The following is a 121,896-nucleotide window of genomic DNA, read 5'->3' on the forward strand; positions in this document are numbered from 1 at the left end:
TTCAATTAAAAGAAACCCTTAGCAATCCTTGAAAATAAGCATTAATTTTGTAGTACACATTTTACAGATGTAGAAAACAAATAAAATGGTTTAGTTAGGTTCACCAGAAAATAAGTACTGAAGCCAGGAGTAATACCCAAAATAATATAACTCATAGTCCCTTTTTTTTTTTTTTTTTTTACCATTAGACTATAGTATATCTCCAAACCTCACTTCAAACTTCTGCTAGGGAGGATTTAGTCAGTCCTTACCAGCTGAGGAAAACCTAAGCGAGTATACACAGGGAGACAGCGATGCACTACCCATATATTTCTTTTAATACATTTTATCACAGAGAGCTAGTCTCTTAGAATATCTCTACTGAAATCAGTCTGCTCATTAAGGTCTTTTAAGGAGAGAAGCAATAAAAGGTATTTTAAGGACTTCCTAGTCTTAAGCCAAATTAATCAGAAAGCTTCACTGGGATTTTTGAATTTGACACATAATGTGTCTAAAATTTTAAGTGATATGTCTTGGGAGATAAAGTAACCATGTTTTCCACAAGAGAAGAAAAAAAGAGAAATGGCCTTCAGAACAAAAAGCTAAAGGTGAAGCCAAATCAGAAGGAGTAGAGGAGCACAGGGGACTCCTTGGGTCATGTTTCTAGTACACTTTTTTTCTTATTGATTCTTAGCAGAAATTCATAAAAATTTTCTTCTCTAATATAACCTAAACATTTTCAAGATTCCTTATATATTAAATTGGCATGGATTTGAAATCTCTTTATTTCCATGGTATAAAAGAACATATAATTTTGTATATATATGAAAGTTAATTGTCAAACTATTACTCATTAAATTGCTTATATTTTCACAGTGATTTGAGATAACACCTTAATCAAAACAACCTATATAATAAAATAAGTTTTACACATTTTAGTGTAATATACTTTCTAGATGAGAGCTGAGGCTAGAAAAAAAGCATACTAAAGTTTTTGTTTGTTTGTTTTGTTTTTTATTCTTGGGCCTAACAACGGCTGTTTATTGCCCTGAGAACTTAAAAAAAAAATCCATTTATCAGAACAAAATATATTTTAAAATTACTGAACAATCTTACATGTTATAAAGGACAATATACTCTTATTTTTGACCTGCTTAATGAGTATATGATTAAATCTATCCATCAATATAAGTAGGTAGGCAATAAAATGAACATTTTATTTTTTAAGAATTTTTTTTGGGGGAGAGAGCACTGGGGGGAGGGGCAGAGGGAGAGAGAGAGAGAGAGAGAATCTCAGGCAGACTCCCCACTGAGCACAGAGCCCATTACAGGGCTCAATCTCAGGACCCTGAGATCACAACCCTGAGACCATGACCTGGGCCAAAATCAAGAGTCGGATGCTTAACCGACTGAGCCACCCAGGCATCCCTGAACATTTTATTTTAAATAAGCTTCACAGTAACACTTATATTATGTTCTCACAATAAATAGGGAAAAACTTAAAGCTTATTTAAAAATGTAAATTATTCAGTAATTAAGTAGTGACAGCTTGCTTCTGTATGTGGAATTTCTGATAAAAATCCATATTTTCTTCCACTGTAAAATATTTTCTGATTTCTCATTAATACAGATATGAATTTTTTAAAATAACCATAGAAAGAAATGGTAGTGAGTTGCATGTTTCCAGATTTTTAGTATATATCTTATATGATATTTTAAGAAAATAGAATATATTTGAAATGTATATAAATATTTCATTATGTGATAACAATTATTCTCTCTTTGGGATAGTATTTCTCATTGTTTAAAAAGAATATCACATTATTAAGAAGGAATTTTCTTTCTAGAAACAATATTACTTCCTATATATCATTCAGGAAAGTATTATCTGAGTATATACCCAATAACCAATCTGTAGTACCAAATGAAATCTGACACATCTCATCTAGAGTTTATCTCCATCTTTTCTTACTTTATCCCACTGCCTATCTATATTTTATTTTAAACACTGTAGAAGTATATTCTAATTTTTTCAATATGAAGAAAAATTGATATTCCATTCTTTGGTAATTCTTTCTTTTTACTTTCAAGGTATATGTTTTCCCCTATTTTATATCATTAAATTGATCACTTATTACTTGAAGATTTTATTAGTTTCCATTTGCATCACTTTCCAGACCATTAATAAAGCTAATGTTAAGATTGATCCCTATATAATCTTCCTTCAACTTGACAGTCTGCTTTTTTTTTATTCTTTGTTTTCTGTTCCTCAGCATACTGTAAATCCTGATGACAATTCTCATAGAGTAGGTACTAGGAATTAATTTTTCAAGCAAGAAATATGAAAAATATGAAAAAACCTTAAGTATTATGTGATAATGGATTCTCCTAAAGCAGAACTCTACCATTGCTTGTAAAAGTTATTTATAGAAGTAATCATTAATATTAGAAGAGATTATAATCAATATTATTAATCTATGTTAATGTTTTCTTCTCTAACAGATACTTAATAAGTCAGAATATGATTATAAATTATGGTAAGCCATTTAAACCATTTTATGAAAAGTCTTTACTCTTACTCATTTGTACTTATTTCTGAATGTGAAACTGCTCCTTTTTTGAGTTCCATTTATGAATCAGCACCAACTAGTTCAATGTGATTGTTCAGCTGATCCAAAATTTTTGTCAATTTGCTAATTGTGTATAAAAAATTCTACAGCTCATTTCATAGAGAGACTCACAAATAAAGAACTCTAAACATAGGAGAGGACTCTCATCTAGGTTTAGAGAAGAGGATGTATTTAATGATTAATGCATTGTCAGTTTCCTCTGAAAACTTCAGGTAACCCTCAATCAATGTTCATTAGGTTTATCAAACAATTTTGTTTAATTTATACATTTCCTATTATCTCCTTAGCCATCTGTCTTCTCAAAGATATGTTTTATTAACTGTAATAGTAGGTCTTTATTTTCCTCTTTTGGAAATAAGATTTATATGAATTTCTATTTGTTTTTTCCGGGTAGATGTTTCTACTTTTAAATTACCAAAGAGAAGAAACACTGGTTATATTTGATTTAACTGTATTTGAATAACAATGCATATAATCTTATGATAATACTGATTCACAGTTATACAATTGCTGAAATCCAAGTTAATGAGGTTCATCCAGAGGTTGCCAAATATTTTTAAGACATAGAACACATTTTTCAAATGAAATCATAAGAATACCTCAAAATATTTAACAGATAAAAGTAGAACATCTCTGTGTGAAACAGACTTAAGAGAATGGGGGTCTGGGAGTCTTTTTCCAACTGTATCTCCAGACCTCCATGATTTACCTCACAAACCCTAAGGCGCTTCCAGAGAAAATTATATGGTAAGAAAATCAACTTTGTTTCTTGGGAAAGTGGGCATGGAGATGTGTGGGTTAGAGATACACATTCAGAGGCAAATGTATCTCTAATTCACATTCAGAGGCAAAGGGCATATGTCAAGTGTTAGTGGAATAGTGGTTAAATGCGCGCGCGCGCACAAACACACGCACACACTTGTTCTCGAAGTATTCTGTAGATACAGAGTTGCTCTCAAGGAAGAGTCTACTCTGCTAGCTGTGATATGCCAAAAATACTTTTCCAATGGATCTGAAAATCTTCTATCATAAAGCCTATTTGTAATTAATTCCATATTGTAGCTTACACATAGGACATATGAATCACTTTTGTGCTATACTTATTTTTCACCTGAATTTAATGTGCTCGACATGATAATAGGTTTCATATATCATTGGAATAAACTGCTATTCTAGGGTGCTTTTTGAACAAAATTTATTTTCCTCATTTTTCAAGTAGCTGTACTCGAAAATCTTAAGCTAATACCTAAGCAAATCCAAATAAAGAAATAAAGTACATAAGAAAAGGACATTCTCCCTTAGGAATTACATAATTACATAATTTTTAGGCCACTCTTTAGGCCACTTTGTCCCAGAACTCACAAATGCTGTTTTTTTCCTTCAGTATTTTTTCTATCTGTGTTTCATTTTGGATTATTATGTCTTCAAGTTAATTCTTTTCTTCTGCAATGTCTAATCTATTAATCCCATTTAATATTTTTTTATAATATACTGAAATTTTCATCTTTATAAGCTTGGTTTTTAAAAATGTCTTCCATGGGGGCACCTGGGTGGCTCAGCCAGTTGTGTCCAACTCTTGGTTTCGGCTCAGGTCATGATCTCATGGTTGTGAGATGGAGCCCTGAGTCAGGCTCCCAGCTCGCTCGGGAGTCTGCTTTCTCTCTCTCTCTCTGCCCCTCCCCTTGCTCATGCTCTCTCTCTGTGTGTCTAAAATAAATAAATAAATCTTTAAAAAAAAAACTTCCATGTTTCTACTAAATTTCTGAAAATATGGAAAAGAGTTATTATAACTGTTTTAATGTCCTTTGTTAATTTTTAACATGTTTGTCAAATCTGAGTCAGTTAATTTCAGTTGTTTCATTTGTTTTGGGGTTGTGGTGTGTGAATGCAAGTTCAGAATGTAAATACAGAATATATACAACCATGAAGTAAATTTAATATACTGAAAGGCATCATATTGTCCATGTTGAAGAGAGGATGAGGTTGCCTTGGTTCTTTTAGCACATAGAGACATTCTGGGGGGAACTTTCTTCTTTTACAAGGTTTAGCAATCTATATTAATCTATTTTTCTATATTCTTAACTTATGTAATAATCTGGTGTGTGTGTATATATATGTGTGTATATATATGTGTTTATATCCCAGCACTAGCATAGTGTCAGGTATGTGGGTCTCAATTAACAATTTGTTCAGTAAGTGAATATATACATGACTAGATGAATGAATAAGATGGAGAGGGCTTGGTATATCCATTCAGTGCAGAAAAGTTCAGGGGGAAAAAAATCCTTTCTTGAATGCTGGTTGAGGAAATTAAGTTGAATAATCAGGGTATAGAGTATACTTTAAAAAAATGTGTAGTAACCTCTGTAAAAAGAACTGATTAAAAATATTGTATCATTTAATAAAGGAACTGTCCTACTAGGAATCCATATGAACTCTGGTGTTTTAGGGGACTCTTTTGTTTTTATAATTCATAAGAAATTATGTTTTATGTGAATTGAACCTCATCTTGAATAAATGGACCTTGAAAATATATTCCATTCAACACATTCTGAAAATCAATCATACAAGAAATTGGTGCTCTGGCAATATCCATGAAAATATAATCATATATGATTCATGATCAACAAAATCCTATTATTATATATACACTTTGAGACTAGAAGTGTTTATATCATAATTCAAAATTCCTATATTAATAAAATATTATTACCTCATGAATAATTTCTCAGAAAGTATTTTTGAAAATCTTATTTTCTGAAGAGTAACTCAATATCTACTGGAACATATATTAGTAATATCTTCTTTTATGACTCGTCTATTTTCCTATATAAGACTTCATGTAAATTGTGATTTTTCCTCAGTGTCATTTACCATTTGGATCAAGATAATTTTATTCAGAATTTTAAACTACAAAATTTATGAAAAATTCATTCTAAAATATACTGATTCTCAAATGTATTAACTATCATCACATACATGTATATATATATATGACTATAAAAATTAAAAAGAATACAGGATAATTTTGTGTTATTCATTTAATTGTCATCCATTCTCAAATAGAATGAGAGATTGGACAAAGTATCCATTTTTGTCATTTTATTTGACCATGTGGACTGTCAATTCAGCTTACCTAAAAGGAGGAAAACAAGCCAAAAATAAATATTTGGAAACTAAATTATTCAAATTGGTTGTCAGGATGGTTTATTCTCAATGTTTTCCTTCCTTTATTTGCTGTGCAGACAGACTGTCATCATTATCAGGTTCATGTCCAATATTGGGGTGCCTAGGGCCAGAGTGCACAGAGGTTCACATACTATATTTATAAATATTTGAAAAGTTACAAATTAAAGCAACAATTTGTAATATAAAATATATTTTATCCTTCTACTTTGATAAATATCTTCATAAAAACCTGGACATTCTGACTTGAATTTATACTGCTTGGAACTCTTCCGAGTTCTATGCTGAAGTCTTCCTATGCTAAGGAAGAACTGCTTCCAAATGCCTCTGACCTTCTACTATGCCCCCACTATTTTTATACTCCCAGGACTTTACTCCCGATTCTCAATTCCCCTATGCTCACCAACGGGTGCCTCCTAGCTCCTCTCAGGTTTAGAGGTATGCACCCCTTTGTAGTAGTCAGAGTGCGCTGGCAACAGTCCTTGGGACAGGAAATTCCAGGTTTATCGACATCCACAGAGTGGATTTAAGAGGGGACCAGGATTTCAGGTGGGAGTATCATCTCCTTGACACTTAAAATTCCTTATACTGTAGAGAAGGGGCATGGTAAGAGTCATGGGTGAAGGAATGCTAGATCTAGACCTTCTAAAGCACTGGCCCCAGGGCAGCTGGGTGCCTATCTTCCCTGGGCCTAAAGGAGGCCCAGACTGTAATAAACCTGAATATCTTAGAGTTAACAATATTGTCAAATCACCTTCAATCTAATGATTATGTTTGTTCCACTTCCAAATTATGACTACTTAACTATAGGGGGGAAAAAAATTAACTTTCATTCTGGATAATTAAAATCGTTAGCTAACTATGTGCATTTACATAGACAATACATCTAATTTCAAAACTTTGTCAAATAGAATAAGCAAGTATCCAGGAAAGAAACTTACAAAATGACATGAGTTAATAGTAGGACATTTTTAGTTTGCCAGGTATGTGGTACTTTAACTTTCAATGAAAATTGTGATATACTTTTCAAACAACCTAAGTTTGCAAAGCTACATGATCCAGAAATTGAAGACACAGTTCTAAACATGATGACATATTTCTAAACCACTATTATTAACTATGCAATTTTGCTTATATATGAGAATGAACTATATTTTTATATAATCCCATTGTATTAATACATTTTCTGATTTAATTCTACATTGATGAAGAATTATTTTGAGGTACCTGGCTGGCTCAGTGGGTAGAGCATGAAACTCTTGATCTCAGTATTGTGAGTTTGAGCCCCACACTGAGTGTAGAGATTACTTAAGAAAATTCTTTAAAAAAAGGAATAAAATAATTATTTTCTTTTCATGTTTCTAGTTTCATAAGATACCAGAGAAATTCTCTCAAAATGTCATTTTCTTAAAACTTTCCTTCTCTAAGCAGAAAGAAAGGTATACCGGATAAAAATATAGATCAACACACAGGAATGAAGAGTGCTTAAAATGGTAATGATGTAGACAGAGATGGAAGGATTTTTTAATAATATATATAAATTTTTTTAATTTTAAGATGATTATTTAACAAAAATAGTAACAATATATCATGAGAGAGAAACATATAAAGAACTAAAATGCATGACAACAAATGCAAAAAGCTGAGAGAGAAGGAAGAGAAGTATACTGTTTTTAGACTTTCTCATATATATAAAGTTGGATAATATAATTTGAAGGTTGACTGCAATAAGTTAAAGATACTTAGGGTATACCCTAAAGCAACCACAAAAATAACAAAACAAGAGTTATAGTTTATAAGCCAACAAAGGAGGTAAATAGAATCATGAAATATATTCAATTGATCCAGAAAAAAAAGAAAAAAGAATCTATAAGATGAATAGAAAACAAGCAGTAAGATTATACATTTACTTTATTTAGTTATTTTAAAGGAAAAATTATCGACCCATCACATTTAAAAAGCAGATATGATCAGATCAGATAAAAAAGTATGGCCCATCTATATGCTGCCAAGGGGGGAAAAATATATCAAATACACAATTGTGTAAAAAGTAAAAGTGATATATATTGCTGGCTTCTCTGAAGCTCAAATGTTTAATAAAACTTGCCCTGTTTTCTAACAACAAAGACAGAATCTGCAGCTCACCATAGAACCCATTCCCAGGGGTAAACGTCAAGCACATAACTGGCAAGTAGGTACCACTGGCCCTTTACCAGGTTCCAGGTGGACTTAAATGTATTTATGCATATTCTGGGTTTAGCACTGAATATACCTAGTGACTGAAGACAATGCTCCATATGCTATAAAGGACCAGAACTGAAAATATTGTACCAATTTGAAACTCTTGGGTACCTTTCATCAGATCCAGGCACTCACTTCACTGCCGACTCAGTGCAACATGGGAGAAAAAAATATTACATTCAATGGATTAATGATATTCCTTATTACCCTTAAAGCAATTGACTAAGAGGGGAGTGGAATAGGACAAGTGAAAATCTGTGATAACGGTGGTGCTATAAGGGGTCAAGGGAGACAAAGGATTAAAGAGCTGGCCACAAACTTCTAGTGTTATGTGCTACTGTGGAACATGAAAGTAGCCTGTCATATAAATTATAAGACAGATGTACATTATATGAATTGTTAGGCTCCTGTTGAAATTGGGACACAGGGGATGAAAGATGATACAGAATAAAGCAGAAATCTTCTTTATATTACCATAACTTTCTTTTTCAATGCAGATCTAATATTCCCCGGACCCAGCTACCATTAAGGATCCCAGAGGCTAGCAATTTTTGAAAATAAGGTATTTTGTCAATTAAACTGAATTTACAGCACTCTAGTTTTATCTTTATTGAGAAAATAAGGCAATTTCTTTTTATTTTTGAACCTAAGTATACACAACACAATAAAACAATTAATGCCAAGTGAAGAAATATTAATCTTCCACAAAACTTGTGACCCAAGTCGTAACACTGAAAATCATATGGAAATAAGTCTGCCTGTATAACACAAATTAAGTTTCTAATAAAGTAAAAGCACATGGCTTTGGAATGAAAGAAGCAGGGCTGGCAGTCCCAAGTCCTTTGCTCAGTAGCTCTTTTCATTCATTTGAACAATTAAAATCATATTTTATTTAGTCAACTTTACTTTCCAAATGTGCTTACAAGAGAACCTCGTATGGCACGTGCTCTTTTGCGGGGTGACTTCGCCAACTCCACCTTCAGGAGGTAGGTGGAGGTTTGTCCCTCTCCCCTTGAATATCAGCCAGCCCTCGTGACTTGCTGGTAACCAATATCGTGCAACAGAAGTGGTGCTTTAAGACTCTTGAGACTGGGTCAGAGAGAGGTTTACAGCTTCTGTCTGGGTCCCTTTTGTCATGAAGAGGCCACACTTGGGATCTCCGGGAGATAGTCCCAACTGGCCTCGACTTTGACTCACCCCATCCCAGGAGCCAGACATCTGAGTGAAGTCCCAGGTGATTTGCCCCAGCAGTTAAAATCATTCCCACTATTCAAGTAGAAAACCACTAAGACCTCAGACATCATAGAAAAGACACAAGCCCACATCCATGCCCTGTCTGAATTCTTGTTCCAGGGAATTTGTGAGTATAATATGATGGTTGTGGTTTTATATAATTAAGTTTGGGGTGGTTTTGAGGATTGAAAAATTAAAGATAAGGTTTGAAGATTCCTAATTTATTAAACAGCCCAACTGTCAGCTTCATTAAGGGTTAATTTCCTCCTTTTATTTCCCCTTAGAGCAAGAGCTCACATAGCCACCTTAGAATTGGTACTGCATTAAAAATGTCTAAAATCCAAAAAAGAAATGATGACAAAATATACATCTTTGGATAAACTACAACACACATGAACAAAAAAAAGAAAAAAGAAAAAAAAACTGTTTTAATAACTAATAAGCCTGTTATTTTAAAGTACATAGAGTGAATGAAATAAAAATTCATTTTAATGTATACTCAATTTTTCTATGCAGTTTTGCTCCCCCCCTTTTTTTTAAGGAAAAACTTTGTTTTCTTTAGAATGTTAGAAGCCAGTAATAATGTCAACTTTGTTAGCTCCACAGTTCAGAGAGTAGGCCTTGATTCATAGGAACAGTCACAAGCCAAGTTGGGAGCCTGCAGTTTTCTCAGCATGATCCTTGTGTAGCGAACTCTTCAGGACAACGCTCCATTTCATTAAATCATTTCTCTTCTAACCAACTTAACTACTACTTCCCCACACAGTTTCCCCTAAAAATGCAATCATTTTGTAACTTTCCACTGCATATACTTCTCAATATACAATGTTTTGAGTTTTCCTAAAAAAAAAAAAAAAAGAATTCGGTGGTACCAATTTTGTTGAGGATGGAGTGCCAGTTCTAAGACAAACATGAACTGTCCTTTCTGTAGAACAGGACATGCAGCCCACACTTACTCCCCTTCTTATATTCTGGAGTCACAGTCAAGTTTGTGCTTCTCAAGAGAACGTTACAGCAGATCGGAAATTATTGATGTTTATTGAATTTGAATATTAACATGGATGCATGTTGAAAAACACTCAATTTCCTAAACATAGGTAAAATGAAATGGTAAAAAGATTCAAACTTGGGGCACCTGGGTGGCTCAGTCAGTTAAGCATCTGCCTTCCACTCAAATCGTGATTCCCAGAGTCCTGGGATCGAGCCCTACATGGGGCTCCCTGCTCAGCAAGGAGCCTGCTTCTCCCTCTGCCTCTGCCTGCGGCTGCCCCTGCTTGTGTGCTGTCACTCTCTTTCTATGATAAATAAATAAAATCTTTAAAAAAAAGATTTAAACTTACCTTGAATAAAATGAAAAATAGAGAAAAGATTTTTCTTTAAATAATTATCAAGATGGAGAGTGGATACCTTCCTATAGTTTCCATAGACATCAAGTAATAATTTGTTAATATTATAAACAACTTTATGTTGATAAATTCCAAATCTGTGATGACCTGGACATATTTCTTGGAAGACACAAATTGACTATGATGGTTCAAGAAAAATCCAAAAATATGAATAGCTCATATCATTCAAAAATTTTGGATTCATAATCAAAAACTTTCTCACAAGCCTTATTTCTATATTTCTATTCTACTCTGTACTGAAATAATAGAAGAAACAAAAGCAGAAATAATAGAACAACAGACATGCAGAATGAGAAAGAAATAAAGTGTCTTATTCACAGATCACATGATTGACTATATAATCCCAAGGCATCTACCCCCCCCCAACAAAAAAGCCTCTACCACTAAGGTATGAATTTAGGAAGGTCACAATATATATGATGATTGTGTTTGTTTTTATATGAGTTGAAAAACTGAAATATGATATTTAAGAAAAAAATGGCACTTTCAGTAACATCAGAAAGTTATATTGGAATGAATTTAACAAAAGGCATGTGAGCCCCCAAACTGAAAAAACAAGTTTGCTAACGGAAATTAAAGAACATTTAAATGAATGGAAAGTTTTACTTTGTTCATAAATTGGAAGACTCAGTCATTAATATGTAAATTTTCTGCCAACTGTTCTATAGTTTCAACACAATCTTGATTAAAATATCAATAGGCATATCTACAGACAAACCAATTCTAAAATGTATATGGCAGAGAGAAGGACATAGAATAACCAAGATAATCTTACAAATTAAAAAATGTTGAAAGACTTACACTATCTCATTTTTTAAAGATTTTTATTTATCTATTTGAGAGAGAGAGAGAGTGAGAGAGAGAGAAAGCACAAGAGAGGGGAGGGTTAGAGGGAGAAGCAGACTCCCTGCTGAGCGGGGAGCCCAACAGGGGACTTGACTCCGGGACTCGGGACCATGACCTGAGCCAAAGGCAGATGCTTAACTGACTGAGCCACTCAGGCACCCCTAAACCATCTCAGTTTAAAATTTAATTAAAGCTACAATATTCAAGACAGTGTGGTATTGATGCAAGGATAGATAAAGAGATCAACTGAACAGGAACAGAGAGCCCCTAAATGGACCTACGCATATAAGGTAAGTAGATTTTGACAGATTGCAAAGCGATGCAGTGGGGAAAGAAATTCTTTTCAACAAATGTTGCTGGACCATCTGCATAAATGCCAGGTCATAAACTGCTCAGCAAAAGTCAGTATTAAGGAAATGACAAAAACTAAGTCACAGACTGAGAGAAATATTTACAATGCTTATAAATGACAAAATACTTTCATCCAACGTATGTAAAGAACTTCAACAAATCATTTAAAAACTCCACATAAATTTGGGCAAAATAATTGAAAAGATATTTCACAAAGAAAGATATTTAAATGGGAAATAGTTATATGAAAAGGAGTTCTACATCTTCAGTCATCAGTGAAAGGACATTAAAAATACGACATACAACTTCACACCTACTAGAAGAGTTAAAATTGAATGTCAACACCCATACTGGCAAAATTTGTAGAGCAATTGCAGCATTTATACATTGCTGGGGAAATGTAAAACTGTAAAATCACTTTGGAAAACTGGTGGTTTTTGAATCAAGCTAAACATGTATTTACCTTACGACTCAGAAATTCCACTTGTTGTGTTTACCCACCCACCCCCCCAAAAATAAAACATATACAAGTAAAATAATTGCATATAAAACATTCTACTAGCTTTATTATTAATTGCCAAAAAATGTCAATCAACAAGAGAATGAATAAACAAATCCTGATATGTTCAGAGAATGAAATATTCAGAAAACAAAATGATCTGCTGAATCATGCAGCAGGTGTGAATCTCAACATTAGGTTTGTATTATGTTGAGCATAGAAGCTTGATACAAGCAAGTACATACAGCATGATTGCATTATACAAATTTTGAGAATTGGCAAAATTCATGTATTTTAATAGAATCAGAAGTGTGATTGCTCATAGAAGTTGAGATTAATTTGTAGAGACAAAAGGAAACTTCCTGGGATGAGAGAAATACTCTATATTGTAATATTTCTCAAATACCATCAAATTATACAATTAAATATGTGTTATCACTCAAAGTTAACACATAAACTTTCCCTCAAAAAGAAAAAAACATACAAAAAGTTCAAGTGTTGGTGAAGAAGGCAAAAAACTGTACTTCTATACATTGCTGGTGCGAGTGTAACCTGAACAACCACTTTGATGCATTCCTTGCCAATATCTACTGAAAATAAACATACACAGACCCTATAACCTAGCATTCCCACACCGATTTATCCAAGAAATATGAATGCATATGTCTCCCAAAGGAGATTTTTTTTTTTTTAATTTTTTATTTGTTTATTTGGGAGAAAGAGAGACAGAGATAGCAAGAGAGATCACAAGCAGGGAGGAGAGGGAGAAGCAGGCTTCCCACTGAGCAGGACCCTGGGATCATGACCTGAGCTGAAAGCAGCCACTTAACCGACTGAGCCACCTAGATGCCCCTCCCAAAAGAGATCTAAAAAATGTTCAAACTACTTTCTTTATAATTGACAAACATGAGACAAGCCAAATATCCACCCAAAGAGGACTAGAATTTCTCAAGAGTAGCAATGTTGACATTTCAGACCAAATAATTCTATGTTGTGGAAACTATCTCGTGTATTGTAGGATGTTTAGCAGTACCCTTGGCCTTTTATCCATTAGGTGTCATTAGTAACCCCACCATTAGTGACAATCAAAAATATCTTCAGACATTGCCACACATACCCTGAGCAGGGGAAGTTACCTCTTTTGAGAACCTCTAAAATAAACAAAGATAGCATAGTCACCCACTGGACTATTACTCAGCAATAAAAAGGAATGTGCTATTATAAACATAACAACATGTATGAACGGAAAACAAAGCAGTATGTTGGTAAACGTTTAATTGCTCTCTGAGATGGGGTGAGGAGAGGCTGATATGTAGCCTTTGCTACAATCTCCATGGCTTCCATAACTATTTTTTTTCCCTAACTTTTTAGTGGCATCAGAGTTATGTTTTTAGGGACAACATTTCTAATAATTAGCCTATCCCAAAATATTTGGAAAGGTGGCATACCTTCATTACTAAGTTCACAGGTACTGTGTGACAATTTACTGAGGATATTACATAGAAACTTATGAATCCATAAACTTTGGGGTCTTCTAATTTTGAAATTTTGTAATACTAACATTTGTCTTCAGTATCCACTGCTTGTTTCCTGTTTATGAAACTAAATGGACCTAAACTTTTAGTGATATATATTTTTAAACATGTTCTCTTTATATTTGTAAATTCAATACGTATCTTTTTCTCTCAAAAGAAATTACTGTATATTTTTACAAAAGACATTTATTTATATACCTATATGTGTGCAAAAGAGGTCTTTTGTACTTACAACTAAGTAAAGGTCACAGGAGAAAAGGACCTCATTTAGAAGCCAAAGATAACATTAAGACCATGCTAATTATTTTTTCTTGAGGCTGTGGTGCTGGATTGCTGATAATAAGGATGTAAACGGTGACACCGGATTCTACTATACTTCTAGAGATGCACTAGCAATAGTAATAAACGGTGACACCGGATTCTACTATACTTCTACTAGAGATGCACTAACAATAGTAATAAAGGATTCAAGAAAGGTAACAGCTTTTGACCCTAAAACATTTGGCATCAGTTGGTACCTCAAGCTGAAAGGCCAATAAGCCAATGAAAATTCTGTCATATGGGTATTCTATTTAGATTTTAAGTAAATATCACGTGTGAATTCTTGACATTTGGCCTTCACTTTTCATGTCCAGTTTACTACTTTTTTCCTCTGCAGACTTTTAAGATGGATGCTGCTTAAAACTCTGCTTAATCACTAAAGAATTATTTAGCAGATTTTGGGATTTAGAAGGTTCCCGGATTGAGGCTTTAGTTCCTACCTCATAAACAGTCAGTGAAGCTACCAATGTTAATTTGCAAACTGAGGGTTCTTTTGTTACATAACCCCACATAATGTCAGTCAGTAATTAGGGGGAAATCCCTCTCGATAAACTACATTCATTCACATCACACCATGTACGATTTCTTAGAAAACAAAGGAAATATTGGGCTCCACCCTTTTCTTCTTATTAGTTGGAGAACATAAATTAAATTAACATTAGTAAAATAGACTTGTGAATGACCTTTGAACATCTATGTTATATCCTTCAGTAGAATTACAAATATTTAATTTCAAAAGTATTTCACAAAAGTTCTTTATTTTCATATACCTTAATCTTTAAATTCCACTAACGTCCTCATCAGTCTCCCCAGGTAATTAGCCTCTTGTGCACTGAATAACAATGCACAATATTTTTATTTTTTTAATTTTAAATATATTTTTATAATTAAAAAATACTGAATACAAGAAAATATTTTATATAATTCACCAATAAATCAAAACATAAGAAAAAGTCTAATGGTTTTGATTACACTGAAGTAAAAATATCTTTATTAGAAAGGACACCATAATCAGAATGAAAACGAGGAGGAAAAAACTGCAAAGCAAAAAATTCTCATAAATCTAATAGCAACTGGCCATTGCTATTTCCAAATTGGCTTTCAATTCTAATATTTCATTTTATATTCACCAATATCATATGAGAATGTGTTTAAGTCCTCACATTATTGAATAGTCTCAAATTTTAAAATTTTTGTCAATCCAGTAAATGTTAACAGACATTTTAAGCACGCATAAAATTAGGTCTTTTCACCTTTTATTTGGCATCTGTCCCTTATCTCTATGAACCATTTGTTCACTTTGAGGTTTTAATTTCATGATCTCCCCTGATGTACCTTTTGTTTCTAGATTAATAAAAAGCTATAATTTGCGATGAAGTATACATTACAGATATAATTGTAAACAAGATGCATAGTTCAATAAGTATATTATTGGGAAAATTTTTAGAATTTGAATTTTATCTGAATTAAAGGTAAATTAAATATATATATATTTTACTGTTCTTTAATTTTTTTCTGTAATTTTGAAATGAATTTGAAATAAATAGTAAAAAAGGAAAGCAACAATGCAAAATGTTTTCAAAAGGAAGGAAATTGACATTGGTCTGGAAGCAACACTTCATATATATATAGATGTTTAAAGGTCTCAGCTACAGCAAAGCTGTTTGTTGTGTCATGAAAGCAAAGCATCAGCCCCTTCCAAATAACGGAACATAGATTATTATACTTGGTTATAGATGTGACAGCATGCCCTTGATATGTGTTCAGAGTACCATACTATAGCTGTAGTGAATAGACTTATTTCTTTGAAAAACTTAGCGCCAGGTGATAAGAAATCTTATTTCATGTAACTTATTAGGCATTGTAAATATTAATTTGCACCTTTGCCATTGCATGCCTAACATAGTTATTTAGCATTTCTTCAAACTTTGTAAAGCTCATAATATTAAAGTCATCTCAAGACATTCTCAAAGATATGAAATGCATTGAACTTTCTTATAATTCAGACCTAAATGCAATTTGCTTTATTCGGGGTCTTTCTGCCTCACTTCTTCAGAATATGACCATAATCTCCCATAATTATGAAGTATTTCATACATTGAGCAAGTTTTACAGCCCACTAAAAAGCTAATTAATGTTAAGTTCAAATTGGTTCTCTTACACTGACATTGCTATGAGTAGTTGGCTTGGCTCAAATATAAAGTGCACTTTCCTTTTTGACCTTATATAACTGAATGCAAGGGTAGCTCATTAAGGGAATTTTAGCATTCTACTTGCATGGATATATTACTAATGCTTGGCTTTCAGTGGCAAAAAGGAAAGTGGGGGCAGGGGGCAAAATAGTCAAAGTTCAGACAAGGTCAAACACCACATGCAGTTTAATGTCTCTCTTAGTTTGCTCTTGACATTGGGCAGGAAGCAACTCTGGAAGTCAGATGTCATAAAGGAAAGTGCTTATACTTTCTTCCCTGTACTAATCTTTCTAATTTTGTTCTCAGTGCATTCAACCTAAGGTTATTTAACCTTACTGAGAATTTAGACAAAGCAGTATTCTTGCTGTGCCTTCTAAAGAAATGTATTTAAGTGTATAAACACACACACACACACACGCACACACATATATATAAAATACATCTCATGGCCCTTCAAATCCTCCAGGTCCCAGCCCTTCTTCCAGTCTATTCCTGCTTACCACTTCTTCACAGGCTCTGACCAGCTTTGTGAAGATATATTGGAAAGCCCTTTGCCTCATACTATTGCCCTGTATTTCTTCTGTCCTCCTCTAGGATGCACAGGTTACCTAGAACCATGAGGAGTTAACATCCATGAAACCACTCTACTTAATGAGGATAAATTATTCTCCTTTCCTTCCAGCTGCAGGGAGTCCTGAGCTAATATCGTAAGACTCCTCAGGAGGTCCACCTGGATAGAGCTCATGTGGCCAGTAGCAGATGCCAACTTAATATTGCATCCTTGGATGGTTTTCTCGTTCCCCTGTTTTGTTTTGTTGTTTCCTTAACTTCTGCTCCCTGGGATCATTTTCCAAATAAACTGCCTGCATGTTAAACTTTCCCTCTGTCATAGCTTTCAGGAATTGCAGACAAGACATAGAGTAATGGACATATGGAGAGATTTTATTAAATATAATTATCTTGTACTTTATTGTCTGACAAATATTCTGAAAGTTGTTTCTAAGTTTGTTTGTTTTTTAATTCCACTGAATGGTAATTTTTTTCAAGTAAAGGACTAATATACCAATGTCAACATTTTTTAACAGGTATGAATATTTAAAATAAATATCTTCTTAGCATCCTAGGTTCTAAAATTTTGCCTGCATGTGAATCTAAGAAATGCCATTTGCTAGAGGTATGACTTTGGCAAGTTTTTAATGTCTCTGAGCCTCTGTTTCCTCATTTGTAAAATGGGGACAGTAATAGCATACTAGAAAGTTATACAACAGTAGTCCCCCCTTATCCACAGGGTGTATGTTCCAAAATCTCCAGTGGATGTCTGAAACTGCAGATGGTGCTGAATCGTATATATGTTTTTTTCTATACATTGATACCTATGATAAAGTTTAATTTGTGAATTAGGCACAGTAAGAGATTAACAATAATAAATAATAAAAAAGAACAATTATAACAATACACTGTAATAAAAATTATGTGAATGTGATCTGTCTCTCAAAATATCTTCTTGTACTGTACTCACCCTTCTTTTGATGATGTGAGGTGATAAAATGCCCATGTGACGAGATGAGAGTGAGGTGAATGATTTAGGTGTCATGACAGAGAGTTAGGCTCCCAGTGACCTTCTGATGATACATCAGAGGAGGATCACCTGCTTCCAGATCGCTGTTGACCATGGGTAAATGAAACTGCAGAAGGCAAAGGAGAGAACTGCTGTAGTGGCGTAGTAAATAATGAAGTGCATTATACAGCCCTTGTTGCATAAAAACCAATCCCACACTGAGTGGCTTAAATAGTAACCATTCAGTTTGCTCAGGATTCTGCAACCTGGGCTGGATTCTCAAAACATTTCTTCTGCTGCTCTCTCTTGGGATCATTCATTAAATTCATAATGTATTCATCCAGGGGTTGCAAAGTTGGATAGTTCAAGATGGCCCTACTCACATCTGTGGTGGACCACTGGAGTTTCTTACATTGAGGTAAGCAGCATTTTAAATGAGAGAGAGTGGAAACTATAAAAGCACCTTGAGGCTGAGGCTGAGAAGTAACAAAAATGTTATTTCTGCCACTTTCTATTGCTCATAGGAAATCACAGGGATTGGAAGGAGAGAGTAAACTCCACATCTTAAAGAGAGAAGCAACAAATAATATGTGGCCATTTTTTAAGGTATCCCCCTCTGGGCTAGTGTTTATAAAAAGCTAAGAACAGTACCTGGCACACAGTCTCTACTATTAAAAAAAACACAACTATTTCCACTAAATTTTTTACTACCGTTTTGTAAAAGAGCATTTTTCTTAAAATACAGGAAATTCATTATCTAAAAGAATAATTCTATTTAATAAATGTGAAAACTGAGTATCTTTCCTTATCTCATTTCACACAAAATATTAAGTACATATTTATAGATACATATGATTATGTGTATACACACACACACACACACACACACACACACACAACTAAGACTAGTCCCAGCACCAGTGTTTAGTAATTAGTGGTCAAAAGCATCATTTTTCCTCTTAAAATCCAGTCCTACGGAGTCCAGTTTGCCTAGTTTTTGAACAAAAGTTCTTATCACAACATGGCCATTCCCAGGATCCGCATATAATTTTCTGCCTCATCAGACCTAGAGCGGCCAAATATAACAAGAGCACATCTATTCTGCTTGGGAATGGAAATAAATTACAGGGTTGGAATTGTGTGGTTCCCTGTTCTGCAAAGGTTCCTGAGCTTCCTGTGTGAGTTCGGACATAACAATTCTAGTGATGAGCATAAGACACGTAAGCTTTTGCTTCAGAACACACTGTCAAATGTCAAGCTCCATTCTTGTTCTGAGTTCTTGCTTCTCTCCTCAGTGTAAGAATAACATCTTTCTTGGATGGTTTTAAATAATGGATGATAAAATTATGTATATATTGTAGATGAATAGGATTGACTATGCAAAAGATTGACTCTAAACAGCAATAAAAATCCACCAGACACTCTAATTCCTATCCTAACATTGTGTATCTTGTGACCGTGGTAGGAATCAGTTAAAATCTTGTATAATCTAAAGAACCCACCTTTCAATTATTTATGATTCAGAATTTTTCCAGGGCACCTGTATCTGCCTTCCAAAATTGATAGAAAGCTGATAACATGCAAACTCCAAATAATATGTGCCTAATTACCTGGTTCTTGCAAAAGAAACTAGAAGGATCATATGACTCTAACTCCAAATCAGCTCTGATACTACTTAAATTACACTACAATTTTTACTTTGAGTGCTTATATAGCAAGACTTGCTTATCCAAAAAGTTGGACTTGGTGAAAAGTGTTTAGAATTCCTGGTTTTTTAATTACCCTTATTTCATCTGGTATATATTTTCAAAATTTATAGAAAAGCATCTGGGTCAGATTTTTCCAAGTGTAATTTGTATTGATGAGGGAATTTTTTTAATATTTAGGAAATTTTTTTCAAATAATACCTATTTTTTTGTGTCTTAGCAGAGACAACTGGGAAAAGAAAGAGCTAGCAATTCAAATCATTGAAACACTCAGGTTAAGAAATCCAGTGATTTACAAATTATTCCTGGTTATCAATAGTAAGGTCTTACTTGGGTGTTAGTCATTGAAAAAAAATTTTGTTGCTAACTTTGTGTTATTTTTCAAACATCATTACCAAGGTAGGACAAATCATTTATATCATGAATAGTCACATGGTCTTATGTAAGAAAGGTGAACAGATGTAAATGCAGGTGGATAGCAGAGGATTAAAAAGAAAATTCACCAATTCACCACGTTGGCATTTCTATCTAACAACCTTTCAACTACTTATGTAAATGTTCTTGGAACAGAAGGTGGTTTAAATTTGAGGAGGAAAAAAGCCACATGAAGATGGTTGCACTGTTTTTGAGAGAATTTGTTTTCCTCGCCGGGCTTACTCAGGAATAAAATGTTTCCTTCTAAATATGGAGGTTTTTAAAGGAAAAGAAAGGATCCTTTACAAGACGACTGGAGACAAAGAATAAAATGCCACCATAAGAAGCAAAGTTATAGTGGGAGCAGATGACTGTGGGATAGAAAAGCAAGGAATGGAAGTGAATCGTAAGTTGTATAGAAGAATAAGAGAGTAGCCTATAAGAGAGAGAGGGCAGAAGGGGTGGAAATCAGGAAAAAATGAACCTGGAGGCCTATGTTGCAGGTATAAGAAAACCTTAGAAATAGTGGCGATAATAGGACAGTGAGATATTTGTGGAAGCAGCATTTAAGCCCTCTGAAACAAGCCAAGAGGAAAGACTACGGATAAATCAAGACAGTTTTTGAGGGACCATACCACAGTCCCAGTGAGCAGCATTTGGAGGCCAAAATTTAACTCACCCCTGAGTACTTCTGTAATTGGATTTGGAATATTTGCAGTGGTAAATAGTCTACTAAAAATATTGATTGGAAGAATGGTGCAAAATGGAAAGCCCTAGGAATGTACAATATGACCCAAAAAACTGGGGCTTAAATTCCAGTTCCAGTTCCTAATAACAATGTGACCCTGGGCAAATTATTTCAACTTTATGCACCTCAATTTCCTTATCTGTGAAATGACATTTTAACTGTCTCATTCTGTTGTGAGTAAAATTATTAAGTCTAGTAAATTGAAATAATTAGAGATGCCCTATCTGGGCACTGCTTGGAGGAGAAATACTTACTCTTGAGGAAATATAATATTCCTTCAAATCAGTACTGTGTTGTCCATCACTGTAGATTTCATCTTCCCTCTTATTTCTTAAAATTAGGAAAGTTTAAATAAAATGATGGAAGGGACTGAATCTAATATCATTAGAGTATTTAAATTTGAGGAATAATTTTATCACAGAATTTAAAATAGATTTTTAGGAATGCTAGGCAAGAAACTAAGTCTTTATTCCTTTTATAGTTCAGACTATAATACAGCAATTTGCTCTTTTATTTTCTCTGTTTTATGCAGTATTCTTAAAAGGCAAGTGAGCATTAAAATCCTATTAAATAGTTGCATAATTAATTTTGAAGCTTATATCCCACTTTCTACTGTAAAACTTTTGGAATATAGTCCCTTAAAATAATTAGAAAAAGACATGTTTTTCCAACTTCATAAACCAAATGTTAACCTAATGAGTTTCTTAGGGTTTTGGTTTTCCTTTGAGTCATCAACATTGAATAATCAAGCTCAGAGATTTTCCTACAAGAGAAGTTACTTTTGTTTTTCTTTACTCACCACCCACTCCACAGCCCTTCCAGCTGAGAAAAGAAGAAACTTTAGAACATCTTCTATACTGTTTATTCATCCATAGTGGAATTTTGGTAATTCAGGAAAGGCACAGGTGAAAACTATTGGGTTGTGATATGATCAGATCTCTATTTTGGGGCTGTCACTCTTGGCAGTCCTCGGGATATATTACACTGGTGTGAAGATGGGTAAAAGGGGCCAGAAAAGAAATGACACAATAGCTCAGAAGGCAGACAGACTAAATCATGAGATCATTCAAAGCATGAGCAGCATATTACTCAGCCTTGTATTTCCTTGTACACAATCAATATAACAGTTCTTGCATTAATGTAATTAAAGACTGAACTAGAACTACTTGAGTGGGATTGCAAAGAATCTGAGATTTAAGAAATGGTAGATTGCTTGCCAAGCAGCATCGGAAAAAACGATTGGCTCATCAAATGATAAGACAGTTGATTATGAAGCTTCAGGAACATATAACTAGGAGAATCAAATGAATGAAGAGACCAAGTTTAAGAAAAAATGGAAAAGTAGGAGCAAGTTTGGGTATGGAGAATGAACTATTTTTACAGGTTGAATTTGAGGCACCAAGACATTGAATGAAAGTGTCTAGCACTGGGAATGGGGAAAAGATTAAGACTGCACAAATGTCCTTACAAAGTTAATTTATCTAGAGCTAGTTAGTGACTTAAGCTTCTTTGATCTGACTCAATGCTCTTGAACAATCTCCTCAAATGTCTTGGGATTAATTTCCCTGTTATCATGGTTAGTTTCAGACTACCAGTTCTTAAGAGAGAAGTTGAAAGAAAAATGGGAACTTATTCTCAAACAATGTAATGTGTGGATGGCCCTAAGCCACAGAACTTTCCCTTCTGTTTTCTTCTTGTACTACATCCAAAATATAAATATGATGTTCTTTTCCTGTTTGGCACTTTCAAATGTCTCACTCAAATATAAAAAACCCAACTCTACTGTATATTCCATTAGTGATTTTTATGAACTATAAAGGGTCCACTTTTCCCAAGTTTCTAACACTTGTACTTCCTCAATTACCCTTTATTAGTTAAAATAAATTATAGCAGCAATATCATTCTCGTGACTTCCCCTATTTTCTAAGATAATTTTCTCTGAAAGATGAGTCCTTTGATTTCTGCTTTTGCTACATGTAAATTCCAGTAGATACCTACTGTGCCGTACAGGATATTATTTAAGAGCATCATCTTGGGAGCTAGATTGTCTGGGTTCAAACTTTGATTCCATCCTTTGCTTAGCAAGTTGGTACTAGAAATTATGCAACCTTCCAGAGTGTCAGTTTTTTCTTCTCTACCTGAGTATAGCAATAACTCTTATTCCATAAAGTTTTGTGCTGTATATCTTATGTTTGCCCACCAGATTCCCCTCTTTACTTATCCTTAATCTACTCTGTGCTTAGAGAGGCTTACTAATATGAACCAAATCATTGAGGTCTCTTGCCTTCTACCTTAGACCAGAGATGTAGATGGTGGGGGTGTGATGTAGGCACATTTATCTTCCTCTCTTTTTTCCAGGTTACTGTAGATTGGCTACAGTCACATATCAAAGACCACAGCTCCTGGTTGGCAACTCTCTTCATATAGTTACATATACCAAGTCCAAGCAACTCCATTTGCCCCTTCAGACCTAGAGAGGGTAAGTCCCCCCGCCATGCAAGCCCTTCATGAAGTAGATTCAACTATCCTTACATTACCCGTTCTGAGTATGCTATTACATTCCTGTTGGCACCCAGAAAGTAATTGAATGGATTAAATGAGGCAATATATGTCAAGTGCCTGGCACAGGGTAAGTTCTATACAAAGTGTTAGGTATTATTAGTATTCCTCGGTATCTAAAGTGCTTCTGACATAACTACAACTGTCATTTATGTAGAACGGATAAGTTTCTCAATGTTTAACATAAAATAAGTATTTTAATACTATAACCTGATGAGGTAGCTTCTATTATTATACTTTACCAACAGGGAAACCAAGGAACAGAGATACTAAGTCACTTGCCAAAGAACATACCCCTAGTACATGGGCAAACCAGAATTTAACTTGTGAGTCAGGCTTCAAAGTAATTTCTCTTAATGCTGTCTATTTTGTTCCATCTATATCCTCTATGGAGCCAGTAATTCTGCCAAGATCAGAGTGCTGGTTATAGCAACCCCCTCCCCATTTCCCGGTCACAAGTGGGAAATGCCCCACTAGTGGTCAAGCCCCAGAGATGGCCCTGGGATTCCTGTGCGATGAGAGTGGAGTCAGAACTCCCAACAAGTAACCCACAACACTGGGGAAGATGGATATTTACCCTTGGCTCTCTTTACCCACTGAAGCACCTGTAAGCACAGAGAAGACCTCAGCCTGGGCAAGGGGCAATGTGGTCAGGTGTAACTTCTCCTCTTACCTTTCTTTTTTCTTTTTTTAAAAGATTTTATTTATTTGAGAGAGACAGAGAGCATAAGCAGGAGTAGGGGCAGAGGGAGAGGGACAAGCAGACTCCCTGCTGAGTGGGGAGCCTGATATGGGGCAACAGAGGGCAACCCAGAGGGACTGGGGTCAACATGGCGCTCAATCCCATAAGCCTGAGATCATGACCTGAGCCAAGTCAGACACTTAACCAACTGAGCCACCCAGCATCCCCTCCCCCGCTGCTTACCTTTCTAATGTAGTCTGTCTTGGTCTCTGTGTAACAGGAGGATGCTTCAGCCTCACCGCCATGTTCTAGGATTCTCTCAGTGGTATCCATGAATAGTTGTTCCTTGTTGTCCACCTAAAGGGGAGCCAATTGAGGAAAGAACAATGTCTCCCACCATGTTGATGATATCACTGCCTTCTGAGACAGTCATTCTGAAGTCTATTTTCACTCTGAGTGTCTTTAGTATCACTCTGTTCCTTTCTTCATTTATCTCCACACAAAAATAAACAAAAATACCTTTTTTTTGTTTCCATGCATCCTCAGAGTTGATATTTGGTATATTTATCTGATATAAAATTTCTTGACCAAATTCTAGATTATCATGGCTTCTAAAAAAACAGTTGACATGAATGTATTCATACATGCACAGTACACCAAAGAATAGAAGAAAGATTAAGAATTTTAAGCTCATGTTTTAGTGATGGAGCTTGAACATGAACAAAACAAAAATCATATAACCTTAAATGGTGTTAGTACAGAAAAAAAGAGATAGTTATTGGGTTAATTCAAGCATCTTAGAGAAAAATATTGGAAAGAAATCTCCAAGTGCAGAGCACTTCTTGCCATTTCAAAATATTAAACACCATAACATGATTTCAGACATAACTCCAAAATTCAATTCTAATATCTTACTGCTTTGAAATAAGGAGTATCATTTAATTTTTATTGGATTTAAACAAGATATAATTATCAAATAATAGCATATATTTATAGTACATATTCAAAATGTTATTGATTCAAACGTATAATTATTTTATTTCCTAGGTTGATTTGTACTATATTTGTCTTAATAGTGTTGCTTTTTATGTTTTTCTCAAGTGGAAACAACTTGACATTTTAGACATGAAGGAATACTTGCTCTTGGGAAATAACACTTTCCTTAAAATATAATTGTTTATTTACTTTTAATTAAATATTTAATACACAGAGATTTATATCATTATGATCTTTAATGAAAATAAATGTCTATTAAAGGCCTACTATGTGCCAGGTATTTTGCTAGTTAGTGTCATAAGAATTAAAAATAAAGTTCGGGATCTGCTCCACAAAGCTTAACATCCAGTAGGGGAGATTAAATATAATAATAAAACATTTCACTAATGGAAGAATGAAATTCCCTGTGGGAAGCCCCAAAATGAGAGACCTGAATAGTGACTGAAAATTATCCTGGAAAGGTTAAAGGAGAATTAATCATTTGAGCTGTGTTTTTTTGTTTTGTTTTGTTTTAAAGATTTTATTTGTTTATTTTAGGGAAAGAGGGTGTGAGCAGGGGGAGAGAGAGAGAGAGAGAGAACCCTCAAGCAGACTCCCTGCTGAGCATGGACCCTGGGATCATGACCTGAGCCAAAATCAAGAGTCGGACACTTAACAGACTGAGCCACCCAGGCGGCGGTCATTTGATCTGTGTTTTTAAAGTTTTAAAAGATTTCAAAAGGGGAGAGCATGGGAATGAAATGAGAAGCAGTACAGTAAAGAGAACAGCTTAAGTTACAAGGGCATTGTCAAGGAAGTTAAGGGCACATTCAGCCGATCAAACTCCCCTTTTTCTGGAGTTTATGGTATACTAAGTGGAACAATCGAAAGGAAGCCACAAACAGTAGCGTGGTGACAAACCATCTAGATTCTTGAATGCTAGCCAAGAAGTTTAGGTTTCCTTGTTGAAAAACTGAGTGTTTCACCTTTAGAAAATGTGTAACCTCATCAGTGTGTAGAATAAATTGAGGGCAGGAGAAAATAGTGACAGAGAGACCAGTAAGAAGGCTGCAATAAGCTCTTGAATTCTTATAATGTCTTTGTGAAGGTAAAGTAGGGGAAATGTGTAAGAAACATTGATATGTCCTGTTCAAAGAGCCCCTAAGGACTGTATGGAATAGATTTGCAAATTCCCTCTCAATAAAGAAGTTGATTATTTGATCAGATGTCTTTCTACTTTTCATTCAAGAACCCTGATGAGTAGGGGGCAGAGCAAGATGGCAGAGGAGTAGGAGACCTAGATTTCATCTGGTCTCAGAAATTCAGCTGAATAGGGATCAAACCATACTGAACACCTACGAACTCAACAGGAAATTGAAGAGGAGAGTAGCAACAACTCTGAACAGAGAAGCAACCACTTACTGGAAGGTAGGACGTGCAGAGAAGTGAATCCAAGGCGATATTCGGGAGGATAGACGGTGGAGGAGGAGGCCTCCATCGGCCACTTCTGGCAAGTGATAGAGCCGCGAGCACAAAATCGGAACTTTTAGAAGTCGGCTCCGCTGAGGGACGTCGCTCGCTCCAATGGCTAGCGGGGGGTGGAATCCTCCCAGGACAGTGTGGTCTCAGGACCCTTGGGGTCACAGAAAGACCGGGGGTGCCTGAGTGCAGCAAGGCTCCCAGGTATAGGAGCGGGGAAGCCGGCTGCGGAGATAGAGCCGAGGCGCGGGCTCTCAGCTCAGAGTTGCCATAAACTGTGATCCGGGGCCCAGTCGGGCCACTGCTCCTCCAGCAGGGACCCAACAAGCGGCAAAGCCGGGGAGACTCCCCTTTCTACCCCCGGAAGAGACGCGCGGGAACACACCACAGGGATCTGCTGGGTTTGGAGACTCCACACGGGGTTGGGTGCCAGAGACAAACACTTGGTCAGAGGCCGGGTGAGCACGGAGTGCGGCCGGAGACCAGGGAGACGGGAGTGACTGCTTTTCTCAGGGGGCGCACTGAGGAGCAGGGCCCCGAGTTCTCAACTCCTCCGGGTGGAGATTGGGAGGCCACCATTTTCACCCTGGCAGAGAGTGGGAGGCCACCATTTTCACCCTGGTCCTCCAAAGCTGTACCGAGAGCTTGCAGGGAACAAAAGCTCCCGAGAGCAAACCCGAGCAGCTTGCTTAGCCCGGACTGACAAGGGCAGGGCAATTCAGCCTCCGGCAAAGACATTTGGGAACCACGGCAACAGGCCCCTCCCTCAGAAGATCAGCACGAACAGCCCACAAGCCAAGAACAAGTTTACCGATCAAGGAGAATGGGAGAACTCCAGCGCTAGGGGAATACTGCACATAGAATTCATGACTTTTTTTTTACCATGATTCATTAGTTCATCAAAGTTAATTTTTTAACTGTTTTTTTTATTTTTATTTTTCCCTTTTTAAACCAACATCTTATCAATCCCTTTTTAAAAAAAAAAAATTTTATTTTTCATTTTTAGAGTAATATTTAATCCCTTCATAGTAGTTACCTTTATTTTTGGCATATATATATAAGTTGTTCTCTCTTTAAAATTTTGAGATACAGTTTCTTCTAACTGATCAAAATATACCCTAAATCACTAGTGTATGGCTTTGTTCTAGTCTCCTGCCTGATCACATTCTCTCCTTTTTTTTTTTTAAATCTTTCTTTTTTCAAACAACTTATCTTATCAATTCCTTTTATACAATCTTTTATAATTTTCATCTCTACAGTCATCTTCCATCCCTTCATTGTATCAACCCTTATTTTGTACATGTATGTCTTTCTTCCTTTAAAATTTTAGGAGGCACTTTTTTCTAACAGACCAAAATACGTCCAAAATCTAGTGTGTGGCACTGATCTATTCACTAGCCTGATCATATTTGATCATATTCTGCTTTTTTTGTATTGTTCTGTTTTTGTTTTTATCTTTTTTTTTCTCTTTCTTTTTCTTTCTTTCCCTTTCTCTTCCCCTGGTTTCAGGTCTTTTCTGATTTGTATAGAGTATATTTGCAGGGGACATTGTTATCCAGTTAGCATTTTGTTCTCTCATTTATCTGTTCTCCTCTGGACAAAATGACAAGACGAAAAAAATCACCTCAGCATAAAGAACAAGAGGTATTACCATCTGCCAGGGACCTACTCAATATGGACATTAGTATGATGTCGGACCTAGAGTTCAGAATCATGACTTTAAAGATACAAGCTGGGCTTGAAAAAAGTATGGAAGTTATTAGAGAAACGCTTTCTGGAGAAATAAAAGAACTAAAATCTAACCAAGTTGAAATCAAAAAGGCTATTGATGAGGTGCAATCAAAAATGGGGGCACTAACTGCTAGGATAAATGAGGCAGAAGAGAGAATCAGTGATATAGAAGACCAAATGATGGAAAATAAAGAGGCTGAGAAAAAGAGAAACAATTACAGGATCACGAGGGCAGAATTCGAGAGATAAGCGATACGATAAGACGAAACAACATTAGAATAATTGGGATCCCAGAAGAAGAGGAAAGAGAGAGAGGGGCAGAAGGTATATTGGAGCAAATAATAGCAGAGGACTTCCCTAATGTGAGGAAGGAAACAGGCATCAAAATCCAGGAGGCACAGAGAAACCCTCTCAAAATCAATAATAATAAGTCAACACCCCAACATCTAATAGTAAAACTTACGAGTCTCAGAGACAAAGAGAAAATCCTGAAAGCAGCTCGGGAGAAGAAATATGTAACCTACAATGGTAGAAATATTAGATTGGCAACAGACCTATCCACAGAGACCTGGCAGGCCTGAAAGGAGTGGCAAGATATCTTCAGAGCACTAAACGGGAAAAATGCAGCCAAGAATACTATATCCAGCTAGGCTGTCATTGAAAATAGAAGGAGAGGTAAAAAGCTTCCAGAACAAACAAAAACTAAAGGAATTTGCAAACACGAAACCAGCCCTCCAAGAAATATTGAATGGGGTCCTCTAAGCAAAGAGAGAGCCTAAAAGCAGCATAGATCAAAAAGGAACACACACAATATACAGTCACAGTCACCTTACAGGCAACACAATGGCACTAAATTCATACCTATCAATAGTTACCCTGAATGTAAATGGGCTAAATGCCCCAATCAAAAGACACAGGCTATCAGATTGGATTAAAAAACAAGACCCATCCATATACTATCTGCAAGAGACTCATTTTAGACCCAAAGACACCCCACATTGAAAGTGAGGGGGTGGAAAACCATTTACCATGCTAATGGACACCAAAAGAAAGCTGGGGTGGCAATCCTTATATCAGAACAATTAGATTTTAAATCAAAGACTGTAATAAGAGATGAGGAAGGACACTATATCCTACTTAAAGGGTCTATCCAACAAGAAGATCTAACAATTGTAAATATCTATGCCCCTAACATGGGAGCAGCCAATTATATAAGGCAATTAATAACAAAAGTGAAGACACACATTGACAACAATACAATAATAGTGGGGGACTTTAACAGCCCCCCTCACGAAAATGGACAGATCATCTAAACAAAAGATCAACAAGGAAATAAAGACTTTAAATGACACACTGGACCAAATGGACTTCACAGATATATTCAGATCATTCCATCCCAAAGCAATGGAATACACATTCTTCTCTAGTGCCCATGGAACATTCTCCAGAATTGATCACATCCTAGGTCACAAATCAGGTCTCAACCGGTACCAAAATATTGGGGTTATTCCCTGCATAATTTCAGACCACAATGCTTTGAAACTAGAACTCAATCACAAGAGGAAAGTCGGAAAGAACTCAAATACATGGAGGCTAAAGAGCATCCTACTAAAGAATGAATGGGTCAACTAGGAAATTAAAGAGGAATTAAAAAAATTCATGGAAACCAATGAAAATGAAAACACAACTGTTCAAAATCTTTGGGATACAGGAAAGGCAGTCCTGAGAGGAATGTATATAGCAATACAAGCCTTTCACAAGAAAAAAGAAAGTCTCAAATACACAACCTAACCCAACACCTAAAGGAGCTGGAGAAAGAACAGCAAATAAAGCCTAAACCCAGCAGGAGAAGAGAAATAATAAAGATCAGACCAGAAATCAATGAAATGGAAACCAAAAGAACAGTAGAACAGATCAACGAAACTAGGAGCTGGTTCTTTGAAAGAATTAACAAGATTGATAAACCCCTGGCCATACTTATCCAAAAGAAAAGGGAAATCACCCAAATCAACAAAATCATGAATGAAAGAGGAGAGATCATAACCAATACCAAAGAAATACAAACAATTATAAGAACATATTATGAGCAACACTATGCCAGCAAATTAGATAACCTGGAAGAAATGGGTGCATTCCTAGAGATGTATCAACTACCAAAACTGAACCAGGAAGAAATAGAAAACCTGAACAGACCTATAACCACTAAGGAAATGGAAGCAGTCATCAAAAATCTCCCAACAAACAAAGGCCCAGGGCCAGATGGCTTCCCAGGGGAATTCTATCAGACATTTAAAGAAGAATTAATATCTGTTCTCCTGAAACTGTTCCAAAAAATTGAAATGGAAGGAAAACTTCCAAACTCATTTTATGAGGCCACCATTACCTTGATCCCAAAACCAGACAAAGACCCCATCAAAAAGGAGAATTACAGACCAATATCCTTGATGAACATGGATGCAAAAATTCTCACCAAAATACTAGCCAGTAGGATCCAACAGTACATTAAAAGGATTATTCACCACGACCAAGTGGGATTTATCCCTGGGCTGCAAGGCTGGTTCAACATCCGCAAATCAATCAACATGATACAATACATTAACAAAAGAAAGAACAAGAATCATATGATCCTCTCAATAGATGCAGAAAAAGCATTTGACAAAGTACAGCATCCTTTCTTGATCAAAACTCTTCAGAGTATAGGGATAGAGGGTACATACCTCATTATCAGAAAAGCCATCTATGAAAAACCTACAGCGAATATCATTCTCAATGGGGAAAAGCTGAGAGCTTTTCCCCTAAGGTCAGGAACAAGGCAGGGATGTCCAATCTCACCACTGCTATTCAACATAGTATTAAGGTCCTAGCCACAGCACTCAGACAACAAAAAGAAATCAAAGGCATCCAAATTGGCAAAGAGGAAGTCAAACTCTCACTCTTTGCAGATGATATGATACTGTATGTGGAAAACCCAAAAGACTCCACCCCAAAACTGCTAGAACTCATACAGGAATTCAGTAAAGTAGCAGGCTATAAAATCAATGCACAGAAATTAGTGGCATTCCTATACACCAACAACAAGACAGAAGAGAAACAAATCAAGGAGTCGATCCCATTTACAATTGCACCCAAAACCATAAGATACCTAGGAATAAATTTAACCAAAGAGGCAAAGGATCTGTACTCAGAAAACTATAAAATACTCATGAAAGAAATTGAAGAAGACACAAAGAAATGGAAAAACGTTCCATGCTCATGGATTGGAAGAACCAACATTGTGAAGATGTCAATGCTACCTAGAGCAATCTACACATTCAATGCAATCCCCATCAAAATACCATCCCCTTTTTTCAAAGAAATGGAACAAATAATCCTAAAATTTGTATGGAACCAGAAGAGACCCCGAATAGCCAGAGGAATATTCAAAAAGAAAAGCAAAGCTGGCGGCATCACAATTCCAGACTTCCAGCTCTATTACAAAGCTGTCATCATGAAGACAGTATGGTACTGGCACAAAAACAGACACATAGAACAATGGAACAGAATAGAGAGCCCAGAAATGGACCCTCAACTCTATGGTCAACTCATCTTTGACAAAGCAGGAAAGAATGTCCAGTCTCTTCAACAAATGGTGTTGGGAAAATTGGACAGCCACATGCAGAAGAATGAAACTGGACCATTTCCTTACACCACACACAAAAATAGACTCCAAATGGTTGAAAGACCTAAACGTGAGACAGGAGTCCATCCAAATCCTAAAGGAGAACACAGGTAGCAACCTCTTCAACCTCAGCCGCAGCAACTTCTTCCTAGAAACATCGCCAAAGGCAAGGGAAGCAAGGGCAAAAATGAACTATTGGGATTTCATCAAGATAAAAAGCTTTTGCACAGCAAAAGAAACAGTCCACAAAACCAAAAGACAACCGACAGAATGGGAGAAGATATTTGCAAATGACATATCAGATAAAGGGCTAGTATCCAAAGTCTATAAAGAACTTATCCAACTCAACACCCAAAGAACAAATAATCCAATCAAGAAATGGGCAGAAGACATGAACAGACATTTTTCCAAAGAAGACATCCAAATGGCCAACAGACACATGAAAAGTGCTCAACATCGCTCGGCATCAGGGAAATCCAAATCAAAACCTCAATGAGATACCACCTCACACCAGTCAGAATGGCTAAAATTAACAAGTCAGGAAACGACAGATTTGGTGGGGATGTGGAGAAAGGGGAACCCTCCTACACTGTTGGTGGGAATGCAAGCTGGTGCAACCCCTCTGGAAAACAGTATGGAGGTTCTTCAAACAGTTGAAAATAGAGCTACCCTACAATCTAGCAATTGCACTACTGGGTATTTACCACAAAGATACAAATGTAGGGATCTGAAGGGGTATGTGCACCCCGATGTTTACAGCAGCAATGTCCACAATAGCCAAACTGTGGAAAGAGCCAAGATGTCGATCAACAGATGAATGGATAAAGAATAGGTGGTATATATACACAATGGAATATTATGCAGCCATCAAAAGGAATGAGATCTTGCCATTTGCAACGACATGGATGGAACTGGAGGGTGTTATGCTGAGTGAAATAAGTCAATCAGAGAAAGACATGTATCATATGACCTCACTGATATGAGGAAGTCTCAATCTCAGGAAACAAACTGAGTGTTGCTGGAGTGGTGGGGGGTGGGAGGGATGGGGTGGCTGGGTGATAGACATTGGGGAGGGTATGTGCTATGGTGAGCGCTGTGAATTGTGCAAAACTGTTGAATCACAGATCTGTACTTCTGAAACAAATAATGCAACATATGTTAAGAAAATAGAAAAAGAAGAAGATAGCAGGAGGGGAAGAATGAAGGGGAGTAAGTCAGAGGGGGACACGAACCATGAGAGACGATGGACTCTGAAAAACAAACTGAGGGTTCTAGAGGGGAGGAGGGTAGGGGGATGGTTTAGCCTGGTGATGGGTATTAAAGAGGGCACATTCTGCGTGGAGCACTGAGTGTTATGCACAAACAATGAATCATGGGACACTACATCAAAACTAATGATGTAATATATGGTGATCAACATAACAATAAAAAAATTAAAAAAAAAAGAACCCTGATGAGTAATTAGTTTGTATTTACTAAGGCAAGATGAAGAAAAACTGAATAAGAAGTAGAGAACCGTGTTCTGGGAATAAAACAGTTTTAAGTAAAGGGACAGGTATTACAAAGAATAACTGTAATGGACTTCACCCAAGAACTGAAGAGCTCCCTGAAATGAGGAAAAGATGATACTATAGGAGGGACTGTGCATTTATGAATACTAACTCACCCTCGGGCATGAGAACACAGCAGCTTGAATGTTGCCTCTCAGACCCTCTGTATTTCTGCAGGACCAGCCCCTCACTTCTTGACAACCAACGTGATCTTGAGCCCACATGCCCTGCGTGAGCCCCACTGGTGGGTTAGAGTACTGTAAGCCTGCTCTCAACACCTATCTAAAGTTATTTTCCTGGACTTCCATCATCTTTCAGTACTGAAGGAGTTGGGGTTCTCATGATACCAGCAGACAGGAAGTTGAAAGTCTTGTTCTGGGCAGGTCTTACTGAGATACTCGGAGCAGAGCAAACCCACAACCCTTAAAACACAGAGAGCAGATAAACACGGTCTTTAGTATAGTTAAAGACCAAGTGCATTCTTGGCATTCAGACAAGTTTTTATTTCTTAGGAGGGGAGTATGTTTCAGGAGTTTAAAAACCTACTTTAAGAAAAAAAAAACACTAAAAGCTATAGTGCTATTGTGTATTTTCCTATGCAAATTTTATAAAATCACCCAGCATTTTAATGTTTACAGAAAATTTGTTCTAATTTCTTTATATTCATAGTAATATGATATAGGCAGCTGTTTATTCATTAGAGACAGTTGGTTTATGATCAGTTTGGAAATAAATGTGAAAAACCATAGTTTTAACAATAACAAAAAAAAAGAATATAACATAAAAATTAAATTTATGATAAATGCATACTATGGTTTCTTTTTTAAGTAACTTATTTTAATTAGTTGTTCACAGTACTGAGTATTTAACTTCCCTTTATTATAGAACTAGATAAAAAGAACATTTTCCATAATTTTGTAAATACTTTTTTCTTTCCAGCTATTATTTTTTTATTTATTTTTAACCCGTGGATTAATTTTTACATACAATGTTGTATTAGTTTAAGGTGCACAACATAGTGATTCAAAAATTCTATCCATTACTCAGTGTTCAGCACAAGTGTAGTCACCATACAATGTTATTACAATATTATTGATTATATTCCCTATACTGTAATTTTTTTAATACTTTATTTATTTGAGAAAGAGTAAGAGAGAGCATAAGCAGGGGGAGAGGGAGAAGGAGAGAGAAGCAGACTCCCCGCCGAGCAGGGAGCCTGATGCAGGGCTCGATCCCAGGACCCTGGGATCATGACCTGAGCCAAAGGAAGACGCTTAACTGACTGAGCCACCCAGGCACTCCTATACTGTACTTTTTGTCTCCATGATTTCTTTATGTTATAACAGTAAGTTTGTACCTCTTAATCCCCTTTATCTATTTTGCCCATCCCCCTAGACCCTTTAACTTCTTATTCTTAAGTAAAAGTCTGACTATCCCCAATGGAGTTATTGTTCAAATACAATTTAGAATTCAAACACTTATTCCTTAAAAATAGTTGTAATGTTACTATTATCACCATTATCAAATTTAATTGCATATATTAAGACAGATGAAAATAACATGTCTCAAAAGATCACTCAAGTCAAAAAGTAGTCCCTCATTTGAAAAGAAAGATCAAGGGCGCCTGGGTGGCTCAGTCGTTAAGCGACTGCCTTCAGCTCAGGTCATGATCCTGGAGTCCTGGGATCGAGTCCCACATGGGGCTCCCTGCTCAGCAGGGAGTCTGCTTCTCCCTCTAACCCTCTTCCCTCTCGTGCTATCTCTCATTCTCTCCCTCTCAAATAAATAAAATCTAAAAAATAAATAAATAAATAAAAATCTTAAAAAAAATAGAAAAGAAAGATCAAGAAAGATCAATGTTTCTACCCACTAAAAGGGGTATGTCTGCTAAAATGATAGAAATGAAAGAACAATAATTTTTACATTGATTTTCATTCATCATTCTCAAATTTATAGGAATTTGAGAGTGGAAAATGGAAAATAGAAATTGTATGTAAACAATATAGATATAAGAAAAAAGAGTGTTTCCTAAAAAAGATTTATATACCTTACAGTAGAACCTATAATTTTTTTCAGAATCTTATACACCATACAAACATCCATACCTAATTAAAAACCTAAAAATAAAGTGATTCCTCAAGACCAGTATAAAAAACAAAAAAACTTCATATTTTGTATTTCTCATTCTCCAGTGATATATTTTAGGACACTAAAAGAATTTTATGAACATACATAATATAGCTCACCAAAATTCTTTGAACATTTAAAGGGATCATATTATTACATAAAGGAGAAGTCGTCAGTATGGCATTTTCAGGGGAAAGAGTTTACTTCCCACATTCTAATATAAGTATTCTTGGAAAATCCATCTATTAATTCAATTTTTTCAAAATGCTCTTGTATGAGTATGTCTAATATATGAGATTTATGTGATGTCACTTTCTAGAAATAGCTAGGAATGAAAAAGTAATATATGATTTTATTTTTAAGAGAAAAGTTAGAAAAAAGGTTAAATAATGATGTTTAAAAATAGCATAATGTGGCCACTAATAGTATATCTTACAAATTATGAGAGGATAAAATAGAAAAGAAAGTTAATACTTACAGTCAGAGAGGAAATGCAAGAAAATTAAAAAGTCAAATACATGAAACAAAATGACAGAAGGCCAAGAACAGTTATAGCAATGAATGTAAATATGTTCTTTTTAAAAAGAAAAGTTCTCTGATTGATCTAAATACTAAAGTTTACACATTATTTAAGAGGCAGACCTTACCACTACAGCGTTATTTTTTTAAAGGTTTTATTTATTTATTTGAGAGAGAGAGAGAGGGAAGCAAGCACAAGCGGGGGAGAGGGAGAGGGGGAAATAGACAAGGTCAGAAGCAGACTCCCAGCTGAGCAGGGATCACAAGGCAGGATGCCACGTGGGGCTCCATCAAAGGACCCTGAGATCATGACCTGAGCTGAAGTCAGACACTTAACAGACTCAGCCACCCAATGCCCCAATACAAAATTATATCACTATGATGGAAATGAAAATCTGATAAAATATCTAATATCTAATAAAAAGGAATCCATTGAATTATGATATTGCCATAAGATATACTCATTAAAATCATGTCACTGAAGTAGATGTAAGTTTATAGGAAAATGCCCAAATTATGATGAGTAAAAAAAAAATCCATTATATTATATTATGTAAAGTTTAACTGTAATATATATCAACATATATCTAGATACTGTAGATAGCTCAATATGTACAGAGATATGAATATAAATATTTTATGTTTATATAATAAGGAAAACAATAAAGATACACACCAAAATATTAATGGCCATCATATCTCAATAATTTGGTAGTAGTCTTCCTCAAAGTTTTGATAGTTTCCAAATTATACTTCTCACCAAATTTTGTTTTTATAACAGACCAAAGGGTGAGGAAAGTACAACACAAGTTTTCTTTGTTTCTTCTTTAAAAAGAAAAAAAAAAACATTAATCATTAAAAAAGAAATATACAGTTATCTCTTGGACTCAAAATTTAGTGACACCACTTTGTTTTGTAGAAAAACATTAGCTAGGGGCTCTTGGGTGGCTCAGTCAGTTAAGCAACTGCCTTTGGCTCAGGTCATGATCCCAGGGTCCTGGGATTGTGACAGTTTTGTCGTGCTCCCTGCTCAGTGGGGAGCCTGCTTCTCCCTCTGCCCCTCTCCCTCCCCCTGTTTATGCTTTCTCTATCAAATAAATAAATAAAATCTTAAAGAAAATTTAGCTAATGCTTAAAACAATTAGAATGAAATAAATTACATGTTATTTTGCCCCAAATTTTTATTTGTTAATATTCAGGAATGTTAGATTCAATAATATAAGCTGCATTTTCTATTTGTAAGCTTAGATAGGTCATAACGTATTTCTACCATTGCTAGTCCACATCTATACAGATAACTGATAGAGTCTTTGTTTCAAATTTTCTACTTATAACACTTACGATTTTTCTTATGGAAAAACATAGTATTTCAGCCTAAAAAGATCAAATTTAACTGACAGTTTGTTAAAATATCATATATTTATTAAAGGATAATTTTGTAATGTATTATAGTTTAGATTGCACCTCTAGTTTGAAAATCATTAGTGTTATTTCCATTCATAAATATCACTTTAAATCACAGTTTCTCAATACTGACACTATTGACATTTTGGACTGAATAATTTTTTGTTGTGGGGTGCTGAGTTAAGGATAGAGTGATAAGTGGAGAGGGTTTCTTATACATAAAAGATTGTGGAAGAAGGATTTGAGAGGCAGTGATTCACGTCATTTACTGAAGCGTGTAAGGGCTTCAAGGTCTCTAGAAATCTTACGACCAAGCTAGGGTTCAAATCTTGATTTAGCGGACTGAATTTGCCATGAAGATACCTTCTGATTCCAGACAGGGTTTCCATCTGAAAGATCGCAAAGAAAGTCTGGTAATAATAGAGTATCATATCCAAAGTGTATTTTAATAGAGACCATCTCCTTCAGAATTGCCTAGAGTGCAGGTAACTGTCATACATAAACATTAATGTTTGAGAACCATTGCTTTAGAGTTTCCAAGGTCTGAGCCTCTGTCTAGGCATTCCAAGGAGCTCCAATTTTATGCATTTGTCCTAAAATCATTTTAGAAGGCTTCAGAACACCTAACAGGACTGCTAAATAGATTTGGAGATGAACCTCATGAAAAAATATAGGATCACAATAGTTTGTGTATATTTATTTTACTGCAGTATCAGTCCTTTCAGTGATGTTTTGGTGTTATTTTGAAAGCTCTTCTAGGATTCAGAGCACCAATCAGCATATCAGTGATCCTGAATTTTTAACTATGGAAGTTTACCCAAAAAATAAAAAGTTCTCTGTGCCTACTTACATCTGTACCAGAACAGTCACTGCAAATGAAGACATTTTATGACAAAGTCTGATAATAAGAGACCCTCCTGATAGTTCACCAGCTCTCTATTATCTACCAAAAGTAAAGTCTCCTTGAGAATAGCACCATTGCAAGAAGATAGGTCACATGGCTGTCTACTCCAGATAAGTTGGGAGGAATCACAACACACCTTTTGCATCTAAATTCCTTTTGAGTCTTCTATTTTTAGAGATTACAGAAAACTGATGTAGGCTTTTGGCTCCTTCCCCCATATCAGTCCTAAATATACAACAATGTACGTAAGAAGACATTGATAGACCAAAGAATAAAATGTTTTTCAGTGTGTATAAAAATGGGCAGCAAAGTTGGCTTTTTATCCCAGATAAAAAAATACTTGGGTGAATCTTTCAGTTGTCTTTTCCCTATATTTGCTAAGTAGGTCACTGCTTTCTTTAAAAATGGGCAGGTAACCATGATACTTAATTTTATGTGTCAACTTGGGAAGCCTAACAGTACCAAATCATTTAATCAAACACTAATCTAGGTGTTGCTGTGAAGGCATTTTGTAGATGTGGTTAACATCTACAATCAGTCAACATTAGTAGAGGAGATTATCCTCGATAATGTAGAAAAGTTTCACCCAATCAGTTTCAAGTCTTAAGAGGAAAAATTGAGGTTTCCTTGAGAGGAAGAGATTCTTCCTCAATATTGTAGTATCAGCTCCTGCCTGTTTCCAGCCTGCTGGCATGGCCCTACACATTGGACCAACCAGCCTCCACCCCTCACAACCTCACAGTTATGTAGCCAATTCTCTCTCTCCCTCTGTGTTTGTTTGTGTGTCTGTGTCTCTGTGCATGTGTGTGTAAGTCCTAGTGATTCTGTATCTCTGGAGAACGCTGATTGATAATAGAATTTGGTACCAAGAAGGGTGTTTCTAGAAGAACAGAATCTTAGAGATGAGTTTTTCTTAATTGGTTCTGTGAATTCTGGAACTGGTTCTCATTCTGATTAAACTTAAAGGTACTAATGACTGTTTCCAGTGGTAAAGAGAGCACTGATTAGATAGAGGTAGAGGGAGAGTTATAGGGATCATACCCTATTCATTCTGTTTCTCTGGAGAACTCTGACTTGAGGCAGTGGCCTAATATCAAGATTGCAATCAAGATTCGTTGGGATGGAAAATAGATAAAATGGTGCAGGCAGACCCACTTGCATTTGATAGGCCCTCCACAACCTCCTCCGGACTCTACAATCTGAGAGACTAAAACCCTGTGAAAAAAGTCTTAGAGGAAAGAAGTTTCAGAGAAGATAGATGAGGAAATTCCATTAGAGACAGTGTCACGTGGATTGTCAAAAATGGAAGTGTACCATTCTCTTCCAGACTCTCACCACCTAATATGCCTTCCTCATTCACCAAACTTATGCAGAAATGCACCAACCAGAGATCAAACTTTAACTCATCTTTGCTCTCTTACTCAAAGGAATATAATCTAACCAGAAAAACTGAGATGTCTGAAGAATAAAACCTCTATAGAAGAAAGACAACAAACTGAGCAAAAATAAAAGGTGAAGAAAATCAATGAACCAGTAAGAATAAGAATTTAAAATAAGCAAAATAAATATCCTCAAAGAGATCAGAAAAGTTATAGTAACATGAAGGTCAGATCTTTATAAAAAGGGATAAAGTATTAATATAAAACACGTAATAGCTGAAATGTAAATATCAAATATGAATTTAATAGCAGAAAAAGAAAGTTACTAAGTTAAAAGATAGGGTCAAGAAAATTTCCTAGAAACTATCAGAAATGGATAAAGATAAGTAATATTTAAAAAAAGTTAAGGATATAAATGGTAGAAGTATAAAAAGAAAAAACATAAAAGAAAATCTTTTAAATAATAAAAACTGATAATTCCTAAGAATTAAAAAAAATTAAAACTTCAAAAATACTCTCATCCACATACACAAATCTAGATAAATTATAGTGAAAATTTAAAAATACCTAAAGTAAAATGACAATTCTCCAGCTTTCCAGAGAGAGTTGATGTGCCTTAAAGCAAGCATCAGATGGACATAGCAAATTATTGACACTGTAGGCAAGAAAACAGTGTTACATTATTTTCAAATTACTGGAGACAAATAACTCAAATAAATTAATGCCATAACTTTATACTAGCAAATTCTCATTTAAAGAAACCCACAAAATAAAAATGTTTTCTAACACAAAGTCTCAAAGGTTTTAAAATAAAGAACCTACTTGAAATTCTACATGGAGGAAACAGTCATGAAGGGCAGAAATAAATCCAAGAGGATACTAATATACAAATGGTATGTACGGGTGAGTAATTAACTTACTGAACTGACTACTATCTATATGCAGTAAACAAAAAATATTCAAAAGAACACATATCTAAATTCAAAATAGTACCAAAATTATGGTTTTGGATGTTGGGATAGAGAATGAGCAATTAGAAAATAAACACATGCCAGGTATATAGAGAAGAAAGAAAATTTTATCATGTCAAGAAAGTGATAGCAAATTTTTAAATAACCTTGATCAATTAGACACCAAGTGAAGCACAAAAAAAGAGGAATTTATAAATTCTGCACACCTGCAGAAGAAAATTATATCTATTCACTTATACAAAATGAGAGGAGAGTGATGGTTTAAAAAGCTTGATCATGGGAGTACCTGGGGGGCTCAGTCAGGCCTCTGAATCTTGGTTTAAGCTCAGGTCATGATCTCATGGGTCATGAGACCCATGAGCACCACTTTGTGCTCCACACTCCTCGGGGAGTCTGCTTGGGATTGTCTCCCTCTGTCCCTCCCCCCACTCTGTTTCTCTCCCTCTCTCTCTCTCTCTCAAAATAAATCTTTTCAAAATTAAAAAAAAGCTTGATAGTGAAGGAAATGAAGGAAGACATGCAAGGAGAAATGAACCAAAGGGAGGCAAGAGTAGAAATTTTAATATTAAACCATCATAAAAAAAATACTATAAGTAATGCTTCAATATAAAGCTTCTGTAAATAAACAGTGGAGAAACTTCTGGGACCTTCACTTTTGTAAACTGTAACAGTTTTCTTATAGGCCACAAAGATCATGAATCATTAAAGTAAAAATCCAGAGTATATGAAGAATTCTTGCAATTCACTAATAAAAAGACAAATCCAATTAAAATACATGTGCTATGGTGAGCGCTGTGAATTGTTAAAACTGTTGAATCACAGGAGGGAAGAAAAGATGGCAGAGGAGTAGGGGACCCTATTTCAACTGGTCCCTGGAATTGAGCTGGATACCTACCAGACCATTCTGAGCACCCTCAAAATCAGCCTGAGATGTAAGAAGATCTGGATCTCTACAAAGAGAATATCCAGGGCTGTTGGTTTCCAGGTAGGAAGCAGGGAGCCGTGATTCTGCAGGCAGATATTGGAGGATAAACAGCAGTGGGAAAGAGCCTGTCCATGGGGATCCTACACCGCCGGTGAGCAACAGCCTTGCGCACTGGGGACGGGGCACAGACTCACAGACCTGTAGCGATGGGGAAAGGACTGTAGGGCAGCCCCCCGGGGGCAGAAACCCGGAGCGGCAGGGTCACGCCTGCAAACTGGGAGCGGCTGGCAGTTTTAGAAGCACAAAGAGCAGAGACATGCTCCAATCTGGAGGCAGGACTGGGAGCGCTGCAGAGGGGCTCACAACCCAGGCCACTGCGGTTTATAGCAGCACGGACAGAAATGGAGACAGTGTGGCCTGGAGAGCTCAGTAAAGAATGGACTGCGATCTCTCTGCTCTGAGGCAGAGGGTTGGAAATAGTCTCCTCTGCTCTGACTCGCAGAAGAGATGTGGAAGGCTGCCAGGGAAAGCCGCCAGAGAACAAAAGCCCCCAAAAACTGATTCCCACTGAGCCCATCCCCCGCCACACGGGGGCAGGGCAAGTCTGCCCAAACGGGGTTGCCTGAGTAACAGCGCGGCAGACCCCTACCCCAGAAGACAGGCTGGGAAAACAAGAGGCCAGCAACCCCAAGGTCCCTAGAAAACATGTGCATCTTGCTTCGGTTGTGGTCAATAATTTGGACTCCATACATTCCCTCAACCACCCATCAACAGCATGACTAGGAGGAGGAACCCCCAAAATAGAAAAGACTCAGAGATTATGACTTATGCCACAGATTTACAAATGGATGAAGATATAACCAAGATGTCGGAGATGGAATTCAGGCTAGCAATTGTGAAGACAATAGCTAGAATGGAGAAATCAATTAATGGCAACATAGAGTCTCTAAGGGCAGAAGTGAAAGCTGAATTGGCAGAACTTAAAAATGCTATCAATGAGATCCAATCCAATCTAGATAATCTAACAGCTAGGGTAAGTGAGGCCAAAGAACGAATAAGCGACCTGGAAGACAATATATTAGATAAAAAGGGAAAAGAGGAGGCCAGGGAAAAACAACTCAGAATCCATGAAAATAGAATCAGAGAAATAAGTGACACCATGAAGCATTCCGATGTCAGAGTAATTGGAATCCTGGAGGGAGTGGAGAGAGAGAGAGAGAGGACTAGAAGACGTATTTGAGCAAATCGTAGCTGAGAACTTCCCTAACCTGGGGAATGAAACAAACATTCGCATCCTAGAGGCAAAGAGGACCCCTCCCAAGATCAAGGAAAACAGGCTAACATCCCGGCATGTAAATAGTAAAACTCGCAAATCTTAGAGCCAAGGAAACCATCTTAAGGGCAGTTAGGGGGAAGAGATTCCTTACGTACAGAGGGAGGAACATCAGAATAACGTCAGACCTATCCACAGAGACCTGGCAAGCCAGAAAAGCCTGGCAAGACATATTCAAGGTACTAAACGAGAAGAACATGCAGCCAAGAATACTTTATCCAGCAAGGCTGTCATTTAGAATGGATGGAGAGATGCAGAGCTTCCAAAACCAGCAGAAACTGAAAGAATATATGACCACTAAGCCGGCCCTGCAAGAAATATTAAGGGGGGATTCTATAAAAGGAGAAAGACCCCAAGAGTGATATACAACAGAACTTTACAGGGACAATCTATAAAAACAAGGTCTTCACAGGCAACATAATGACAATTAATTCATATCTTTCAATAATCACTTTCAACGTGAATGGCCTAAATGCTCCCATAAGATAGCACAGGGTTGCAGATTGGATAAAAAGACAGGACCCATCCCATATACTGTCTACAAGAGACTCATTTTGAACATAAAGATACATCCAGACTGAAAGGGAAGGGATGGAGATCCATCTTCCATGCCAGCAGACCTCAAAAGAAAGGTGGGGTAGCAATTATTATATCAGACAAATTAAATTTTAAACTAAAGTCTGTAGTTAGAGACACAGAAGGACACTCTATCATTCTTAAAAGGTCTATCCAACAAGAAGATCTAACAATTGTAAATATCTATGCCCCCAACATGGGAGCAGCCATCTACATAAGCCAACTGTTAACCAAAATAAAGAGTCATAAAGTAAGTAAACAATACTTTAATTGTAGGAGATCTCAATACTCCACTCTCAGCAATGGACAGATCATCTAAGCAGAAAATCAACAAGGAAACAAGAGCTTTGAATGATACACTGGACCAGATGGACCTCGTAGATATATACAGAACATTCCACCCTAAAACAACAGAATACTCATTCATCTCGAATGCACATGGAATTTTCTCGAGAATAGACCACATACTGGGTCACAAATCAGGTCTCAACTGATACCAAAAGATTGAGATTATTCCCTGCATATTCTCAAACCACGATGCTTTAAAACTGGAACTCAATCACAAGAAAAAATTTGGCAGAAATTCAAACACTTGGAAGCTAAAGACCACTCTGCTCAAGAATATGTGGGTCAACCAGGAAATCAAAGAAGAACTTAAACAATTCATGGAAATCAATGAGAATGAAAACACATCAGTCCAAAACCTATGGAATACTGCAAAGGCGGTCCTAAGGGGGAAATACATAGCTATCCAAGCCTCACTCAAAAAAACAGAAAAATCCTGAATTCACCAATTAACTCTACACCTTAAAGAACTAGAGAAAAAACAACAAACGATGCCTAAGCCATGCATTAGAAGATAAATAATTAAAATTAGAGCAAAGATCAATGAATTAGAAACGAGAAACACAGTAGATCAGATCAACGAAACTAGAAGATTGTTCTTTGAAAGAATTAATAAGATCGATAAACCACTGGCCAGACTTATCCAGAAGAAAAGAGAAAGGACCCAAATTAATAAAATTATGAATGAAAGGGGAGAGATCACGACTAACACCAAGGAAATAGAAACAATTATTAGAAATTATTATCAACAACTATATGCCAATAAACTGAGCAATCTGGATGAAATGGAGGCCTTCCTGGAAACCTATAAGCTGCCAAGACTGAAATAGGAAGAAATTGACAACCTATTGAATAGGCCAATAACCAATAACAAGATTGAAACAGTGATCAAAAACCTCCCAAGAGTCCAGGGCCTGATTGGTTCCCTGGGGAATTCTACCAAACATTCAAAGAAGAAATAATACCTATTCTACTGAAGCTGTTTCAAAAAATAGAATCAGAAGGAAAACTTCCAAACTCATTCTATGAGGCCAGCATTACCTTAATCCCCAAACCAGGCAAAGACCCCATCAAAAAGAAGAATTTCAGACTGATATCCCTGATGAATATGGATGCCAAAATCCTCAGCAAAATCCTAGCTAATAGGATCCAACAATACTTTAAAACGACCATCTACCACGACCAAGTGGGATTTATCCCTGGGAATGCAAGAGTGGTTCAACATTCACAAATCAAGCAATGTGATAGAACACATTAATAAGAGGAGGAAGAAGATCCATATGGTCCTCTCAATTGATGCAGAAAAAACGTTTGACAAAATACAACATCCTTTCCTGATTAAAACTCTTCAGAGTATAGGGATAGAGGTAACATTCCTCAATTTCATAAAATCCATCTATGAAAAACCCACAGAGAATATCATCCTCAATGGGGAAAAGCTGAGAGCCTTTCCCTTAAGATCAGGAACACGTCAAGGATGCCCACTCTCGCCACTATTGTTCAACATAGTACTAGAAGTCCTAGCACAGCAATCAGACAACAAAAAGAAATAAAAGTTATTCAAATTGGCAAAGAAGAAGTTAAACTCTCTCTTTTCGCAGATGACATGATACTTTATGTGGAAAACCCAAAAGACTCCACTCCCAAATTACTAGAACTCATACAGCAATTCAGTAATGTGGCAGGATAAAAACCAATGCACAGAAAACAGTTGCTTTCTTATACACTAACAATGCAACTGTAGAAAGAAATTAGAGAAACGATTCTATTCACAATAGCAGCAAAAACCATAAGATACCTCGGAATAAACCTAACCAAAGAGGTAAAGGATCTATACTCTAGGAACTACAGAACACTCATGAAAGAAATTGAAGACGACACAAAAAGATGGAAAAATAGAAATTGAAGAAGACACGAAAAGATGGAAAAATATTCCATGCTCATGGATCAGAAGAATAAACATTGTTAAAATGTCTATGCTACCCAGAGCAATCTATACCTTCAGTGCCATCCCGATCAAAATTCCAATGACATTTTTCAAAGTGCTGGAACAAACAATCCTAAAATTTGTATGAAATCAGAAAAGATACCGAATCGCCAAGGAAATGTTGAAAAAGAAAAACAAAGCTGGGGGCATCACGTTGCCCAATTTCAAGCTATATTACAAAGCTGTGATCACCAAGACAGCATGGTACTGACACAAAAACAGACATATAGACCAATGGAACAGAATAGAGAACCCAGAGATGGGCCCTCAACTCTATGGTCAAATAATCTTTGACAAAGCAGGAAAAAAAAACATGCAATGGAAAAAAGACAGTCTCTTCAATAAATGGTGCTGGGAAAATTGGAATCCATCAAAATCCTAGAGAACATAGGCAGGGCTATAGTCTGTGGAATTAAGGATAAAATATTTCATGCAAAAAACTAAAAGAACATTTGGCAAATTACAATGACATGATACTTTATGTGGAAAATCCAAAAGACTCCACCCCGAAATTCCTAGAACTCATACAGCAATTCAGTAATGTGGCAGGAGACATCGGCCACAGCAACTTCTTTCAAGATACATCTCCAAAAGCCAGTGAACAAAAACCGGGTTGGGACTTCTCAAACTCAACACCCAAAAAACAAATAATCAAGTCAAAAAATGGGCAGGAGATATGAAAAGACACTTCTCTGAAGAAGACATACAAATGGCTAACAGACACATGAAAAAATGTTCATCATCATTAGCCATCAGGGAAATTCAAATCAAAACCACACTGAGATACCACCTTACACCAGTTAGAATGGCAAAAATGGACAGAGAAAGAAACAACAAATGTTGGAGAGGTTGTGGAGAAAGGGGAACCCTCTTCCACTGTTGGTGGGAATGCAAGTTGGTACAGCCACTTTGGAAAACAGTGTGGAGGTTCCTCAAAAATTTAAAAATAGAGCTACCCTATGATCCAGCAATTGCACTTCTGGGTATTTATCCCAAAGACACAGATGTAGTGAAAAGAAGAGCCATATGCTCCCCAATGTTCATAGCAGCAATGTCTGCAATAGCTAAACTGTGGAAAGAGCCGAGATGCCCTTCAACAGATGAATGGGTAAAGAAGATGTGGTCCATATACACCATGGAATATTACTCAGCCATCAGAAAGGATGAATACCCAACTTCTACATCAACATGGATGGGACTGGAGGAGATTATGCTACGTGAAATAAGTCAAGCAGAGAAAGTCAGTTATATGGTTTCACTTATTTGTGGAACATAAGGAATAGAATGGAGGACATTAGGAGAAGGAAGGGAAAAATGAAGGGTGGGGGGAATCAGAGATGAACCATGAAAGACTATGGACTCTGAGAAACAAACAGGGTTTTAGAGGGGAGGGGGAAGAGGGGATGGGTTAGCCCGGTGATGGGTATTAAGGAGGGCACGTACTGCATGGAGCACTGGGTGTTATACTCAAACAATGAATCATGGAACACTACATCAAAAACTAATGATGTAATGTATGGTGATTAACATAACATAATAAAATTTTTAAAAATCCACAAAAAAAAAATACATGGGGCAAAACCTTGAATGGACATTTCAGAAAAGAATATATAAAAATAGCTAGTAAGCATATGAAACATTCTCAACATCATTAGAAATCGGGGCAATCAGTTAAAACCACAGGAGATGCTACTTCAGATCTAGTAAAATGGCTAAAATTAAAAAGACTGACAACACCAACTGTTGGCAAGGATTTGGAGCAACCAGACTTTTAAACCACTATAATCCATACAACCGCTTTGTAAAACTCTAGCAGTTAAACATCTATTGTTTGACCAAGCAGTTTCACTCCTAGAAACTTATACAAGAGAAAAGAAAGCATGAACCAGAAGACCTCAAAAGGATGTTCACAGCAGCTTTATTCATATTTCTGCAAACTGAAAACAGCCTAAAATGTCAATAGGAGAATGGATAAGCAGTGTAGTATATTCATTTAATAGACAAAAAAGGGAAAAAGTATTACTTCATGCAACAATATAGATGATTCTCAACAATATTACGTTGACTAACAAGACAGATACATTAAAGAACAAACTGTGTGGTGTCTCTTTGTGTGTCAACAGCCTCAAGTGACAATTCCAGATAAGACAGAAGCAACTTCATCAGTCAGGGAGCAGTTGCCTCTGCTGTCAAGAAAGGCTCACTGGACTTTTGACGGCCGGTACTAAGAAATATCTGCATCTACCAAAGTTCCTCATTTCAATTCTTACAGTCATATTCTTTTTCCATAGATACCCTAAATCTAAATAAGACATTTAGGGAGGCTATGAATTCAACTTCCTTTGGAATTCAGCAACCCAGAGGATTAGACTCTGTTTCTGGTATTTCACGTTAACATAAGCCTTCAAGGATAAGATTCTATCACGGGGATAGAAGATCTCTTATCTTCTGATAATTCAATGAGCAGAAATTTTTAAAGTTTTAGGCTTGTCATTTTTTTTTTCCTAAGTCCTCTACAGGAGCTAAAAATATCCACCCAATCCAACACACAGTCTTCATATTACTTAATGAGCACTTCATTCTAGATGATTTCAGCCAGGAATATAAGGAAATCATTCACAGCTATGTGCCATAAACAACGATTGCATCACTCTCTGACCTTAAATTCTTGAATCTAGAAGGATATTTACTATTGTAAAACCCTACCAGATCAGTTTTAGCCATCTCAGCCTCCTATTTTCTTGAGAATCTCTGACCTCCAACATCTCCAGGTAATGTTCACCCTCTCCATCTGCATTTAGTACAAGAAAGAAGAATCCATTCTAAGCTGTTTAAACAAAAAGGGATTTATTGCAGGGCGTTAAGTGGCTTAGAAGAATTTTTGGAAAGGCTGATGAGAACTGAATCTGAGCTGGTAGGAGCGAGCCAAAAGCCACCTCAGAGAATTAGACCTCCAACTCCTACTCTGGCCAAGATCAGAAGGCTGCCTGTCAAACTGGGAAGCGGCCACAATGTACTCTCTGCTAACATGTGCGTTTCCATTATACAAATTAGCTTATATGTGAGTGTTAAATTAGGAGATAAGAAAAATCTAGTATAAAAATTGCATTGGTTTATAAGAATTTTCCCCAGTTAATCTTTCATACCAAATAACATCTGAAGGCCATGTACACTGACACAGTCCTAAGTGCAGCAACTGGCACTTTCTCCTGGAACAGACCATTCACCCCACCTTCTTTCTCTTGGGCTCAGTTTGCCAGGTATTCTTGGAAGGTCTTCATGTGTAATTTTCTCCTGTCTCTGTGTATGTTGCCCTTACTTCAATAACGTAGCATAACACAAAGAATTTGAGGAACACATAGTCACTTTATCTCAGAAAATGCTGTTCAATAGCCTCTGGGAGAAGCCGCATAATTAAAATAAATGTCATTAGACCTGTCATTCTCTTCATTTTTTGTATGACATTTCTGACTGCTGGAACCTAATCATATTCAGAGCATGAGAAGCAAGACAGCTGAGGTAAAGTCATTTTAGCTTTTTTTTAAGTTTTTGCATACTAGAAAGCAGGGGAATGGTTGTTGAACGAACCACCCTAAAATATCTATCAAAGAGGGGGCTGTTGCTGGCTGGAACCAAAGAAATACAGAAAGTCATAAGAAAAGAACTCTAAAAAATAAATACACTAAAATCTCTCAATAAAAAGAGCAGGAAAATCTGCATTTGCCTCACAAAAGAATCTGATGCCATATTACTACCGTATTAGTTATTTTAAGATGTTTTCTGGCTGCTCACTTCTTAACAACTTCCTTCAATCCTGAAAGAGTCCTCAACTCCATCAAAAAAAAAAAAAAAAGGCAGCCAACAAGTAAGAGAAACTGGGCAAAAAAGAGAGATGTCAAACAACACCTCCTCCTTATATGGCAGACTAAGTTCAAGATAGGTTTTCCCTATTAAGGAGGGAGAAAGATTTGAATTATATAAAGGGTTAAGTTTCCTGTTTTAGTATCTCATGTTGACCAAAAAAGTGTGGGATATATCTGATATTTCCCCAGAGCCAGGAAAAAGGTTTCTACATATGGAAATCACAAGACCTGAAGGGGAAAAAAAATCATCTTTTGTTTGTACCTTAATGTGTACATCTCATTCAATACATCTCTTACCTTACCTTAGATGATATTTATCTTCGATGATAGTGTTTTCCATTCTTCACATTTCTATGATATAATTATTCCATGATATAGCTTCCTTATGGGTAAAGTCCATTTGCTTCATCTTGACATTTGACTTGAGCACGGAATTCCTTTGGCCAATGGGATGTTAGTGGAAGACATATAAGTAGAGGCTTGAAATGTGGTTGTGGAATTTGGTTTGCCTTCCATAACCCTGATGATGAACCATGGAAAAAATGCCTTTAGCAAGCCATTTTCTTTCAAGCTGGATCACAGAACAGGATACACGGAGATAGCCACATGCACTGGGTAATTGCCAGAGCCAGAAAATTAAGCATCATGAGGAAACGACCTGAACCTAGTCTATAGTCTAAAGTTGGGATCCTGAACCCTCACTTCTGGAATACACCTACACCGGCGATAATGTTGTCAATCCTTGAGTCATGAGTATGATAATTAAGTTTTTATCTTTAAACCAGAGTGGTTTGTTATACAGCATTATTACAGTAATAGCTGACTTATACACAACAGAATTTCAATTAAATCATTTTATTCCTTACCATAATATTTTTTGTAAGATTTTATTTATTTATTTGACAGAGAGAGACACAGCGAGAGAGGGAACACAAGCAGGGGGAGTGGGAGAGGGAGAAGCAGGCTTCCCTTGGAGCAGGGAGCCTGATGCGGGGCTGGATCCCAGGACCGTGGGATCATGACCTGAGCTGAAGGCAGACACTTAACAAAGAGCCACCCAGGTGCCACCACCATAATACATTGTTATAACTCACCTAGTTTATAAAATTAACATAATGTATTTGGATAAGGAGCTGATGTTAAAACCACTGTGAGAGAAGTAATTAGAAAATAAAAACTTTTCATAAGTAAAAATGAGAGTAAGATTTTAGCACAACTGACAATATATTTTCTAACCTTGCACAAATCTTTCTTGCTCGTGCAGAGTATCTCTTTTTTGTTAGTTTGAAGACCAGGTGAAAATGTCTTCACAGATAAAAAAAAATATCTGAACTAATAGCAGTAAATTTATATTGAGGATTTGTTGTCTGCTGGTATGAATATTATCAAAAACAGTCTTTAACCAGAACTCAAATTAATTATGCCGATCATCAAAAATATTTATGAAATAAAAATATATGCAAATTTCATGTGCAAACTAAATTTCTTATATTATTTCTTTTGATCTTTTATTACAATGCTGAGAAACTCTTATTTTAATAATCATTCCTTTTTCACAAATACGAAGACTGAGGTTAAATTGTTTGCTAAAAATATTAGGTTTGTCTGTTTACTACTTGAATAAAATATGTTAATATGTTTAATAGATGTAATTGAAAACATTTAAAGATTTTAAAACTGTGAATATTATTTTCCCCTCAGTATTTTAAAGCTAACTTTTCAGCCACTTCCTAAACATCAGTACTCTGCATGTGTCAAGGTGATGATGGGTAAAATATACCTTAAAATTTCTATCAAAGATATCTTAGAAAAATCCTTCCAAGTAAGAATACAATGCCTATCTTTTAAAATAAAAAACAAAAAATAGCCTAGAAAAATTAGTCCCCTCAAGAACAGGAGTGTTCTCTACTGTAAAGAAAACATTTTAAGGAAATTAATACTGCTAACATCTTTGCTTCTGTCAATGAAACTGATCCAGGCGATCTAAAGAGAAAAAATATTTAACTTAGAAATTTATGAGCAAGTCATAAAGACTAACAGGTAAATGGCTCCATGTAGTAAGAGCAAAGTAAGAGCAAAGGGACACAAGAATGGCAATTTCTGTAGGACCAGTGTAATTGGTGCGTGTGATCCGAAAATAGTGAGGTCCTTTGTCTTTGAGATGTAACTACAGCCCTGTCATGCTCTAACACTCCACAAGGCAGTAGAATGATTGGAGCCAATATGAACTTGGACAGTTCTGGGGAGTCTCTATTTAGCAACAGCCGTATGACTAACACAAACCTAATATTGTACAACCAGATAGATAGTGAAACAACATATAATCTTTTGGTCATGGGGCAGTGAGATGAAAGCCTCTGCGTTGTTCATTTGAGTGCTGCCAGCAATGGTTTATTAAATTAAAAATAAAGGACTAGAGTAAAAACTACACAACGTGCAATTGTAATAATCTTCCCTCCCAACCCTACACAGATGTGTTAGGGTGCAGCATCCATCCATCTGTTAAAAGCCCATTTCTGTTTCTTTGTGAGGTTGTGTATCAGTGCTTAGGGTCAAAGAATTGAGGCACTGAAGATCTGAGTGTGATTCTCAACTTAGCTATTTACTACTGATCTGACCTAAAACAAATATCAACTTCCTCAATCCTAAAAGGAGAGAAACAATTGTACTTTCTTCAAAGAGTGCTTTGATATATGTCAACCAGTATATGTTAAGTCCTCAGCACAGTAACTCAGACATGGTAAGTTCTTGAATATAGTTTTTCTTCTCTTTTCATTTTCAATACTATCATTAATCCATTTTCTTATGTTTTTTTCTCAGTATTTGAAGTTTTTCTCACTTCATGTTTTAGACCACTTAATTAGAAGACCCATATCTGATGTGCTCAGAAAAAAATGTGAGATGGACAGAAATGATGACAAGAGGAGAGAGAGAGAGAAGAATTGAATAAAGAATGTCAGTGTAATAGCTGCGCTCAGATTTGCACTGATGTAGAAGTTTAACAAGTCTGGAAATCAATCAGTACAATTCTCTCATTAAAACCCAATAAAACTTGTCTTGTTCTTCCTGCCACATACAGAAGAAAACCACCTTTATTGTTTTCATGTAGATTGGTGGTTCTAAGCCATATAATAAGCATTTTCTAAAGTCCTTTATTGCCAAGACATTTATAGAAAACATAACCTAAAGCCACTCATTAGCATAATTCAAAGTCACACGTTATTGATGCAAAATCATGTTATGTTGATTCTCCTGAATCAAAATAATGCTTTAACTGTAAAGAAAACATGATGTACAGTAAAATAATTGGCTGCAATATAAGTACCTAATTAAGTACTTACATTCTTGTACCTCCTTACAGCAAGTTTGGACTTAAAGAGTTTAATATAATAAGTGCAGGGAAATAGAAGAACAGGGATTTGTGTGGACACTAAAATAAGAACTTATGTTAGGCTAATAGTTGTTCATTGTTGGTAAGAAAATTAATAATAGTAATAACTAAATCTATACACCAGTGATGTCCAGTATGGTAACCAATAGCCCTGAGTGGTTACAGAGCCCTTGAAATATGGGTCAGTGTTACTGAAGAACTTAATTTTGATGTTATTTATTTAAATTAGGCTTATATTAAAAACTAAGTCAGTATAAAGTATCTCCATAATGTTTACCTTGATTATAGGTTGAAATAATAATTGGCAGATGTAGTATGTTAAATATATAATTAAAATTAGATTCCCCAGTGTTTTTACTTCTTATAATGTGGCTACTAAAACTTTTTAAATATAGATATTGCGCACATTTGTGGCTTGCATTATATTTCTGTGGCAGTGTTGCTACATAAACTGGTAAACCTTTGAGGGTAGTAGCAGAATAAAATGAACAGTTAGGAATATTCTTAATTTGTTTCAATATGTAATCTCTATAACCAAGATACAGCATTTCAATAATTTCTATAACCTAAATTTATTTCTGCATTAAAAAATTACACATGTATAATTTTAAAACAATCTTTATTAATGAAATTCAGTGAAACCCTGAATTTTATCTAAACTACTGAAATTGTTCAAAGTATGTTAAAAGGAATCTCATGTTTGCTCCATTCTATAGACATTGGCAGTAACACTTTTGCCAGAATTATACTACAGGGCTGTAGCCACTTCAACCCAATATGTTATTAGAAATCTAGAATAATTTGCTTCCAAAGAAGTGTATATAAGTTTTAGCAGCATCCTAAGTCTTTCATAATTAGATTGATTAAAGTGCTTTGGCCCCAACATTGGATTTTAGTTCAGTTAAAATTTTCTGAAAATTTTGGCTAACATGTTCTTCATCTGCTTCAAATGGATTAACTACTCAATCCAGTTTTGTAAATTAAACCAAATTCTCTTAAATCTAATCATCCTCTCTTTAGTAGCCATTCAAATGAGAGCAACTTATTTGTATTGATCTAACTTCTGTAAAGATAAAAGCTGTAAAAATGTTGGATGCAAAAAATAATCTTAAATAATACATGTTTGTTGACAAATCCTATGGTAATTCTGTGCACTCTGAGACGGATCTTAATTTCTAACATCCTGTAAAAGATCCCATTTAACGTGGCAAATACATCTGCAGGAAAAGTCATATTTTCAGATATTTGAATTGTGATGCTTAATCAAAAATTTTTTATTTTAAATAAGAAAAAAAATTAAGACTACACTGAAAAGTCACCTTACTTCCTAGTACAAACTCTCTTTGTTACCAGTTGCAGCTTACTCTTAATTTTATTAGTAACAATGAATACATTTACTGACTTTGAAGTATTTCCTTAGCATCCCTGAGGTCAGTAAAAAACATAATGAATTACGAAAGCACCTCCAGGCATTAATGTCAGCTTTAAACCCCCATTATAAACCCTGCTGCTATTGAAGCAGTGATATTTGGGAAGCTGATGTTTTCACATGACATTTTTAAGGGCTTGGTTAGTTGAGAATCTCTGGGTAGCCATTCTCAGTAATTTTGAAAGGTACATTGTCTTCATGATTTTTTTAGTCTTTACAAACCCTACATATATATGAGCTGTAATGATTCATTTTCACATAAGATACTTTTACCCATTGTATGAAAATTCGCTCAACTGCCATTCATTACACAGATGATTTTCAATACTTTTCACAATCTCATCAAGCCTTCTTGATAAAATGTCATTGCTCAGTGAAACACAAAAATGTTTCTCATTTGAGCTTCTTTCTATAAATAAAAATTTCTCAATCAGCTGTAAAGATTAATTTTCAATATTTTTTTATTTTACATATCTTGTAATACATTGTACTATTCTGTTAAGAAATAATGAGACATTTATTTCTCTGATTAGGGTATATTTAAAAGTCTGGTTACAGTAATACAGTTTTCAAACTTTTCCTATAAATTTCAGTAGTATGACATATCCTTGCTAATTTAATCAATGTGTTCATGAAATTTGCACTAAATTTCAGTAGTTTAAAGGTTTCCTTTTTAAAATGTGTTCTTAAAGTTATTGAGCTGCCTGGTGGCTCAGTTGGTTAAGTGCCTGCCTTTGGCTCAAGTCATGATCTCAGGGTTTTGGGATGGAGCCCGACATCAGGCTCCCTGCTCAGCAGGGAGTCTGCTTCTCCTTCTCTCCCTGCCCCCTGCCCACTCATGCTCACTCTCGCTCTCTCAAATAAATAAAATCTTTTTAAAAATAAATGTGCTGTTAGATTAGAAAGATGAGAAATTGTTCAGTTATCAGACTATAAAACCCAATGTTAAATAATCAACTGAATACCATTGACGTATTTCCTTTATATTGATATATTTTTAACGATATAATTTATTTATTTGACAGAGAGAGAGTTAGCAAGAGCAGGAACACAAGCAGAGGGAGTGGGAGAGGGAGAAGCAGGCTTCCTGACGAGCAGGGAGCCCGATGCGGGGCTCCATCCCAGGACCCTGGGATCATGACCTGAGCTAAAGGCAACCGCTTAACGACTGAGCCACCTAAGCGCCCCCCTTTATATTGATATTTTAAAATAAGGATTTTAGAAAGTACATTTATACTTATATTATTTCCATAAATGTAATAATTCTAAATACAAATTAACACAAGTATTTTATATTGGTGACTCAAATATCACAAGCAACATTGTCATTGTAACCTAATTTTCCAAAATGGAGAGTAACTTCTGACAAAATTTGATCAGAATAATAGATAATGTCCCTTTAATTTATAGATGAATTCCAGAAAAATTTGATATATATGAAACCATGGAAAATATTTTGTATATACATATAATGGAATTAGATTTTAGGCAATGAAAGACATTCAAAATTTGTCTCCAAATTGAAATTTTTTTTTATTATGCAGGACTTCTCCATGCTTTATAGCATGTATAGCATTCTTGGTCTCTACCTTCTAATGCAATAGCACCTCCTAATAATTTAACAATCAAAGAAATGCCTCTAGGGCTCCTGGGTGGCTTAGTCGGTTAAGCATCTGCCAGGGGCTCAGGTCATGATCTCAGGGTCCTGGGATCGAACCCCTCATCAGGGTCCTGGGATCGAACCCCTCATCGGGCTCCCTGCTCAGCGGGGAGCCTGCTTCTTCCTCTCCCACTCCCATTGCTTGTGATCTCTCTCTCTGTGTGTCAAATAAATCTTTTTTTTTTTTAAAGATTTTATTTATTTATTTGACAGAGAAAGACACAGCGAGAGAGGGAACACAAGCAGGGGAAGTGGGCGAGGGAGAAGCAGGCTTCCTGCCCAGCAGGGAGCCTGATGCAGGGCTCGATCCCAGGACCCCGGGATCATGACCTGAGCCGAAGGCAGACGCTTAACGACTGAGCCACCCAGGCACCCCTAAATAAATAAAATCTAAAAAAAAAAAAAGAAAAAGAAATGCCTCCAATAAGTGTCCAAAATGACCACAAGGGGTGTGCTTCTGCTTCCAAAGAGAGCACTAAGAAATAAAACTGAAATCTGCTACCCACATGCAAACTATTGCAAACCATGTCTTCCCTCCGCTATTCAGTGTCCTTGTTTATTGTTTATTTATTTAAAGATATATTTATATATTTTTTTTGCCAGAGAGAGAAAAAGAGAGCACAAGCAGAGGGAGTGGCAGGCAGAAGGAGAGGGAGACACAGGCTCCCCACAAAGCAGAGAGCCAGATGCAGAGCTTGATCCCAGGACCCTGGGATGCTTAACCAACTGAGCCACCCAGGCATCCCAGAGTCCTTTTATATTTAATGAGTAATCTTTGCTAAATCTCAATCCCTTTCATAAAAGCAGGTGTTATTAAAAATTTAACCTTTGAGGGGCGCCTGGGTGGCTCAGTCGTTAAGCGTCTGCCTTCGGCTCAGGTCATGATCCCAGGGTCCTGGGATCGAGTCCCACATCAGGCTTCCTGCTCAGTGGGAAGCCTGCTCCTCCCTCTCCCACTCTCCCTGCTTGTGTTCCTGCTCTCACTATTTCTCTCTCTGTCAAATAAATGAATAAAATCTTAAAAAGAAAAAAAAGGAAAAGGAAAAAAAATTAACCTTTGAAAGAGACTTCTGGGTTTGTCACAAGATGATATTGGGGAACTTTTTTTAAAAAAGATTTTATTTGAGAGAGAGCATAAGCGAAGCAAGGGGAGCAGCAGACAGAGGGAGAAGCAGACTCCCTGCTGAGCCCAATGCAGGGGCTCCATGCAGGGCTCAATGTGGGGCTCCATCCTAGGACCCTGGGATCATGACCTGAGCCAAAGGCAGACGCTTATTAGACTGAGCCACCCAGGTGCCCCTGTTATTGGGATACTTTTAACAAGTTCATGAAAATGAATTGTTTTTTTTTTTTACACGTCTTACATGAAATCTGTAGTGTCAGCTTCATATTTTTGTACTAGAATGCATGATATAGAGGTTCATCTTTATATACCTTTTAGACAAAGACAATAATTTTTAGCAAATGTTGCAGTGACCACTATGCATTTTAACATGAGAAAAATCAATATAGCCTTCCTCCAGGATACACATTTAAAGAGGAATCACGGACTTACTTCTGCAGGAAATATTTATGTCTTCGCTTTGAACAGTGGAAGGAAAACATTTAATGTGTACTTCACATTAGCAAAATATTAAAATACTTATTTAATTCTTACAATAAACTCAGGTTGACATTTTTTTAAAAAATGGAGAAACAAGTCTCAGGGAATTAAATTAGCACAATGAAGGTATAGTGAAAATCAAGTTTAGTTCAGCCTTTCTATTCTACCACCCTGTCTTCCATCTTGAATGCTCATGAAGTTCTCCAAACTTTTCCTTTTAAAAGGTCACCTTGTACTTATAATAAATACCAGAATTCTTTTTTCCCAGAATACCAAAGCAATTTTTTTTAGTGCATTTGGTGATGATGGTGATGATTTTAACATTCTGCCCCGTTGACTTACTGTCATTCTATTCAAGGTGTCCCCTGTTGAAGCATCCTGCTATCCTAAATTATGTCCTCTTCAATATAATGAACACCGAGATTATGGAATAAGTGATATGTGCATTTGCCCCCTAAAATATGTTTAGTGTAGTCTATGGATTAACCATATGGATTTTGAAGACAAAGCTAAGGTTACCATGTTTTATATTTACATATACATACTGATTTTCCTTTAACAGGTAAATTTAGAAGTTATACCACGATGGAAGGATTTTAAAGATCTTGATGATTTCATAATTAGAACTGTGGGAAAATCCCCTTTCTGAAGGCTCATCACAGCTACCAATGTCAACTAAATCTGTTTACATCTTTTTAGACTCTTGCTTCTCAGTATTTTTTTCTCCTGAGATCCTGTCTATAGTATTTTATTCTCCTGAGATCCTGTCTATAATCACGGTTACTTTGGAATACCCATAAACTGTCTATTCCATTTGCATTAGTCTCATCGACAAGCACATTTATGATGGGATAATTTGGAAGGCTCTTTTTCATCTTCTTGTGCTCACTCAGGCTTTTATCCCTCTCTTACTTGTGGTCACATTTCTTCTCACCTTTACAGAGACAGTCTCTGCCCAACCAGGCTGTTCATTAGTCCCTGTATAAACTAACGTTTTTAAGTACTGGCTTCTGTGAAGATTTATCCAACTTCTCTTGCCGTTTTACTTTGCTAATTGGTCCAATCAGTGTTCCTTCCCACAGCTTCTTTCCCAGTCATCTTCCCTTAAATTTCCCACCACAGAGTAATTTTCCAATGTTACAGAACAATTAGCAAATCCTCCCTCTGATTCTGCTGTGGGTTCTCTAGGACCTAAAATACTCCACATTCTATTCCCAGGCAAAATTCTTATCTTTTAAAAAGGTAGAGCTAGATCCATTTCTGGGGGGAAAAAAAGATAAAATATTCCTGGCCTGGGTGTGCTGGGGTCAATATCTGCTGTCTGAGTTTAAGATTGTCTTCAAGGGGCACCTGGCTGGCTGTGGGTGGAGCCCGTGGTCCTTGATTTCGGGACTGTGAGATCCAGCCGCATGTTGAGTATAGAGATGACTTAAGGAAAAATAAAATCTTAAAAAGACTGTCTTCAAGATAACTGATTATCTTCATTATCACGCTCTCTGGTTTCTCATTTTCCTCTCCTCCACAAACTCAACATTTCATCAGTCTCTCAAACCCATTGTGGGGGAGGAAAAAATGTTCTTAATATTAAAGGGGGAAAGCTGCATAAAATTATCTCTTTTCCTCAATCTTAGTATTGATATGCTTTAAGATTCTATTTGTGCATGTGAACATCATGAGGCTAGATGATTGCTTTTTGTTGATTCTTTATATCTATAAAGTTCTTTCACTCAGTGGATAGTCCATAAGTGTCTGATTTTTATTAAGAAATTAATTTGTAGAATACCGGTAAAATTTCAAAACAGCTTCTATTATTTTCCACCATAAAAATAAATACTTATAAATTGGATGCTGTGTGTATATTTTGGTTTATGTGACATTGACTGATGAAAGAAGGGATGTGACAGGTAGAAAGTGAAGGGGAAAAGGCAATACCTATGATTTTTAAAGATAAGAGAAAAAACTAATAGGAAGGGAATTAATACAGCCTATTTTGGCCACAACAGAAAGCAATTAGCTTGGTTAAAAAAAAGGAGAAAAGGGCGCGTGGGTGGCTCAGTTGGTTAAGCGACTGCCTTCGGCTCAGGTCATGATCCTGGAGTCCCGGGATCGAGTCCCATATTGGGCTCCCTGCTCAGCGGGGAGTCTGCTTCTACCTCTGACCCTCTTCCCTCTCGTGCTCTCTATCTCTCATTCTCTCTCTCTCAAATAAATAAATAAATAAAATCTTTAAAAAAAAAGGAGAAAAGAAGAAGAAGAAAATCAGATTACTGACCTTATAAATTAGGTATAATATTAAATTCTTTAATAGGATCAAAGAGTCTCATTTAAGATATATAGCAGAAAGTAGGTATAAAATTCCTAAAATTAAACTCATATTTGTAATTAAGATCTAATGTAAGGAAACTAAAAGCAAGAATCAAGAAAAAAAAAGCAAGTTATATATATTGTACAAGGGTAAAAACCCAAAAAGAAAAAAAAGACCTTAAATGTCAATTCACTTTATGTTTGCAATTCACATTGGGATACTTGCTTTTGCATAATTAAAAATAATAACTGAGAGGTGCCTGGATGGCTCAGTCGTTAAGCGTCTGACTTTGGCTGAGGTCATGATCCCAGAGTCCTGGGATCGAGCCCCACATCAGGCTCCCGGCTCGGCAGGAAGCCTGCTTCTCCCACTCCCACTCCCCCTGCTTATGTTCTCTCTCTCTCTGTCTCTCTCTCTGTCAAATAAATAAATAAAATCTTTAATAATAGTAATAATAATAACTGAAAGCAATTTCAAATCATTTTATACTACAAACCATGGGCTGTTCATAACAAGAGGACTGTAGGAAAATAAACATTCCAGAACAGATCCTCCACAAATATACCTTTTACTAAATCATTTCCAATCCTTGCATTTAGGCCCCCTGCAGTTTTCATTGATTTCTGTGAAACAGAGAAAACATACATCTGCCTGTTAAGGAATACCTCATTATAGTGACTTCTGGAAAGAAATGTGCTTGAACAACCAAACATATGCAATATATTCAAAATGTTTAACTTCATTAAAAAATAACAGAAAAAGATCCAATATCAATAAAATAACAAAGGTCTAAATGATCAATATCACAAATACATGCACATTAAAACAATAAGATATCATACCCTATGAAACTAACAACATTAGATATAATTTAGATTGTTTACATGAATTATTTTATATATAACTCTAAATGTTTGTAAAGTATTATAGCACAATATTGCCATAAATGTAACAATTTAAACTGTCTATATTATCAGAGTAGAAAAAAATTTGTGTGAACCTACAAAATTGATGCCAATAAAAATAAATGCGTAACCAAAGAGACCATGAGTTCTGGATGGTCTCAGTGGCTGTGGAGCACAGCCCCCTGATGATCCGTTAGGAACATGTATCCTCGGAAAAAATTCAACGTGGTATCCACACACTGAAATTGTGGGGTTATTTCCAATTAGGACTCAGACTCCTAAAATGAGAGTCTGAATGCATATGTGGATATGCACTACTTCCTGAGCTTCTCCAACCAGAAGATCCTGTTCTCTCCTCTCAAAAGGAAAGAGCAGGGCTTTATTGAGATCATTGGTATTTCCAAAGAGTTAAAGTTAGGATTAGACATAAATTTAGGGTTTAAATTAAATCTTAGTTTAAGATTCTCACTACTTAATAGGCCCTCAGGGAACAATAGCCTAAGAGGTACATGCTTCTTTGAGTCAGAAGAGGACTTATGATATTGATGAGAAATATAGCTGAGTAGATAGAAGAATAAGTTTGGGAGTCAAGGAAATCTGGATTTAAATACTTGTCTCACCAGGTATTGGCATTGGCCACGTGAATATGAACCAGTTATGAAATGTCTGCAACCTCACTTTGCTCATCTGGAAAACAGGGATATCAGGTCTATTCCCATACAGCTGTTCTTTGGATTGAGTGAAATATACTAGGAAAGCGCTTGGCTTTCCAAGCGCATAATAAGAATGGGCAGTTATCATATGCTAAGTACTCAATAAATAGGAAGTATTATTAACATGGCTTGATTCTTCCACAAAAATATTATTCTATAACTCATAATTTACATCATAAATAATCATTGTTTTTCTTCTACCTTTTCTATTCTCTTTTCCTGAAAAGTTTGAGAGAATATTATTTTTTTTCATGTCATTCTAATCACTACTTCAAAGATTTCAGACTTTTATAATCATATTATTACCTATTGGTGATTAAATATTTAATGTGGCCAAAGGGTTTACAAAAATTAATCACTATTTGAGTTATGAGTTTAATACAGTGCCTGACCCATAGTAGGATTTAAAACGGGTAGCTTTATAAACAAATCAATCAATATTTTACTTGGCATACGATTTCAACACATTCACTAGATAAATGGACATGATATCCTCTGGCTTTTGTTATTCAGCATAACCTCAAGATCTCAGTGAAGCAAAACAATAACCCTCTGGACTTTAAGCCAGGGAGAGGGTTGAGCTAAGCAGGAGTGCTTTTTGAGAAATGAAAGGTAACTGCAAAATTCTAATTAGCCCATCTATACTCCTGAATCATTTTCCTGTTTTGTCCAAAAAACTTCTCACTGCCATTAAGCTGAGTCCCACTCCTCTTCTGAGACCTGCTCTACAACAAACTGGTTGTGTCTAAGTCACCTGTGTCTTAACCACTTTGTCCCATTTATGACAATTTTCAATGATCCATCCATGTCACATACTCTCTATGCAACAAACTAGCACCCTTCACCTCCAGAGCTATTTAAATTCTCACATTATTCTAAAGAGTCTTATTTCACTTCCACAAAACACATCTCATATTTCAAATGGGATCACTGAGAGGCAAAAGCCCGCAAGTCACTTTTTGTTTTTTTTTTTAACTTTAAGAGTGTGCAGGTTCTAGATAGCAGTGTATTTCTTGAAAATCTGCTGCGTATTGGAGGAGTTTAATGGCAAATGATTTTGTCAATGGAATCCGGCACTGCCCTGGGCTGTGTTGCATGTTTGTAGTGAAATACAGCTCTGAAACATTCCAGGAAAGCAATCACTTCTGCATTGTCTGGCCGGAGGAATCTACCCCTCTTGTTCCTCTAGCTCACATCTCTCACCTGCTGGCTGTCATTTCAAGAAGGGCCTTGATTACAAGTGGCCTTCGCTGCAGGACAGCTCTGGAGGTAAATATTTTTCTGTTTCCAGTCTATTTTTTCTATCTTCCGGTTTTTCTATATGCTTTGAATTCCTGGGAAAGAATGAATATACATATTTACATGATATGTTGCTGATAGGAAGTTAAATTATCGTATGTTTATATGATCACCAAAAAAAGGTTTTACTTGTTTTTTTTCCAATCTCATAAAACCAATCTTTTATTTTGTCTGACCCTCTTCAACTTGAGTTATTTCACTTCTCTTTTAATGCATTTAGAAATCACAAAGCTTCCCAAATCTCCCTTAACATTTTTTTAAGACTAGTATGTAGAAAACATACTCAACAATGTAGCAAGTAGGTCAGCTGGAAACTCCCTGGAGGAAGTAGAAAACATATCTATCAGTTTCATATGCTTATTAGTAGGAGCCCATCTGAAATCTTCCTAGAGCCAAGTATGGGGATTTTTTATTTCCCTTTCCCTTTGGCTAATGACTTATTTACATGTTGACTTAGTCCATGGGATTTGGGAGGTGGGGTGGGGGGGACGCTAAATGGGCATTCCTCTGGAGAATAAAACAGTATTTAAAAGTGTATTCTTATGAAAATCTTTCTTTTGTTGCATTAACAACATTGAAATGATCATTGTGTCATGAAATAATCGCTAAATGACATAATGGCTCCTTAATCAGCATTGTTCTCTTCTGGCAGAATCCTAGTTATTGGACTTGCAAATGCAGGTTTTGACTTACAGTGGCTTAGTGTAATGTATGAAAATTGGTGATGGGGTGTTTCAAAAACCAGGAAAATTCAACCCTGATTTTACATGCATTGATAGCACTGGACTGCACAGCAAAATGAAATCCATTACCTATTTTATGTGAAGTTTGCTTCAGATTCTTATGTGAGATTTTATATGAAATGAAAGATCTACGTTAAGGGGCGCCTGGGTGGCTCAGTTGGTTGGGCGGCTGCCTTCGGCTCAGGTCATGATCCCAGGATCCTGGGATTGAGCCCCGCGTCGGGCTCCCTTCTCGGCGGGGAGCCTGCTTCTCCCTCTCCCTCTGCCTGCCTCTCTGCCTACTTGTGCTCTCTCTCACTCTCTGTCAAATAAATAAATAAAAAATCTTAAAAAAAAAAAAAAAGAAAGATCTACGTTAAATGTTTTTTTAAAATTCTGTGTATTTGAAGATAATGCTGCCCATGATAGAGCTAACATCACCGTAACGTTGATTCTCCATTCTACATACATTCCTCATATGATTTATAGAAATGAATCTCTCTCTAGGAAATACCAGCTCCCGATATTGGTCTGGCTAAGGTTATCACAAATAGAAACACTGTTTTTGATTAAAGACATTATCTCCATAAAATCAAACTTTTACCTAGATACAGTAAATATTAGAATAAATTGAAATATTATCTGTCCCTAATAACTTGGTACTAAATACAGGAGCATTACAGTTTTACTTTTAAATGGTAACCGTATTACCGATATCAATAGCTCTTACAAATAGATTATTATTGATATAAAAATATATTAAAAATTATTTCAATAAGGCAACACTGCATATGTATATATTTATACAGGTGAATAGACACTGCCAAGCAAACACATATCAGTTTTGCTTGTATTACAGATACAACAAACCAGATAACACATACTTGAGGTAACCTCAAAGTTGCCTCAATGCAATTGTAGTCATGAAACATTTTTGAGATAAACCAGGCATTCCGAACACATGCTTGTTTTCATGTGTTTATCTTATTTAAATTTTAGACCCCGAGATACTTTTGTTTTTTAGAAAAATAAACTAAGTCTCGCTGAGGTTAACTGACATTCAGAAATTCAAACAACTAGTCACTGAAAGAGCAAACATTATCATCTGGTCTGTCTTCTTTTGTAGCACAGTTTCCATGAGTCTATTGCAAACTGAAGAGAGTAAAAATCAATCCACAATAAAAATATATCAACTATGTCTATTGATGAGGGAGCAGAAGGCAAGCTGAGGACAAAGCGGAAGCTGGCACCCTACACCCCCCTCCCCACACTTTGGGATATATGTGACATTCCTCAGGCACCCCTGGCTGCCCTAAAGGGAAAACAAATGGTTAACTGATAGAGATCACAGTCCTGCAGGACAGGAGTCTCCCTCAGTTTACAAATGTCCTAGTGATTTACAAGGAGGAAGCTTTCAATAGCCTAACTTCCAAGAGACCCATAACTCAGTTTCCTGAAACCCTAACATCACCCTCCCCTCCATAAAATTAAGGGAGGCTGAGGCAGAAGGAAATGTAAGTAAAGTTGAATTTCTTTTGCACCTAAAACCCATTGACAACGACGTGTGATTGGAGAAATGTCCCTCCAGGAAACTCCCAAATTGTCTTCATGGTAGGGCCTCATTAGAGAGGGAAATAGCCTTGGCTTGACAATAACCAGGCCTCCAGTAACCTGAGAGTATTAAGCATATGACAGTCCTTCTGGACACCCCCTTTGTCCTCACCTCCCCAACTCCTGAGTATATAATCAGCCACTCCTCAAGACCACAGGACAGCAGCTGTTTCTGCCCACAGGTCCTGTCCCCTGTGCTTTAATAAACCACCATTTTGCACCAAAGACACCTCAAGAATTCTTTCTTGGTCATCGGCTCCGGACTCCACCCCACTGAACCTCACCTATATTCCAAAACTGCATCATCTATAATAAACAAAGCTTTTATTTCCACTATAATACCTAAGAAAAATATTGTTGTGTAATGAGACAAATTTTGGCTTGCTGGCTTCCTGGATTACCTGGTTGGAATGGATCTTAAGTACTCAGTTTATTGCCATGGTTTAGAGTAAATATCTGGACACACATGCTGCTCCCTGGAATTGTTTCAGGGACACAATTTAGCAGTCCGAGGCCTAGCTGGGAATGGTAACAAATTAATGCCATTCTGGTAAGCTTTGCTCCTAAGCTTAGTGAAGAGAAAGAAATAAGTCTGTGAATTTTTACCCTTATTATTCTGCTTATTTCTAACTAGTAATCTCCGAGACATCATGGTTCAGAAATATTTCTCTCCAGCAGTACTTGTGCACACAAATCACGGAGTCCTGATCATGTGCCACATATAAAACCTTTCTTCTAACGTCTTTCACCTCCTCAGTTAGAATAGTAGCTTTTTTTATATCAGAGCAGTATTTCATGCCCTTTGCCATTCACAGTAAACCAACACAGAGCCTTTACACAGATTTTGAAATATTTCCTCATTTAATTTTTGATTATTTGATTGGGTTTGACTTAACATTTGAAAATTTATCAATAGTTCAGAAACATTGTTATTTTATCATGTATATTCAGATAAAATTGTTTAAATCATATTGCTTATTTTTTCCAATGATAATTCTCTCCATCTGAACTAATTTCAGTATTTTTATTCCTAATTTTGTTAATTTTGATAATATAACTTCAATTTACCATTCTTTTGCTTCACCAGGACTTGATTGATGTAACTATCAGAAATGGATTCTGTTAATATACCAAAATTGTATATATATCTTCAGAGAGTCGATTTTAATTAAACAAGTCACTATTAACTTCTAAAATTATATTTTAGTGCATACTTTTATATATTGTACCTACACATTTTCAAATCAGTATTCATATTTTCTTTCACTAAATGGCTCCATGTTTATTTATAGACCATTTCCTACAATTGTATTTTAGATAGAGTTTTGAACAATTTATATCTTTTGGGATCTATTGCCCTGGAAGGACCTCTCTTCTATTATCCTGTTTCTATTTTATAAAACCATGAGATATTTGATTTAGGGCAGCAAAATATCCAGTGATACTTTTGAGCTTCCACAAAGAGAGTTATATTCTCTTTTTTTTTTTTTTTTTTTTCTTCAGCAGGCTTTTACTTTCAGCTCTTGGGTTAGGTTTGTTATTCAAATTCTATTAATTTGTGAGTGTGCAATGAGGTTAGAAGTCAAGGTTCTATTTTAAAAATATATATGGATTCATAGTTGTTCTGGCACAATTTGTTGAAACGAGTTTTTGTTTCTACACTGGCTTGTTTTACTGTTTAATTTGAAGGTATGCCTAGGCCTTTTTTAATCCTGAAATCAATTAAAGTTCTTAAATCTGTCTTTTCTCAAAACTATTTTGCCTCTTTTCTATATAAATTTTGGAAACAGTAAGTCAAGATCTTCAAATGTGCTTGCTAAGATATTGATTGAAATGATATTACATCTATATAGCAATTTGGGGAAAATCAAAATGTTATAATATAAATCCTTTCATCCATATACATGGTATATCTTTCTATTTTATTAAGTCTTTTTTCATTTCTCTTCCATCCTTAAAATGCTCTTATTAGAGTGTAAACAATGAGTTTTTAGGGAATAGGTCTTGCATATCTTTCACTAAATTTGCAATGAAGTATTTATGTTTTTGAATGATACTGTAAATGATAATTTTTAAATTTTTGATTTTTAATTAACCATCACTAATGCATAAAAATTTAATCAATTTATGGATATTGACTTAGTGACCTGAATTGCTGCTGAATTCATTTACTACTTCTAGTGGGTATTTTGTAGATTTTTTTTTCCAATTATTTGATTGCATTAAGAAATAGAATTAAGTTTTATGTGTTCACACTGTACCCTGAAACACTGGTAAATTCACTTTTAATTCTTCTAAGTATTTTTGTTATTCTTGTTAGATTTGTCAGGATTTCCTACATATATAATAATAGGTCATACAAGAAAGGCAATTTTTATTCTTTCTTTCTAATCTCTATGTCCCATTTCTTTTTCTTGCTTTACACTAGCCACTATCTCCTTACAGTGTTGAATTTAAAATTGAAAGAAAAATTCTTTGCTGTTTCCAGTTTCAGGAGGAAAGCATTTACTATTTTACATTAAGTATGGTATTAGCTATAGAAGTTTTTAATCACTTCATTTAAGGATATTTCCTCATATTTACAGTTTGGTGAGACATTTTCCCATAAGCAGATATTGAATTTTGCCATATTTTTTAATCAGTTGAAGTTATTACATGATATTTTTCCTTTTTTAAATTAATGTGTTGTTTACATTCAATTATGTTTGAATACTTTTGTTCATCAGATGAATCTTACATTCTTGGGCTAAACCATATTTTCTAGGAATTTATCTTCTAATGTATAATGTATCTTGTTGCATTCAATTTGCTAATTTTTTAAAATAATGTTTGATTAAAAAAAAAGAATGTTCCACATTCAGGAGGGATACGTGTCTATAATTTTCTGTTGAATATCCTTGTCTGGTTTTAAAAGCAAAGATATATTTGCCTGATAATAAATTCACAATACACTTCCTTCTCTATTTCCTAAAATTATTTGTTATTATTGTTTCCTTAAATGTTTGAAATTCACTAATGAAGCCTAATGTGCCTAGAGTTATCTTAGCAGGGAACTTTCATAATTAAAAATTCAATTTCTTTAATATATGTAAAGCTATTGAGATTTTCAGTTTTTGTTATGGAGATTGTCTTTCAAGAATTATTCCCTATCATCCAAATTGTTGAATTTATTCACACAAACTTGTTTATTACAATATCTTACTATCCTGTTAGTATATGTAGAATCTGTGTTGGTTTCCATAGTTTCATTCCTTATCTTGGTAACTTATGGCTTCTTGCTGTCTAGAGGATTCCAAACTTTATCAATATTTTTTAGAATCAGATTTTCACTTGAATATTCTGTTTATTCATTTTTAGTTTCAACGACTTCTACTCATCTTTTTTCCAGCTCATAGATTTCCAGCTCATAAGCACAGTTCATAAATTTTACATGTTTTTGATTTTTAGACAAAATTATTTAAAGCTTTAAATTACCCTGTAAAGAATATTTTAGCTGATTTCCACAAATTTTTATATTTGTTTTTACTGCTATTCATATCTAAATATTTTCTAAATTCCCTTGTGATTTTTCTTTTATATAACACATGGGTCATTTAGAGGGTTCCATCTAATTCCCCAAAATTTGTAGTTTTTCAAAAATATCTGTTAGACTTCTATTTTAATTCCCATGTGGTCAGAGAATATATTGTGTTTATTTCTGTTGTTTATAACTTACGTTAACGTATTTAGTTAGATTTACATCTGAGCACCACGTTATTTATACTTTTGTACTTTTGTAAATGGTATTTCTTTTTTATTTCAAAATACATGATGGTATGCATTTGTCAAAACCCAGAGAACATTACAGCACAAATTTTTGGCCAGGAGACTATATCAAATGCAATAAATACCCTGACAAAATATTCTAACTATATTACAAATTTATGCATATCCTCACTAAAATGGAGAGGCAGAAAATGAGCTGATCTAAGTAAATTTGGAAAATGGTGTTTGGTTGGAAACTATGACTTAAGATAAAAGGAGCTGTACATAAATGCTGTACCCAGTTGTTTCTCTCAGAGGCAGGGGTTAACTCTTTTGAAAAAGCTGTATCTGTAGAGTAGTTTTGATGCCGGGTGCCACCTTTTAATAGTTTAATCAGAGAGGGAAGATACATATAAGGGGACGGGTGACTAGAATAAACCGTGTGGTAATGGACTAGTCAGAGACTAATATGAACCTGTGCTTAGCTTAATATAGATACAGAAGTACAGAGAAATTAATTGTATAAATTTGTGTATACATGAGTTTGAGCACATACATATGTTTTCTAGTTCTGTCAGAAGCAACAACACCCCAGGAAATTGAGTCTATCTGACTTCCAGGGATGGGGCAGGAAATATACAAAATGAACCTGGAGCATCTCATGGTGCTAGAAAGTGAGGAAATGATCAGAAAACCAAAAGGATTGGTAGCTGCCACAGGGATACAGGAGCAACCTGAAAGAGCTCCCAGTGGCCAGAGCTGGAATCATTTGAGCAACAAAATAACAGCATAGTACTTCAGTTAGATTTGTGATGATAACACAAAGCATAAAATAAATATCCATGAGTCCATATTGATATAAATAATTTAATGAATGGAGGATAAGAGACAAATCTACTCGCCCTAAGAATTCTAAATAATTTCTATAGATATTCCTCCCTCCAGGATGTGGAGCTTAACTTCCCCACACACCCCTTGAACGTGGGTTGTACCAAACAGTGACTTGCTTTCAAAAAAGCAGAGTATGGAAGAGGAGGGAATACCTTTATAGTGGAAAAACCTGCCAAACACTACTTTAATGAAGGTAGATATCATCAATACCAAGTCATGTTACCTGTGCCTTTGTTATGATGTGAAGTAAATGATACTGCACAATCAGAAGCTCTTTTTACTCAATTCATTTTCCTTTTATCTCTAGTTTTACTGCTATTAAACATACACTGGCAACATGAAGGCTTTTCTTACTTATTCCTAATGACTCTCCCTTTCATTATTCACAGGTATTATAACCATGAGTAAATATTTTGAGCTTTTAACTCTGTCTTGAGTAAATTTCCTGGAGGAACCAAATGACATTTACTTCTAATGTAATAATTGATACGTTTGTGTTTCAATCTACCAAATGGTATTTGTTTTCTATTTGCCTGTCTGCTCTTTCTTACTCTGTTCATCTTTTCCTGCCATCTCTAGAGTGAATTGATATTTTTAGTATTCCAATTTATCTCCTCGGTTGACTTTTTAGTCACGTCTTGTGTTAATTATTTTGTAGTTTCTCTTATGCATTTTTAATTTATCAAGTCCACCTTCAAATATAACCTACTACTGGGGTGCCTGAGTGGCTCAGATGGTTAAGCATCTGCCTTCGGCTCAGATCATGATCCCAGGGTCCTGGGATCGAGCCACATGTCAGGCTCCCAGCTCAGCGGAGAGTCTGCTTTTCCCTCTCCCTCTGCCTCTGCCTCTCCCCCTACTGGGCTCTGTCTCTCTCTCTCTCTCAAATAAATTAATTAAATCTTTAAAAAAAATCAAATATAATCTAATACTTTATAAACAAAGCAAGAATCTTACAAAAGTATACTTCAAATCACCACCCTCCTGATCTTTGCACCTTCGTCATACATTTAACTCTATATATGCTAGACATCTCACAATCTATTGTTCTTTTACTTTATATAGTGGTGTCTTAAAGATATTGAAAGGGATATAGATATTAATACAAAGACATGGACATAGGTGTAGATATTTAGAAATAGCTTTAAATATATGTTTTTTATATTTACTTATATATTTTCTTTTTCTGGTGTTCTTTATTGCTTCGTTTTCTACAGCCTGAAGAACATCTTTTAGCATTTCTTGTAGTGCAGATATGCAGGTGATAAACTCTGAGCTTTTGCTTATCTGAACAAGTCTTTATTTTATCTCTATTTCAAAAGGATATTTTCTTTGAATGTGGAAATCTCTGTGCATAATATTTATTTTCTGACACTGAAAGGATGTCATTCCAACATCTGCTTTTAATCACTTCTGGTAAGAAATCAGCAATACTCTTATGTTGTTCCACTGTAATGCCTTTTTTCTCTAGGTGTTTTTACCAGTTTTTTTTCTTTTCCTTTGGTTTTCAGCAGTTTGCCTATGATATGCCTATGTGTAGTTTCATCATATATATATTATGCTCAACTTCTGAATTGAGGCCATGTCGGTTTTGCAAAAATTTTTGCTATTATCTCTTTAAATCTTTTTTTTTTTTTTTTTTTTACTACCTTTTCTCCTGCTTGGACTCCAAATAGAGATGTTTGACCACTTTATATTCCCATAAAACTTGCAAGCTCTGTTCTTTTTAACTCTTTTTACTTTTGGTATTTCAATTTGGACACTATCTACTGACCTATATTTAAGGATAAGGACCTTGATTCAATGATTCTTTTCTCTGCAGTGCTCAGTCTGCTGATAAGCTCATCACATGAATTGTTTGTTACCATATTTTTCATTTCTAATTTTTGACTACTTTACAATATCTATCCCTCTGATATAACCCATATGTTCATGCTTGTCATCTGCCTTTGGTCTAGATCCTTTAATATATTTATCATAGTTACTTTAGTATAGCTGGCCTTTTCCATGAGACCCTTTAACATTTTTATTAAGTCACTTTTAAATTGCTTATTGATAATCTCAACAGCTCTTGACTGCTTCTTTGTTGGTTATTGGCCTCATTTTCATTCTTCTTCAATTGTCTAATATTTTGTTCTTTTTTTTTTTTTTTGAAGGTGTTTTTATTATAGCACAAGGACAGGACCTGTGGGCAGAAAGAGCTGCCTAAAGAGAGAGTTTTGTTTTGTTTTGTTTCTTAAGCAGGCTCCACACTGGGCTTGAATTCACGACCCTGAGATCAAGGCTAGAGCTGAGATCAAGAGTCAGATGCTTAACCAACTGAGCCACCCAGGCGCCCCATGTCTAATAAATATTTCTTAAATGCCAGACAAGTTTTGAAAAAAATATAGACAAATAATATTTATGCCTACAGAAGAGCACTTCCCTCCTTCTGAGTCAATCTTCTCTGTAGTTGAGCTTGATCTAGAATCTGTTGCTTTAGTTAGATTTAGTTCACTGAGGTTTCAAATAATTTGAGGCTAAGTCCAGAACCTTTCCTTTAATAGACTTGGTATCGAAGTGTCTGCCCTATTTCTCAGTTTTCCTGTCCTCAGACTTCAGCAGGCCCCATGCTCATGCACCCTGGGGAGTTTTATGTCCTCTCTCTTTCCCACACCCAGCCACAGGACCCCTGCCTCATGCTCATTGTAAGACCCAGAGGGTCTGCAGAAATTCCCTCCATTCTTCTGCATGGTCCTCAGACTTTAGAAATCTCTGTGCACCTGCACCTTGAAAGATATTTCCCTGTTCTCCTCCAGGCAGAGACAAATGCTGCCCCTGGCTCAGTAGGAGGCATGGAGGGGCTGGGGGCTTTCTCTATTATGCTTTCCCAGCCTTCGCATGTTAGCAGGACCTTCACACCACAGTTCTATGAGTACCTGAAGTGCCTGGGGGTTTCTCGCAGTTCCATCATCCTCCCCTCAGACTTCAGCAACCTCTACACACCTGAATCTCCCATGAAATCTGTCTCAGCTCTCCTGTGCTGTTCACAGGATTTCCCAGGAGAGCTCGGTGAAGCTTGTGCCAAAGAGTTGGCAGGTAGTTGCAGATTTTCTTTGTCTCTGCCTCCCTGGGATTCTAAACTGTCATACCAGCCTATTATCAGTCTTTAACAACTTATTATAAGTATAACTGTTTTCCCTTTAGTCACAGCTATGATGGCTTCTTCCTCCTCCTTTTGTGTCACAAGACGTAAAAGCAGCCATGGATCACTTCTCTTCTAGGTCAGGCTAACCACTTAGTGGGTTATAATTCATCTCTCTGATGAGCTTAAGAAACTAGGACCTTAAGGTTCTTATTGCTGGGGTGGAGGGACATTGCAACTCTGTGTATCCCAACTGGAAGCAGAAATCCTCATTTGTTCTTTAGGTTTTTTGTTTTGTTTTGAAGATCTTATTTATTTGGGGGTGCAGCACAGAGAGCATGAGCAGGGGGAAGGGCAGAGGGAGAGGGAGAAGCAGATTCCCTGCTGAGCAAGGAGCCTGATGTGGGGCTCAATCCCAGGATCCTGAGATCATGACCTGAGCCAAAAGCAGATCCTTAACCAACTGAGCCACCCAGGTGCCCCCCTCATTTGTTATTTTTAATGGACTAATTTCTTCAATAATATCTTTGAACAATGATACATAAAAGATGTTTTAATTTTTTAAATATTTGCAATTTATCTCACTGCTAGAAGTTTATTACTTTTAATTTCTCTAACAAAATTATTGAGATGCCCACCATTGGGATTTCTCAGAAAGATATACAATTTCTAGGTCCTGGGTTTATGAAGCCTTAAATCATAAATCCAATATACAACAGCTGAGCAGCATACATGGCTAACTGCTAAGAGAATCTTTATGAGGGAGATTTCCCTATATGTAAAACTACAGCAATATTGTTATGGAACTAAGAGAAGATTATGAATTCTGAAGTGTAAGTACAAAAGTTCAGGTGAGATTAAGGTAATTGTGGAGACATTAAAAGTCTTGTTGAATACAGAGATTTATTGCTTAAGTCTAATCCTAGGATAATAGAAAACTACTGCAATTCATTGAAATAATAAAGGGCCCATTTCTTAGACCTTATATAAAGCGATGTGTAAAGCTTAAGAGAAGCAAAACAATATGCTTGACATAACCTGAATATAAAATATTATCTGCATTTTCAGATACAGTCACCTTGAATATAAGCTTGAAAGCTTCAAGTTGTTAAAAAAAAGTACTAATAAATGGTTTGATCCTCAAAATAAATATTAAAAAAATTCCAAAATGCACGTAATCATCCCAATAACAAATTGATATTGCTATATTTCAACAATGTATTTCTAGTTTTAAAGATGCATAAATGTCCAATCAATCAGGAAATTTCTGAGTTACAAATTCACAACCAGGTAATTCATAAAGAGAAGAGACAAATATTTGATTAAAAAGGAGTATAAATACACAATAAATGTTAAGTGAAAATTACATTTGTTATTAAAAATCCCTGATGAATGAGTCCTTCAATACAAAAGGACTAATTATAACTGCAATATGAGTAAAAGGAAAGTAAAAATACTGAACTTGGGGTGCTGGGATGGCTCAGGCGGTTAAGCATCTGCTTTCAGCTCAGTCATGATCTCAGGGTCCTGGGATCGAGCCCCACAGGGGGCTCCCTGCTCAGCCAGGAGCCTGCTTTCCCTCTCCCTCTGCCCCTCCCCCTGCTAGTACTCTCTCCCTCGCGTTCAAATAAATAAATGAAATCTTAAAAAAAAAAAAACTGAACTTTACTTAAGGCATGTATGATGTGCCTGGCACTGTTACATCACAGTTTAATATACTAATACTATTGCGCATTTTATGGAACTTGTGGCTCAGAGGTCAGTATCCTGGGTCAAATTAAATACAAATGGGGCTTAGTTTCAAAATCAAGTGTTATCCACTTTTAATTTCATGTCCTGACAAAAAGAAAGTGGAGGTGATAGTATCAGAAGGATCAGTAGAGAAGACCTAACTTCAAAGATAGAAAGTTTCTGTGAAACCACGGAAAGCAGACATCAGAATGGGGAGAGTCAACAAACAAAAATCTCTCAGGAACCATTAAATCAATTTTTGGCCACAGAGAAAGGAATATGCATATTCTGGCAGCTCTACACACTGGTTATCTAATAGTGGAACAACTTAGGCAGGATTTAAAATATCACCAAATCACTGAGGGTTACCGCCAGAAGCATCCATCAAAAGGAAGCATAAAAATGCCTCCTCGTCTAGTCTAGGGACTCTTTATAAAATAAAGTTTGGTTAAAACATAGCTAGAAACCAGAAAATAGCTTAAATATCCTCCAGCAATGCTCAAGGCAATGAAAGAGTTGACTATGTTCATGTACACAGCTCCAAGATACCGGAGTAGTAGTAAGGCTAGCAATTTAAAGACACAGAATGACCCTGACATACAAATCAGCTGGAAAAGAAAAAGACCTTATACTTTACTGAATAACTATCTTCCTCCTGCTACTTATTGCCCCCTAAACAGTCTTTATGAAATTAATTAAAGATTAACTTTATGCATATTAACTTTCTAAACTCAGTTCACTAGACATTATCTCCGTGATATAGAAGTGCTCAAAAGAATGCTCTACATTTGGATCACAGATTTTATTTATGCCATTAAAATGTGGATGTTTGAAAAAATTAAGAGCTTTTTATCTGGCCTATATTATAGGACAAAAGGCATAAATGACTGGAAATAGAATTTTGAATATCAGAATTCAAGCACATAGATAAATACACACATGCGCATATAAAGTCAAGGACCAAATTAAAAGGAAATTTTCCTATGATGCAGAAAAATGTATAATATAGCTATGTAGGTTTACAACCCTCTCTGGAACTTTCCTGATGTAATCTGAAACTAGCCCCCACATGCTGAAGGCAAGGAGAGCCTGAAGAAAGAGGCAAGCCACTCTATGTTGGTAGGTGGCCATTTTAACAACACCAAAAGGGACTTACACATGAGGCTTGTCCTGGGCTGCAGCAAAATGGCTGGATTCCCACACCTGTCCTCCAAATCTTAACAGCTTATAAAGAGGCCCTGACTGGGCTCAGTCACGTATACTGCACAGGTGTTTCCAATACCACATCACCATCACAAAGCTGCATCCTTCGAGCAGCTTCTAGGATCAGGAAAGGCAAGTGGAACCTGCATTCCAGGAAAGGGGAGTGGGTGAGAAGCCTCCAAGGGCCCAGGTCTAGCTCATAAGACAATCAGTGGTCACAATTTTTTTTGGTCATGTTCCCCAAGAAGCTATGAAATATGGGAGTTTAAATATGATCTCGTAAGGAGGATTATTCTCTTTATAAGCTTTGTCTAGAAAAATCAGCAATATAAGTCAGTAAGTTTATTTTCAAGTATGGTGTTATTTCAGAATGTGTCCCTGCAGAATCAAACCTACTAAGTTATTGTCACAGTTCTTTTTCTCACAGAGAAAATTTGTTAATACAAATAATACTATGTATCAAAGCCTGTTGGGCATATCTGTGAAGAACTTTTATTTTTAACCATGGTAAATGATTTGCCTGCAAGTAACAGAAAAACCAACCAAGAGGCAAGAAAATATTTCACTTGGTGAAAAACTGCCGTTAAGCAGTTACTCTTTCCATGATGTGACAAAAAATCAGAAATCTGAGTCGGCATCAGTATTAGCTAAGATTCGTTTGGATTTAAAGGACAGGAAACCCAAAATTAAAATGAGGGTAAAAATACGGTACATCTTTATGACATAAAAGCTCAGGTACATGGTCTCTGGCCAGAAAAGTGCTTATGGAATTGGGAAATCTAGCCTCCTCCTGTCTTCTTGTACCTTTTTTATATGGCTTTCATTCCCAATTCACCTTACAGACGGCTTGTTTTGGCTGGAGCCATATAATCTGCATGCTAGACAACAATAGGAGAAAAGAGGGAGAAAGAAAACAATCAAAAGTTGCCGATCTTTACTCAGAGATCAATGGCGTGACAGCGACAAGCATCAAGAAAAGTTGGTAGATACAGGCTTTATTCTAAGCAGCCATGAGCACAGCTAAAATTCAGACAGCCTGTTATAAAGAAAAGGGTGGAATAGCAGTCCCTACTACAATATTCCTGCATTTTTCATGTTTTTCCTGAGAGATTAAATGATTGTTCCAGCAGCCACATACACACAAGATTTCACTTGTGCACTGCTATCACTCAGTGGCAGGAGGCTGGAGAGCGGAGAACTACCTGCACACAACTATTCCCCTAATTCTCTATTATCCTTCCCCAATGCTCCCTCAGCAGACCTCCAATTGCAACTCATTTGGACAGAACAAGGTCACATGCTCATCTGTAACTGCAAGGACAGCCGGCAGAGCAAGGGTCCGTCCAGGAGAATGAGAGGGGCTTGTTTGAGCAAGACCGGTGAGAGTTCATCCTCTTAGACACTGCAGTCAAAACACTGGAGTCAAAACAAAATTAGAGCTTTGTTAGTAAGCAAGATTGGAGAATAGCATTGGCTAAGTAAACCACAGAGTTCGCCATTATAATCCGGTGTTTTGTGTGTGCTGTTAAAGATTAAGGTGGAACTTGGGACGCCAGGGTGGCTCAGTCAGCTAAGCATCTGCCTTCGGCTTAGGTCATGATTCCAGGGTCCTGGAATCGAGCCCTGCATCGGGCTCCCTGCTCAGCGGGGAGCCTGCTTCTCCCTCTCCCTGCCTCCTGCTTGTGTTCCCTCTCTCTTTCTCTCAAATATATCTATATCTATATATAAATAAATACATATAAATTAAGAGGATCATAGGGGAAGAGAGGAAAAAATGAAACAAGATAAAGCCAGAGAGGGAGACAAACCATAAGAGACTCTTAATCTCAGGAAACAAACTGAGGGTTGCTGGAGTGGAGGGGGGTGGGAGGGATGGGGTGGCTGGGTGATGGACATTGGGGAGGGTATGTAGTATGGGGAGCACTGTGAATTGTGTAAGACTGAAGAATCATACACCTGTACCCCTGAAACAAATAATACATTATATGTTAATTTAAAAAATAAAAATACAAAATTAAGATGGAACTTAATACCAGATAAGGTGAATATTCTTCAGCTGCTTTTAAAAATTCAATGGCCTAATAAAGCCAAGAATAAAAATACTTAGTACACATTTTCAGTTTTGGAAAGTGGTATTAGAAAATGGAAAGGGAAAAAAAAGAAAACTAATTTTTTTTAAAGTTCCTAAATATTGCTTGGGTTAAATAGGAAATCAAACCATATTGTAAACTATTAAAATTGAACGAAACTGGGAATACAACATATAAAAATACTACATGATGAGGCTGAAATTTTTCAGAAGAAAATTAAAAGTCTTAAATGTTATGAGAAAATAAAGAATGAAAAATAAACATTTCATTTTGGAAGTAATAATAACAATGTATCAAATAAAATTTTAAGAAAATATACACAAAGATGAATGTGAAAATTAATTATTTAGGGGATAAAAGCCAAAAATGTTTTAGAACTAAACAACTATGCACCTAATTTAATATATTATTAGGTCAAAAGATAAAAATATTAAAGGTATCTTTAGCTGCTATAAGAGAATTTGAAACCATCAGTATGCATTCTTGATTTTTAAAAAACAATACTATGACAAACTAAGAATAAGAGAAACATACCTTTAAGAGTATTACGAATCAATAGGAAACCCTTAAGAGTGAACAAATAATGCCTCAAATCATCAATTATTATTCACATTATTCTTCTAATAAATATGGTAAGAAAATTAGAGAATTTAGTCATCTAAATAATGGAAAGTTAATAAAAATGGTAATTGTTATTATCATTAATAATAAATAGAAAATAGAGGTACATTATAGGTTATAGTATCATCTTGGGGATGATGCTTGTTTTTCTGGGTCTCTTTCTTCCAATTTCTAAAGGTATAAACTTGTGCACCACATACTCATGCTTCCAGAGATCCTTGGGAGCACAAGAAGCAGCCAAGAACATTCAGCTAATCTGGTATCAAGTTCTACCTCAAGAACCTGAACTATCAGCCAGCGCCTGGTTATAAGTCTGATATTAAACCTGAATATTTCTCAGTCTCCAGCTTTATTTAATACACCATTCCGAAGCTTGAAATAAAATTCTAAACACTGCAACAACCAAAGAGTCTGATTAGCGCAGAGTAGTCAACTTTACGAGAGAAGTCAGAAAGATGCAAGACAAAATACACCACACTCTATACTGTATCCTTGCTCTATAACATAGGTCGATAATAGTATGAGAAATAACCAGTTTTTATAAAGGTAATGTAGAAGTATTTTACTCACAATACAAATACATAAAACAAACTTAACATTGAGATGCAACACTTTTATGAAGAAATAATAAATCTTTACTATTATCACCACCATCCCCCATACACACAGAACCCTGAAAACCACAAATATGAACCAACTGTTCATATTCCATGTAATAATTTGAGATATAGCTGCTGTTCACTCTATGTTGAGAAGCCAGAGAACCTATTTTCAATAGCGGGTGGTAGTTCCACTGAGTCAAGCCAACTCAGTAAGTTTAACATAATGCCAATGGCAATCCCAAGGTGATTTTTTAAGTTGAAAAATGATTCTAAAATTAATCTGGAAAGAGCAAAAATATACATTTTGAAGAAAAATCATAATTGGCTATTTGCCTTACCTGTTAAATTTTAAAGTACTCTATAAATATATTGTAAAGAAAAGGTTCAGTCACAACACCAGACAGTGGAACAAAACAAAAAGTACAGAAACAAATTCATAAGGAAATATAGAATTTGAAGAAGCATTGAAGGTAATGATATTTGTTCATAAAATAGTGTTGGAATAGGCAACTACAAATTTGGGGAATAAAATCTTCTATATCTGTTCCTCATACCATAACCAAAAAATGTATTAAAGTAATAAACACTACACATTTCAGAAACACAAACAAAATACAGGTAAATTTTTAGAGGAAGGTGTGCCAAATATTCTGATGGAAGTTTTTTCTAAGCATAGATGATCAGAGACAGCAAAGGGAATACAGTAAAAGGCTATAAATTACCAGACCCTCAGCACTCTGTAAGAAAGCTAGAAAAAATCCTTACAGGAGACGTCTCACAACTTTTTTCTTTACTAGAACATGGTAATTTGAAATTTTCATCAGCCCTCTAAAATACATATCAAATTATCTGGCAAAACAAATATTTGGTGTTAGAAGCCAGGATAATGGTTTGCCCATGGTGGGAGAATAGTGACAGGGAGAGAGAGAGAGGAAGGAAGGAAGGAAGGAAGGAAGGAAGGAAGGAAAGAAAGAGGGAGGGAGGGAGGGAGGGAGGGAAGGAAGGCAGGAGGAGAGAGAGAAAAAGAATGAACATATCAATAAGCTGTTCTTTAACATTTAGAAACCATTTTTCTTTTTTCATCTTAACTCATATTTCCATTTTACTTCCACCACTAAATTGCAAGCTAATATGATATCATTTTATGATTAAAGATTTTTTTATTGCACCCCCTTCTTAATTCTGTCACAAAATATGTATATGCCCTAAAATTTTACATTATAGAAACCTTTGCTAAACTGTATATCTTCTGGATTAAGTTGCATTACAGTTGTTATTAGTACATAATTGATCTTAGTAAAAACATATTACAAATTTAAAAGTAATTTTCACATGAAATTAAATACTTTTAGAATGCATATTTTAATGAGCTTAATAAAGCCATTTTCATTACTGAACTTAACCATGGATACTTCTGAATTATTGCTAGAATATGACAGTTTACAATCAATCCTACTGATACTTTTCATTTTATTACTTGAAGTAGTAAAGAAACGTTGATATGTATGTGGATAAAAATGAAAAAGTTTTTAACAATGTCACCTGATTCTCTGAACTCTTCAGAATTACATGCCAAAATAAAATAATAGTCTATGATGAAAATTATTAATTATAATTATTATATAACATATATTATAATTATAATATAATATTTTGTATATATTATTAATTTATTATATATTATATATATTATATATTATATATAAATATATATAAATTATTATTTATTATAATTATAGTATATAATATATATATTATAATTATAATAACAGAAGTTCCTGCCAGAGGTATCTCACAAAAAGAGAAAGTGGAGACACATTACTAATGGAAAGAAGCAATCAAAATTATTAATGCAAACTATATGATTCCTCACTTGCTGATAAACTTAAGACAATCAAAAAAAAAGAAAAGAAAAGAAAAATAGACCTAATAACCAATTTCAGCTGGTTATCAAATAAAGTGATTAGCACTTGAATCAATAGACTGAGTAAAGAAGATTACTCTCATCAGTGCAGGTGGGCATCATCCAATCCATTGAGGACCTGAATAGAAAAAAGTCAGAGAAAGGGTAAATTTGCCATCTACTCCCTCTCTCTTGCCCTCATATTGGGTACTTCTGGGTCTTAGGTGTCAGTCTTGGTCTGGGACTTATACCATTGGCTCCCCTGATTCTCAGACTTTAAAGTTTAGACTGGAACTCCCCACCAGCTATGTTGGGCCTCCATCTTGCCGACGAGAATCTGAGACTTCTCAGACTCCACAGTCATGTGAGTCAATTCCTCATAATAAAACTCTGTATCATTTATATTTCTCTGTATCTATATATTTCTAAACATATAGATACCCTATTGGTTGTTTCTCTGAGGAACCCTCCCTAATACAGGAGGGAAACCCTAAGATGCTTTATCCCAAAGGCAATTTATTGTACTTGTTATTCTTTCCCTTAGATGCATCTTGTTTAACTTGACATACTAAGAAAGGCCTTCCTTATATTGGGTAGCTTCTGTGTGCCCCTCCAAATTTATTCCTCCTCTTTGTTCTGCCCTCTGCTCCGTTGAATCAAGTAGTCAGTGGGCTTTCATGCCTGCTAATTTCTCTCTGCTTTGGCTAATAGGAAGCCCTAGCAAATTATCTAAAAGAGAAAAGTGAGTGAAGTCAGGGTGTTTATTGTCTAGGATCCTTCCCCTTCAAAGCGGCCCCAGACTCTGTCCCTAACCAAAGGTCAATGCTCATTTCCAAAGGCCTTGTCTACAAGATTAACTCTCCTTCCAGGTTCCAATAAGCTCTCTCTTCTTTTGTCCCTTTGGCTAAGTGCTGGCAACAGCTTCACTGCTGCCTGGCCCTAGTTTCCGTTTTACTCCCATGGTGCCTCTATTACTGGACCGCTCCCCTTTAATTGGTGCCTTTGTAAATCAAAAACCCTAAATTCTTGTCATCTGTTGAGAACTTGAATGATTCAGAGTTGGAGTAATGAACATATTTTAATTATGTTACAATTTTATTAACTTAATATTTTAAAATGTTCTTGAACTTTAAAGATATTTTTGTCAAGATATATTAGAGCTGCAGATTAAACTCATTTAATTTATGAAGAATATCCACAATACAACCGAATTAGCAAAGCTAATTCTCATTTTAAAGCCAAATATCCAAGTCTTGGTCACATAAAGTCTGATTTCATTTATCAGTTTGCATAAATGTGTTATACGTTTCAAGATATATTATTAAAAATACTAAGAAACTAATAGTGGCACACATCTTGAAAGATAGGTTGGCAAATGCTGTGCATTCAAGATTGAAATGTTATACATCTGATAAAATGAGTTTATTCATTTCATTATAAATTATAAAAATTAAATAATATATCAATATACTATCATGATATATACAACATACATTATTTAATTTGAAATAAGGCTATGCAATGTATGTAGCCAAAATTAGTCATTTACGAAGCAAGGAACATGATAAAATATATAATATTCCTTTGATAAACTTGTATGGGTACATATATTTTTGGTTTTTAGAATAACTAAGAATCAAGAATAAAAAATTAGAAACAAATCCATTTAGTTTGTTACAATCATAATCAAATTTTCTCGTTATTCAATGAAAGAAACAATGATCTATTGCTAAAGCTAATAAATCTGATAGCCAGAATACAATTTAATTTTTGCAAATTAGAGGTAAAAGAAATTAAATCTTTTCTAATTGTGAATAAGATAAGAGTTGGCTATGACTGGAGATATAGCTTTTGATATGATTTAATAAAATAGGTTTTAATTTCCTTATTAAATAAACAGAAACTACAAATCAGAAATCTCTCTCTCTCTCTCTCTCTCTCTCTCACACACACACACACACACACACACACACATTTTATATTAAGAACTTTTACCTTGAGAAATTTGTAGTACAACAACCCAGATACATTTACATTGATTCTATAGTTTGAAAGTGCTTTCATTATGAGGAAGAGTACTGAGAATAGCTTATAAAAATTGCTTATGTTTAAATACCTAGGGTCAGGGCACCTGGGTGGCTCAGTTGGTTAAGCGACTGCCTTTGGCTCAGGTCATGATCCTAGAGTCCCGGGATCGAGTCCCACATTAGGCTCCCTGCTCAGCGGGGGGTCTGCTTCTCCCTCTGACCCTCTTCCCTCTCGTGCTCTCTGTCTCTCATTCTCTCTCTCTCAAATAAATAAATAAAATCTTAATAAATAAATAAATTACCTAGGGTCAGAGAGGATCAAAGATGTTGGTAGCATTCAGTAATTTTTTGTATGCTTTTTCTTGTGCTCACAGAACTCTCCCTTAAGTATGATGAATTCCTTACTAGTAGCCAGGGTTTGGAAGAGGTGAGGTTATTAAAGGAAATTTGTCATCATAGAGACCACCCCATTCTACCATATATCAGATTCATTACATTGTATAAGAGGTCAAATATTCCCCTGCAAAGAACATGTTTTGTATGCTTCACATACTTCACTCTTAAAAGACATATTTATGATAGAAGCAGACAGTAAGCCCTATGGGTTTGGGGCACATTAATTAAGTCATTAAAAGTGGTCAATTTTTTTGTATCAAGTTTTTATTTAAATTCTAGTTAGTTGACATATAGTGCAATATTGGTTTCGGTAGAATTTAGTGATTCATCACTTACATATAACACCCAGTGCTCATCACAACAAGTGCCTTCCTTAATACTCATTACCCATCTAGCCCATTCCCCACTCACCTCCCTCTATCAACCCTCAGTGTGTTCTCTATAGCTAAGAGTGTCTTATGGTTTTCCTAAAAGTAGTCCCTTTTGTTTGATGTCCTAAAGACTGTCAAACAATAGATTTTTATGGTTATGTAAACTCAAAGATCTAAAAGTTCATTTTCTTAAAACTGTCTTGACATATTACATTTGAAATGTGTGTGATAAAGGATTTAACCCTAACCAAAGAGAGGTCCGGCCTCCACCTTCAGCTATTAGTCAGTAGAAGTTCATCTCCAGACCCTTAGAATGTCCTCCCTGATAAAAGTATCTTTATTTACTTGGAGATCTTTGGGACTAGACATCTAACAATGTGAATTATGATGAGGACTTTGGGCCATACGGTATCCACTCTGACTCCAAGGAGCTTGAGATTAAAGGTTAGCCATGTGGGAAGTCAAACATGGAGCTTCAGTAAAAACTGGACACTACAGCTTAGATGAGCTAACCTGGTTGGCAATATTCTGCTTATCCTATTGCATGTTGATGCCAGGAAGGTAATGTATCCTAAAGAAAATGAAAGCTTCGTGTTTGGAACCCTCCCTGACTCTGCCCTATCTGTCACTTCTCTTGGCTGATTTTATTTTATTTTATGTTTTTAAACGATTTTATTTATTTATTTGACCAAGAGAGAGCACAAGCAGGGAGAGCAGCAGAAGGAGAAGCAGGCTCCCTGCTGAGCAGGGAGCCTAATGCAGGGCTCAATTTCAGGACCCTGGAATCATGACCTGAACCGAAGGCAGATGCTTAACTGACTGAGCCACCCAAGTGCCCCACCTTGCCTGATTTTAATCTATATTCTTTCCCTGGAATAAATCATACTGTGTGTATAGTTTTCAGTAAGTTCTGTGGGTCCTTCTAGTGGTTTAGTAAACCTAAAGGTGATCTTGGGAAACCCCAAACTTGTGATTGGTATTAGAAGTAAGGACAGTCTTGTGGACTATGCTTCCTAGCTTCACAGAAAATATCACACATATCCCTCCTTACAAGTACTCCCTTTATGACATTGTGCTATAGGACATTCAATGTATGGAAATTCATGCCCAACATAGATCCTTAACATGATGTTAAGAAAGTAATAATGAGGGGCACCTGGTGGCTCAGGCAGTTAAGTGTCCAACTCTTGATTTCAGCTCAGGTCCTAATCTCAGGGTTGTGAGATAGAGCCCCGTGTCGGGTTCCATGCTGGGTGTGAAGCCTGCTTAAGATTCTCTCTCTCCCTGCCCCTCCCCTAGTCCCTCTCCTTCTCTTTAAAAAAAAAAAGTAATCTTGAGCTGTCCAGCTACCAAGAGATCATAGGAGGTAAAAAGATTCTCTTAGAGTGTTGTTCCCAAAGGTACCAGTTCCCGGAGGAAAGAGGAAACACTGGGTCAGAGAGGATCCTGCTGGCACCTGCTACTGTAATTCTGTGCTGGTATTTATTGACTGGGGCATCCCCCCCGGCGGGGGACAACAAGCTGGAGAGACGTGATAGGCTGGAGGAGCCTGCTGATGTCCATCACCCCAATGGGTAAAACAATGAACATCTGGGGAAAAGGCTAAAGATTTCTGGGCTATGAAATATTGCTTCACAGGGGAAAGCTTGACCCTCTAGCAAGCCTGGGCTTGGAAGGATTCTAGAAAATCACAGAAACTTGAGGTTGTAGCCTAACATTTAGGTTTTTAATAGAAGATGTGGTCTACTAAAAGAGCCCTGTAGTTCTATTTTGTAATTGGATTCATATAAAATTAAAAACGCATTCATCTGGAAAATAATTTCCTCCTAAGAATTACAAAGTACTTAACACCTTATAATTAAGCTAAAGTTTAAAATTTATATATATATATACATATATGAATATACAAATGTTTAAAAATAATTCTAATAAATTAGTAATAATATTTAAGTAACAATATGAGCTGTAATTTACATTTGGCAGAGTGGCTTAAAAGTCTAGGTAAATCAATATAAGGCTTAACTAAAAACAAAAAGTGAACTAAGTTCCTTTGAATTAGCTCACTCGTATAACAGATTGTAAACCTGTAGTGCAGTCTTTGGTGGATCCTGTTTAACTGTTTCTGCAATGACTGGTTTTTAGTAAGAAGCAATTTACTTTGGGCTTAACGGGGGAATCAAATGCTATGTCAACAATAAAAGATAGGGCTTTACCACTATAAGAGAAGTTAAGGAAATCATGGGAGAAACATTTATTAAAATACGCAAATTTTAAATGTGTAATATTAACTCAGGCAATGCATATTTAACCAGTTCATTGTTTATGTTTTGTTTTTTTTTTTAAAGAGTTTATTTATTTATTTGAGAGAGTGAGAAAGAGAGAGAGCACAAGCAGGGGGAACAGCAGAAAGAGAGGGAGAAGCAGGCTCCCCGCTGAGCAGGTAGGCCCATGCGAGGCTCGATCCCAGGACCCTGGGATCATGATCTGAGCCGAAGGCGGACGCTTAACTGACTGAGCCACCCAGGCGCCCCTAACCAGGTCATTGTTTAAAAATCCCATGACAGTGTATTTCTGAGTATTGTTTCTATATAGTAAAGTATTTTTGTTCCTAACAAACTGCAAAAGTGCAGAAGCATACAAATGAAAGTCATCTATTAACTTATTACCGAAGAATCCCCTGTACCTAGGCTGAGGAGGAAAAAATTAGGCACTGAATGTGGTACTCAAAGAACCATTAGGAGAGAAAGAACTGAAAATACAATACATTGCAATAGCATAATTGCATAGCAATAATTGATCTCCAATTGTAAGTGCATTCCATGGGCTTTACACACACACACACACACACACACACACACACACACACACACACACTCTGTTAATAATGACATTTGATCAAACTGGTAAATTATATGAAGTACTATTTCGTGGCACAATCTGACTCTACCACTCTCCAGTGGCAGGAAGAAGGCTGAGGAATTTGCATTTGCAATTTTGGGAGCTTTCAGGGGAAATGATCTTTGTCTTTTGATAAAATCAAGAACTGTATAAATTCCTCTGATGCAAGGGATTGCAGCTATCTTTCTTGGACTTCTGGAAGTTGACGTTTTAATTGCAAGGTCATAACCGGGCATAATTCATGTTTCTGAATGGACATAGTAGATTTTTGTAATGTTCTCATACTTAGAGATATAAGGCCATGAATGACAGCAGAATGATAAAGGTGGCTAAGGAATAGCTCACCAAAAACCTTCAAGGCAATCAGCTAGTGAAGAAATGTGATCCAGTATTTCCCCTGGGCTCTTAAATCATTGCATTTCGGCAGGAGATTAGGGAGAGAGGGAAAGAAGGACATGGAAAAAAGAACAATAATACAAAGACCAGAAATAATGAAGCTATAGGCATTTTAAATGATTTTAAATAACTCTCTTTTATCAAATTTCACCTGTATATGCAAAGCAGTGTTGTCTAACATAACAGTTGAGAAGTAACCATTTGTTATTGATGGTCATTCAGGCTCTTTCCAAGGGAGGCAAATCTGAGCCCTTCTCAATGCTGCCTTATCTCTCTGAAGCAGCAACCCTGAGAACATAGGCACTCTGTCTGTGTTATAGACTCTGATCTTAGCAGCTGAGGAACAGCAGGTGATAGACTTCTAACCTCTGGGGAGCTAGAACAATCAGACAGCAAAGCAATAAATACTCAGCACAAATAACTCATTGCATCATCACTGTTTGCCTACCTAGAGCTCTTCGGAAATTATGCATTGTATCAGTTTCAAATCATACACCTTAAGTCGTCTGATGTGTGAGGCTGTTGTGGTGTTTGGCTGGTAGACTGAATTTTGGTGGGTTAGAGATTCCCAGTGTTTTATGAATATTGTGCCTTTGATGCTTGTTTCATTTCATTATGATGGACAATGCTCACATTATTTGATGCAGTTTAAACTATTGGCCCCTGTGTGGGGAAGCGTGATGTTCGAGTGAACATTTTTGTACAAGTAAAAGGAAGAACTGAAAAAGAATTTTGGTTTTAAATTGCATATTATTATTTGTTCAGGTGTTATTGTTGCTTTAATGAGCTGTTTTGTTTTTGTCTTTGCTTTTTGCCTATTATTTGTTCTATCTGATGAAAAGAGGAGCAGGTGGTTTTTCTTCTTCACACTTAAGTAGCCTGATAAAGCATCCAAGCTGGAACAGGGAGGGAGTATAGAATCCTCTGGGACTGAGCAGTGGGTCTGTATAATTATTTTAGGTACTCATTTTACTGATGTTTGTGACATATAAATATACTGAATGTTTTTTAAAGGGATACAGATTGCTATGTGTGATATAAAAATTCTGCTTTCTAGGTCATGAAATATTGATGAATCGAGAGAGAGAATAATTGTTAACTATGAGCTGGTGATTGTGAGTAAAGGGTTTTTTAGTATGTTAGGACTGGTGTGTCAAGCCTTTTCCCAGCTGAGTGTATATATCTCACTGGCTTCCCTCCACACACTAGCTCTGTGAACTTGGGCAAGTTCCATAATCTTTATGTTATCTCCCAGTTTCCTCATATGAAAAAGATGCAAAAAGAGATTAAACAGGACTTTCATGAGGAGTAAATGAGATAACCCATGTTAACAGTCTAGAATCATATTTGAGACATGGGGAATGCTTAAAAAATGCTAGCTATTATTATCTTCATCCAAATTCCCTTCCCCAAGTCACCAAGTAAGAAACCGATTTAGCTAAATTATAAATCCAGTCATTCTAATTCTTGGGATTTAGTCACTGGAAAATGTTCATTTTGTTCACTAAAGTCTTTTTTGTTATGCTGTTCATAAAATTTGGGTATAACACCTAGAATTCTATGTTACTTCTAGTTTTCAATGACAATCATTCAGGTTTCAGGGAGTATAACATGATGTTCATGAGAAAATAAATTTTGTGTTCAAATTGGGAAACATTTGGCATATGAAGAGATTTTTTTAAAGATTTTATTTATTTACTTGACAGAGAGAGACACAGCGAGAGAGGGAACACAAGCAGGGGGAGTGGGAGAGGGAGAAGCAGACTTCCTGTGGAGCAGGGAGCCTGATGCGGGGCTCGATCGCAGGACCCCAGGATCATGACCTGAGCCTAAGGCAGATGCTTAACAACTGAGCCACCCAGGTGCCCTGGGATTTTTTGAAGTCTTTTGTAGTATTAGCACACATTGCCTATTTCAGATTTAATTAAAACTCCAAAAATGTAATTTTCTTAGAAGTAGTCTTCTTAATGTCCACTCCAGATAACATCATTGTTTATAAATAAAACTCTTGGCTTTGGAGGGTAGCAGAATATGCCACCCCAAAACACACCACACCGGCGTAAGGATTATTTTGAGCACAAGGCAAAGAAGAAGAGCATAGAAGTAAAGCTCTCTGCCCTCCCACTATGTGCCCAAAGGCAGGACACAAGCTTGCAAAGGTAGCCCCCTTTCCCTCTCCACCAGGAAAAACATAAGTTAATTATCAGAGACAACTCTATCATTTCTGAGGAAATCAATTAACCAGAATTTATTTATTTATTTATTTTTATTTATTCTTTCTTTCTTTTCTTCTTTCCTCCCTCCCTCTTTTTCTTCCTTCCTTCCTTCTTTCCTTCCTTCCTTCCTTCCTTCCTTCCTTCCTTCCTTTCTTCCTTTCTTCCTTCGTTTCTTCCTTTCTTTGTAAGTAATCTCTCGGCCCAAAGTGGGGCTTGAACTCACAAGATCATGAGCTGCATGCCCTACTGACTGATCAGTCCCACACCCCTGTTAGAGACAACTTTCTATCCTTATCCACCTGAAGGCTGCACTAGAGGAATCTCCATCACAAACCTTGCTAAAATGAGCCCTTATCTATCATTGGTTTTCCTTATTTATACATTTGCCTTCCCATAATTTGATTCCCTAGAAACTCAAAATCCTTTTCCTTTGTCTTCTCACTTCTCTAAAAACGTGTTATTCTTTTGTTAAAATGCTATCAAGCCCAAGTTCTAGCCATCCCTTAGAGTTACTCAACTCCGGCTATTCTCATGTGTATGCATGATGCACATGCTAATACACTTGTGTTTATTTTTCCCTTGTTAGTCTGTCTTTGGTCAGTTCAATTACAGGACCCTCAACAGAGACCCTAGCTGGGTAGAAGGGAGAAGAATGTTTTCCTCCTCTACAGCCTTCTGGGAAAAGTCATTATATGTTTTTAGTTTGTTGTATTCCCAAATTAACTTTATGCAAAGTTCAAGAAAAGGTAGCTGTTACAAAATTTTAAGGTGTTACAGGAATTTATTAAAGGCTTTATTTGTTCATCTACTGGCTGATACTCCAGATTTAATATTTAGTGTTTTAGTTTTGCCAGCAAAACTTTGATATTGATAAAATAGAAACTCTTTCTGTACAGAGTATGTAAAACCCACTCAGCTGATACCGACTGTTTGTACATCAGAGTGAATGAGTTTATTACACAAATTTCTTCAATGTTTAAAGATGTAAAAGGGTAAAGTACCATGAAAACATGAGTATCTGTGAGTGGGAAAGAGGCATAATTAGGAAGTAAAGTGATATAAAGTAACATGATAGGAATCTGAAGTACTATAAAACATCTTAGCCTAGTTCATAATTCCCTGGGGTCTGCCCTTCTGTTCTTAGAAGGTTGGGGAAGGGAGAACCCAGTGGCTACTCCAGGGGTCAGTGCTGGGAGGGAATCAAGTCTCATCAATTTAGGTCATTGTGGTTTAAAGAAAAGACCGTGGAGGTAAACCAGGATGGGGAAAACCCAGGGACAAGAAGAATATAACTCTTCATCAGTGCCATGCTGAGCCATACCTGTGCTTGACAGGCAAAAGGAAAAATGGGCTCCCCAATATGCACTTATCCAAAATATTAACAGATTCCACTTGTCAAACCAGTAAGAAAAAGTAAATGAAGGCTCTACAATAAAAAAAAAAAAAAATCTAATTAGATACAAAGCCCTACATTGCCCCATGTGGTCCTGTGCTATTGTCAATCCTCATTAGCCCACCTCATGTCATGTGACAGATCTGCAGCTCTAGTTAGAACCAGGGGCTCATTAGAAAAAACTATTCCTCCTGTATAACCCAGGGTGTGGAAACAAACAAGAGCCTGTCTTTATTTATAATGTGTTCACCATAGATTTTTTTCATTAACTTTTATTTGTAAATTGTTGCCTTAAAACATTATTTATCTAACTGCCAATTTTTGGGGTGCCCCTTTGCATTTTAGGTCCAGTTTAGTGCCTCACCTGCCTCACCCTAATCATGGCTTTGCTGCTCACACACAAGTTTCCAGATCAATAGAGGTAAGGGTAACAGAATAGGACTAAGCAATTATATGATTTGTGGCAATTACACAACAAATATACAGAGACAATTTTATAATGTATGATTCATGCTTTCTTTCTCATCAAGCCTTTTGGTTTTTATACCTTTTTATGTATTTCTGCAGTGACTAGGACTCCTATTACCTTATTGATTTGAGGTAGACTTACTGCATTTTTGTCATATTCACAGTATTAAAGAAATGTTTCTAACACTTCACCATTAGGAATCATTATTACTGTAGGATATTGTTAGTTATTGTTTGTCAGGTTAAGGAAGTCTACTCTTACTTGGCTAACAGTTTTCATCAGACATAAGTGCTAAATTTTATCAATTGCTTTTTATATGGCTACTAAGTAATATTTCTCTGTTTTATAATATAAATTATAATAATTGATCTTGTAATATTAACTATCTTGTCTTTGTTTTGAATTATATTGATTAAATTTCCTTGTATTTTATTGAGGATTTATCCTTCTAATCAGTTTGTCATTTTCTCTCCTCATACTCTCATCTGATATTTATATCAATGTTACACTGTACTCAATAGGAGTTGGTAATGATGGGGTCAGAGCAAGCTTCCCCAGGATGGTCCACTTTAGCATGCAGATTATTTCCAGCTGAAGACAATCAAGGCCCACTGGACTCCAAGAAGAACCTTTTTACCTCTTTAATTGCCTAAAAGAATTTAGGTGGAGGGCCTGTACCACAAAGAGAGCTATTACCAAAGATAATTTTTTTTTTTTTTGAACATCAGAAAGACTTCTCTCCATCATTTCTTCTCCCATCTTCCTGTGAGTTGTTTTCTTCTCCTTTGAGGTCCCAGAACTCCACCTGCTTCCCTTTAGCTCAGGGTGCCAGATATGCCTCTTTTGCCTGCCTGGGGGTCTAAAGGGAAGAAGGGAAATGTTTTCCTCCCCTAGAGAAAGCATTCTTTCATTTTCTATCCTCTGGAATTTTGTAGGCAATTTAAATTATTTATTCCTTAAAATTTTGGTAGAATTCACCATAAAATCATTGAGCCTCTTGTTTTCTTTATAGACAGATTTTTTAAATTCCGGTTCTATTACTTAAAGTTACATTTGTCTATGTATTTTTTTTCTGTTTTCAAATTTTTTAGTGGAGTTCATTATGGTTCTATTTCTTCTAATGTCTGTTTTGGTAAATTGTGCTCTTCAAGAAGTATGTCCTTATCAAAATTTAAAATCTTATTGGGATACAACTGTTCATAATACCCTCTTATTATACCTTTACATTTTTAGGCTCTATAGAGATGTCCCCTAATCATTTCCTGATATTTTAAATTTGTGCTTGTGTATTTGTGGATCAGTCTTGTTAGAGGTCCAGTTTAGTCATTGAATGATTAATGACAGAAATGATTAATCATTTCAAGGAAAGGATTTGTTGCTTTGTTGATTCTCACTTTTTTGTGTCAGTTTTCAAGTTTTGATGTTGCAGGTCATGCTGCCTGGGAAGCCGACCACCTTCAGGTGAAATTGAGCACAGGAGGTTGATTGGGTAGTGCTCTTAGAATTACTAGCTGCAGGGGAAGGGACAGGATTCAAAGACAAAGAAGTTGCCTTCTGCTTCTTTCCCAGCAAAGATTTCAGACAATTCCACAGAGAGTTCTGCATGGCTTTTAGAGTTCTTAAGACTGGGCCGGACTTTATATCCTGCTTTCCACAAATGTGGGATGCAGCATGCTTCTGGGAAGGAGGACAGACTTCCAGAAAGGCAGCTCTACCAGGCAGCAGCCCGCCAACAACTCATGGGGTCATAATTTTTTGGTAGATGGGTAGTGAAGCACAACATCCACTTTTTTTTTTTAAGATTTTATTTATTTATTTGAGAGAGCACGGTGTGCGCACTAGCCAGGGTAGGTGCAGAGGGAGAGGGAGAAGCAGACTCCCCGCTGAGCAGGGACACCCCCCCTGGATATGGGGCTCAATCCCAGGACCCTGGGATCATGACCTGAGCCTAGAGCAGACATTTAAGCGACTGAGCCACCCAAGTGCCCCAGAATGTCCACTTTTAGAATTTATTCTGTTCTAATCTACCTCCACATGTATGTTGGAAGTAAGGGACAGGCAGGGTTAAGTAGGGAGAGATAGGTAGGGGGCTATGGGATCAGGCTCACAAAAATAAAAAAATACAGAGGTGTAAGGAAACCAGAGATAAGAGAACAAACCAGACCACCAAGCCCTACGTGTCAGAGGTGGTCTTGTTATAACAGCTAATTGTGACCAACAAAGAATTACCAGACCCTAAAAAGGTAGTAAGCCTTTAAAGGTGTTATCACTAGTCCTTACTCAATGGTGCTATCAATAGAGATGTTAAAAGAATTTAAATTCCCTGGTTAGCCTTCAATAAAAGACCAGTCCTAAAAGCCCTCAAAGGCTACCCTGTCAGGACACCTCTCACTCCTGAGAGCTTTTTCTGTATCCCACTTAATAAAACTTTATTGCTTTACTCACTCCCCTCTGTGAGATTCATTCTTCGACTCCCTGAGATAAGAATCTCGCCCTCCTACTTCAGAAGCAGCAGCTTTTCCATGGTTCTGGTGTGCTTTTGTTTCTGTTTTTGTTTTTTTTAAACATTTATATATTTATTTGAGAGAGAGACCACACATACGTGGGGGGGATGGGCAGAGGGGAGGGAGAGGGAAAGAATCTCCAGCAGATTCCACGCTGAGCTGGAGCCCCTTGGGGGCTTGATCTCAGGACTCTGAGATCATGACCTGACCTGAAACCAAGAGTCGAGTCAGACCCTTAACGAACTGAGCCACCCAGGTGCCCCAGTTTACGGTTTTTTGGGGGTTGCAAATTCATGAGAGAAAGGTACCATAGCCATTAACTTCACAGCAGAGTCGGAGGCCACAACTGATACTCAACATCACCCTCCTTGTTATGGAGCATCCATAACAAACAAACAAACATCCATGAATGTTTGTGTCTTCCCAAAATTCAAAAGTTGAAGCCCTAACCCCAATGTGATGGCATTTGGAGGGGGGACCTTTGGGAGATAATTAGGTTTAGATGAGGTAATGAGGGTAAGGCCCTATGATGGGGTTAGCGTCCTTATAATAGAAGGAAAAGAGACCAGAGCTCACTGGCATTTGTGGGGATTCACAGTGCCTAGATAGACAAAATCTGACCTGTATATGCCTCCCTGGATGGGACTAATTGAAAAGCAAAGGAGGAGTGCCCAGAACGCTGGGTGTCCTTTGAAGTTTCTTGGCTGGAAGAGGCCAGATTCTTATTATGGCTCAAGGTTCTCATCTAGGGAGTAAATGTTTAAGTTCTGAAGAAAAATAGGCACCTGTGGTGGTCATGTACCTCACGAACTCCTTGCCTCCTTGTTTTGCGCTTGCACCTGGTGCGTTGATAAGACCCCAATAAAAGTGGAGACAAAGCTTGGCTTGAGGCCTTTCGCCACTAGAGCATCTTGTCCCCAGGCCTCTCCTTTCTCCCACTAAGGTTCCTGGAGTAATCTTTTCATTCATCATCTCATGGTTTGCTGGCCAAACCCGACAGCATTCTCTCTCTCTTTTTCTCTTTCACACATGTTCTCTTTCTTCCCTGATCATGTGAGAACATAGCAAGAAGGCAGCTGACTGCAAACCAGGAAGAGGACCATTACCAGGAACCAAATCTGCCCGCACCTTGACCTTGAACTCCTGGCCTCCAGAACTGTTAGAAATAAATAACTGTTGTTTAATCCACCCGGTCTAGGGTATTTTATTATAACAGCCTAAACTGACAGATACTCCTCAACTCCCCATTTGCATTCCCTTCAGTCTTAAATAGTGCCTCTGTTGGTCCAGATGGCCAAACTCTGGATGACTCAGACCTTCATCCATGAGGGTTCTGTAGCCCTGGTTACAGTATCTTCTCTCAGGCCATGGCTGATGTATGGAGCTCTACCTTTTCCTGCTGTTCAGATCAATTAGCCTTATCAGTATGGGAATTCTCATCTGGCCCCCTGAAGAAAAAAACTGCCTGAGAAGAAGCCATAGCCTAATTTCCTTGGCAATTTTGTAGGGTCCTGGGTCAATGCATTTTATTTTTATCAGTCAGAACTTCTACACCCTGTTTGAGCTCTAGGATTGTTCACCTTAAAACTCCCAGTGTATTGAGTTTCCCCCACAGAAGTGCAACTTAATATTTAGCAACATACTCAAGGGGAACCTGTGTGTGGTCCTGGAGCTCCTCCTTCGATACTTTCCTTCTCTTTGATTATCTGTCTTACACATTACTCATTCCAGGTACCTCAATATTCCCTTGCTCTGATCTCTGTCTCTGCAACTCTGTGAGATCATGCTAGGGAATACCCTCTTGTACCACAGTTTGGAAAATGCTTCCAGGCAGATCCTAGGGCTCACCTTTTTGTTGCCTTTTCCCTTGGACTATAGTTTTATGTTGCCTATCGTCTTGTTTCTGAAAGCACTTGACTCACACATTTTGCATGTTTTCTAGATATTTGTAATGTTAGAAAAATTGTCACACATCACAACCAGAGCAGGATTCTGTATCTTCTCATTCTCGATGACATTTTGTAGTTTACCGATTTTGTGATTTCACCCATTGTTTGTTTAAATACTTTATATATGGTCATTTTATGTTCCATTTGGGTTCATCCATTATCTGAAACCCTTAGAAATCTATATTAGCTGTTTGTTGTTTCTGCTGTTTCATTCACTTTGGCTTGATTTATTTAATCTCAATCTTTGGATGTTCTAAGATCAACTTTTTCTCCAGGAGTTATTAGAACTGATTTCTTCTGGAGACCTGGGCCCAGCTTGCTAACATGTCAGGTTCCCAGGCTCAGCTCCTTCAGGCAGTGTAGAACATAACCTTGATAAGAACTTTTGTCTCAGGCTAACTCTAGCTCTCCCTTTTGTGTCTTCAAGGCAGTTCACTATTGATTCTTTCTCAGGATTCAGGTCATTTTTTGTATGTTTATTAGGTTATCTATTTTATATGTTTATTAGGTTATCTAATCTTATTTCCGTGTAAGCACAGCAATGTATTGAAATGTAGATTTTATGAAGAATCTAGCAGTTTTTCTCATGGGTTATTTATGTTGATTCTAAATATCTTCTTTATGTCTTGAGTGTTCTGGTTTCTCTACAATATATGTGTGTGTAATTTTATTTATTTTATCTTGCTCCAGATTCAGTGTGCTTCTCAAAGCTTAAGATTCATGCGACTTATCAATTTTGAAAAAAATCATAATCTTTATCCTTTCCCCTCTTGCATTTTTTCTTTTTTTTTTTTTTTTAAGATTTTATTTATTTATTTGACAGAGAGAGAGACAGCGAGAGGCGGAACACAAGCAGGGGGAGTGGGAGAGGGAGAAGCAGGCTTCCTGTGAAGCAGGGAGCCCGATGTGGGGCTCGATCCCAGGATCATGACCTGAGCCGAAGGCAGATGCTTAACAACTGAGCCACCCAGGCACCCCACATCTTTTCTATTTTAATGTATTACTTTTCTTCATGTCTTTCTCTCTAACTTGCTTTAGTCTATGTAAAAGTCTCCACTGTTTACTAATGATCTCTTGTGAAGTGTCTTATCTGCTTTTTAACCATTGTGTCAGAGACACAATATTCACATTCCCCTTTGCAGTAATACAATTTTTACATGAGTAAATGAACACCTACCTTAAGTCATTTCCCAGCCTCCATTGCAACTGTTTATGGCCAGATCAATGGGAAAAAAGTAAAATCGATGTGTGTTAACTTTTGGATCACAGCCTTAAAAGGAACGGTACAGGCCTCTCTTATTTTTCTCTACCACTCGGGTGTAGTGGGGTGCAGATGTGATGGCAGGATGTGAAGCAGCCTTGCTGGACACAGATGTAAAAGCTTAATGAGGATGTTACACAAAGAAATCTGGTTTGTTTGACAATGTGGAAATGCCTTATCAGCCACAGGAACCCTGAATTGCTTGCATCTATGAGAGAGAAATAAATATTGATCTTATTTGAATTACCGTTTATTTGCTATACTTTCCTATGTCCTGTTCAAAGTCTATATCTAACTTTTAAACTCATATATTGGGAGGTTTCTCTTTATTTATCTTTCATTTTTATAACTTCTCTTTGGCCTCTTTTCAAAGTATCTGCCTTTTTATGCCATCTTATCTCTTATAGTAATTGATTTCTTCTTTCCTGCTTCATTCAGTTTGAAGCTACTTATTTTATAGTCTCTGTGTCAGTCAGTTTGATCTGAAAAGCAGAAGCACCAGATTTGGGTATAATAAGGGATTTATTATAAGGACTTGCCTTCATATATTTGTGAGCATTGGTTAAACAATCTTTGTGAAGCTATTATTTCTGTGTCTTGTGCTAAGCCTGAAGTCATCAGGACATGCAGTGAGGAAGAAAAGATGGGTATGAAATGAGGGAGCAGGGACAACCTGGCACCTGCAGGAATAAGCCAGAATCCATCAGGACAGACTGGGGCCAGGTTGGTCTTTCACTCCCTCTAATTCTCCAGCCTCAAAGTTGGGGTGCACAACAGGAGGTACTGAAACCAGTTCAAATGCGTCTCATTCAGAAGTCAGAGAAGTTTCGAGGGGGAATCTGGCAGGTGTGGCCTTACTGTGGGTCCAGCTACTATTCCACTTCAACCGGGTGAGGAAGCACATAAATGACAGCCCACTTAAGTGGCAATAGTGCCTCCCTGATTTCTGAGAATAAAGGGAATATAGGTCCTGCTTCATTTCATCCTTCTAAATCTCATACAAAATCTTTCTCCTGGCTCTCACTCACACAGAACTACATTGGGAAGGGGATTCTGGGGGAAAAAATTTTTTTTTTGAACATCATTTGGCATAATACAAAGCTACCAGTCTCTGGGTTTCCCCAAGAGCCATTGCCTCCTGGTGTTCACACTCCTGTGAAATCCCCTCCCACATTTAATAGGACTGACCTATGTGACAAATAAGGTACTGCAGAAGTCACAGTGTGTGATTTATGAGGTTAGGTCATTAAATACATTACAGCCTCCTCCTTGGTCTCATCTCTTAGACTGATCCTTCTGGGGACAGCTAGCTACCACATCATGAGGACGCTCAAGCAGCCCTGTAGAGAAGGCCATTCAGAGAAAAGCTAAAGTCTTTTGCCAACGGGAGCACCCATTTGCTAGCTTTGTAAGTAAGCCATCTTGGAAGCAGTTCCTCTAGCCCCAAATAAGTTGTTATGGTGTGTGAGTGTTTGTGTCCTCCCAAAATTCATATATTAAAACCTTAAAGACCAAAACGATGACATACGGAGGTGGGGGCTTTGGGAGGTAATTGGGTAATGATAATGGAACATTCACAAATGGGATTAGTGCCTATGTCCCTTCTACCTAGTAAGGATACGGGGAGAAGGTACAGTATAAGTGGGCCCTCACCAAACACTGAATATGCCAGCACCATGGTCTTGGACTTCCAGCCTCCAGAAATAAAATAAATTTCTGTTGTTTATATGCCACTCAGTGTATTTTTGTTGTTGTTGTAGCAGCCCAAACAGACTAAGCAAGTCTTCAGCTAGTTCCAGCCACTCAGCCCTTAAGTCTTCCAGCTGATTATCACAAACAACATGGAAGCAGAGACAAACTATCCCCTCTTCACTGTGTTTGTGACCCATAGAAACTGTGAGATAACATGATAGCATTATTTAAGGTCACTAAGCAACAGTTAAAGAATATAATCCTTAGCCCTTCATATTGCTTTGAACAGATCATTTCTTCTCATGCTTTGTAATTTTCTATTTTGAGCTCATTTTTGAGGGGCTTTATCTGAAATGACCCTAGGTGGCTTGGTTTGAGAGTGTTTACCACCAGAGTGTTTTGCATTTGTTTCTATTAGGTGAATGAGGGGATTCACTCATCTGAGTATACTTTGACATTGATACTTTTAGCTTGAGAATTCACATGGGTTACATAAATTTGAACCTCAAATTTACATGAGGTAAAAATCCATTGTTTTAATTTTTCTCTGAAAGTATTACTCAATACAATAACTTGTGTATTGGTGTCATATCTGGGAGGTGATCCCAGGAAGTCAGATTGAGGGAGTAAAGACAATAAGGCAGGGAAGGAAGTAATACAAGTAAAGGGTGTGTGCTAGGGAGCTACAGTCATCCATGGAGGCAAATGGGGCTCAGTCTTCCTGGGGTGTCTTCTAAGAAACAATGTGGGATGTTCCTCAGAATCTTCCCTTAGGAGAGAAGGAGTGGAGAAATGTTTTTCCTGGCTCTCCATCTTCCATTGATTGAGGATGGCCCAATATGAGTTATGGACTTCGGAGAAAAGCTAGGGATGGGGGGCAGTAATTTGAGATGGGAAATCTGCTAAATGAATGGAAACTGAATAACACAGCTGAAGCTGAAATTGAAGACGGGCCCAGAGCATGAAATATAGAGCCTCAACAGCATCTGCTACATAAATGATTTCAAATTCTAAGGGGACTATTTTTTACTCTCCACCCAGAGACCAAGTCATAACTTTAAAAGTTTTTGCATTATCTTATTGTGCCATTTGGAAGATTGTTTTTCAATTCCACCATTTCACTGAAGGTTTAGCACTTTGTGGATCCCAGCTTTACATGGCAGACCTAGCTGCATTTCCACTACCATCATCCCTACTTCATCTATTCTGATGTGGACACTGTAACCAAGCTACTAAATAAAGTTCCTTTGTTCCCTGACAGTAAAGCTGCAATGTTGGTCTATAAATTTACCACTCTCATATTTCATCCCATCATCAGTCTGAACCACAGAGGTTTTCTTTACTGAAAGTTCAGCTATACATATATAAGATTTGTTTCCCAGTATTTTTATCCAGTATTTTAGGTGTTTTACAATAGGAAGATATTCAATACATCTAGCCCAACACGTTAGCAAAATGGAAAACCCTGGTCTTCTTGCTTGATGGTAGTATGGAAATTGTCTGAGGAAAGACATACCAGTCTGTCACTAAATTCTAATCACTCGTCAGTGATGGGGAAGGCATTTTGGATACAAAAATCCTAATACTACCTATGAAATAAAATTTTGGTTCAGGGGAAAGTTGAGAGGGGATGGACAAAAGCTGTTTTGGCTGCAAAGTATTTCCCTAATGTTTAGCCTAAAATTGAAACCATACTTAATTTCAAGCTAAATGAAGTAGAGCATTGCAGTGATCATCTAAATAATTCATATCAAAATAAGACCTAAGTATGTTTTACATATATTATGTATCTATTTCAGAATACTATCTATTTTTAGGAAGTAATGGCACAGGGAAAAAAATTGTCTCATCACCCTAAATTTCTACAATTATATTCTATAGTCATATTTTTATATAGTCTTTAGTTATAAAGTTATAGTCAATATAATCACAGTCTATAGTTATATTTTATTTCCTTCTATCAGGATATAAGTTAAAGAAGCACTTAACTTTTCTCCACTTCATTTTATACTTGCCCAGGGTTTTTAGCCAAGTTTCTATCTTCTCCTCTTCCTTCTGTAGCTAAGGAAGCTTAGATCTCTTTACTAGGTTTGAGAAGTTATCTTATCTAAACTGTTAATCACAGTTGGGGCTATCCTTTGAAGAAATGCATACCCTTGATCCTATAAATTGATGCAAATCTACTTTTCAAGATTTTTCTAGTTTTTACTGCTTTTAAAGAAGTCCTAAAGTTTAAAAATGACCAGTGGTTCCCAAAACTGGCCTCGCATTATCAGCCCAGGAAAGCTTTTAAAAAATGAAAAGAATCCCCTCCCTGACAGGAATTAGCATTTACAAGGAAGTATAGCAAGTACTGATAATTTTAACAACCTTTCCAGGTGATACATCTAATTTCTGGTTAGTCCTAATCCTCAGATTAGCAGTGAGAATTACTGAATTAGAGCAGGTAACCTACTGTCCATCAAGGATTTAGACTAAATCAGGTAGGTATTCTAAAATTAGAGGTTTTCTATGGACTTAAAATGTCTGGTATAAAGTATTCTTGAATGAACAAGGGAACCATAGCATAGAGGGAAGGAATCAAAATTATTAATGTCAAAAAAAGAGTCCAACCACTAAAGAAAATTGTTTAGAAGAAAACGATTATGGCCATTTTTAGACAGAATAGTTAATTTGCTGCTTTATTTATCTCTGTAGTGGTGAGACTTTAAGAAAATCATTTTAATTATATAAAAATATAAGGAAATACCCGCCTCCCAGAGCAAAAAATTCAGGTCAATTTCTGGTCATTTTTATATGATCAAACTGGATTTATATGTGAACACAACATATGCATTTTTAGAATTAAAAGGTTTCATTTTTTTCCTTCAATTTTAATTGAGGTGTAATCAATATACATCAACTAAACATATTTATAGTTAAAAATTTTTTTAATTATGTTTTCAATTTTAATTCCAGAATAGTTAACATACAGTGCTGTATTAGTTTCAGGTATACAATGTAATGACTCAACAATTCTATATATACATTGCTCATTGCTCAGTGATCATCACAATAGGTATACTCTTTAATCCCCATCATCTATTTCACCAATCTCCCCACCCACCTCTCCTCTGGTAACCATCAGTTTGTTCTTTATAGGTAAGAGTCTATTTTTTTGGTTTGTTTCTTTTTTTCTTTGTTGGCTTGTTTCTTTTATTTTTTAAGATTTTTTATTTATTTATTTGACAGAGAGAGAGAGACAGTGAGAGAGGGAATGCAAGCAGGGGGTAGTGGGAGAGGGAGAAGCAGGCTTCCTGTGGAGCAGGGAGCCCAGTGTGGGGCTCCATCCCAGGACACTGAGATCATGACCTGAGCCGAAGGCGGATGCTTAACAACTGAACCACCCAGGTGCCCCTGTTGGCTTGTTTCTTAAATTCTACATATGAGTGAAATCATATAGTATTTGTCTTTCTCTGACTGACTTATTTTGCTTAGCATTATACTCTCTAGCTCATCCACATTGTTGCAAAAGGCAAGGTTTCATTCTTTTTTATGGCTGAATAATATTCCAGTGAGTATATGTATCACTTCTTCTTTATCCATTCATCTATCAGTGGACACTTGGGCTGTTTCCATAACTTGGCTATTGTAAATAATGCTGCAATAACTATAAGGGTACATGTATCCCTTTGGATTAGTGTTTTTGTATTTGGGGGGTAAATACCCTGTAGTGTAATTACTGGATCATAGGTATAGTTCTATTTTTAACTTTTTGAGGATCCTCCATACCATTTTCCACAGTGGCTATACCAGTTTGCATTCCTCACCAACAGTGCACAAGGGTTCCTTTTTCTGCACATTCTTGCCAACACTCATGTTGATTTTGGCCATTCTGATAGGTGTGAGGTGATATCTCATTGTAGTTGATTTGCATTTCCCTGATGATGAGTGATGTTGAGCATCTTTTCATATGTCTGTTGGCCATCTCTGTGTCTTTGAAGAAATTTCTATTCATGTCTTCTGTCCATTTTTTAATTGGCTTATTTGTTTTTTGGGTGTTGAGTTGTGTAAGTTCTACATATATTTTGGATACTAACACTTTATTGGATATATAATTTGCAAAAATTTTCTCTCATTCCATGGGTTGCCTTTTAGTTTTGTTGATTGTTTCCCTCACTGTGCAGAAGCTTTTTATTTTGATGTAGTCCCAGTAGTTTATTTTTGGTTTTGTTTCCCTTGCCTCAGGAGACATACCTAGAAAAATGTTGCTATGGCTGATGTCAGAAAAATTACTGTCTGTGCTCTCTTCTAAGGTTTTATGGTTTCAGGTCTCACATTTAGGTCTTTCATCCATTTTGAGTTTATTTTTATGTAGGGTGTAATAAAGTAGTCTGGTTTCATTTTTTTGCTTGTAGCTGTTTAGATTTCCCAACACCATTTGTTGAAGAGACTGTCTTTTTCCCATTGTATCATCTTTCCTTCCTTGTTAAAGATTAATTGACCGTATAATTGTAGGTTTATTTCTGGGTTTTCTATTCTGTACCATTGTTGTATATGTCTATTTTTATGCCAGTGCCAGACTGTTTTGATTACTACAGCTTTGTAATATAACTTGAAATCTGGAACTGTGATCCCTCCTGATTTATTTTCCTTTTTCAAGATTGCTTTGACTATTCAGGGTCTTTTGTGGTTCCATACAAAATTGTAGGGCTGTTTGTTTTAGCTCTGTGAAAAATGCTATTGGTATCTTGATAGGGATTGCATCAAATGTGTAGATTGCTTTGGGTACCATAGACATTTTAACAATATTTTTTCTTCCAATCCACAAGCATGGAATATCTTTCCATTTCTTTATGTTGTCTTCAATTTCTTTCATCAATGTTTTATAGTTTTTAGAGTCTTACACCTCACAGGTCTTTCACCTCTTTGGTTAAGTTTATCCCTAGACATTTTATTGTTTTTGGTGCAATTGTAAATGGGATTGCTCTCTTAATTTCACTTTCTGCTGCTTCATTATTAGTGAAATTATTAGTGAAATCTGTTGCATAGGAATGGTTGAAATCTGTTGCATATGTGCCTTGATTTTGTATTCTACTAGTTTTTTGGTGGAGTCTTTAGGGTTTTCTATATACAGTAAAATTTGATCTTTTTAAAAATTGAGATATATTTGGCATACATTATGTAAGTTTAAGGTATATAACATACTGATTTGATACATTTATACTGAAATATGATTCCCTAATGGAAGCTCTAGTGAATGTGGATTAGACCACTCTAAACCAGGAAATCTCACTTAAACATGTGCCTTAATAAGTTTGGAAGGGGGACAGTAGAGAAAAGGCCAATATATTCACACTATTAATGCCTCAGAGTATTAATTTAATAACTATAGAAATTTAAGAACATCCATGTTGGGTTACTGTGAGAAAATTTGGGGGAAAGCAATGCAGGTAACTATGGAAGGGCTGAAAAAAATTAGATTTTAGAAGATTTAGAAAAACATAGAATTTTAAAATGGTCAGATTTTCTCCTTTCCTAGTAAAGGGTAATTCTCAGAAGTTCCTCACCATTTGGTTATATAAACTATGTCATTTACAAAATTGCAGAGTAGTTCAATTTACAAAGTAATTTAGTAATTACAAACTATTGTAACATTTCCTTATTTAGCATTGGCACCATAAGATTATTTTGAGCTAGGAATATTCAAAATTAAAAATATGGCATTAACTATAGGTTCATATAACCATTGATATTATGTTTCAATCTTACTTAGACACACTTTAGAAATAAAATGTTATTTTCATTCAAACAAACTGAGTTGATTGGTTCATAAGGGGAAAAAAATCCCTTCCTCTGCTTAATTATTTGATAATCACTACAATTATTCCCTATTAAATCTTAAGAAGGCTCTATAATGTGATTGATCCATTCTAACTAAACTTTTCATGTAGCAAATATTCAACATATTTCATGCCATTAAATTTATCTTTCATTTTTCTTTATATTCCATGTAATCATTTCAACTGTATTCCTTTACCCCAACATATTTTTCTCATTAAAAAATAGCCATATGGATGGGTGCCTGGGTGGTTCAGTCGCTCAGTGTCCAACTCTTGGTTTCTGCTCAGGTCATGATATCAGGGTCTTGAGGTCAAGCCCCAGGTAAGCCTCTGTACTCAGTGGGGAGTCTGCTTAAGAGTCTCTCTTTCTCCTTCTCTCTTTGCCCCCCCTTCTCTCTCTAAAATAAACAAATCTTTAAAAAAATAGCCATATGGAAATCCAAACAATATTTAAAAATATAAGGAAGAACATTCAATACATAAATACAAGGAATAATGTTAAAACCACCCAAAATTTCAAAAGGCAAAAGCAAAGTTTTTAATGATTTTTTTATATATATATGAATATATATAAACTCTGTCCAGAGCCAAACTACTTTCAAATAACTTGACCTTAGTACTAAGTCTAGCTAAAAATGTCATGTCTTCTTTACAGTAATTTTCTTCTTACAGGCCTTTTGAATTTTCCTTTACATGTCATTACAATTCTAAATATCAAATATAATTTAGTATATTTGAACCTCTACTGGGATTCAAGGGAGTGTCCATTTTCTAGTCCAGAAGTCTTTTGATCTTCATAGATGCAGAGACAGAAGAGGAGTGCCTCTGTACTTTACAAACTCTACCTATAAAAAACATGTCTAAACCATGCCAGGGCAATGGTGGGGAGGACCAGGCAATAGAATCAGTGTCCTCATCTCCACTGCTCATCTCCCTCTACTCCTGCCTATCTCTAAATTTCAGTCTCTTGGAGCATCTTTAATGACTTTGAGAGCAAAAACATTTGTAGGCTGCAAATATGGAGCTTATAGTTAGCAAGCATTTTCCTGAAAGACACCACAGTGAAACAATCTTCATTTTTTTTAACTATATTTGAATGATAATTTCGAAATCAAAAAGAAAGAAACTTTCTGTTTTGTTCTCTAATCATAATGTGAAGATTTGGCCAATTTTTCTGTAAGGTTGTTTATTTTCTTAGGAAAATAAAATTAAAGAGTCTTTCTTTTTGTCTACACACATAAAATCTGTTATTTAATTTATGTTGAATTTAACGAGCAATTAGCCAATGTATTATAACACAGTCTGCTGTTAATGGGGAATGGCAATTCTGTTTAATGATTATTACATAGCTTTATTGCCAAAATGCATCATTAATACACATTACTAAATTGGCATGGAATCTGAAACACAAACTGCATTAATCGTTTCCTTTCCATCTTCCCCATATTTTCCTTCTACACCATTCCAAACAGGTGACACCTACAGAGAGCTGGTTGCAATGTCACTAACTCTTTTGAAGCAGATGTCCACCACAGCTTCGTAAGCACAGTACCACCCAGATTCACTCACATATCATATTCTAGAAATTAATCACAGAGGATGGGAAAGCAGATTATGTGCTTTTTTTCTTCTGGAAAATTTAAGTTCGAAAAGAGAGCTCGTGCCAACATCACACATTGCCCTCCCAAACTAAGGGGGAAGGCTAATAACTAAATATAATTTTGTAAGTGAGTTGATTCTGCCCTGCAACATAACTGCTTGCAAGTAGCAGGAAACTATTTCCAAAATATGAGAGTCAGGACAAAATGGAGTTGAAATACTAATTTCTTTCTTTTTGTTGTTGCATTATTGGTACTCTGTTAGAATTCTCAGTATTTTTTTTCCCAGTGCTATCATATGTCTATAAAATGAAAGCAAATGTGATTCAATCGTAATAGAATAAGCACAATGACAGAGGGTAGCTAAAATGATATATCAGGAATGACATGGGAATGTGATTTAAGGAGAAAAAACTTACTTGCTTTTAAGCCATCATTGCAGAATGTGTTAGTGAATGACAGCTTTCCAGTATTTTCCATGGCTCCCCTTATCAACTTCATCTGAGCTCTCCAACACTCCCAGCAATTCCTTCCAGTGTTACCGTTACTTAGTGTGTTTCTTTATTATGGGACAGAGGGTTGAATATACACCATTCTTTACTTTTCCCCTAAGATAGAAAAATGCAATGATAAAGTTGTCTTATCATTGTTTTAAGCAAATAATATATATAAAAGTTGAGAAACATGTTCTTTGAGGATCTGGACCTGAAATCTTAAGACAAAAAAAAGCAGTTTAAAATTGATTGCTGGATAATGGTAAATTATGAGATATCTATATTTCTCTCTTTTTGTCTCTCTCTCTCCCTCTCTCTCTGTCTCTGTGTGTGTGATGTATAAAATTGTTTATAACTTTGCTTTCTTTTCATTTCCATATTTCCATTAAAATGAAGCAATATTTTCCCAGAAGACTATAGTTTGCTAGGAACTCATAAAATTAGAGACTTTCAGAAAAACTGAAAAAGAAATGAGGAGAACCACATTTAGCTCCTCTTTATTGCCTATAACAGCATCACATAATACCAGTGATGAAACAGCAGTTCTCATTTCGATCTTTTGAAGTCCTATATGTGTACTGTATCTCAGCATTGGCAATCATAGTTGTGTTTGCTAAAGATTCATTATGTTCTTTTGAGTAAATAAATACTATAATTTGACCTAAAATGTTACTTTACTTGTATTCAACTCTTATTGTCTTTAGTGATATTCTACAGCAAAATGGAAAGCATATCTCCGGGTTTACTGATGCCCTAATGATAGTATAAAAAATACTAGGCATTTCAGGACATGAAGTATAACTCAATAATTATTATTGTATTTCAGATTACAGTACACCTTTTTGTACATAGGGCAACTCATAAATGTTGTGAAGATTTTTATACATGGGTAACCGGATTAATTGCCATTTTTAGACCACAGGCATGGAGACACGTTTCTATCTAAAAAAAACTAAATTTGTCTCCTGAATGATAGCAACTAACTACTATAAAATAAAGGAAAACATGGGGTGCCTGGGTGGCTCAGTCGTTAAGTGTCTGCCTTCGGCTCAAGTCATGATCCCAGGGTCCTGGGATCAAGCCCCGCATCGGGCTCCCTGCTCAGCGAGGAGCCTGCTTCTCCCTCTCCCACTCCCCCTGCTTGTGTTCCCTCTCTTGTTTTGTCTCTGTCAAATAAATAAATAAAATCTTTAAAAAAATAAAATAAAGGAGAACAATTAAAACACCCCTTAAGATTAATAAAGTAGATAAATGAATTTGATACAGATAGATACATAGATGATAGACAGATAGAAAAAAGATGATAGATCAAATCTATATATGTTTCTAAGTTAGTCTAACTTGGTCACTCTACAATTACTTTATAACTTTCTACCCAGGCTTAAGTAATTGACCAATATATTGAGATGAAATGCAATCCACTGATCAGATACTTCTTACCTGCCCATGTCTGCTTTGTTTCTGGGTGGTACCCATAGAGTGAGATCTTGCCTTGACTCCGGGAACTACATACTGTCTTGAAAGTACAAATTTCCATGCATGAGTATCCCAGTGCCCGCTGCAAATCTCTCTTGCTTTAACATTTGTGTTTCTGTTGTCAGGTCCTGCTATGCTTTTCTATGTCCATTTTAGAGACATGTTTATTGCCTACTGATTGATTTGATGAACTCTAACAGCTGAGATTCTACCCAGAGCTAATGGTTCTCTTCCCCTAGAGAAAAGCTCCAGACTTCTGTGTGATATTCATATTACCTTCATTAATTAACTACCCTGGAGATGGTAAAAATTCTGTCTAGACTGGTTTTTAGAGATTTCTATTCTATAGCTTTTATTTAGTTGCTGACTGAGCCCAAATTCTCTTTAACTATGACTGTACTTGTCATTACAGTCTTTTATCTTACAAAGATGTTTGCCAAAATAGACAAATGATAACAAATGTTTATGTTAGCCCTTTTGTTTTAAAGATAATTTATTATGGAAAAGGAGATTTTTTTAGAAGTATAATCCCATTGCAGAAATCCTTTCTATATTGCAATGTTTTATGTCCACATTGTACTTCCCCAATTTAAATACAAACAGTTTAAGAAAGAGACCATAGTAGATGAATACGAAAAAATCACATATTTTGGATTGAGTCATGTGGAAAGGCAGATTCCAGACCACATAAGAAGGCACTTTTTAATGGCTAGAGCTACTCCAAATGGAGTAAGATAATTCAAAAACAAGTGGGTGAACTTGGAGATATTAAAATATAGAGTAACCAATTACTAAATGGTAATGCTATATGTGAGTCTTAAAATATGAGCTAGAATAGGATATGATCTCTAAGATAATTCTGAATTTGATGATTATACAATATACAATATTGTGGAATGGTAAAAGTGTAACCAAGTTTATAAACCCAGCTTTTTCCACATGCCATAGTCCCTTGCTCAATCTGCTAAATTTTCCTGATCTTCTACACTCTCATGTGCAAAAATAATGCTTTCTTTCAGAGCTATGGTGAGGACAAAAGAGTTTGTAAACTTCTCAGATACTTTATTTGTAGGGAACATTATAATTTCATTATAATTGTTATTAAAATGATGTTTAAAGATGTTTAAGGGCCACCTAATTCAAATACTCCCTTAAGTGCTTAAATTTTCTTTATAGCATTATCGCCAGATGGTTATGTAAGATGTAGTTGTAAAATTTTAAACCATAGATTTTTTTCCTTTTTAATCTTACAAAGGCTGGATACATAAAATATATAAATGTGGGATTGTTTTTACTGAATTAGGGATGGAGGTCTCTTGTACTACTAACTTGCCTCCTTGGTTCTGTAATATCTTCTAAACTTGAAAATCACTGACTATTAACACATTTTCACAGCAGTATAATACTATTTTTTCAGGTAGTCCTTTCCTTATTTGAATAGCTACCAGTATTAGAAGGCTTTTTCATGTGGTGAAAAAAAAAAATCTGCCTCTCAGGCTCTTCCTCATGATGGTGGCTCAATAATTTGGGGCCAAACAGGACAAGCCTACATGTCCCTCCTGTGAGCATTCTCAAATGTTTGTAAACAAAAGTTAGTTTTCCCCCAAGTCTATCTTTCAAAGATAAACTTCCCCAATCTTAAGGAACATACTTCATACACATTTGTATGTGTCCCTAAACCTATCAACATTCTTTTATTTTGTTTTATTTATCTTATTGTTGTCACTCTAACACTCAGGTTATTATATGACAAAGTATAATAAGACTATGTCCTCTTTTATTCTCAAAATATAATGTAAATATTTATTCTTTTTAGTAACCATATACCATTACTGAGTAATTTTGAGGTTTCTTCCAACTAAAAGGCCTAAGACTTTTTTACATACTGTGTTCCTAAAATTCAGCTGTCTCATCCTGAATAGGCAGGTTATTTTTTTCTTTTGACCCAAATCTACTTGATTTTCTTTTTAAAAATCTGTAACAAGGATAATAAATATGACAAACTATTAATCCTAATTATTGCTTAAAAGTGTAAAGATAGATGTAAATGTAAAGTTCTGGCAACGTCTGTCCAGGGTGACAATGAATGGTTGTTGAATGTCATTGAACATGGTTATTTCAGCCATCCAAAGCTACTATAAGCATTTAGCTTTTATTTCTTCCTCTTATGCATAAAGGACAAAAAAAGACATGTTCACAAGTTGATTAAAAAATGTTCATGTATTAAATTTGTTGTGCCTTCATCTACTTGTACTGATCATTGATGATGACAAAAGCAAAAGGTCAGCCCAAGTAAAAATGTACTAACCATTTGTTAAATATTCGTATCTTAGACTCCCACAGAGTCAGTACATTTATTATATGAGTATAAAGCAAGGATGCTGAACTTTTGACATATATAGAATCTGAGGCATGATCACCGTCGATGATGGTACAAATGCATATTTCGTATGATAGCACAACATTCAAGTTAAACCATTTATTCTTGTATTAATAGTTATGACGAGAAAGGGAATAATTTTGCAGTTTGTGTATCTATAATAAAAGCTTCAAGTGAGTCAATTCCTTTGTTAAAAAGATGTCTATAAAATAATTTCAAGAATAAAAGTTTTTACCATCGCTACAGAATTAAAAACTATAGAGAATGGTCAATAGGTGTACAAAACAACCTTCAAGTTAACTCTAGTGCTGATGAAAACACTGGAAATATTGGATCTCAATTCCTGAGTAAGATAATAGGCTGTGAGGGGAATGGTCAATCATTTGAATTTAGATAAATAGACTAGTTCTGAAAACATCATGAACATGTAGAATATTGCTACAGAACAGCCTGCTTCACATTTTGAGCGATAAACATTCATTTTCTTCTTCTAAAGGAAGTAAAGCAAAGCGTTTTTAAAGAAAATAGTTGTCAGGATGGAAATATAGGTGTCTGAGCTTATGCAAAAATGTATGTCAAAATCTGAGAAGAAAAACTGAAGATGTCTGATGCCCAAAAGGATATGTGCTTTAAAATCACAAGTGAAGCCAATGGAGTTTATTTTCTTCGCATTAATGATGATCTTTATGCATAATTCTTTTCAAAAGATCAAAATGTCAATCAAGCTTAGTATGTAGAAACTATTATTTCTAAAATTCAGAATGATAAAACTTTACCATCTTTGAGTCTGTTTTTTTAAAAAAAATTGTGTCACAGGTTCTGAATATAATTTAAAAAAAAACATTTAAAATGGTTAGAGCAACAACATTCCTTAAATGTATTTATGTATAAATACATATATTTAATTTTTTCTTCTTTCCTTTTCCGAAAATCTTTAAATGCAAGGAGCAGCGTATTTTGAAGATGTGAGTAGTCTCTCAAAGTGCCTGATACACTGAAAAACAGTTTTTAATGATACCAGCTTCTGGAAAGTTTATTTTTAAAAATCATTGGCATTATTATTTCATTAAAGTATATTAATTTCTTTAAATACAATTTCGAAATAGTAAACACCATAAAGACAATTTTTATGGTTGAATTAATATGGATTTCTTTTTTTCTTATTATATGCATTAATTTATATTGTCAGTAATTTACTTGCTCTTATATTATTATGAAATTAGAAAAAGAGTTTATGCCATTTAAAAATTATGTGACTTCAAAAACTGTTTATCTTCCTTTATTTAAATAATTCCTGAAATGGAATTAGCTATTTTAATGGACTTCTATAAAATTAATTTTTTATTAAAATTTAAAAAATCTATTTTTAACCATAACTGAAAAGACTTTATTTTCAATTTTATTTTTTAATAATCCACAAAACAAAGTTTCAACATAGTAATTACTCATGTGGCATTTTATAAGAACTGGCTATTTTATTCTGATGGGTTATTAACATTAGGGCAGATAAATTGAGTGTTATTAATAAATGTGTATATCTCCATGAAAATATGGTGTATTAAGGAAAAAATATTATGACATGAATATTTGACATTTTTATACAGTAGTTCCAAGCAAACTATTTTATAACCAACATGTTTTAAACTGCTATTCTTTGTGGTCTGTATTTTTTAACTCTCTAAGTTACAAGATAATATAATGGGACATAGGAAAACATTTGAATTGCAGAGTTCTCTTGTCTTGAGATCATATATTGTGTTGTTTTATTTTAATAATCAAGAAGATTATATTTTAAAATCATTTAACAAATCTTAGCATTAAGATTTGTTGCTACGTTTTAGTCAATGTTTTGGGATCTGGAGATACCTCAGTGAAGGAAACATTTGAAAACATTCCTGTCCTGAGTCTTACATTCTAGTGTGTATGTTTGAATAAATGGGCAGGAAGTGGATGTCACCTTCCTTGTACACAATAAACGTTTTGATGCTGTTGACAACTCCACCTTCTTGATAGTCTCTCTTGGCTTTACTTCTTTTTTTTTATTTTTTTTTAAAGATTTTTATTTATTAATTTGACAGAGAGAGACACAACGGGAGAGGGAACACAAGCAGGGGGAGTGGAAGAGGGAGAAGCAGGCCTCCCGTGGAGCAGGGAGCCCGATGCGGGGCTCGATCCCAGGACCCTGGGATCATGACCCGAGCCAAAGGCAGATGCTTAACGACTGAGCCACCCAGGCGCCCCTCTCTTGGCTTTACTTCTTTGCCAAGTCCCATCCTTGGTTCTTCTTTTCTACCTGCTTGATCTTAGTCTCCTTTGCTAAGTCCTTCTTTCAGTACTTTGAATTTTGGTGGTTCTAAAATTATGTCCCTTGGAACCTTTGCCCCTTTATACTCTTGCCCCAAACATTTCCATTTACTACCAAGGCTTCATCTAACATCTTTATGTATGTGATGTCCAATTCTAATCTCTGCTCTAACCCACGCTTTTTAATTCCAGATCATTATTTTAACTGTTTCCTGATCATATTCCCCTATGTACTCCAAAATAAAGTTCAAGGCAAAAGCACTGTGTAGGCAAATAGGGTAAACTTAACTGATAAATAGTAAATTTAAGAGAACCTGAGTACCTAACAACATATCCTATGTAAAATGCAAATATTGATAGAAATATATACATATATTAAAAGCATAGCAGTAAAGATAGCCTTTAACATATCCCTCACTCTGTGACAGGCTATTCTAATAAATGATCAATACAATTACCAAGCATCAGAATGCATTAATTAGTACACAAATATAGATTTGTCAAATATTGTAATCAAAAGAGACTAGATTTTTTTTTCAAGAACTTGCGATGCTTTTATAAAATTTCAAATGTAGAAAGTGTGTCCCAGTAAAAATCTGTAACTACAACAACAAAAACAGAAATTCTATGTGAAAATTAATAACATGATTCTGCTACATAGAAAGTTTTAAATATTCCACAAATAATATTTAAATCATGGTTAGAAAACCAAAGCCATTAATAATAGTTACAAATTAAATACTAACAAATTTAACTCAATAATAACTTAAAATATTAAGATAACATTATCAATTAGAGTTCATTATTGAAGTCAAACTTATTAATATTATTGATCATATCTACAGTGAAAGTAGAATAATTATATATTTTTAAATCTTAAAAATTAAGTTTGATTAAATTTATCATCTATTCCTCATAAAACTCTTGACTGAATTGATGTGGAAGTTACTTCCATAATATGTTAAGGAATAATATTTAAGACAAGTAATTAAGATTGTATTTAATGGCAAAAATTTTAAGACATTTTCATTAAAATTAAAAGGAAATAGAGGGGAGCCTGGGTGGCTCAGTTGTTAAGCCTCTGCCTTTGGCTCAGGTCATGATCCCAGGGTCCTGGGATCGAGCCTTGCATCGGGCTCCCTGTTCTCTGGGAAGCCTGCTTCTCCCTCTCCCACTACCCCTGCTTGTGTTCCCTCTCTCGCTGTGTCTCTCTCTGTCAAATAAATAAATAAAATCTTTAAAAAAATAAAAAAATAAAAGGAAATAGAGCTCCTGAAGTTCTATAGGAAAAATTAAAAATGCATTTATAATAGAAAATAAAATTATAAGTACTTGAGAATAAACTTAAAAAACTGGGCAAGATCTCTATGAAGAAAAATTTAAAGTTAATATGAAAAATATAAATGAAGATCATGCAATAGGTTTAATAGGAAGAAATGTTGCTTGTCTCATAGGACCACTCTATTCCTGGGATACCTCTAACTCATACTCACCATGGGGATGTGTTCTTTTCTCTAACTGGGCCACTTCGTTCCTATCACCATTAGCCGCTTCATCTTGGAAATTGGATCTAGCCTCATTGTTACCTCTCGTGGCTTTTTTGACAATCCAGTTTAACCTAGAAACTCCAAATGTCCCCCTTACCCCAAATTGCTACCAGTCATTCTTAAGTTTTCATAGTAATTATCAATATCTACCAATTATTCTGATTCTAAAGTCATTTTCTGGTTTACTATTGTTTCATTAATACTATTTTTGCACTTCCTCCAAAGAGAATATAAGTTCTAAGAAAGCAGGCAACACACAGTCCTGTCTTCTCCTGCATCTCCAAACCTAGAACAGGGCCCAATCCAAAATAGGCTTGTAATAAAAATCTGTTATAGTCATTGATCAGTATGTCTTGATACATCTCATCGCGTAACTGGTTGATGCAGCCTCTAAAAGTGGATTTGTAGATCCACTAGCTGAAGGAATGTTTGTAATATCTAAGCCTGGGAAGAAAAAGTAGAGACTGGAGAAGAGCTGGGTCTGTTTTGAAGACAGTTCCCCAGCCATTCCTCACCTCTGCAGGAACCTTAAGGGAAGAGAACCTGAACACTGCGTCTGAGACCAGTATGGCCTCGAGGGACTCTGAAATACAGGCTTAGGAATCAGTGCTCCAGTATTGTGGTGAAAATGTGTGTGAGAGAAAAAGAGAAAGGAGTTGTCCATGTGTATGCAAAAAGAAAAAAAATACAATGTGTCCTTGGCAGATTGAGAACTCTCAGAATTTGAATATTCTTTACAGTGTCGTAGGCTTTTAAATTTTGCAAGACATAGTAGACAACATTCTTGGAGTGGCTGTCAATGTTATCAAAGCAGACTTTAGACAAAATAGGAATGAACACATGTCGCAGTTAACAGCCATCAACAGCTTCTAGTGAGGTAGATTTATGGCAAAGAATCTAAGAAAGCTGAAAAACATTATGTCAAACATTTTAAAAGTTAGGTGCAATTAAGAAACTCCTAGAAAAAGTTCAGTTAACAAACCCTTCAAAAACGAATAGATAATCTGCGTAGCCTATAACTACTAACAAAATTAATGCATCAAATTAAGTCTTCCCACAAAAATACACCAGACTTACCTGGCTTTATTGGTGGGTCCTACTAAATATGACAAAATAGATGATGAGCTTTGCCTCAAAAAAGAAGAGGGGAAATATGTCACAACTCATTTATGGGATTAGTATAACATTAATACCAAACCAGATCGGGACAGTATGAGAGAGAAAATTTTCAGATAAATCTCATTCTTGAATATAGCTACAAAAATCCAAAAGCAAAATCAGCAAACAATAGGATAGCATTATGAAGAATTTGAGGTTAACCCAGAATTTCAGGATTGATTAAACACAAAGAGTTAATGTAATTCACCACATTAAGAAACTAAAGGAAAAAAAATCTAAATAATCATTTTGATAACTGCAGAGAGAAAAATGTAAACTACCAATCTATAATCTTTCATGTTAAGTCCCTTAACATAAGGGAAAAAAGGAAATTTTCAAAATATGATAAAGAACACTTACTCTAAACTTACCCATAAAATATATTAAAATAATTTATTCCAGACATTATAAATCCAGACTATGGATATCCACTGTGAACAACTGTATCCCATCTTTTACAGAAGGTTCTAGTCAGAGTAAAAGGAGAAAATAAAGAAATAATATGTAAGAATTTAAAAAGAAGAAAGAAATATTTCAAAATGGGTACCTTACGATCCTTTCAGTAAGAAACCAAAAATCTATAGATAAATAATTATAATTAATGTATAATTCAGGAGAGCAAAAATGACAGGGAGGGTTTTAATGCCAGCAATTAAGTTACTAAATTGTTGGGTGGAGTACAGAAGCAATGGAGGTTACATGGTATCATAGAGAGACCAGGGAGGCCAGGGAAGGAGATCAGGGACCATAGGAAGCAACTACTACTCCAGAAGGAGATCTGATGATCTACCCCAGTGCTGGGCATTCCTATAGGAGACTCCAGCCTTGCCAAACCCTACATTCTTCTGAGCCCAAGTGCCTCTGCCCCAAGTTACTACCTAGTCACCACAGAACCAGAATTTGCTTCCAGTTACCACCACCACCTTTGCTAGAATCCTCAGTTTCCTAAAGTAATTGCTCCTTTGGCTGTTGCCCAGAGTTGCCTGTGGAAGCCTGTGGCTTCTACTTTACTCTGGCTTCCTTCTCGCTCTTTTTTTTTGAGAGCGTTGCCTTTGGCAGAAGCTAATCATAGACCAGTTCTCACGGCATTCTGGGAAATGCATTTTTCAAGCATCTAGCTCCAGCAGTAGAGAGAGAGTATAGAAAGGTGAGTGTGGGCCATGCTAAAACATTTAAAATACTAGGACTAAAACTACAATTATAAAACTTTATTACAAGACATTAAAGAATATCTAAATGAATTTCAAATTATGGCAAGATTAGACTCAATATTACCAATATGTCAAATTTCTCCAAAGTGACATATAGAATCAATGCAACTTCAATCATCACTATATCAGCTATTTTGTCTTTTTGTTTATTTGTTTAACAACTCTAAAATTTGTATGGAAGACCTAGGTCCAAGTCACACCTAGAATAGAATTGCAAAGTTGCTCTGCCATATGTTGAGACTTGAGTTTATATATATATATATATGTATATATATATATATATATATAAATTAAGACAAAGTTATAATAATTGGAACAGACTACAGTACCCAAACTTACACATATATGCCAAATTGATATATTATAGAACTACCACTACCAATAGATAGGAAAATTACAGACTTAAAAATATGCTAGGAAAATTAGTTGACATTAGTTTAAAAAACTAATTGGTATTCCTTTATTTCCTAATTGGTATTCCTATCTCACATCCTATACAAAATCATTTCCATGAAGACCAAATATATAGCAAAATTAAAACTTTTAAAAGGAAACATGAGGTAGGAATTAATGATGTCTGTTAATCAAAAGTCACTATTAGAAAAACAAATATTTTAAAAATAACAGCTGAACAAATATTGGTACCCAGAGACTACAGATAATTTTTACATATTAAATACAAATTATTAATTCAATAGAAAATGAAAAAAAAGCATTTCTTGAAAGAGAAAATACATCTGTTCCAATAAACACATGAAAAGATACTCAACCTAATTAGTCTTTGTAAAAATGCCTCTTACAGACACAATGTAATACAATTTTACACCCACCAGACAGAAAATATTTAAAAGGCTGACAATACTAAGTGTTTGTGAGGATGCAGAACAATGTTGGTAAACTGTAATTTGATAAAATAACTTTGGAAAATGATTTGACATTATCTGGTAGAAATCAAAGATGTGCATATCCCATGACACCAATATTCAACTTCTAGAAATAAAGCGTTGAGAAAATCTTGCACATATACATAAAGAGACATCACACAGATGTTCATGGAGGTCTAGTTTGTCTTAGCAGAACCTGGAAACAATCAAAGTGTTTATTGAAAGGAAAATAATTAAGTAAATGTTATAGTTATATATATATAACTAACATACATATTTATGTACATATTTATATACACATATAAATGTATATAGTTAACATACTGGCTTACTATAAAGAATAGAAAATTAATGAAAAATAAATATTTCAGAAATCTAAGACACTCAAATGCAGTTGTAGAGAAATTGTATTTCTCAGACACTAATTGTAGAAGCTCATGTGGTTAAAGAATAAACTTGGAATACCTTATCCTGTGGTCTAGCCTTGCCAGATAATTTACCCCAGCTCCATCCCCCCACATATTCACGCCCTGATCTCATCCCAAAATGTACTTTTCCACTTGTGGCAGAAACAAATTCCACCCCAGTTTGCAAAGGAAGACTACCATTTACCTGTCTCTCTCCCAGGAAGGTTAGTGGCCATGCAAACACATTCTTGTCCAAGTCCTTACACTACTTTTCAGGGCTGCACATATTCTAAACACAATCTATCTCTTTGGCTCTGATTTCAAGCCACAACTATTTCCTGTTTTGCTTTTTCTGTTCTATATTTGTCCTCGAACCCACCCAGCTCAGGGCCTTTGAACTGGCTATTCTTTGTAGCTAAAAGCTATGCACAGGCTCACTCTCACTTGATTCAAGGCTCTTCATCACCACAATAATGCTTCCCTGATTACCTGATATAAAATTGTGACTTTATTCTTCATCCTCAGGAGTCCATATACCTCCATCAACGCTCTATTTTTTTTCAACAATACCAATCAGCTTCTAACTTACAATTTTGTTTGCCTTTTTACTTATTTATTCATTGACTCTCTCTTCCAAATACAATATATCTGCCATAAAGTCAGGGGCACTGTTTTTTCTTTTGGGTAATAATGTATCCTTGGTCTATTTTAAATAGTGGAGGGGGGTCGGAGGGATGGGGTGGCTGGGTGATGGACATTGGGGAGGGTGTGTACTATGGTGAGCACTGTGAATTGTGTAAGACTGATGAATCACAGACCTGTACCCCTGAAACAAATAATACATTATATGTTAATACAATTTTTTAAAAAATAGTAGCTTAATTTTGAGTGAATGACTTATCAAATAGATATGATTTTACTCTTATGAATTCTGGCTGTTACTGTCAAGAAACACCCTCACCCTCCCTACTGCAATGAACAAATACACCTATGTTATATGTATATTTAACATCACATTCCCATATTCTGGGAATATACCCTTAAATTACAAACTCAGTGCAGCCATTTTGCAGTCAAAATTTCTGTTTATTTCAGTCTTACCATGAATCACAAACCCTTTATCTGTAAAACTGAGTCAGAACATACTACCATTAGATGGATACTTGCTTGTTTGCATGCTTGTTGAAACATATAATACTGGACCACAATGCATTCCGTTCATACAAAGCATTTATTCCAGTATAAGAAATAACTATTCCATTTAAATTTTTTTTAACTAGATCACCATATATTGTCTATTTTTCCATGTACTGGAAAAAAATCCAACATGAAATCTTCTGCTAATCAAGAGATACCACTAAGAAAATAAATAATGAAGCCACAAACTGAGAGGAAAATACAACACATAGGTATGCCAAAGGACTTATATCTATAACATAACCAATATAACTTATACCCCCCAAATAAAAACAACCCCATTTAAAAGTGGGCAAAAGCTTTTAACAGAAACTTCACAATAAAAGATGAACAAATGATTAACAAGCACATGAAAAGATAGTCAGCATCATCAATAGTCAAGAAAATATAAATTAAAAAACATTAGATACCATTTTACACAGACTACGTTGGCTAACTCTTTAAGATTGAAAATACCAAATATTTCTGGGAATGTAGGTCACCTTAAATTCTCATACATTGATCGTGAGAAAGTATAATGGTATAACCACTCTTACAAAGTGTCTGGCAATTCCTTAGCTATTTCCTACAACTAGCCTTTGATCCAGCAATTCTGTTCCTAGATATATATCCAAGAGAAATGAGTGCAAATGCCTTCCAAAATATAAAGGCTGGTGAAAGAATGCTTACAGCAGTTTTGTTCATAATATACCCAAACTGAAAATGTCCATCACTGCAGGAAAATGAATTAACAAATTATGATATATTTATACAATGAAACACAAAGAAACAAATTACTAATCACACAACATATATGAATTTCAAACACCGTGAGTGAAAGAAGCCATATATAAACTATGTAAATATTGTATGATTGCATTTATATAAATTTCTTAAAAAAAAAAAAAAAAACACAAACTAGGGCACCTGAGCAGCTCAGTCAGTTGAGCATTCAACTCTTGATCTCAGCTCAGGTCATGATCTCAGTGTCATGGGATAAAGCCCATATAGGACTCCAAGCTCAATGTGGAGTCTGCTTGAGATTCACTCTCCTTCTCCCTCTGCCCCTCCCCCTGCTCATGCTCTCTTTCTCTCTCTCTTTCTCTCAAATAAATAAAGCTTAAAAAAAAAAAAGCAACTAGTCTATGTGATAGAGAGATAGAGGTAGCAGGTGGACGGGATTCACAAAAAAAGGGTCATCAGAAAAATTTCTGGAATGATGAAAATATTCTATTATTGATCAACATGGTAGTTGCATGATCTTCACACTTGTCAAAACTTAATAAAATATATACTTAAGGTCTGTGCATTTTTCTATATGTTAACACAAACAAAAACAAACAAAAGATCCTTCATAAATGAAAAAAATGAAACTCTGATAGATTAAGGGTAATTTGCCCAGGATCATACTGCTAAAACATGGCAATGTCTGGCCTGGGTCCTAGGTCTGCTGTTTCTAGTTTATTGACATTTCTTATTGTGCCAGTTGTTTTCTAGTGTGTTTAGAATAAATAGTCTTTTTTTTTCAAATTAAATCTTATTTTAACAGTTTGGCAATATATAATGTTGGAGAGGAAAATACAGCTCTTACGTGTATATATTTATGTGTGTGTGTGTGCAATGTGTAAACTAGTGTCACGTTTTGGAGGGCCTATCCACAACACTGATCAATAGTAAACATGCATAAACACATTAACTAGAAAATCCATTATTAGAACCTTATTTCATAGAAAACAATAAAAAATAAAAGTTATTGATTATGCATTCCTTATAATAGCAAAAGAGTAGAAGTAACCTAAATATTTATCACTGGGGAATTAGTAAATAAATTATGTAACATCATTATAACAGAAACTAAGAAGTTTCTTGAAACAATGTTATAGATCTATATACAGTGACATAGAAAGATCTCACAATAAGTGGGAAAGCAGAATGCCTAAGAATTTGTGTATCGCAACTCCATTCAACTGAAAATATGAGCATACAGGTATATATAAGTGCACAGAATACTTCTGAGAAGACACAGAAGTTATTGAGGGAAAAGGGCTGTAAGTCAGGGATAGAAGGAAGACTCATTTCCACTGGATGATTTTTGACCTGTTAAATATTTTTTAACAGACTATATATTTTTGTTTTACAACAACTAAAAGAACACCCAAAGTTTATGCCAACTCATAAACAGCAGTTTCTTTTCTGTGAGTAAAAGTGTGTTGAGGTGAGTCAAGAGCGTAATAGCAAAGGGGTCTACAACGTTAGCCAAATGGCACATTCCTTTCAAAAACAAATTGAAAAGGATGTTAAAGATCAATTATTCTAAATGATGAGAATAGGAGTGATTGGCATTTAACATTCTATTGTTCTACAGTTTTTTCTCCAAACTCAGGAAAAGAAGGAATAAGTAAGAGAAGAAGAGAGAGAAGAAGGGGGAGGTGAGAAAGGGAGGACAGAAGGAATTAAAGAAGAGAGGGAGAGCAGAAGAAACGTACAGAACAATGGAAGGAGACACTG

At 35.8% G+C, this 121,896-nt stretch overlaps 1 long non-coding RNA gene across 1 annotated transcript; it reads right to left on the reverse strand.

Moving 5' to 3' along the window:
* Positions 1–17,945: 17,945 nt before the first annotated feature.
* Positions 17,946–118,496, reverse strand: LOC114207677 (uncharacterized). The gene is made up of 4 exons (XR_003608906.2): positions 118,418–118,496; positions 50,115–50,332; positions 24,330–24,443; positions 17,946–18,104 (listed from the first exon to the last, which is right to left on the reverse strand). It is a non-coding gene; the product is annotated as an uncharacterized LOC114207677 (long non-coding RNA).
* Between the last annotated feature and the right edge of the window lie 3,400 nt (positions 118,497–121,896).

The sequence above is a fragment of the Eumetopias jubatus genome, unplaced genomic scaffold (genome assembly GCF_037043125.1).
Source record: "Eumetopias jubatus isolate StellerSeaLion01/CBP00866 unplaced genomic scaffold, mEumJub1_p1.0 scaffold_7, whole genome shotgun sequence".
In the NCBI taxonomy this organism is placed as follows: domain Eukaryota; kingdom Metazoa; phylum Chordata; class Mammalia; order Carnivora; family Otariidae; genus Eumetopias; species Eumetopias jubatus.